Source organism: Apteryx mantelli, chromosome 15, assembly GCF_036417845.1.
Source record: "Apteryx mantelli isolate bAptMan1 chromosome 15, bAptMan1.hap1, whole genome shotgun sequence".
Lineage (NCBI taxonomy): Eukaryota > Metazoa > Chordata > Aves > Apterygiformes > Apterygidae > Apteryx > Apteryx mantelli.
The window spans coordinates 14,140,020-14,284,198 of record NC_089992.1 but is presented as its reverse complement, the minus strand read 5'-3'; the positions used below and the strand labels follow the sequence as shown (position 1 = coordinate 14,284,198).

The 144,179-nt window shown below is 37.3% G+C and overlaps 2 protein-coding genes and 1 long non-coding RNA gene across 6 annotated transcripts; 2 read left to right on the top strand and 1 right to left on the bottom strand.

Moving 5' to 3' along the window:
• Nucleotides 1-26,910: 26,910 nt before the first annotated feature.
• Nucleotides 26,911-46,050, top strand: GLDN (gliomedin). Its single transcript, XM_013957072.2, has 8 exons — nt 26,911-26,957; nt 30,328-30,435; nt 32,844-32,990; nt 33,685-33,804; nt 40,044-40,124; nt 40,208-40,333; nt 41,273-41,423; nt 44,823-46,050. Exons 1-8 carry the CDS (start codon nt 26,915-26,917, stop codon nt 45,280-45,282), a joined length of 1,236 nt encoding a protein of 411 aa, XP_013812526.2. The 5' UTR covers nt 26,911-26,914; the 3' UTR covers nt 45,283-46,050.
• A 733-nt stretch (nt 46,051-46,783) lies between these two features.
• On the bottom strand, nt 46,784-107,444 carry DMXL2 (Dmx like 2). 4 transcript variants are annotated; one of them, XM_067305744.1, is made up of 44 exons: nt 107,358-107,444; nt 97,167-97,292; nt 95,372-95,443; nt 94,589-94,667; nt 93,776-93,932; nt 92,727-92,793; nt 89,793-89,971; nt 88,884-89,067; nt 87,547-87,721; nt 86,348-86,584; nt 84,867-85,144; nt 83,988-84,684; nt 81,984-82,105; nt 80,903-80,992; nt 78,848-78,965; nt 77,967-78,086; nt 77,024-77,251; nt 74,333-76,012; nt 73,921-74,031; nt 72,952-73,121; nt 71,954-72,051; nt 71,627-71,792; nt 70,389-70,653; nt 68,538-69,634; nt 67,246-67,437; nt 65,513-65,589; nt 64,686-64,816; nt 63,739-63,987; nt 60,686-60,867; nt 60,203-60,333; nt 59,032-59,117; nt 58,714-58,915; nt 57,520-57,637; nt 56,636-56,698; nt 56,151-56,237; nt 55,940-56,061; nt 55,034-55,172; nt 54,370-54,430; nt 54,156-54,283; nt 52,177-52,254; nt 51,447-51,538; nt 50,789-50,841; nt 49,374-49,591; nt 46,784-48,235 (listed from the first exon to the last, which is right to left on the bottom strand). In XM_067305744.1, exons 1-44 carry the CDS (start codon nt 107,442-107,444, stop codon nt 48,026-48,028), a joined length of 9,222 nt encoding a protein of 3,073 aa, XP_067161845.1. In that variant the 3' UTR covers nt 46,784-48,025. The 4 variants fall into 4 exon arrangements, with proteins under 4 accessions (XP_067161845.1, XP_067161846.1, XP_067161847.1 ...); XM_067305745.1 differs by lacking the exon at nt 56,636-56,698; XM_067305746.1 differs by lacking the exons at nt 49,374-49,591; nt 50,789-50,841; nt 51,447-51,538; nt 52,177-52,254.
• On the top strand, nt 49,603-54,257 carry LOC106496490 (uncharacterized). The gene is made up of 3 exons (XR_001294620.2): nt 49,603-50,753; nt 53,346-53,418; nt 54,206-54,257. It is a non-coding gene; the product is annotated as an uncharacterized lncRNA (long non-coding RNA).
• Nucleotides 107,445-144,179: the final 36,735 nt, after the last annotated feature.

Genomic DNA, 144,179 nt, shown 5'->3' with positions numbered 1-144,179 from the left:
TTAATTCGGGGGAGGGCTGGAAGGGGCCTAGAATTTTACTGAATGTGGTGGGGGGGGGAGAAATAAAAAAAGCAGACAGTCTGGGGAGAATAAGGACTGAATTCACAGGGAAACTCTTCCGGCATGACTGTGACCTCATTGAAGATGCACAGCTTACACAACCAGGATCCAACGTAATTGTCAAACTGAGAATTGAACACTTGTTCTTTTTCCCATGTGCACACGCCCTTCCATCTCTAGTTGTTATGCAGGGACTTGTTTACAGGATCATTTCACTGTCTAATTTTCCTGGAATCAAAAGTACAAGCAGAAATGGGTTGATCTCTAATGAACAATTCTATTGAGTCCCATATTTGGTGCTGATTACAATAATGGTTAAAGCCTGTTGCATATCATCTTATGTTATGAAAGTGTTATAATTATTTTGTTCTATTTGAAAAAGAGAGGATGGCTCTTTTTAATTTTTAAAGCTACTAAAATATTATTGGGAATAGTCGTGTGTTAATACTTCTTGTTTTAACAAGTTGACTGTGTGTTTTTACTGCTTGTAAGCTAGGGATATTTACACTCTGGAAGAGTTAGATTTTGAGGCTGGTTTTGATTCTTTTCGTGGTGCATTTCCTACACATTCTTAATGCGGACAAACTAATATGAATGGTCACTTCTGAAGAGAACAGATATTTATTCCATGGATACCAAATTGAGAGTTTATGTAGCAGTATAAATTACCATAGAAAGTTTCCAGCTCTTTCCCATGATTTGAAACTGGTTTACTGTGTTCAGTGTTGTGTTGGTTTAACTAGCTGAAAAGAAAAACAGCTTGTGTTGAACTTCACTTGCTAGTTTTCATATTGTATTTTTCTTTGAGCTCCCCACATACTCTTAGCATAAGTCAAACTCAGTATTTGTTGCCAGTGTGGACATACTATTGATTTGTTTTCTGTTTAGGTTATAAAGGGAAGTTATGACAGCTCAAACCCTTGTGAGGTTGCAGCTGTCACTAACTTTGGAGATGGCATATTGTTTTATAGGTGTTAAATCATTCTGTAGCATTAGAGAGTAACATTACTGTTAGAAAATGTGCTCTGGGTACTTTCACTATTGCTAAATCACAATGATAATGAAGATTAGCTTAATTTAGAAGCACATATATCCTTAGATATCCTTTATTATATGTGCAAATGGTAATAATAAACTATTTAATCATTCATATCATTTTAAACAGCCTCAGAATGAAGAGATTAGTAAAAAGTGTATTTAAGGAATGCTAAACTAGTACCAATTCTTTCTCTGTTAGCACATGTTGCTTGAAGTTTAGGGGAGTCCAAGAGTGACCTAACCAGTTTCCCCGAACATGTACCTTTGGACTCATTAGGTGACCGTTTGTTCAACAAAAGGATTGCTTTCTAAAAATGAGCAATCTGGTAACGTTTTTGTTGGGGCTCCTTTTTCTTTTACAGCGATGTATCTGCTTACTGATACAAAGAATTTGTGTATGAACCATAAGTAAGGAGCAAGAAGGCATTTAAATTGGTCATAGATTGAGCACAAAAGGGGTTAAAGAATGTGAAAATACTTGTTTATAGTTAAGCTAGGTTTTGTTGAGACTGACTTCTGTGGGATATATCTTTAAATCAAATATTGTTTCCATAAGCCAGAGAAAATTTAAGTTCTTTCATGCCAAAGAATTCCCAGAACTTTGTATAATAAAACCAGAATGATTGAAGTTGTTGTTCATTACAAAGATCTCTAGTTGAATACTACAAATTCTTCAGAGCCTGAGTAGGCATTCACTGAATTAACAAAGTTCTTTTTTATACCATTAAAAATAAGGCTTTTTTAAAAAAAATATTTTACAATAGAGTTTTGTGAAAAGAGGATGCAAAATGCTCTTCATAGTTGAGCAGGAGAGTACGTATCCGTGTGGCAACCCTGTGGTTCATATGATAAAATTGATTAGAGTTTTGTTTTAATAACAAGGGCTTAATTCTGATCTGGCAACTGTGTAGAAAGAAAATAACTCCAATAAAATCAGTGGAAAAGAAATTACTGATAATAGAATCACTATTGTGAAATTAGTAGAATGGGATCAGCCTCAGGTCTTAGTTCTTTCTTTGGTCTGATGGCTTCAATGCAGTCACAAGGGTATGCAATAAAAAATCTCCTTACTCCTAGGATGGATAGCCTCTGGTGAATCTGTCTCTCATCTACTCCATTTTATTTTTAAGATAGAAGAGAACAGCCGCCTGTATGAACACAGATTGTTGGCACAGGATCACACTAAAGATCCATCTAGCTCAGTACTCCAGCTCAGAAAGTGGCCAAAACCAGATGCCAAGTGGGGAGCATAAGAACTGGGCAAATATATATAATACTTTACTCTTCCTGCCTTCCCCCACAACTTAAGGACAAAGGAATTTAAAGTGACACTCTTACCCATCCCTATGTTTGCAATAATGGCAATCTCTCTTTTCTAGGCAGTTCAGGAAAAAAATGGTAATTCCTTTAACAGACATTTCACTCCTGCTTTTTCTCTTAACTTCACAAATGTTTATTTTCTTGTTATCCTAAAGAAGTCAGATCTCAAATACCATTAGAGAGCAGAGACTACTGCAAGTACCTGTGAACTCAAATACTTGTTTTGTTACTTTATGATTTAAATGGGTATATCAGCCATGGGAATTGCCAATATTTAACTTTCAAGTTCTCTCTCTGGACAGCAAAATTGTTCAATAAAACATGCATTACATATCTGAAAGTTCAAAACATCCTTAAAATGGTACTGCATGAACTGCTTGAATGTTTTGTTTGTTTTAATTATTTTTCATGTCACTAGTAAAGTGACACTGAGTACTAGTAAAGTTCAAAGTACAGCAGAATGTTTGCAGATAATCTGCTTTTAGCCATTGCTTTCTACTTCTAATCAAGGCTTGCAGTACTGTCGTGGTAGGACTTCAGGTGCGTGAGTGCTTCTTCTAAACAGTTCCTTCATTTATCATCTGTTGCACTCCCAAACCTGTTTACATCTCTTCCATCAATATTTCTGAGAGTTACTCTTACCTTTTTACAAATAACTTATCAATTCAGTGGCAGAAATTCACCCTTTCAAAGAATGGTGTGCACATGTTCAAACGTACTTTGAGTGAGTTAGTACAGACAGACAATATTGGAAATGAATCATTTCAGGTTTCGCCCATGTATTTTTCTTTTGCAGTGTCTTGGAAGAAGCTGGGCTATTTGGCTGTACTAAGCCAGTGCAGAAATGAGCTGCTTTTTGCCTCCCTAGTTGCATCCCCAATTTTGCCTCCTCTTTGCTCCCCAAGGAGCAAAGTTTTCTTAATACAAAATAGATTTTGGCTTCTCTAGCTTATGCCACTTTACAAAGGTCACCTAAGGACTATTATGTCATGGGATTGGCTTAAATGCATTCATGCTGCCCACAGGTTTCCTTTTATGCCTATTTTTAGAAGATCTGTATTGCTTTCAGTTGAAATACAAGGCTGATTTGGCCATTCTGTTTCCTCAAATCATCACAGCTCACTTTCTAAGGTATCTTCCAAAACCCTCAAACTTTACAGAGTAACTCTGAGGTTTTGAATTTTGTTTCTGTCCCCCATTTTGCTGTGATGTAACTCTGCTGACTCGAGTGAGTGAAGTAGATATTTTGGCCTTGGAGACGATATTCTATGTGGATGTTCAACATCCACTGGCTCTGGAGTGTCATGGTAAGAGCTGCCTGTCTTGTTTTCTCCAACAAGTGGATATAATTGAGTAAAGTGTATTTGCTGTGATTCTGGATGTTGGATTCTAGGAAGTGAAAAAGTTATATTATATTTTTTTAGTGCTGGATGAGTGGAATAGTTATGACAGAAAATACATGTGTATTTTAAAACAGAATATAGTTGTGTAGGGAATTCCATCTTTTCCAATAAACTCTGACATCCCTAGCTGGGGTTCTATTGTGGAGAATTAGCATCTCTGGATCTAAGACAGTTTGTGTGGTAGTTTACTATAGATCAAGAAATTATTTTGCTTCACTTCAACCCACAATATCAGTTCCTTAGAAGGAGAGCAGGTGGTCTGCTGGGAAATCAGCACAGTTCCTCTGCTTCTATCAAACATCATTAAAATCAAACCATCCGAGTGAACTGTTTTAATTCTCACTGAGAAATTCTGATGGAAAACACTCTTGGTGGAATTTCTCTGCCTGGCTTACTAAATTAGCTGTGAGTGAGTCACCTGTAATCACCTCCCATCTGGCTGTCTGGGCAAATAACCTTTATGGCAGGAATGCAAAAAGTGAACTTCTCTGTGACAGGTGGGTAACTTTGATTTGTCATTTGGTTAGCTGCTTAAAGAATATGATTGGAGGAGTCAGTGTATATCCAGTTTGGCTATAGAAGTGTTTGATTATACACCTTGGATATGTTTACATTCCAGGTGGACTCTGGGCTGGGGCCTTAGGAAGTTATTTGCCAAACAACTTGTCAGTGTCATTGCTGGTTTAGGTAGCCACTGTCCTGCTTCCTATTTTGTCCACTGTAAGCATGAGCAACTGCACTGTAAACTGGATTGGGAGCTGATCGGCCTTGAAAAATCATCAAAAAAAAATATTTCATGCTTATTTTCAACTGGCTTGGTTCATTGATCTCTCTCACTCTGAGGCCTTACAAATGTTTGCGCTGGTACTATGAGGAGGCTGGCCTGGGGGATAGGTGTGATTAGCTGAGACACTGTGGGAGAGGGCAACAACTGATTAAACAGTGCTACCAGGTGTGTGTCTACCATCAAGGCTGAGACAAGTTACAGCTGATTTGACTTTCTGCCACTCCCTATCCCTGGCTGTCTCTAACAAAGTCTGATAACATAGTTGAGTACTGCAGGCTAGGAGAGGCTTTCTGTCTTGGAAGCAGCTACACTTGAGTGTGCAGACATGGACCCTTGGTACTCTCAGGCTCCAGAATCCAACACTAGTTGCTAGTCTTCTCTGCAGCCCATCATCTGATCTGCATCCCCTGTGCTGTGGAAAGACCACCATATGGGATGAGAAGGCAGTCCAGAGTCTGTGCCTTTTCACTGCCTGATCTGATGATGTTGCTGTGTACAACGGTGGGCTCTGAGATGTGAACTATTCTCCATGTAGTAGAGAGTGACCATCCTAGAGTGACCAGCTTTTTTTCAGATAATACCTGTTTTGAGCAGGAGGTTGCACTAGATGACCTCCTGAGGTCCCTTTCAACCTTAATTTTCCAATGATGCTATTAATCTGTCATCTTTCTGGTAACGTATATGGCTCTCTAGTCCAAATCCAACCTGTCCCAGTGCTATACCAGCGGCCTTGAAATGGAGGTTTTCAGATCCACTTATTCTTTCAGCCATTATCCAGGACTCTACTTAGTCAAGAATTTTGACTTCCATTTCCTATTCCTGCCTCTTTAACTGATGTAATGAGAAAATTTTTGCCTAAACTTGCCAACAAGTTGGCATTGCCTCTGCCGTGCTCATAGACTAAATGGATGTAGTGGCTGCTACTTTGCTAATGTATTACATGCAAAGGTCAAACGTCTGTGTGTCCATGTGCAGTGTTCATAAAGAGGCCTTCTGCAAGTTTCTACTTGCTACAAGGTACTTCCCCAGAGTTTCTGCTTGCTGAAAATTATTTAGAAATGTTCAAATGGTACCAAAAGAAAAAACACTTTGGGAGAAACTCATTATATCTTCAGTTACAAGGCAGTCAAAAAGTGCCTCAAAATCATTTCTGCATGTACTGCCTGGAGATAGGTACAGCTCTTCAGCCTTCAAAGGTGACAATCTCTGGGGTTTTTTTGGTTTTTTTTTTTTTTTGGATGAGAAGTGCTCTGCGTGGGCTCAAACACTCAAAAGATCTCTTCAGTAATTTTTTTTATCTGTCTGGAACAGAGGCAGAAAAACTCACTTGTAAGTGAAATAGGTGAATGCAGCTTCTTTAGGAACCATTTGTGTATGTGTGTTTTTGTTTTCTTTAAAAAAAGGTCTCTAGTGTATGTGTGCTTCATTACAAACATTCCTTCCCTGAAGAATACATATTATAGCTGCACAGGAGACAGTGGGCTAGTTCAACTATTCTTTTGCTGGTCGTCTTCCCCGCCAGACCTATATCACTAAGGAAATGCACACCTCTGATTCTGGTTTTGGTGAACAGACACTTTTAGTTACTGGTATAAAAGTAATTCACTGTGGCACTATATTAATATCTAAGTGCTAACTCTTATTTGAGAATTGTCTTCCTCGACCACTACTGCAAGAACTAATTACTATTTTGAACAGGTTTTGACTAGATTTTGAAAAATATTTAAGTATCTAACAATCAGCCTTTTGTAAAGGGAGTAGTGAAGGCATTCATTGGTAAGTCTTTTAGAAGTACTTTTTAAAGAAAAACTGTCTCTTTGTCTGGTAGCAACTGTCTGTAGGACAGGATGATGAACTTGTGTCCTCAGGCTTCCAAAAACATAAAAGCTTTCTGAAATTGCAGTTTAATGGTAAGGAGGTGGTGGGTTGGTTCCCCAGTATTTGATAGGGGCAAGATGCTGGTCCACATGAAAATACTAGATTCTGGACTATGAAGGTTATATTGGCATGCTATTTGATTATCAGATGGATGGATTCTGTTGTTGTCTTTTGTTTGATGAATAATGTTAATTTTGACATTTCTTCTAACTTAATGAGTGTTTGGCTTGTATTACTAACTTTCTTTCAATCAAATTTTGTTATATTCTTCACACTTATGGCAGTTAGAAGTGAAATATCTTATTATTAAAACTAAACGTGTTATAATTTAGAAAAGGTCAAAAATTTATGGAATGCCTTTGAGGAGAAATGCTATGGTAGGAAGGGAGGGACAGAAAAAAGCAAAGTTATGTATTTGTATGTAGTTATACTTACTCTGGTGCCCATCTACCAGCATTTTGCTGCAGCAGTCATGCAAAACAGATATGACTGAAGGATGCAGTAACAAATCTCTGTGCTAAGCCTACCACCAGGAATATGTATGTTACGCAGTTAATCCTGGGTAAGATGCTGTTGGGTCTGTATTTATAAGTTTCCCCATACTGATTATCAAAGACTATGCATTCAGAGAAGCAGTGAAAAGCCAGTAAAGCTCAATAGAGTTTCCACTCAAAATGTTCGGATTTTTGTCCTAACTTTGGTGGGAATAGGATAGGTTTCCATTAAAGTGTATAGAGAGACCATAAGGTACGGTTCCAGGAAATGGATTTCAAAGTTGGATTGTTAAGGCTTGACTTATTTCTGCCTACCTTTACCTCAAAATCTTCTCACAAAGAACAAGAATATGAGAGTTGCGTATATTAATGACTTACCCTTGCCACTAATTCAAGGTTATCTGGAAAATGATTTCACATGTCTGCCATGTTCTCCAAGTTTTTCCTTATTTTTTTGATGATCGACTGTGTCCCAAGGCTTAATGAATCTACTGGGCTTTCAGATCCTTGTATTGCAGGGTTTTGTTGCTGTTGCCTTTTGAAATAGGCATTAGGCAGTTGTTATTAAGCACTGTTCTTGCCTCCTAAGAGGAATTAACCCTTTTAATAAAATTAAGCTATATTTTCTTGGTGGCTCCACAAAAAAATCACTCCTTTCATTCTGTGCACATCAGATTGGTAAGATGACTTTAAAAAACAAATGAAAGTCAAAATGGAGAGAGTTAGCAATATGGATTTTTTTTTCTATCAATCTGCTTGCATAAGTTCAAATCTTCAGACTACAGCACACTTGTTAATTCAGGAAGTGCTACTTATTTTGAACATGGGGACAGTGTGTTCTTATCACAGGCAGAATCATCTGTAATGAAGCATTATAGGGACAGGTCATGGATGTGCCATCCAAAATGAGCTCTATATTAAGTATCTGAGCATCTGCAGTTTCTTTTTCTTGTTAGCTGCTCAGCTTGTTTACATTGTTTTCTTCTCCTGAATTGATATTGCAGCAGGGGAGAAAAAGGGAGAGATCTGAGAAGACTTCTTTGTCCTTTCTGGATGCACAGGAACTAGGGAAGACCATCTCATTTTTTTCTCTTTGCCCACAGATATAAAGCCATAGGCTGGAATTGCAATTTGAGAGCAGTCCTTGGGGAAAGGGAGAGGGAAAGAGAGAGGGGAAGGGGAAAGTGCCTTGACAAAGCATCTTTTCCCTTGTAACTGAAAAGTGTGCAGGCTGTTCAGAGTAGGTTAGGATGAGCCTTCAGACTTCAACAGACTTCTTTGATAACTAAATTCATGGTCTCAAAAATGATTATAACTATGTAAGACCTTTTGCTCTGCTCTGTGGAACATCAGTCTTACACTGCATTCTCTTATGTGGTGACTGCAATAAAAATGATAGAGAACTTAAACTTGAAAGTGCACTCACAGAGGCAGAGTACATTTTGTTGAACTTAAACCATTTTTCCTCATTTTAATTTCCTTGAATTAATATGCACGCTCCTCAAGTATTTCTTATTATTGTTTATAAGAAGCTGATTTACTCAGTATTTTGTCACACTGATTCAATGTTAATATTTTCTACTTTTCATTGTAACTACTGAATGCCTGAGCAGTTTGTGCCAGCAAATTCATTTAATCTTTTGTGTAACATGAGGTTTAAAATAATTCCTCATCAGAGTGTTTGAAACTCTGTGAATGGAAAATCATGGAGAACTTTCATTTCTTGCAGTCAGCTTTTTCATAGTATGGTATGTGTGTATGTGAATATATGTATTTTTTTTATGATTCAAAGTTCAGCTGCGTTAATATAATTAAGCACATATATGTGGGCCCATTGCAATGGCTCCAGCCTCCTTTCCTGTAATATGTAACTTGAGTATACTCTTCTCAACTCATTTATAAGATTCAGATTCTTCTGTCTTCCTTTGAGGGGAAGATTCCAAAGAGATAATGAACAGTGAGGCTAGGTCTTTTTTTCTTCCACTGATAAGATTTTCCTTACTTCTGGAGCTTGTCGGCTGCTGCTAACCTTTCTGAAAGTTTAAATTTCTAAGTGCTGGTGTTGTTACTCTAATTTTTCCTACTTGATGGACTTGTGAACAAACCTCCTCCCTTCCTGAACTCCTATCAGTTTTATCTCCTCCTACCCCCCACAAAGGAATCATGACTCCTGCTCCCCCTTACCCCCAATAACTATACTCTCAGCTTCATAAAAACAGTAATAGAACAATGGTCTATAACATTTGGGCTAACCTCACAAAACGAGGAGTAGTCAGCTCTTCCTTCTCTATCCTCTAATAAATAGGAAGAAAGCCCTTGCAAGAGGCATCTCTTCAGTACTCTCCTGCTGCCTTTCTTAACCCTTCTTTGCGGCGTTTTTCTTGCATTGCAATCTGATCCCATATCTTAGCTTAGGGTGTTGGTGGGGCTAATAATGAATTACTTTTAAATAAGAGTGCTTTCTCTGTTAGCAGAGAAGAACTAGGGAAGGTCAGGACTATCTGCCTGTCTGAGCTTTCTTTTACAGCATAATTCTAGTTACTTGGCCTATTAAAGGGGAAAGATAGGGCTGCAATCTTACAGGGTTCCTCATATGCAACGTTTTGCTGTTTGGCCAGATAATCACTGTGTACTGGCCAGGTGCTGGCAGCACTCTCTCACTCCTTGGGATCATTCCAGGTATGGCAGGAGACGATGGCCCATTAAGGCCACTGTGGACCTCCACGTTCTCTTTGTGGAGGTGACTCCAGCAGCTCAAATATACATGCTGTCTTTTGGAGCCACCTTCAGAAAAGTACTCCAGTACCCATTTAATTTTCCAGGACAAAGTTATTTTATGTGGTCATTATTGTGGGAACAAGATTCCACTGTATTTTTGCTGCATGTGTCATGTAGTATCTTTGCTAGTCATCTCTTGGATAAGTAGTAGAAAATTTTAGACATATTTTAACAAATATGGATGCTTTACCCCAAAAGTTCAAAAAAAATTAACTTATGCTGAAAGAAGAGTATAGCCAAAAGTCTAGTGCCTACGATCCCAACAGTGAAAGCAGCCATTTTGAGAGTGCTTACAGAAGAGAACATTTTCAGCGCTGAGGGTGCTCCAGGCATTTCCTCAGTAGAAATAAAATACACAAGACTCAAGTATAGCTTGGAAAGAAGGTATACAATAATCAAATGAAAATGCTACTAACCACTTCTAGTGGTTCTGAATCCTCTAAACTGCTTTTTCAAGTACTGCTGGTTATTTTGCTAAAGGTACTGATTTATCTGTCAAGACAGTAGCCTTGGCTGCATAAGCTCTGAAGTGGACAGGGTTCAGAGAGGCCTCTCTGCGCCTGCTTTCTAACCAGCATACTGCCTGAAGGTATAGCAGGTCTACAAAAGCATTTTCTGCACATAGGATTGCCTGCTCACAAAAGGCTTTTTCAGAAAGTGTGTTTTTACTGTCATACAAATTTGTCTGTACATCTGTCCAAGTTATAGAGCTTTTTGCTACTGATCAGTTTCCCTTAAAAGGAAACAACTGTTTTGTTTCCTGTTTGCATTGTTTCAGCAAATATAAGAAGCAAATTTTTTTTAAGTGCTTTATAGAGAAATAATACCATAAACCTTAATGAAGCCAAGTTAAAACTGTGTAGAGTTTCAAGCTGAAGATGCTGCTTCAAAATAATTGCCTCTGTGCTGAATTATTTTGTTTAAACTTCTGTATTAGCTCCAGCCTGTAAAGGCTGAAAGCCAGTTCTGTAGAAATACAGATGCTGTACAGATCTCTCTCATGTATGTGTTTGATGGACTGTTACTACCTCGTGCTATGCAACACAGTGCAATAATTGTAACTTTCTGCAGAAGAAGCTGCTGGCAAAAGCAAAATAGTTAAATGTGATCATAAACCAAAACAATCAAAATTGCCCTTTGGTTGTGAGCTCAGAATTCAGGAGCTCTGAGGGAAACCAGAATATGACCCAAGATATATTCCAAATGTTGCGATCAGTAAAAATTACTTTTGACTCTAAGGTTATATGAAGTAAGTACGCTCAGTCTGGGTCCTTTCTAATAAGCCATGAGGTCCAAACAAAGCAGAATTTACCACAGCCTGCACGTGTCAGACTTTGAAGTTGTTGGTTATTATGTTTATCAGCTGGCCCTACAATGAAATGTTAGCTTGTCTGTTACACAATTGTTCACATTTGCTGGTATGAATACACACGTAAAACACAATAAATAAATTTTTTAGATAGTAATTACAACAAGCTAAGCCCAAATTAGGGAAGCCTTACTGAAATTTATTTCTGTGCAGAGACACATTTGCTGAAAACTATGTCCAAGAAAGCAGGATAATGGAAACACTTTCTCTGTGCAAAATCCTCTCTGCAGAATCTGTGCTTGGTGGGTTCAAAACAGGTAGAAGTTTCTGTGCTGCATATGAGATGTATGGTTGCATGACTGAAACCCCTGGCTTTGCTGCCAGGGGTTCAGTCAAGATGAAAGACTGGCGTATGTAATCAAGAGGAAATCTCCTGGTACATATTTTTCCTGATGATTTAAATTATATTTTTACGCTCATGGGATGCTAGGTCCAGTAGGTATTCTCTTAATAAAAAAAAAAAAAAAAGTAAATAATTGAATAAGGGTTTAAGTGGTAATCAGGAGAATCAGGTTATGAGTGTTTTATATTATGAATGTTCTTTTTTAACGAACAAGCAAACCAGTCATTGTAGCTCTGCTTCATATAAAACTGGTATGCTCAATAATCCTCATCTCTACTTGCCAGCAGGCTCCCTGCATACCTGTAATAGACAGTGATCTAATTCTTTAAGACAGAAAAGACAAAATCACCCATGCATAAGAGCATTCATTTTAAAATTAATATTAATAACTAATTTGCCTAGGCAAACTAGGCAGCTCTTCATAGTCAGTTAGCTATTCAAAAATATTCATTGGCCTCCAAATTGTATCGATAAAAGAATATAAAAGAAATATACCCCAGGACCAGTGCAAGCCCAGGCTGCCTCTGACCTCTGCTGAGAGTAGTCCATTGAGGTGAATTATTCTAGAACTGTCTGGATACAAAATACAAGGCCCTGGTGTCAGTACTGTTGTTTCTGTGTTCTTGGTAATGCTGCTTGGATTTGCCCCAAACTCAGTATCGCATCCTATAGAGATATTGTGCTTAAAAAAAAAAGGGAGGGGGGAAGAGCATGATCATACTAAATAAGATTTTATCAAAATACATGAGTAACTCAGATTATGGAGGAACAATGCAAAATTTGCAAAGTGATAATAAAAAATGACCACCTAGTAATAAAACTGTGGGAACAGAGAAAACAAATAGAAGCAATGGATGCCCTGGGCACTTGTTTGTGTTGCAACTTGTTTTTATGCACCTTCTTTTATTTAAGAATTCAAGAAAAAGCCTCAATAAAAGACAAGCAACAAATAAGAGCTTGAGAAATTATGAAATGTGTTTCTGAGAGAAGAATAATTTCTCTTTGGGCTTATCTGTCATTATTGACACAAAGGCCCAAATCTTGATTAGAAGTAAGAACGACAGTGGAAAGAGTATGCAATTTTATACCATAATGACAGAAATTGTCTAAAATGAAAAGTTTTCAATATGTTCTTGAGAATCATAAAAATATTTTACCATGATCTCCACTGAAGTATTTCCTGAATATCTTACTAATTGGCTGTTGCATTAGAAAATATTATAGCAGTAGCAGAAAAGTAGAAGAAAAACAATTGTGTTGCTGTGTCAGTTACCTGTATTTATCCCGTGATGAAATCATTAGTTTATAATTTTTTGTTAAACGTTAAATGCATCCATTTTACATCTTGGTTTTTGGGACACTGAACTAAGACTGGCAACTATACTTAGCACTCCAGTTTGTTTTATGGAAACTAGCTTTGCATAGTATAGGTTACATAGCAAAAGATATTAGCTTAAGGCTAAAAGACCATACAGCAGAAAAGGCTATATAGTAGAAAAGTTTCAGCTCAGCTGCCCAAATATTCTGATAGTTGTCTGTAATATAGAATGTATGTGCCAATACAGCCTCTTACTGCTATCAAGAATATTGTTAGACCTGATTATTGCTCCCAGCCTCTTCCTTATAAGAGGAGCCAGGCACTTGAGAAAGTGTAGGTGCTCAGCGCCATTGAAGATGCAGTCCTGTAGCATCCAGTCTGTCATGCGCATTTTCTTGTGACTTTTTTCAGTGTTTGATAAAATGACTCTTTTCTTAAAAGTCTTTCTGACTCGATCTACTTGTTTAGAAAAGCACAATTTTAAAGTCATGATTCATGGCATATCTTATCCTTTTGTGGCGCTTTCAGATCTTTTCCTGTGGGGACAAGGAACATAAATTCAGACGGTGCACTTTGAGAGGATTCTTCCCGGACTTGCAATGTGCCAAATTGCTTGCTGTTGATGTGGGCTGTATCTACAATGCCTGTAAAAGAACCAAGTATTCTGCCAGAGTGCCCCCTCGATCCTGTATTCCCAGAACAATTTGAATGTTGTGTCATAGCCGTGTGCCATTTTGAGATCTGCACAGACTTGCACATTTTATGCTCTGAAAAAGAAGAGATATGCAGCTCTGAAACAAGTTTGGATTTTTGTGTGTGTGTTTGTCCACTCCCTCCCCTTTGGCAAAAGCTGAATGTTTTCAACACTTTCCCCCTAAATAAGGCAAAAATTTGAAAATACAGTTTTACAAGTGTCCATTCTGAGTGTACAACTGAGTCACATAAGCAGATATTCCTGAAACCTGTGCATCTGGATAATTTATATAAAAAACTCCTTGAATAGTCTAATAAGCAAATCTAATAATAAAAATCTAATAAATAAGCACTCCATCACTTGCTGCTTTGCTTGCTTCCTGCTCCTGTTGTATGCTGACTTTAGCTGAGATTATAAAATCTTTGAAGTAGAGACCATCTTTTATGAAGTGTGTCTGAATAAGATCTATCTTGATATCCCACCTTCCCTGAGTGGTAATGTTACTATGAGGAGGATTCATCTCCCTTAACTTCAGACATGTATGTCTGAACCCGTCTTCTGGACTTGCTTTATTCGCAGTAGAGGAAAAGCAGGCATTTACAGGATGCGATTCATCTTGTGCTCAGGTAGAGGTCTAACTGTGTGGTTGTTTAATTTCCATGCCTGTCTGTAATAGGCAGAGGGGTGCTAAGGATAAGTTATTTAAGGTTCCTGTTTAATTAATCCAGTGTACATGATTTTATCCTGATTATGAGTAAATAGGTAGTTGGTAATTATTTGATTATTAATGGAAATTCTGACTCTTCTGACTGAAGAAGATCCAGTTCTAGAATATTATCAGTCAACTTTGAGGATGAAAACAGGGCTAAATAATTTAAAATTTGCTTTAAGTTAGTCATTTTTTATGTCTTTCTAACATATAATTTTTACTGCTATGTTTAATATATTCTCTCAGTTACCTTTATATAGCCATCATAGTCTCTCAGTTACCTTTCAGTTATTCCTTTGTATCTTTCATATTATAGTGTGAACCTCAAAGGATATGTGCTGTACTTTGGACTTAGCTAATATATGGTGCATATAGCAACCTACCTAATAGACCTAGCAATTTTTTTCTTCTTGTGAATGTTCTAAGATCACATTGCCATCTTCTCTGTTTATGAATTATACCAGCACAGTTGATGCATTTCTTTTGCAGCTGTTTTTGTCTATTACTACATTCCACATTATATTGTGTCATTTCTATTTCTTGGCTTTTAAGATAGTCTTATGATGTATATTTATGAAGTGTATAGCGATATATCAAATTATTAAAAGTGCTTCAATAGACAAAATTAGTTTTAATTTTCTGTGAATCACAGTAGCGAATAAAATGAATGACAGGATGTTCAGAGAAAACAAGCTAGAACAGCATTTATAGCTTACTTTGTAATTGAAAATTACCAAAATACAGAGATAATTATAATCTTTGTTAGGTTATACTACTTGCAGTACTGCCTTTACGAGGGACAGATGCAAGCTACACCCAATACAATTGGGAGAGGAGGAGACATCTCTGAAGTAGAGAGGAAACCTCATGGCTGCTCTACTTTATATCCAGCTGTCTATTTTCCTTCTTCCAGTCTGGCATCTCTGGGCCACAGAGACATCCACACTTTTCCCATGGACAGATACTCAAAAAAGTGGATTATGTAAGAGAGTTCCCATAGTATACAACTCAGAATTTTTCCTGCATTTTTGGAACACCATTACCAAAAAATGTTCTTTGGTGATGTTTTTTGTGCCACTCTCAACATACAGGACAATTTAGGTTTGATATCAAATATTCAGTATTTACTTCCTGGCATGGTTTTGGAGGGTGGGGAGTGTTCTTTTACTCCTGTGATGCCTTTCTGATCTACACAATCTTTTGCAAAAAGCAAGGACAATTTTTTCAAGGATTGATATCTAGTGGATTTCTCCAGTTCTAGTCACTGTTTCCAGATTCCAGTGGTGTTACAAAGACGTGATAGATCTGTTGAGTCACTTGTCATGTTCTTTGTTCAGTTGCTTTTATTCCCATAGTTTAAATTATGAATGGGCAGTTGTAGTCATGGTGCTTGAGTTGTTCTTTTTGACTTTACTCTCTAAGTCATCTTTCCCCTCTGATTCAGCTTTGATTTTTCTAAAATGTATGTGTGTTAGAGGAATTCTGAGTACTTTTCTGGGAAAGTTGCCTTTAGCTGCCAGTGCTCTAATGATGCATCTCTAAGGCATCTTCCTCTAAGATTATTGAATGTTTGTCTAAAGACAATGAAATATTCTGTTAATACCATTACATCATGTTCTTTGTGCTGTACAACTTGAAGTATTTGAGTTTTACTTTGGGTTTTAACAAGTTTGGCTTGCTTAGTTAGAAACTGCTTTTTGTTGGTTCTTAAATTAAGTTTTATCATTAAATATTCCAAAATAACAGCTGGTATATCATTTGCTCTGCATAAATTTATTAATTCTTTCAAACCTGTATTAAGCAGTAATTGTCTAAAATTAGGGGAACTACTTAAGGTATCCCTTGCTGTTGCTTTAAAGAGCTTTAATTTCTTGTGCCACTGAAATCCACAATGGAAACTTAGAGTATAGCTTCAGTGTTTTCAGGCTAGTAATTCATTAAGTAAAAAATTACCTAGCAATTCCAACTCTTTCCATCCAGAAGTTTCATTTGTATGTAAATTAATGCTTGAAAGGATGTTACCCTATCTAATGAAATATTATTTGTTTTTCCTATGATTAATTTCACTTATTCCAGTACTGTGACATTCTTTTTCTTTTTTCTAATTGTCTGCTGTTTTGATAATAACATATGTTTGTTCAGGACCCATCCATTTGTTAGAACTGAATTTATGATTGAGTCCTCCTGCAAAAATATAGCAATGAAGAAAAATCCACATAATTTCTTTCCTATTGATACCTTTCATCCTAGGCTGATATGCAAAACTAATCACATTATCCCTTCTACTGTATTTTATATGCACATCCAAGTTGTCTTTCAACAAAAAAAGACCTATTCTGATATAAGATCAGGTTTATACTATTTCCTGCATACTTTATTTTCTTCTAATTCTTAAAAATACAGTTTTTTTTCCATGAAAAGCAGGCCTGTGTATCCAATACGCTATATTGTGTGTGGAATGTATGTGCAGAAATGCAGTGGGCTGCATTCTGGTGTCTGCTGCATTGATATAAGCCTGGCGTAATTCTGTGGGGTGAGGTTAATCATGTAGCTTAGTGCAGTCTGAATCACTGAGAGTCTGCTATTGTAGCTGACCTACAGTTATTGCAGACATTTCAAACCTACATACTCCATTTTTTTCAGACATGAATAGAACAAGACCTAATATGAATTTCAAAATTAAGCCTTTCTTTTTGCATGTGGTCAGGAGCCTTTTAACATTTTAGAGCTGAAGCCTTGCTATAGCAAAACAATGTTGGATTCAGTGCCAGTATTGGATTGCAACCATGATTTGGATGGAGGAACTGTGCAGCTGCTGTATCACATGGTTTAAGTAGTGATAACAGAGATGAAGAGAAAGGCTTTTATAGCTCATACTGTACCTAGCTTTCCTGAGTATATCCATGCTGAACAACTAGTTGCAACAGTTATCAGTATCAAATGTCTCAAAGCACAAGAAATTTACTGAAAAGCATAACTATTAATCAATTTAAGAGTCCAAATGATGGTCTTCCCCTTCTACTTATGCATATTTGGAACCCTAAAACAAATATATTTAACTTATATTTCTTGAGAAAAAAGGAGATTCAGTATAACTATTCTGTCAGTTATCATGGGAGGTTATGAAAGCTTTATAATAACTTTTTCCCTTTAACTAGTTCAGGGAAAGAGATTATCCTCTTCTTTCTAGTAATGCTCATAAGGTTTATAATCTGCTTTGGCATATTTCCTTTTAATGACATCATCAGAGGAAGTTTGGTTATTTATCTTACACAAGCATCATCTTCAGCAACTCAGTCCATCTTTCAGCATCAGTTACCCAAGTGAAAAAATGTGCCAATCTCCAGTATACTTTATCACTAGGAAAGTTACTTAAATAGTTGGGATTTAAGTAATAACCATTTTTGCAAAGTAAAATATAGGTGGGAGAATTAGTTAAATGTGATGCCATCTGAATACATTCTCTGCCTCAGAATAATCAAGTGATATTGTTCATTATATACACAGTATGTAATTTGGATACAAAAATACCTCTTGTGGTAACACTTTATTTTATCCCCTAACCATTTATTTGAACTATATGACTAAGCTGGAATTGTTAAAAGAATAAATATGATGTATTTGCAGTTTGCATATAATAGTTTTGTTCTAGTTCCCACAGAACATATGTCAGATTTATATGTTCTTTATATGCCATGCTTCCCTGCATGTCAGTTAAGACGCACATTTGTGTTAGGACATGCTTTAGAGGAACAAATCCTAAAATGCCAGAAAGCAATCTCATCCAGGCTAATGAAGTGCTGCTTATCGGCATTCTGTCTGGTCTACCTAAAAAAAGAGTAAATGGGTATACAGGATAACAGTTTTCTCACATTGGTTTGGATTGCTACTAAGCATATTTTTTCCTTTTGTTTTGATAAGGAAATTAGAGCAACATTTCCAGAACTTATTGGCAGCATTGCCAAGCCTCCATTCTGCTTTGCTGTTCGCCAGTCTGCTACTGGGACTTTTGATTTTTAATGCTGGAGTGGGAGCAGGACCACTGAGCATAAGATAGACTGCATGCAGTTGATGAGAGCTTGAGGTGTGTGATACAAGGACGGGAGATGTAGATGGGGACATAGAACTAAAGCCCTGAAGTGGGAGTAGTAGAGGATGGGAGTGCTGGTTATATGATATGGGGAAATATGCAGCAGAAAGCTGGGAAAGGTGCGTCCACAGCCCAGTAAGACAGCTGCTTCTGCTGCTAAAGCAGATAATAGGACTTTCCAAGCAGTCTAAGCTTGGGAAGCCCCTTTGCACAAAACTGTGCTCTATGTAATGATTCCTGACTTCCAAAAATAGGGAGATCTTCAAACAGAGCTGAAACTCCTTGTGCTCTAGTAATTTAAGCACAATACCTGCACAGACTGCTATATAGTCTGAGCTATAGGTAGCCACTTTGGAGCAATTAAAGGTCTGAGGAAGAATCCTGCAACTCTGCCAGCTAAGCAGCTCCCTTGACCACAGCCTTGGAGAGGATGTTCATAGTGATCCAGAGAGTCCAGTTTTTTAATAAAGTGTTCTATTTCTTTTTGATCATAATACAGAGAAAATCCTGCAAGATTAGACAGATGGGGAGACAGACTGCTGTATTGCCTCTGTTATTCTCCAAATGGTAGCTCATGATTATTATGCTCTTTTTACTCAATCATTATACTCTGAAATGCACAATAAAGATGAAGGATCACTGCTTGTTATGCTGTATGGTCCCTGGAGTGCAGTTCTATTCCATTTATGTTCGCAGAAAGAAAGAAGCTTTAGTTTGCTATTATGATTAGATACTTACTGGTTTTATTATATCTATGAAATTATAAACTAAGTTTATTTAAAATATAATCTCTTTTAGGAATTTCTATGTGATGTGTTTCTTTTTTTTTCCTTCACAAGGCTTATAGTATAAGCAAAACTCATATATGCACTTTTATAATAGGCTAGGCTATCCATTGCAGAGCAAACAATTATTCTTGTAATCTTCTTTGCCATGGAAAAAACTATTCCCATGTAAAGTACAGTTTTGTGATCTTTAGAAAAGTTTGCCAAGGGCAAAGGCCTCACAAAGGTGGTATTGAGGGATGGTTGCACGTTTATTTTTGTCATTATTCCTCAGAATGTCACTATATTTTACTGGTGGAACACATTGTAAGACTGTTCATCTGGCATAAAGATATATACATTATCTGTATGATGTTAATTGGCTTGCATGCAATGGATTACCTGCAACAGTACTGTAAGAGCTTGAGTAATAATTTAAACCTCAGCAAGATTCTTTTTTTGTTTAACACTTCCTTGGAAGCTAATAGTGGGAATCTAAAGAGAATTGGATAATGAAGTGCAGTTCCTTCAATATGATTTTTTTAAAAATAGCTGAATTAAGTTTAAAATAATGTATTGATTTCTAAAAATACCAGCTAATTGAGGCATTGGTTTCCTGATTTTGTTTTGTATGGCAAAGGCTGAAAAACCTCCTGTGATCTATCTGACAGAAGTTGAGCACAACAGATCTGAGATAGTGTGAAATGGTTCCTAAGCCATAACGTAGGACATATTTGTACAATACAGTGAAATGTATTTTTTCCAAATGTGCTTGCAATACAGGCTTAAATCATCATTTTATGTGTTTTTGCAATGTGTGTGAGCTATGAAAGAGATCCCCACGATCCTGTATTACAGCAAATGCAAGAGCAGACTTTCATGTTTGTGCATGATTGCCTAGGATACCTGTCCTCAGAGTTTGCTTATGAAAGAGATTAGCATGCTGGTGAGCCTTACTCCTGTGGATGTATGGTGATATTCTTCTGTCTTAACTGTCATTACAGGATGAGATGGAATGATGGTTTTGTCTCTCTGCTTTCATACCACTCTGCCTAAACCCATCCTGATAGTTTCATAAAGAAAGTGGAAACTAGCTCTGTCTGCTATGTGATACCTGAGAATACCAATGCTTTTTGTAGCAATTTTTTTTCCCCAGAGAGATGAGAACTTCAATGTGATAAGAGTTGTTTTCTTGTTCTGGCTTCTCCACCTTGTTTAACTGGTTGGAGCAGAACTGCCTATATTAGGTTTAAACACCTGCATTTGACCCTTCAGTGCACTGTGGGATTAGCATGAATTGCAGGTCAAAAGCATAGTTAGAATAAAGGTAAAATGTTGTGCCTAATCAGTTACAGAAATCTCTGGAGAACCATCATCCTGACAAGGTTAAGATCAAGTACAAAGAACGCCCCTTTTGTAGGAAACCTGGCACTCGAAAGGTGTAGATTTCTTGAGATCGATTTGAGATAGTACCAGTGACAGAAAGTACTGCTTTGGCCTTCAACTTAAAACTTAACTTTTCTAAAAATGTTCTTCTCAGTTTAGAGACTTAGCTTTTTATGAAGTCTTCATAGGTGGTCAAATTCTGTGCTGGTTTACAATGGTGAAATTCTGGATAATTAATTTTCATACATTTACTATGAAGTAAATGGGAGCAAAATTTGTTATATCAAGTAAAGCTACTCCATATCACAGAAGGGTTGCAGGAATAATTTGGAAAAAGTCCAAACTTGTACATCTACGATAGTATGTGAAGTGTTATTAGTGAATTGCAGATGATATTCCTAAAATAGCAAAGTGATCTTATGAACTGCAGAATGAGCATATATGTATAAAGGAGTGATTTTTACGATGCAGTATCGCTTGCTGCCCGCATCGTAGCTTTGGGGGAGGCAGTTAAGGAGGGTCTTGATGGAAAAAGTCGTGTATAATTTGAGTCCTTTAAAAGTATGCCGTGACTATAGGAAAAGGGCGGTAAATGCTGTTTTCCCCTGGAAGTGACCGTGCCGCAGCTTTCCTGGGAGGGGGCGTCGTGTCGTGTCCCCCCACGTGCGGCAGAAGCGGGAGGCGGATCAGCTGCCCGGGCCCGGGTCTCCGCGCTCGGCGCCGCCCCGCCGCCTCCTCGGCTCAGCGCCGTCGCCCTGCCCCGAGCCCCCGGGCCGGTCCCGTCCCGCCCGGTCCCGTCTCGTGCCGTGCCGTGCCGTGCCGTGCCGTGCCGGCGGCCCCCGCGCCACTCGCTCCGCCCGGGCTGCGGCCCACGGCGCCGGGGGACATAAATCCCTCCCCGCAGGCAGCGGCTCGCCGGTGCGCAGCCCCCCGCGGCGATGGAGGCGGCGGGCGGCCGGGCGCTGCGCTGCCTGCTGGCCGCCCTGGGGCTGCTCTCGGCGCTCAGCGCCGCCGGGACGCTCTTCCTGCTGGCGCAGTGGCGGGAGCTGGGCGCGGCGCTGCGGGAGCTGGAGCTGGAGGCGGCGCGGCCCCCCGCGGCCCCCGGCGCCCCGGGGCACCGGCCGGGCGGCGCCGGCCCCGCGGCAGCGCCCCCCGCGGCCGCGCGCAGCAGGCGGAGCCGCCGCGGCGAGGGCGCCCGCGGCCACGTGCGCGCCGAGAACGAGGAGATGCTCATGATGCTGACCTACTCCATGGTGCCGGTAGGGCTGCGGCCGGCGGCCGGCGGGGCGAGCGGAGCGGCGGGGCGCCTGCGAGGGCGGGGCGAGGCTGCGGAGCGGCGGGGCGCCTGCGAGGGCGGGGCGAGGCTGCGGAGCGGCGGGGCGAGGCTGCGGAGCGGTGGGGCGCCTGCGAGGGTGGCGAGGCTGCGGAGCGGCGGGGCGCCTGGCCGGCGGGGCGAGGCTGCGGAGCGGCGGGGCGCCTGCGAGGGCGGCGAGGCAGCGGCCGGTGCCTGCCGGGCGCCTCCGGCTCCTGGGGGATGTTCCAGGCGCGCCTTGTCCCGGCTTTGTCCGAGCAGGCCCCAAAGGCGGGACGCAGGCCTCTTCGCTGGCCTTGCCCGGGCTGCTCCGCTGCCGCTGCTGCTGCTGCTGCTGCTGCTGGCTCGAGGGCGTGGGAAGATAGGTGTTTCTTGATGCTTTATGCGCTCTGGCGTCGAAGAAACAGTAGCTGCTCAATGTAGTTTGTAAATGCTGAGGCCGCATGCAGTTGGCAGGTCCTGTATTTCACAGGTTACGGTTAAACTTTTTAAATGATTGTCAGGTCGATAAATTAGTGAAATCATTCACTAATAACGTGGATTTAATGAAACTTCTACAGGAACTTAGTTATAGATAAAAGTCAGAATATCTTCAGGTTTCTGAGGCTTCAGATTTTTACATCTCTGCATCACTAATGGAATCCCCCACGTTTGTTCTACTAATTTTAAAAATTACTAACAGGAAATAGTTTTTCAGTAATGTTCCACTGAGATTATTGTCAATAAGCTATGGTAGGGATAATTTTACAGTGATAACACCTGTATGAAATTGTTCGAGTTATTAAGACTGCAGGGCATAGGTTTTTATAGCAGGGAAGTTTGATAATGCAATTATGCAATTATTTGGGGTTTTAGGATGTAGAGTTTTTTTTTTTTTTTTTTTGCAATGGACATTTATATCTTGTGCTTTGAATTTAGAGTTTGCAGTACAAGACCTCTGCAATTAGAAGAACGTGGTTTTTATTTTCTGGTAGTATAGCACATTGAAAGGTATCGGATATTCTGTTCTAGTTTCTGACGTAGCAACCTTTTTCATTGGACTGTATGTATCTTAGTAGAGAATTTTGTTTCCTGGAGTCTTAAAATCATATGGCTTTGTACTCAAAAGGTACTTAAAGTAATGTGAATAACATATCTTTCATTTCTTTGGCAATTCAGAAAAAAATGTAAAACATTATTTTGGGTCAAAGTGGAATGTAAATAAGTTTTTTGGTGAACCATATTTTTTCATGTTTCTATTACTGGGCAGAATTATTTCAAATTAGAAAACTCAGATGACTTGCTAGAAACATGTAGAAAAAAACTCTGAAAAAATAGAATGCTTTCCTTAGATTTTTTGGATCAGATAATGTTACAAAACTATGCTCCATCTGGCAAATGTTTGTGTGTGCTGTATCTGAATTCTTCACCAAAACATTTGGCCAAAACTTCTTCCTGTTTCTCTTAACAAATCCTCTTTGTGTTTGGCAGTTACAGCTCAGTTTGTTCCATCTGATATGGATTGCTGCTTTGAATCCAAAGGATCCGCAAACAAAATTATCACAGAAAAGATTCAGATCCTGGCAGGGACTGAGCGCGGTTGCTTCTGTTTGCTGTTAGGCGCTCAGGCCTGGATCGTTAACGGGATGCCTAGGTAGTTTTGGCACTGGCAGTTAAGCACGCCAGTCTGTTGTTAAGTAGCAGATACGGCTTAAATGAATTTTATTGCCCTCTCCAAGTAGCACTGAGTGACATGATGCATATTTTAACAGCATGTGACGTGACTGTTCACTTGTGCAGCTTCTCCTTGTAAATCAACACTGTGGCTGCTGCTGTGTAAGACGTGCTTCATTTAAATGGGTGTACCCTGCAGGGAGTCGCCTGGGTTTTTTTGTGACTTTTTGTTCTTACAAAATTTCCGTTAAATATTTTCATTCTGGCTGCTTCTCAGAAAAGTGCATAACTGTGTGCAGTCTCACTTGCTCAAGGGAAAAAAATCCTTAGAAAAATTCTCAAACAACACCATCTCTGTTTTTATATTTGCTCTAATATGAAGACCTGAGGACTCTATGGCATGAGCTAGAGGTCTTCGTGGGCAGTGGGATGATTCCCATTGTGTCAGTGGCCTTTAGAGTGATGTGCCGGGGCTCTGCTGAATGTGGGCCTCGAATGGAGGTTTTGCTTGAGTGGAATCTCTCTTCTAGTAGAGGTGGTTTCTGCACCTACTGATATTTAACAGGTAGCAGTGTCTTAGAGCTGGTTGGGGAAAATCTGTTTTGTGGACAACATTCAAGAATCTTTGAAATAACTTTAGGCATCAAAAATCATATTTCAGCTTCAATAGCATGGGTATGGTTTTGGTTCTGTGCTTTTTGATAATGGTATTTATTTTTAAAAGAATAAAAATAGGAAATTGGCAAATCTGCTGTTGCAGAAGGACTGATGGGAGGGTAGCAGTCTGGTAAGTCTGTGAGCAGTGACTTTTAAAGCGGAATTTAAAATGATGGAAGAGGTGGTGACCTGTGGGTATCTCTTTAATTATCTGAATAGTTGCTTCATTGTTTAGGTTGTTTCTCATTTTTTCTGTCTTTCTTCAGGAAAGAGAACTAAGCTTATAGTATTTAAACAAGATACTCATATCTCTACCTTTCTTGGCAAATATGGTGCTGGTTGATAGGAAGGCTGATGTAATAACCTTTTCATGGTTAAGCTGGAGGTTCTGATGTAGGCTCTTTGTTACAGCACATTCTGTTCTTGAGTGCCATGTTGTTTACATCACCTGGATTGCACCAATCGCCAAAATTAATGCTGTTGGGATAACTGGAAGGCTCCAAAGTGGGCTGTAATCACTTCAGCCATCTCAACAAAACCATTTAGATTAAAATGCAGTTTGGAAAAAAAAAAAAACCCAAAAACAACAACAACAACAAAAAACACTTGGACAACATGTATTCTATAAATTATAGTGTAGAAGCCAAGTTCTTCTGAGGGGTGAGAGGGAAGAGAACAAATTCTGATATGCAAAATCAGTTAGCTCTTCTCTGCTAAGTGAAAACTGAGTCTAAAACTTATAAATATAAAAGCTGTTTCAGTACAGTCTGGAATCCAGTGTATCTGACAGAATTGAAATCTGTAATCAAATATAGTTTGATTTTTTTGCAGCAAAAGATGTGCCATCAAAATAATTTTCATTCATTTGAATCTATTGCATTACTCATTAGAAGCTAATGATGCATGAACTATAAAAATAAGGATTGACAGTGGCAAATAACCTTAGATGCTAGGATTAAACATCATTCTTTTCCTTTCATATTAACTTGCACTTCTACTGTATTTTGAGACTAGCGTATTCCATTATTTGTAAATAAAGCAATTGTACAAAGCTGAATAAAAGTGCAACTCTCTATGTAAAAATGTTCATAAATTACCATATATTGCAAAGGCCTGAAATAATAGCCTGCCCTCTTTGACTATAAAAGTTAGACTTTCCCATAGAGAGCTGAGGCAGTTCTAGTACTCATTTTTGTAATATTCTTCTTATTTCTGTTGGATGTTTTGATGATTTGCAAAACATTTTATAGTGTTGTTTCTCAGCATGCAGGACATACAACATAAATATTTGCCCAGCCAAAATGAACAGTTCACTTTTGGGTTTTTAATTCAGGCTTTCTGCAAATGGGATGAGATCTCAGTACATCAGATGCCCATACAAAGCATTCACACAGTCTTCAGGAACGTTTTTCTAGGCCTCATCTATCCCAGAGTGTCTTTTAGGCTGGAAAGACAATGTGTCGTAACAGTGAAGCATGCCCAGTGGAAATACAGCTATGCCAACAGACTAGCAATTTGACTGATACAGTCTTGTTGCAAATATTTGCTGTTATAGATAGATATAGCTGTAAAGCTGTATCAGCAACCCCCGTGCAGATACAGAGAATAGTGTAAACCTCCCTGCATGCTGAATTATTGGGTATATGAGGTTAACTCACTCTTTTTGCCCCTTGAGTTCCAATTTGATCTATTGTGATAAACTGAATCATAAGTTAACTTTGGTGATGTACGTGTAGTTCAATCAAACACAACTCTGAGGAATTGATAAGTTTATATTGGCAATGTAAGAATATACAATCATAGCATAACTTAAGTTGGAAGGGTCTTCAGGAAGTCATCTGGTCCAGCTCCTCACTTGAAACAAGGCTGACTTCAATGTAAGATCAGGCTGCTCAGGGGACAAAATGCATAAAACATTAACATGAAGATAAAAAATAAAGATAAAAGCCTGCTTATGATAGAAAGGAAAAGAACTACTTTATGATGGTCAAGAAGTGCATCTGTGGAATCATAGCCTAAGCATTTGCATAATAACTCTTTGATTTTGTAAGATGGTGAATACTATCAGCTATCATTAAAGCCTGTAGGAAGTCAGAGAGTTCATTACTTTGCAGGACTGAGTGTTGCATTAAGAACCTGCATGTCTTTTTAAAAATATAAATTAGGAAGAAATGTAGAAGCAAATACCAAAAACTTAATGTATTTTGTAAAGATGACCTTTTAGTTGATAAATTTTGGTCTACTCTAGATAAAAAGCATCTGTTTGAATTCACATCCTCTAGCTTGGTTTTATAAAGTCTGTCATTTTTGGATTTTAATATTTTGAATGGATGAAGGTCCATTCCAACTTCACAAATCTGGGTTATTCTAAGGTAAGAAATGGCTTACTTGGAACATAGCTCATCTTTCACATTGGATGTGCTTTGTTGGAAAAGTATCCATTATTTGATATAAATATAAAATATATTTGAACTTAACACTTACTGGCTGGTACCAGCTTTTAATACCTTCCATTGATAGAGCCATGCATGAGCGACAACACGTTTTAATTGCAATGAGGTGTAAATCTTAATGCCTAATACATAGAGTTGTCTGGCCAATGTTTTCTTACCATCTTCAGTAAGGTTTAAAATGAGGTACATTGAACAAATGTCTGCAAGAGAATTACTGCCTAAAGAGATAGACAGTGTCACAATGTTGAAATAGAGTCCTAAATATTTTGTTTTTGTAAGCAAAAAGACAATTACATCTTTGTTTTCTGTATGATTTTTGTAGCCAAGGTAAACTGGATTATTTTCTTTGAATTGTTATGGCATGCATTGTTTTGAACTTTATTTTCTTTGCAATGTTAGGTCCGAGTGATGGTGGATTTATGTAACAGCACAAAAGGGATATGCTTAACAGGTATGTCTACTGACATAAGCATTACACTTATTTTCCCTTCAGGAATACAAAAATACAACATTTACAGAGAACTTGAAATAGAGTTTAGAATGTCAAAGAAATATGCTATTTACTCTATCAGAATCTACATATTGATTGGATTATTTATTTTAAAAAGATAAATTTATTTTAGAAAGATAGTTAAGTTCACAACTTACTTATACCTGCTTATTATAAATGCTGGAATTTAAGGAATTCAGTTTATGTTACCTGGAGCTATTTCTTTCCCATGTAATTTTCAAAAACAAAGCTTATTAGAGTTGGGTGTTTAAAATACTAGTTGATATTTAGTCTTGGTATTTTTGTATGTGTCCCCACAATTAAAGGCATAGCATGGGATGAACACATAAGTTATGGAAACTTACTTCCTTTGTAGTAGTTGCTGTGGAGTGGTGGGACTCAGATAAACAATGTCTTTACCTTCCCAGCTTTAGGAGTGTGATAACAGGTTGTCTGGTTTCACGTATCGGTGGGGAGTTGGAATAGGTGATGGCTTGGGCACCAGAAGGTGTGAGAAGTTTCTATGTGATTTGGTGAAGAAAATGTCAAGTAGTAGCTAATTTAAGAGCTTTGAAGATGACACGGACCGAGCCGTGTATTCTCTTTGAAAATGAGAAGACTGGAAATAAGCCACTATTTATGAGTTTAAGAAAAATACTTCAGTTGCTGTCTGGTTTATCTTTTCAATTGGCTATAAGGGCCATTTGACTCTACTTATTTCAACACAAGTGATAATTACCATAGTATAGACAGAAGTTAAACACTACTTCTGAAATTGCAGGTAAATTCTGCTTGCAGCAGAGGCTGAACCACAGACAACTTAAATGTGTGTTTATTTGGGCTCTAGAATTCTGAATTCATGCTGTTTTGGTGCCTTTAGCACCTCTTTGCTCTCTTGACGCAACTAAATTGTGCCTCTCCACACAGTTAAATTGTGTCTCTCTTTAATACTGGCTTTCTCTGCTATAGCTCTCTGACATTTACTACTTTTCAAGCACATTTCTTATTTATCTTATGCTGATATGAGGATAATCAGGATCCTCAGAATTCGAGATGACAAAGTAATTGAAGGCAGTAATGGACATTACATGCACAGCATGGAAAATATGCTCATTTAGTGGAAAATTGACGGACAGTTATTAACTGACGTTACTGTCTGTACTGATTAAAAACATCATCTCTGTAATGGTATTATAAAATGCTTTTCACTTTACTCTCAATGCTTTCTAATTAATGCTGAAATTTGTCATCTTTAGGGGAAATTTGTAATTTCTACAGTTTTCTATTTTAGAGAGCTTTTCTTGAAACAAGACAGTACTTTGTCAGCTGGATAGAAATGTTTGCAGAATTAATTTGGTTCTTTAATTGCAGCAAGCACCTTTGTTTGTATCCTCCTAACTTTCCCTGCTTTTTAACAAATGTGTATTGGAGGTCACATGAGATAAATCTTGCTACAGAAACATTTTTGGTTAATACCTTACTCTTGCTTGCTATGCTTCCTTCTCATTAAGGCCCTGTTCTTGACCTAAGTCAGAGAGAACAAGATGAATTTTAATGTATTACATGTTGCTGAATAACTAAGGCAAGTCCAGTTTCTAAAATACAATACATTTCTGTGGGCAATCCGGTCCAGTCTAGAGAACGAACAATCAAATGTAAAAAGCTCAACTGTGATTTAGATGTAGTTAATAGGAATGGCAGATTTTTTGTTTTTTTCCTTATTTAAATAGTTTGAATCCTGAACTGTGGTGAAATATCTGAAAAACACAGGGAAGTATGTGTTTTTAATGTGTATTTTCTACAGGATTTTTAATCATGACATTCACCAGTACTGTAAAGCTATTCTACTACTATAAAATGATTTTAGAGACCCTTATATATTGGAAATATGATGATTGCTGGATGGCTTAGGTTCATGGCATTGGAAAAACACATAAACCCCTAGTAATGAGATTATGCTTTAGAGGTTGCTTGTCAAAACCTTTATCACTTGAAATTTGCAGAAGGTTTGTATATATAACTGCTTATAAGGATAATCTTTCAGTAATTCTAGCTGAGTTTGTGCTAATGCCTCATTATTAATTTTAATACAAAACAGCTAAATCCATAGATATGCATTTCGAAATTTGAAGGGCTTTTTCTTTCTTTTACTCTTCTAATCTAATGCTAATCAGTTCAATTTGGAATTGGTTTCTGTTTTCTTGCTAGGTTAATCTCACAATTTCTTCTCTTTCTTGTGTTCTTTTGCTTGTTCTTGATGGAGGTCCCCCAGGTCCCCCAGGTAAGACACTTTCACAATTGCAGTAACATTTTTGGATAATTGAAACAGTTGCTCGTATAGAATGCTGAAATGTAGAAAAGTAACTTTTACAGAATAATCTTCCTTTGCTAATTAGAATGAGGGAGGATTGAATGACTGCTTTTTAAATTTCTGTACTTAGGTCAACTTGTGTCCCTTTGGGGAGGGGGGAGGCTTTAGGTATTATAGTTCTAGTCCCTCTACTGGAGGGAGTGGAATAGTTTCACATTTGCTAAAATGTATTTGATCAAAACCAGATGGAACTGACAGTAAGCTGCACTTAGCTGAAGAGATGAGTAGATAAAAAAGAATAAACTGGTATTTTAGTTAAACATTAAAAACATCTCTTTAAAAATTTTGGTTAGTGGTTTTTCTTTTCCATAAAACTTTTCCTTTTTTCTTATTTAATTCTCTCTTTCTGCTCTCACTCATAAGTGGTTGCTAGGCTATACGAATGGCTATTTGCTTTCTTTCCCTGCTTTTTTAGCTGCGGGTCTGCTTAGAATCATCTTCTATATCAGAAAGGTATCGGGTATTTTTTGTTTGTGGGGTTCAGATAATGACAATGGAAGGAGAAACGTCTCCTGTATCAAGCTGACCACAGTTTGGCACTACAGTATTCTGGACAAGTAGGTAAATGCTTGTGTTACGTTAGTCTGGCTAATGTCAGAAGCAGTGTTAAAGCTTATGTGGCTTATGAAGGATGTTACAGTCACGGTCAGAATCAGGAACAGGACAGGTTCCACTGGGTTTGTCTTTGAAGCAGAATCCAAAAGGTCGATATGTTGTGGCTGTAATGTAGAATGTGTACAGCATTCATTTCAGAGACAGTTTTCTTATGCAGAGCAAATACTCACCTTAAGTTTGGTTTTATAGTTAATTGTTTAAAAAACAAACAAAAAAAAGGATGATACTGTATTGTCATAGCAAATATAATGGGCAATTGTCTAATAGCGTCTAATAAGTACAGTGGTTTTAAGGATTAATTGCATTTAACAGTGAAAATTCAGTGATGCTGTTTGTTCTGTCCAGGGCCTCCTGGACTGGATGGGTTGCCCGGCTACAATGGATCGGATGGAGTTCCAGGTATACCAGGACAAAAGGGTGAACCAGGATTAAATGGAAAAAGAGGAAGAATAGGTATTTTTAGTTTTTGATTTTCTTTGTTAAAAATCCTTCCTTACTGTTCTGTTCCAATGCAGTTACTTTTAGACCTTTGTACAGGGTTTCAGTGTATAGGAAGAATTTACATGTTACAGAATTCTGCCCTTGCTGAAAGAATTAACATCTGTCGTCTTACACTGACTTTTTGTAGGTTACTTCTGACTTATTCCACAGAGAGGAAGATTAGGTATAAATATACTATAGAATATTAAGAATTAAAGCTATTAAATGAAATTAATTGAATCTCAGTATTATGAAGTTGCTAGTAAATACTGTCACTGTAAGAATATTTCTGTTCCCTTAACCTGTTGACATAAGGGGGTACTTGGGCTTCAGATGGCTTAACCTGCCTCCCCCCCCCCCCCAAACCCAACAGAATTAGGGGTTGGGCGTTGCTATGTGTTACCATATTTTTACAGTAACCCTATGCTTTGGGTTCTAGATACATAATAATTATGGTTGAAGATGCTTTGGGTTCCAGATACAGGATAATTATGGTTGGAGAAAGGAGTAGTATATTTCCATATTGTTCTTCTTTTCTATATTGTCCATTTAGGCTTTAAACTCTTGGAGCAGCTTTTGTTAGTTTCAGCTAAATTTCTTAATGCAGGAGTGTCTAAATCCTGCAGGGTCTCCAGGTAGTATTGTAATGTAATTAACTCCAACAGATTTATCAGCTCTGCTCAATAGCCCATAGGCTGCGTGCAGTCCACAAGCAATTTTACATGCTGGTCAAGGAAATTGTTTGGCCTGCCTTACTGTATTCAGTGAGACATGTTTCTACGAAGAACAGAGAGCACCAGCAGCAGAAGTGCTGTTGTCTGTTAACTGTCCAGCCCATCAGCATGTGAGGAAATTGGACAGAGCAAAGGCTGAATATTGAGAAGGGTAGTAGACCTAGCATGTTAGATCCATCAAATCGCTGTGCAGTAGCTGAAATGGCAGGCAGGTAGTTACTGTGCTCAGCAGCTGTCAACTGCAAAGCAGTCATTGGTTTATCTGCTGATTTATCTGATGCGCAACAGCTACTTGCAGGTAAGTACTGAACATCACTGTCTTCGAGGCAGAGTGAGAAGGAAGTGGGTTGTGCATGCTAGGAGAGTGAGGAGACAAAAGGGCATCAGAATGGTAGTGTTGTGTGGGGAGTGGAGAAGAGGAAGGGCATGCCGATGAGTGGACAGGCCGGTGCTAGCAGGTAGATGTTCATAGCAGCCCATCTGTTATTCTGACTTTGCACCTTGCCATGTGGGCTTGCTGGCAGGTAGAAGTGGGATGATTTTCTACTGTGGTTTGAGACAGTACATGTTCCAGGACTTTAGTATTTCTCAACAAATCTTAAAATTGGAAAATGGAAGTGAGAACCTGTCTTCAGAGAATCTAGTGGCAATCGTGCCAAAGACACATATCAGATTTCACCCCAAAACTGACATTCTGTTTCTGGTTTCACAAAATCAATTTAAATAATTGAATCATAAGTAAAAGAACAAGCATTTTCTTCTCAAGTATTAACAAACTCGATTTATTTCTAACCTATGTCTGCAAGAACACACTCCTAGCAGGACAATTGTTGCATTTCTCTCTTCTGAAATGTGAAAATATTAACTGCCATGGAAGTAGATTGTGCAAAATGTTGATATGTACCAACACAGCATTGTTTTCCTTATTGCAAAAGGTTCCAACTGAGATCATATAGGACAAACTGTTGAATATCTTTTTCAATATGTTATGTTACCAAATGATCAAATGCATAAAGTACATGGACTGATCATTCATTTTGATAACAGTGTAGAGGCAGGGTACAGCAGCCATGTGAAGATGTTACTAGATAACTAAATCTATGGTCTGTTGGGACAGTGGAAAATGTTAAAAGTGCAAGGAAGGTACATCCTGAGGAAATGAAGGAGTTCTTTTTTGTGTTGACAAAACAGACGTTGAAATGGTAGTGTGTAATTACTTCAAGAAAAAGTCTAGAAGAGCCATGAAAATGCCCTTCTTTAACGCCTTACAAATCATGGCTCTTACCAATATGTTACTGACATCTAAATGTATTACTTCATACTTTTCCTTAGTATTCCTACTTATCCAAGAATGCTCCAGTCACTGTTAGCAAGGGCCAGGTCTCTCTATATCTCATATTCAAAACTCGGAGAACACTGGGTAAAGAATGTAGTATTTGCACCTAATGGATTGTATGCTGTTTCCCTACATATTCAGTTAAGAAGCAAAACAAATTATACCTACACAGTTAAATTTAGGGATAAAAAAACCCTAATAAGGTAAGGTGAATACATTTGGTATTTAAAAAAAAAAAGTATTGACTTTAGGAAACATGATTGTTAGTGGAACAGTGTCCTTGTTAGTACTGCAATGCTTTTTATTTCTAGGTGTCCCAGGACCAAAAGGTGATCAGGGAGCAAAAGGAGAACCTGGAGAAATGGGTTTACCTGGCAAGGATGGTATGCCAGGAGTAAAAGGTGCAAGAGGAGCAAAGGGTGAAAAAGGGGATGCAAACAACGATGTGATATTAGAAGGTAGGAAGAAGTGCTCTTGGAACAGCGTACAGGAAAAAAAAATACTCTGCTTTTGCAGCATGAATGTGGTCTACAAGAGTAGGACCAACAAATATAACCACATTATGTACAGGGGAGCTTTTGGGTGTTGCTACAGTTCAGATATTAGAATCCCTTAGTAATAGTCTCAAGGGTGTATGTAGCTCCAGAAAGTTAAAAGAACTGCCCAGGGGATTATGTTCCCTTTATAATGCAGTTACACAAAAGCTTTTCTACTCAAACTTTGGCTGGAGGTTGTGTGAATTCCATCCTTTCCAGTATGCTTTTAGACAGTTCATTTCCTCCTACTCTTTTTTGCAGTGCATTTTTTTTTTCCTATTAGAAATTAAGGGGCAGATTTCTATTCAGGAATGCATGAGTGAAGCATCATGGCAGTCACAAAAACAAGCTGCCTAAAACCATAGCACTGTAGATGCCTGTAATCCAGATAGATGAATTGTGTTAGAACTTCTGAAATTCTAGATGGTTCATTGCCTACCAAACAGCATCCAGTGAGTTTATTGAGCTATTTTCCTGTACACAGCAACCTCTTAAGAAAAGTGAGGCTGCTTTAGAGATCTCTCCAAATCTATCATAGCAGTGGACCCGTGCAGTTTTCTGCAGGTTGCCCATTTGCCTGCAGGGCCTGCAACATCATATTCTGTTTTGTGCATAGGTGCAAAAGGTGAACCTGGACCACCAGGGCCCCCTGGACCACCTGGGCCCCCAGGACCCCCAGGAAAACGTAAAGGTAAAGCACACCTTCAGGAGAACGTATACAGCAGCAAATGCACAGGTTAGTTTTTTCCTTTGTTCTCTCTGGTATTATTGACAGGTTCAAGATTATTCTCATTGCTCTGAGTCTCACAAAGCAGTAAGCATATTTTAATTTTGTTGACTTTAATAAAACTGCACAAACTTAAAGCTGAACATATACTTAAATGTTTTGCTGAAATATAATCTAGCTAAGGCAGCAAGCTGTCTCCAGTATAATCTCTCTCTTTTTTACTTCTATTCCTAATGCTCGGGCAAGGTATCTACATGTGGGGTTTTCTGCTAAGTGGGGTAGGTTTGGAAAGGAAGAGAAACGCTGTTGAAACTTTTAGCTTTTAAATGTTGAATTTTAAAATTATATGTAAATATACCACCTGTTAACTAGGCTGCATAATGAAATGAATTTCAAGTAAAGAAATGCCTGGTCATTGGCAGAACTGAGGTAAGTTGAACTGGCCAAAACTTTTAAAAGCTGGAGGAAGGTAAAAGGCTTTTCTGAGACTTTGTGTCCAAAAGAATACGTAAGTTTTGGAATAAGGAGATTTCTAGTTCTTTTATATTTTTGCTATTTATCATTATTGCAGATGTTTTGTCATCCCAAGTGACAGGTGGATTATGACTCTTTTATTTGCTCTACCGTAGCTGTGCCTATGAACTACAGCTAATTCTAATATTCGGAAAGGAAAAATTAAACATCAAACTGCTGCAGTGATTGGCTGTGAATTGTACAGCAAATAATGTCAGAACCAAAATCTGAGTTTCCAGACTGCCAGTTCGTAGACTATAAGCTAAATTATAACTGCCGCATTGGCAAGTTGCTAAAGCTGTCTTGTTCTTTTGGGGGGTTTTTGTTTTTGTTTTTGTTTTTTTAGTCACTGATTTGTATGTTGACATATTAACAGTTTGCCATGAGATATCTTTGATATGATTTTCAGATATGCCAGACACCAGTAGATCCCCAAGGACTGAACTTCATATTGTGTGTGTTAAAAATCATGTCAGTGTTTCATGTCACAACTTCTATCAGTGTTTTAGAAGCTCTTTTTGTCATATAGATTAAAATTATGCCTCAGATGAAGTGCGTGTGTGTATGTGCATTTGTGTATTTTTAATCAGTGAAGTACTTCCTCTGCGGTGTGAAGCATATATAGAGAAAAGTTAATTGGCATAGATCTCCTCCACTAGCAGGTGACTGGTTGGAAGCCACTTGCTGTCTACATATTATTTTGTAAACATATTGACAGATATAGTGTACTGAGCATATTTTTTCATGCCTGAAGTTTGTATGGATTTAAATATATTAATATTAGCTAAGTGCTTTGGGAAGGAAAGTATTGCTGTCAACATGATACAAAAGACTGTATTTTCTAAAAACCTTCTAAAATAGATACATTCTATACTATATTTTTTACAGGTTTTTATATTTATCATAGAACAATTTCATTTTAGACTGAATTTTTCCGGCAGGTTTGAATTGCTTTTTGCATGCTTATGATTGGGAATAGCCTCTGAAAAGTTAACGAGGGTATTGAGGCTCTCTGTGATGGTATTTGCAACTTCTCTAAAGAGCTTTACTTTCAACAGCACTGAAAATGTAATCTCTGTGATGTGCTGTTCTAATGCTCCAAAAAATTCTGTTTTGAGGCCCAAAGTTTTAAACAAGGGTTTGATCTTTTTTCTAATGTTTTCAGGTGCCAGTTGGATGTTCCTACTCATTTTTGGGGGGACTATTAGGAGCTTTGTCTTCAAGTATTTCAAGATAGATGTCCCAAGTTGCTAGATGCTTCTGAAGATTTTGGCCAGAAATGCTATCTGACATTCCTGAAAACTGTCTCAAAAAAAAAAAAAAAAATTGCCTTTGAAGTGTGGTTCTAATAAGTTCTATATACTGGAAGAGGAAGAACTTTCTGACAGTGAAGAATTAGCACTAGGAGATGAAACAGAGCTGGTGGCCGGGATACTTAGGAACGTGGGTGCTACAAACAATGTGGTATTGTGGTAACTGGAAAATTTTTGTTCAAGCTGTCAGCTGATTATGGAAAGTAAAGAGAAGGTGGTGCAGAACAGCACTGTATTTCTAGCTCACTCCAGCTTGAGAGTGGAAGCAAACTTTTGTTTTTCGATCTACATACTGGATCTGGCCTCTGCTGTCCTTGTCCTTAAACACTGGATAACAGTGCTTTTGATAGCAAAGGTGATTGCTGCTTGCAGTTGCTCTTGCTACTGCTAAAGTTCTGGGACAAATTTTCCTTCCAGATGAGAAGCCTTGTTTTTGGTGAGGTCAGAGTGATCCTATAAAAGAAGAGCAAAGAATGTCTTGGTTACTAATCTTCCTTCTTTCACATTTCTAGAAGAGAAAGGAGTTATCTCTGAAAGTGTTTGGTAAAGTGGGTTTTCTTTTGTAATTGAGAATGTAGTTTCTTGAGAAGCATTCCAAAGGTGAATAGCATAAAACTTCATGCAGTTAAGTCTGAAGTATGCAGTCTGATCAGTATGTCTCACCGTTAATAGGGTGATGTGATTTTATGCTCCAGTGATAAAGATGTGGGGAGGGGGGCAGGATTCTTCTCCAGTGTTAAGAGAAAAGCTTTTGGTGGTAGTCGATTTGAAATATTCTTCTCCTGTCTTTTTCTTCTGCCAGTTTGACACCACTAGCCTTTTACCTTGTAGGCAAAGTACACAGTAATAAGGCTTTCTAGCACCTAAATTGTCTGCTGCAAGGAGATAATTGGTGATTAGCCATTAGCAATGTCAATTTTAGCTTGTAGTTTTGAGTGAACCAGGGTTAGTACGTGCATTAACATTTTCCCCTCTCTAATCATCATTCTGAACAGTTTGCTAAGATGAAAATCTTTTTTATTGTAGCTGCTATTAACCAGTTACACTGAATATGTAATACTGGATGGAACATATATCAATTATTTTTCCCCTCTTATTTTTTCAATAAAGCATGTAATTGTAGTAGCTTGTAAAAACCTCAATCAGGAGGTGCTGGGTATTGAAGCGTTAGAAAGGAGCCCAAAGAGGCTCCTTACAATGCAAAGTAGATAGTTGAGCAGAAATCTGATCCTAACTGAGATACAGAAATGCAGGAACTGCTGTATAAGATATAATGGGGCCATTTATGCTGGTAGCCTGTTTTAAAGTGTGGTACGGACTGAGGTGCTTTGGAGGATAAGCTATTTGGTGTATTTCTAAAGAAGTCCCACAGACAGAAGAGATTTTCCTCAACTAGCATTTACTTTTTATGAGCAGTAGGCTGAGATCTCATTATCAAAATGAAAAGAATAAAACAGCTTTTGTAATCTGGAAATTGAATATTCACATCCTTTTAACAAAAAGAGAACACATATGCTGCTTTACAACTGTAACTAACTTCTTACATAAGAATATAAGAATGTTTTCTTCAGATAAAATTTTGAAACGGTAAATCTCGATTTCCTTAGCAGAAGGAAGCAATGAGTTGGAAGTTCAGGTGTATTTTCTCTCAGTGGTACTGTTAGCTAATTCTAAAAGAAACAAAACATTCCTGCTCCTCTCTCCCTCGCTCTTTCCTTCCCTCCCTCCCTCTTTCCTTCCCATCTTCTCTCCCCCGCTCCCCCAGATAGTCCAAATCAATAGTTTTATTGTCTTGTAAACTACTTACTTTCAGCCAGAATATTTTATGCTCAGAATCAGTAGGATATTTCTCTTTTTTGATGGAAAGAAAGCAATGAAAATTTCACATAGCAGTCTCTGATTGCAAGCTGGTTTTTAGTTGTAGTTGCTTTGTTTCATGCGGCTGAAAGTTCTCAGAGAATATTGCAAATGTTCTCAAATCCAAATAGTGCACTTGGCTTCACCAGAAACACTGATCTGGTCCTTGATTATTTCAGATTCTTAGATAAGCTGTCTAGGGGAATTGCTCATACAGCTAACTGTATCAATTACAATTAGCCCAAGAAAATAAGCTTGTGCATTGCAATTTCTTAATTTTTCCTGATCAAGTTCCTTTTTCTGAAATATTTTGAGAATATTTTGAGATCAGGAGCTGAAAAGGGATCCAGAGAGATTGCTAGATTCTGGCTATAGGCATTCATCTCCTTGTGGTCGGATTGTCTGGTTGTGCCTTTTTTTTTTTTTTTTCCTTTTTTTTTTTTTGGAAATATGTCGTGATCACTTACAGACTTTCAAGGTCGTATCACTAAACATCCTTGATAAATGGATGGAAGAAATATGTTTTGTTCTTGCTCTGTTTTGAAATAGTTTCTTTCTGCATGAACAAAGAGAGGATATAACCTACAGAGGAAAACAACAGTGCAATGTAATCTGCCCTTTTTTTCCCCTGAATGTCACACTACCCTTTCAGCATTACTTTACTGTTATATCTTTTATTTTACTACTATGCTGCCCATTTAAACTTCATCATAGTCCTGTATAGCCCAGAGATCTATTGAAAAGCAGCAAGGAAAATGCATGGCCCAAAGAGTTTGCAGCCTGCCTGTTGGGCAGCGTGAGTTGTGTAAGGAGATGGGGTGCAAGAATGGGATTAGCAAACAAGGCTGCAGTGAAATGAAGTTACCTTCAGCACAGAGCCGAGAACTGTTCTTTCTTCGTTCCAAGCAAAATAAAATGTCCTGTGTTGTTTTAAAGGCAAAAGAGGTTTCTGGGTTTATAGAAAAAAGAGCATAAGTAATTTCATTCAGGCATTGTTTTAACAGTGAATACTAAGGAAAAATCCAACCAGCGACCTTTGGAGTAGTTAAGGGATGGGGGAAAATATGGGGGATATGGTATATAATTTTATTCAGTCTTTTACATTGCTTCTTTACTATTATAAAGAAAAAATGGCATTGATGACTGACCTGCATTCTTATGACTAGGTTTTCAGTGTGTGTGTTAGTATATTACTGTTGTTTTGGGCATTAACCGCCGGTGTGAAACTTCCATAGTTGCCTGCAGAGCACGCTTCCTCTGCTGGTGTAGGTAGGTCTGGACGTGAAGCTTTGAGTTTAGCCATCACTAATTCCCAAAGAAACATTTTTGGTATTATTGACAAATCAGCCAGCTGCCAACTATCTCAGTTGTCTAGCATTATTTAAGGAAAGGTGCAAAACTGTCTTTCTAAGCAGCTGCTCAGAAATTCACAGCTAGGGAATTAAATCTGTTGAGCAAAATTACTTATTCCTCAAAGTTGACTGTCAGCTGGACAACTTTAGAAAACAAATCAGCCCAAACACTTAATTTCCTTTGGAGAAGGGAGAGAAGGTCTCTCCTTTTTATTTATTTATTTATTTATTTATTTTTTGGCCAGAAGAACCTAAGGTTTTTCCAGTTATAAATACCATTTGTCTCCAAGGGACTAATACTTTTCAATTCCTGGCTCAAAACCATATCTGCTTGGAGATTACTTTTGTTTCTGGTGTTATATGTGTTAATAATGTGGAGACTCGGGAGAGAAACTAATTGAGTTGGTCTTGGTAGTTCTGTAAACCAGGGATAGAGACAAACTTGGAACTTGTGAACCTTTGGCTTCACTTTTAAGCTCAGCCCATTAGATCATGTTGTTTAGCATAAACATGACATAAGTGCCAGGGACCAATTTGGGAAATGTTAGTCCCTTCATGGAGAAGAATGTTTCTGTCTGCAAAAGGCAAAACCTGGATGTACAAGATGCTTGCTCAGGTACAAGAATTCTAGAGGAAAAATACTATGGTGATAGCTTTGCTGCCAAAAGCAGAGCAATACTAGATGAGAGCAAGTCAAAAGCTGCAGCAGGATTGCTTTTCATAATGAAACAATGGCAAGGAAAACCTTGCCCCTCTTTAGTCCTTTTGTGTCTTTAGGAACCCTGTATATTTTTAATGATATCCTGTACTATATTTTTAATTGTGAACATATATTGGACAAAAGTTAAGTCTTTCCATCTAGTTAACCTTCATTTTAATGGAAAGAAAACAGTATTTTGTATTTTATAAGATGATAAATTTGTGTGAGTCAGGATTTGGTGTTTTGCTCCTGAAGCTCTTCTCATTATCAACTTCATGAAGTGCCAAAAATACAGAATTCTAGATTTAAATAAGGGCATACCCATATCCACTAGTATTGGATGAAGATATTAAATTGAGTGATTCTGTTAATAAATCATTCCGAATACAAAAAATACACTTTTTGAAAAATAAGAAATTTAGTAGAGTCACTAAATACCTTTTTGTTAATGCCAAATATAGAAAAATGCTATTTTTATTTTTTATTTTTTTACCCCTTCTCTCTCAATTCTAGGTGAGACCTGTGCTGTACCAAATGATGACACTTTGGCTGGAAAAGCAGAAGACAGAACCAGTGATCATTCAAAAAAGCCTGGTAATCTACTACATAAAGTAAGACTAACAGCTGCTTACTGCTTTAAAGTCAGAGATAATGGGCATGTGCTTTTTCTCTACTAGAATGTGTCATAACATCTGTAGGAAGTCCTGTTCACCTTGTCAGTGTACAGCAAACATTTGGAACTTGGATGCGGGAACCTGCAAATATAAGTGATGAAAGGATTTGGCTTACCATGCATTTTTCAGGTACACTAGAAACTGTTACTGATCAAAAGTCTAGTGGTATATTAATATTGCTTTCTTAATTCACAGAATCACAGAACAGTTGAAGTTGGAAGTGACCTTTGGAGATCATCTGGTCCAAACACCCTGCTCAAGCAGGGTCAACTAGAGCAGGTTGTCCAGGACCGTGTCCAGCTGGGTTTTGAATATCTCCAAGGATTGGAGACTCCACAATTTCTCTGGGCAATCTGTTCCAGTGTTCAAAACTTAAAAAATGTTTTCTTATGAAATTATTTCAAGCTAAACTAATATTTCTAGTTAAGTCTGATGATTTATTTTACCCATATCTATCTTCAGAAAATTTTCCATATTACCTGTGTGATACATGATTATATACATGATTGCAGACTTTTTTCCGTAAGATTTTCATATATTTGTAGTATTTTCAGACGTTTTCAGAATCCAATATTGACTCTGAAAATAGTTTTAGGATTTTTTTTTAACCAATTCCAGTTTAAATGCATGTTTTTCATGCCTTTGTATTCTTTTCTTTTAACAGTTTCCTATGGTTTTACTTCCCTAAATTGTATGTAAGCATTTTGCCTTTCAGCTTGGTAAAGCATGAAAATGAATCGGATTCTGCATGAGGTATGCTTAGTGCAGGACAATTTCCAGGACATAAGTGGAAAAAGGAAATACTATATGTGTACTTGCCAACTGCTTTTAGAATTTGAGCCCATCAGATCAGTGGAATGCAGGCACTTGAACAGCTATATAGATTTTTAGTGTTTGATTATTTTATTGTGTTCCAGTGTTTTTGAATCAGTGCTGAAAACACAAATATGCTTGTCTGTCAGAAACTTGATTCTTGTTGAATTTTAGTAGAGATTGAAATTTAGGGTAGAAATTTCAGAAATTAGATAAACCAGATGACAGTATTCTCATGTTGTTCCCTCCATTTAGGAAACTCTATAAAAGAGTATGAGAATTCCAATGCATTGCTGAATGACAGCTACAGGATCATTAACATCACAGGGTTCTTTTATGGATGTGGTCATGCAGTACAAAACAATCATCTCTACTATCAAAAGGGAGGAACCAATGTCATTCTGAAGTAAGTCAAACAGTTGGCTTGAGGCAAGTGATGTTTTGGAAGGAGAAGCAATTGCTCAGAGTGATGGAGAGGAACCTCAGCTGGAAAAGGAGATGACTTTTTTGTACCATTTTGTTTCTTTTGGGGCCTGTCTAGAATAGGAAGAATGGAGAGAATGATCACTAACTTAAAGAATGACTAATTCTTTCCCATCTGTAACTGAAATATGGGCCACCAACCTTCCATACAGTCTGTATGCTCAGATGCTGAGGGAGGGAAGGGAACTGGGAGGGTAGTCCAGGTCCATTGCTCTGCTCTGCCAGTCCTAGACATTGTTAGAGCTGCGTCCAAGCTGTTAACTTTTGCAGTTGCTACATGATACATGTGGGGCAACTGGACCTCAAGATTAACATGTGCAGAGATGACAACTGATTTTTCTGTTGCATATCCTGGGGTCCAACAGGCTTGTATTATACACTATATTTCTTTGAGTGTCCTTGCACTTCTTGGCTGTAACTGCCTGAAAGAAATGGGAACTGACTAAGGAATTTGGGGCTCAGGAAAAAAGAATTTGATTAAAGAAAGAAAGCAGTGCTAGTACCTGCATCAGGGTAGGAATTGGTTCAGTCCCAGTTTAGGGGAGAAGAATGAGAGGTTATATGGTAGAAACCCGCTTGTGGAACATTTTGGCTTTCCAGAGCTTCCTGCTGGGTTGGCATGAATGCCTTGTGCTTAGATAGCACCGTTCTTAGCCAGTAGAAGTTGAGTTGTTGGCTAATGCTGCTAGTGTGGAGGAATGCGCTAAGGCACCAGCTGAGGACATGGTGACCCAGTGAACTGCACATTCCATTGCTGAGGAGTGGCTCCACTGGTTGATTTCTCGTAATCAGAAATTTCTATAACTGTCCCAAAATGTCTCCCTGAATTTGAACTGGGAATTACATCTATATTTCTTCGCTTTCTATTGAAGACAGAGACAGATAGTAAAAATCAAAAACAAAATGCCATCTTGTGGGAAGAGGCAAATACAGACAGTCCAAGGGCAAGTAAAAGATTGCATCTGCTTTCAAGTTCCCTTACATGACTCTGATGTTTGAGCCAAGAACATTACTATACTTTGATGTCTCTTCCCAAGCAGGTGTGAGCGTCTTCTTCCTATTATCATTTGGAAGCCAAGGAATGTGAACAAGCTGCTGGGATTGTATAATATTTATTCTGCCAGAGACATGCCCACCTTTTGGCAACCTCCTTTAAATACTGTCAGGGATTTTTGTTTTTTAAATGACCAACTCTGTCTAAGCAATAGAGTGATAGGACAGAGGTTCCTAACCCTTGCTCGGGGACCACTATTTGGGAACTGCCTTCACGTACAGATCGAGGCAGGTTATCTGTAAAAGTTTGAGAATCTCTCTGAGAAGTTGTTGAGAGATGGCCTTTCTGCACAGTTATCATCTCTAAGATTATTTACCTCCAGCACAGATAGGAGTAGGCACTATGAACTCTGTGATAGTGAAGTCCTTGATTTTGGGCTGGGAAAAGATATGTTTCAGGGATTTTTTGTACTTAATGTAAAGCGGGGCGAGGACTTGGCAGGCTGATATTGCAAATGTTGAAAAAATATGTAAAAGGAAAATTTCATGTCTTATTTAAAAGCTGTCAAAAACTAGGTTTGTCTGATCTTCTCTGGCAGGTTTTCTCTCAATGGTCAGATCCCTTATGTTATGAATGCTTCACCCTTTCCTTTGTTTCATAACATGCTTTCAAACATCTGTTCTTTATTGTTGACTTCATTCATCATAGTGATCAGAAACATATTTGTAGCTTGAGCTCCACTGTGGTTCATGAAACACTGCGCTATATTTTGTCATTTACTCCAAGCTGGCAGGTGGTTAAGGAATTTTTGACCCATTTGGAGTGCTAGGCTAGACTGTCCTTGATGGGAGGGGGGAAGAACCTCAAGGATGAAACCTGCCTTCTCTGCTGCCTTCAGAATTTTCACATAAAAGGGGAATGGGAAAAGACAGGATGCTGTCCTCTGTATTGCAGATCTTACACATCTGTAATAAATCTTATCAGCTCTGTCTAGAAAAACTCCTGAAGAGCTGCATTTCTGTGGGACTGTTCTTGCTAAGGGTCTTTGTCTTTCCAGACCTTTCCCATGTATGAGATTTGTTACTCGCTTCATATTTGTAAATAGAATAACTGGGTGGCACATATGTCTCCCAAGAATTTCTCCAGCCATGAGGCATTTTTTATGATACACTCATGATGCTGGAATATGGAATTGCTGCAGACATTAGTTTTACAAAAGTTGAGGAAAACATCTAGCTGCTTGAATGCTTGAATTTTCTTAGCATGATTTTCCAGTACATGCTATTAACATCTCTTCCATGGAAAAATGATCCTTCCAGTATTTTTTCCTTCTATTGCAAGTTACTGGATCTGAGATGTCCCTGTCATTGAGTCTGTCTTTTCTGAAAACTTTTGGAACTGTAGCAGATTCCTGTACTGAGTAATATTGTTTTTTTCTGTATTTGAGAAAGTGAGCTATATAGTTAAAGTCAGACTATTAACTGTGCTTCATTACAGAATGCATTTCTTAAAAGGATAATAAGGCTTACTCTGTCTGCCTTTGCTCAAGTGCTGTGTTATTGAGTAATTAAATGCTAACTGCAAATGTGTCTTGATAGTAGCTGAATTCCCATCTTGAACTAGTAGAGGAACCCAATTTAAACAGCTAAGGGCTGCTGTTTTCAGATTGCCATCCTATTAAGGAATTTAAGGAATATAAACAGTTTTGATACATCAGAGGTAAGCCATTCAGTCCCTCCTGATGGAGGCCAGTGGGAGGTCAGAATGTTGGCTTGGCAAAAGTAGAACTAACTTTTATTCCTTTGATGTTTATTAGAGCAAATCACTGTATTATCTGAACTGTTTTTAAAAGAGGAGCTCTAAGACTAGGTGAACCTGCCCAGAATTCATGCTGCTTTGTCCATCACATTTTTTCCCTTTAGTTCCCACTTAGTAGAAAGCAAATTTTTGTACAGACTTCCTTTACCAAGTGTGGTGCGTAACTGTCTAATTTGTTTTCACACCCTTCCTTCTTTTAGTTGGCTTCTTTCATCTTGATGATAACAAAAATGTTCATAGACTAAATAAAGTGAAACCTACCAAAGCGAGATCATGCTATTGTGCACCTGTTAGATTAGCTATTACTTTGGAATTTCTGCATATAGCTTTTTTCCTAGTATTTTGGAAGGTGCTCTGTGAGTGAGGTACTTCATCTTAAAAGATATCAGAATGGTCCTTGAGGTCAAACATTATCAACAATAATGTAGTCAGAATCAATTCAACCAACCAGTGTGTATAAAAACAAATTTTTAACACAATATACTGAATACTTATTTTATTTCATTTCAGACTTGGACTTGATAAAGCATCATTGGGCACACTGATAATTGAAAATGCCTTATATCATGGTCGTAACTACCTCTTTTCTAACTCGAAGACATATTTCAATGTAGCAGTGGATGAAAAGGGTCTTTGGATTATATATGCCTCAAGTACTGATGAAAATATAATAGTAGCACATGTTGATGAAGAAACATTTTCAGTCATTCGGCATATCAACACCACATATCCTAAGTCCAAGGCTGGTAACGCATTCATAGCATGTGGAGTTCTGTATGTTACCGATACTAAGGATATGACAGTAACTTTTGCTTTTGATTTACTGAAAGAGAAGCAGATTGATGCAAGCTTTGAGTTACGCTCTTCACAGTCTGTTCTTGCTATGCTTTCATACAGTTTAAGAGATAAGAACTTGTATACATGGGAGAATGGGAGTTTAATGGTATACCCTGTACGTTTTGGCCGATGAATATATTATAAAACGGCATATCATGGGAGTCATGTTTGGCTAAATAGATTATTTAAAGCTATATCATATACACAGCGGGTGGATCTCTTCACTTCTCAGTATACATCTTCTGTTGGCTGATGGTGGTTTGTATGCATGCATAAAAGGGAGATCAGACCCCTTTGTATAAATACACTTAAAATTATACAGGCCATTCTTGGCTTTTTAGAAGAAGAAAGAGCTGTCCAATATTGCAGCTGGCACCTAGCACAGACTTGCTTTTGTTTTTCCTCTGTTATTCAGCCTATAATTACATTTAATGTACACTGATTATTCCACAGTCCTGTGTTCAGCAGTGACTATTTTTAACTCGCAGTTGCAATTACCTTATCTGCAATCATTTTCTAGTCAGTGATTATAGTTTAGTATAAATGTCTAAATAACGAACTCTTGTGTACAAATACATTTCTCTGTCATTTTCACTTAATACTTTCCACTGGCTCTCTGTGAACATTTTTTGACAATGATATACAGCTGTTAAAAATAATGGGGATGGAAACAGTTGTTTAAATAGGAAAAAAGCAGAAACTTGGAATTGATAAGTTTGGGCAACTGTTACATAATCAAAAGCAAAATCCAGCCCAAGTACAAGGAAAATGGGAATGATAGCATTATTAAGTATCATTGAAGTATGTGAAATTGTGTTGAGTGAAGGGGGAAGGAAAGTAATTGGATATAAATTGATGAAAGATGTAAAAATGTAAGATTAAAACTCCATTTTTAACAGTGTTTGAGTTGCTTGTGTTGCTGCAGACTCTTCCTTCCTCCTCACTGGTATGTAAACTATACCATTTCATGGAAGTATAACAACTTGCTTGTGCAGTTATATTTCTAATAAATCTTCTCCACATTCATCAACTATTTGGGAGCTACAGGTAAAAAATAAGAACTTTTTGATTTTTAAATTTTGTTTCAGTATTTCAGGTTTCTAAATTTCACATTGCTACTTTGTCTGTCTACATTCAACATTACACCCTCAGAAAACTACCTAAATTTCTAAGCTTCCTCTGGCTATTTGTAAACTCCATGGAGTTCATCCAAATATTGTTAGGCATAAGGTATCACTTGAGCCTTGACTGCACTGAGCTGTTTAATACCTATTTGACATCTACACTCCATGAAAAGGATTAGTGAACACGGGAACATCTATGCCTGCAGAACCTTCTCTAGCAAACGTGCTGGAAAAATACCTCTACTGCAGGTAAGCTTCAGTGCCTGACAGTGATGGTTGGGCTTGGGCTGCACCCTCTCTTCTCGGCATGCTTGCTGGTCTGACTAGGGCCAGGATTCAGGCCCTGCATGCTAAGGAAGTAGATGCAGAGGGAGATGCAAAAAGCCAATCCTTGTTATCTCAGTACAGTCTGAAGTCAAGCGAAAGCTAGGTCAGGCAGTATCCAGTCAATCTACTGGAAGTTCAATTAATTTATTTAAACGCAAGAGAAACAGATCTGGAATGGACTGGTCCATGAAATAAAAGTAATTTATTTAACTTACAAAGGTAAAATTAACCAATGACATTTGCTTTTCTTTCTTTTCATACTTCATAGCTTGCAATTAAAGTTGCCTTTAGAGAAAGGTGCTTTTTTATCCTATTATATTTTACAATACAGCACAGACATCAAAATTTTCATTGAAGAAGTAAGACAATTTGTTAACATTTAAATACGCAGACATCTGTTCCAGTGCCTTAACGTGGTTTTTGTTTACAACAGAGAAAAATACATCTGACAACAGTAGCTAGTATATTACAAGCAAACAATATTGAACTCTGCATAGTTTATACAATATGCTGTAGTAATAATTTAGATTACCAGTTTTATCAACTATTTACTAGCTGGCCACGTAAAGCCTGACATTCATCTGAAATGTGGCATTGTACGTTCTATTGGTATTCTCTTAATAGCTTCATTTAATGAAGTAATCTGGACAAATGAATTTCAAAACTAAAAGCTGATTTAGAAATGTGGAAGTTTTCACTACAAACATTTAATGCTCACAGTACATTCCTAAAGTAAAGGCAGGTCTCTGATATAAAACATAGCTGTCAGAAAGGAAAATAGTGTGCAAATTAAAAAACATTGCATTTAAAATGTGTTCATGTGCAAGTTACAGTATCAACTGTATATTAATACTAACTGGGAAAATGTCTCAGCATAAAATGATACACATCTCACAGTACGTTCTTGATTGCACATTGTTCCACGGCATTTGCATCCATTACACTTTCTTGCAAAAAATCATATACACTGAGTACCCTTAATTAAAACTTAACTATTTTACAATGTGAAGTTGTAGACATGCTTCAATTAGTGGGAAAAACTGGAAGAAAAATAATCTAATTGCATCAAAAATGCTTACTGTCTTGTAGAGCCACAGTGCTTGTTAATCACTGACAGTTGTCAGAATCTACTAAATGAGAGCTTGTGGATTATGAGCGATAACCCCACCTATGACTGACTGCACTGGGTTTTATTCTTTGCTTCTACCATACAGTACCTGCATTTCAACCCCACAGATTCTTAGAGGCGTACTCAAAATGATCTGTTTTAAGTCTTTTTTTTTTTTCCTGTGTTTCCCATAATATTTAATGCTGATGTAATTGCTTTGAAAGCAAACAGAATAGGTCCTTTTCACAGTGTGTATCACTGCATTTTTAGCTACTTAAATGGGTATTATATAAAAACAAGATTAGCTCACATAAATCTTACAGTATGTCAAAAATGCCTGAAGGTATGTTGAAAGCATTGGGAAGAACTCTCATTTTCAGTGTGCCATCTGCTCCACAGGAGAAGATACGATTGCCTTGCACAGTTTCAATCTGGGTGACACCAGCACCAATATTTCTGAATATGGACTGCTTAGCATGTTCATTTTTGAATGAATGAATTAAATTATAGCCTGTCAGTCTCCACACCTGTATCAAAAGAACAGCAAATTAGGCAAAAAGAGATTAAAATTAGGATTTGTATTTTTTCCCTAATGCTTGAGCTTCCTTCCTGCTCCAAGCTCCCTGCTCCATTCAGCAAACATAAAGGATATCTTTTGTTGTCAGCACTAAGTTCAAGAGTCTTGAGAGGCTCTCACTGAAGCATGAGGAAGACCATCATAGGGTTACTTTAATGGAGGACAGCTGGTTAGCAAGTAGGGCAAAGCTGCCCTCTGTTGTCCTGTCAGCAGTGCCCCCAGCTTCCTCATGAAAGGTGTAGAAATGGAGGGGATCCGTTTTATCTAAGATGGCAGTGTCAGCTTCACAGCAGATGGAAATACTTTTTTGCTAAGGAGCGCTGCAGAGTCTGCTGTATAAATAACAAGCATGCAGAGCACGCAGCCCAGCTGTCTGAGTTGGCTGCTACATCCCAACTTGCAGGAGCCCTCATCAAGACCAGGCCACGAAGTGTGTGGAGGCACAGAAGGCACCTATCAGCAGTGCACAGTCCCCCTAAAAGCAGAGAAACCATGTTCTCTCTCTCTCCCCTTATTATGTTCTTATGTTTCCTCCTGTTAGTATTCTGGAAATAAGCCTTTTAGGATAGGGACTGTATTCGTTATTTTTATTTTATTTTTTTAGTGTCCTACTATTATGACATCTTAGTACCTGTTTGGGGCTACAACAGCATCAAGAAAAAACAGAATTTGCTGTCCCACAAATTTACCACAATGTTAATGTTACTGAGCACCCCCTGTATTACAGAGAGAAATATCCAAAGGCAAAAATAGAACATTTTTAAGAGGGGAAAATAACAACTAAAAGATTTCAGAATTGTGCACTGTACTTTATCCATTTAAAATTCAGTCACACACTGAAAAAGTTCAAAGATGTTTTAATTTCCTTTAACTGAGAACAAAAGCTACTTGCATTTTAAAAGGCTATTAGTATGTTTAAGTTTTACATCATAAACTTATTTATGGCAAGCATCCTAAGTATTAAATGTAGGTTATCTATCTATCTGTTTTATACTGCATTCACCTAGCTATTTACAGCATGCTGATCAAAATATTACTACTTCAGCTAAATACTCTCCTATTACGACTCAGCTACTCTGATACCTTACCTTCATGTTACCTTCTGCTGAGCCTGTAACAAAATAATCCTCAGAAGGGTCCAGTGCAAGGGCCTTAACAGCCGATTCATGTGCTTGGAAGGTGTGAAGGATTTGTCTCTGTCTGATGTCAAAGATGCAGATGTACCCCTTCCTACCTCCAGAAATCAGCAGTTGATGTTTAGGTGCATACTGAAGTACTGTGGCACCGTGATCATGACAAATGAAGGCTGAAGGAGAAGTAGTATGTCAGAATTTAACAGATTTGAAACTGGTAAGTAGCTGTCAATCTTAAAATGCATTTCTGTTATAAATTGTTATCTGAATGTTTCCTGACGTGATAGATATGCTCCTTGTATGTGAGTAACATATCAGCTGACAGTTCTTTGCTCTCGTAAGATCTATATAGATCTAATAAGCACAAGAAAGCATGATACGCAGTCTAATTTCATTTTAATTTAAAATATGAGCACAAATGTGAATTAATTTTAAAAACTGAGAAAATAGAAAATTCACCATGTATATTAAGTTACATTAAATTCTGTAGTTCAAGCTACAGCTGAAGTCAAACATTAAGGTAAATATTAATTACCTTATAGATGTGTATTACTATACTCTAATTTCCTAACCTCTTTTTTTATAGGAGCCCTGACTCAATTTCTTTAAAGTGAGGCTGGAGGCTGAACTTCTGCACAGTCTGGTAACTAGTTTCAAAATGTGAATCCAAGAATGCACCTACTCTTTACACAGGTAATTGCTATGCTTATTCAAGTATTGCAATTGTTTGCAGCTGTATATGACGGTTGAATTTGCTCTTCTAAAAAGCTAGGATAGTATTTTTTTATTTTTACTTATTTTTATTTCATAGCGCAAGATGAAAAAACTTTGCTTTAGTTTTTTACGTAAAGATGAAATTATTGAACTTGGTCAAATAGATACAAACATTTTTGGGAATCTGGTCAAAGTGCCGAAAGACAGGGACAGTAGTTTTCTACTACTACAGGGACAGTTTTCTTAGTTGATTCTACTACTACCTACAGTTGTCCTTTCCCCTCTGCTTCAACAGAGTAGTGGATGTATTAACCAAGTGCCAGCTTGAGTGAAAACATACATGCATACAGACTTTACTAATGCAGCCTTAATTAGTCAGCCATTTTTTTTTCAAGAATGTATTCAAATTTTTAAGACTTTATCAAAAGTGTCACAAAAACATCTTTGTGTATGACCTCCTTTCTTTATACTTCTTTTATATGGAGCAGATTATCATCATGCTGGAGACCATACCAGTCCTGGTGCATGTACTGGCTTGCAACACGAATGTTTAGACCGATTCTCCAACACAGACTTCTCCCCTTGCCACAAACATGAACGTATCCTGTGTTTCTTTAGTCAGTAAGTAGAGGTTTTATTTTCACTGCAGGACTTACCATGTATAAGACTGTTGCCAGATGAAACCAAAGTGTCCCAGAGGCACACATTTCTGAGGGAAAAACAAAGTCTGTCATTGTGGCCTATTGCTAAGTGATTCATAGGGTGACATGACTCAGAAGCTCCTTAAGTTTTATGTCAAAGCCTAGAAGGTAGAACTGAACAAGAAGCCCTTGACTTTCTACAGTCATTGGGGAGGAGATGCAAGGAGTTAGGAACTTAACTCTTCCCAAGTTCTTTTGTGCTTTCCAGGGCAGACTATACCTTTCTGCCTTTAAGATGTGAACTAGTCCTAGGGCGTACCAAGAAAGACAGATTAAATATACAAGTTGATCTCAGAGAACAAGAATTATCTTGTCTTTGCTGAACATATTTCTCCCCATAGCAACAACAGCATGTCAGAATTTGGTTGCATTGGGGATACATCTTGCAAATAGTGGTTAACCGTTGACCACCCCTCACAAAAGATAGGAATTGGGAAGAAAGTGACTGAAGGAGTGATGCTTGAAGAAGTAATCTGGCAAGTCCAAGCTGTAACAAAGTGTACAATTCTCAGCTTTAAAATGCCAGCCATACCCTAATGCAGGAGATGGAGCAGTTTAACAGAAATGAACAGGTAGCTTTGGTGAAATTCCTCATGGTTCTTTTTAAACACACCTGTTATCATTGGACTGTCCTGATGTAGCAACTACACTCGAAGAGGTTATAAATGAGAAGTCACTTGTGGTTTTACTGTGGCACTGCCAACTCTATTCAAAACAAAACAAAACAAAACCCAGATGTAATCTTATCAGTTGTACTCTGCCATCAAAAGTTACTAGCAATCTGATGTCATTAATAGCATACTGCAAGTCTTTGAAACAAAGTTGTTGCTAAAAACTGACATGCAATGCAATTTGAAAGCTCAGAGAATGAAAAAAATTACCAAATTTATATAAAAAAAGTCAATATAAAATGAAAAGATATTAAAATAATGGAACTAGACAAATCCAAAATATAGTAGGTCACATCAACCTGAGTTTCAAATTAAGCATGGTCTTTGTTGTACTGTTAATTAGTAGTGAAAAGAACTGAAGAGTGTATTTTTCACTGAATCTTAGGGTTATAAAGTCATTACTGTCAGCTGTGTGGTTTTTTTTTTTTTTAATTTAATCAAGGGCAAGGCTGCAGTAGTATTTGCAAATTACATTGCAGCTTATGGTTACTCTACAACTAGTTCTCCAAAGCTGTATCGTTGAAACTCTACACTTGTTTTGATAAAGTACTCAAATTAAAGAGCAGGAAAATCAAAAACCCCCTCAGTGAAACTCTTAAGCTCTTGGTCTGTCTGAAATCTTGAAAACTTAGGTTTCCTTTATAAAAAGGAAAAAAAATTCTATTTACGTACCAGATAGGGCTTAGGATTTGAGGTGGTTTGGTTTACTTGCCAAATACTTAGAAATCCTTCACCATCAGCAACACCGCACTGCAAGGAATGAACTGCACTTATTAACATAACATACTGGTTACTGGATGCTTGCTTCATGATAGTAAACATCTGAATCCAGAAAATAAAACTTTGACAGCACGTTAAACATCAACAATGGTTTTCTGACACAACAAAGTAATTTAAGAGCGAAAGTGATTTCAGTGCTGATTATTTAATGATTATTTGAAGGCTGATGCTCTTCTACATGCCTAACTCTCTTCTGGAAGTGGAGGCTTTTAAAAGCATGCAAGAATGGAAGCTCATCTTTCAAATCCCATTTTTAAATGCTAAAGCTTACAGAAGGGTCAATACTCCATACTGACCGTACTTGAAAATGTTTAGTAAAGTAAGACAAGTGGAATGCCAGCATGCCATAAAAGCATGATATGAAAAATTATGGAAAAACTGCATTGTGTCAATACAAAAGACTGAGTAATATTAGTTAACTCAAATGAATAACAATGATACTGGATATTCTATACAGACAAGATACTTAGAAATGTTTTATAAATGTTTTTAGAAATAGTTATAATTATTTTTGTATTTTCTCCATGTAGTCAGGTTTTATGACTCCTGCTTGCGTGACCTCCCTGTGAAGTAGGTGGGACAACTAGTACCTCTTTGTTTCTTACTTAAAATATATTTCCATATGATGTAAGATTGCCATATTTCAAAACATAATCAAAACACTGATTTTAGAGATGGTTAAATGAAAATACCTGAGAAGAGATATGCTGGGAGATATTCTGTATTTCCAGCTATTTATAAATGTTCAGCTTTTGCTGTTTTATAGCTATTGTACAGTCATGCTAAAACTCTTTGAATTCACTTTTTATGTCCCTTAATTGTAATGGAGTTAAGTAGTTTGTCAGTAAAAGGAAAGGACAAGACCTGCTGAAATCAGAATGTGCAACATGGAGAACTGAGGAGGTGAATGTTGCTCCCAATTTCCTTCTCTTTGTCCACTCTGTTCTCTGCAGCTCATCTACCTCACAGACTCATTTCTGGCCGAAGTGTATTGCTCTTTTGTACTTTCTGCTCTGCACTGTTGCTCTCTTCAGCTAATGGTCTGTTAATATGTTTTCTAGGTATTATAGTAGCCAGAAAGCAAAGTATGAAGCACTTCTTGAGCTTGGAAAAAAGTCTGCCTCTGTAAAACAGGTAAGTTCAATAATGTTTTTAACCTTTGATTTAAAAAGCCTACCACCCAGGAACACATAGATTTCAGAATGGGGAGACACTGAGAAGTCTGAAAATAGGGCAAATTGGACACAGGAATAAATACTGAGGGATGCTCAAAATTTATTTTTTAGTGATAAAGGCTGGTAGACTGATGACCTGGGGGGGCCCAATGAGTTGTTTTTTGAATTAGTCACATAGACTTCCCTTATTACGCTCACAGGAAGAGGCTCTGGATACTCCTATGCTGTACACAAGATCAGTTAAATTTTAGAGGGGTTAAATGTATGTGTCTGTTGGTTTAAAAATAAGTTGTTTTGAGATTGCTTAGACTAAGAATGGAATAAATAATTCCAGTAAGAATGGACTGGTAAGAGAAGACAGTCATGATGATCAATCAATGTATCCTTCATGCAAAAGATCTTTCTGTTGACATGTAGAGTCAGTGCAGAATACTGATAATCTTGCTTTATAACAATATAATCCTGCAGATACCAGTGTCATGAAGCTGACATGCATGAATGGAAGGGAGAAGAGTCAGTGTCTATTACAAAGCTTCCATACACAGCCAAAAAGAATGCTATGATACTGGTTATGCCATCATTCTAGGATCTTTTAACAGTTTTGTGCATCGCTCATTAAAACTGGTTTAGAGGTCAAAGCACAACCAAATGTTTCCTTAAAAACACAAAAGGAAAAATCCTTAACATTGCACTTACCTTATTGCCTTGTGAATTGAAATACATTCTTGTAACCCTTGCATTCCCAGCCTGCTGGAAGCATACTAGTTGCTGCGGCCTTGTCCACTCAAACATTCGAACGCTACCATCTTGTGCTCCTGTAAGATCTGAGATGAAAAGACAGATGTTCATTAACACCGCAGAACTTTAGAGAAAAACAGCTAGTCCATATTGGTAAGCATGATTCACTTACAATACTGATGGACTGGATGTGAAGCCATTCTCTTGACATTATTCAGATTTCTTTTAATAAGCTTCATATAGAAGAAATACAACAAAAATTAATAAAATTTTGAAAAAAAAAACAAAACAGACACAAACATACTCGCAATTTTGTTTATACTACTATCTGCCAAGTATTCCCCATAGTTAAGTAGCCTGTTAAAATATCATTATTTATATCTACTACACTGCAACTAAAAATAATTAATTAAAGCCTCAGTTTCGGACAGCTTTTCTAGACATGAAAGCGCTATAATAATATACTACAGTACAGTAGTACTAATAATATATATTATAATGAAAAGGACTTAAGTGCATGCTGATGTACACTTTTGATTTTAGTCTCAATGAAAGAATTTAAGGAACTAATTTTTTAAAGAAACTACAGGTCCTATCTCAAAGTTCCCATAAGAAAGAAAAAAACGCTTATTGTCTCATTATTTTCTATGTCACAATAATTAAGATAAAAGAAAATAGTTAGTTTGGCCTTGTTTTGGTCAGGTCTTTGTCATTGTAGGCCTTTTATGTCAACACTGAATTAAAAGTATGATGATTCATACCCTCTAGGTGTCTCTACTAAATAATACACAAGAAAAGGTAATGGTCCCCAGAGCTGCACATAACAAAACACTTACCACACCAGCTCCAGTACTAGTTTGACCACTGCCTAACCATGGCATAGATGAAGATGGTTGTATTTGATTCACTCCAAAAGATGGTGCAGTTGACTGAGTTAGTGTTGTGGTAGAACCACGAAAGTCAATATCATCAGAACTGTAAAAGAACAGTGGTGTTCTGCTTTAAACAAATGTTTCTTTGCTACCAATACCGTTTGCTTATCTCATTGTTGTCAACAGTCTATTGAGAGTGGGCAGAGAAAGTAATTATAATGGGACTATAAATGGATAATTCCCGCACTTATGTTGTACAAACAGTTTCCATATCCTCCAAGTTATCAGTATTTAACCTCGAAAGATGATACTAATCTTGGTAGATGTTGAGAATATGAGCTCTTTTGAGAAGAATCCTGTTGTTGAACATATGGAGAGAGAAACAATACAGCATCCAGCATTCCTGATCTGTGTGTCTGTATGTGTCTATTCCACGCAACAGAGTGATGCCCGGATGAGTGCTTGCTGGAGCTGCTACTTTCACAGGTCTTAGCGCAATAATGTAGATGATGATAATTCAGGCCATTGCACTGTACAATTCACATCTGCTATCATGATGTGCAGCAATGCAGGTGTAGCATTTCCTTTATTAGCTGAGGCACCATGGGATTGTACTTCACTGTGCAGTGTAGACATGCCCAAGTTACTCTAACCTCTCAAAATCTGTTTCCCCATGTGAAATACAAAGATAGTTCCTCCACATTCCCTCACCACTACTCCTTTGTAAAGTGACCTGAAACCTACTGAAGAAGAGTATGTTATTAACATTGCTTTTTTTTTAATATATGATCCACTTGCACTACAGGTGTTATATATGCAACTTCAAGGTAAAGCAATACTCTTAATACAATCACAAAGAAACAAACTTACCTTTTAGACTCTCTGTCATATTCTTCTCCAATCCATATAAATGACTGAGCAGCCAGTAGAGCTGAAATATCAAGTTCTTGAACATCATGTGTAGATGCCAAAACGATTTCATTGTTGTTTGCCTATGCAGCACAAATAGGCAATTTATACTAACTTTAATTAAGATCTTAGTGCACTTTTTATTATACTTACTAATAATGCTGTGACTTACCTTATTAACCGCAAACGCCATGATCATATCTGATTCTTTGTGAATGATTTTTGCTTTTCCTCCTGGGTAGCCAAGATCTGCTTCAACCTACAAAACATTTACCAGTAAATTTTAATTAGCGTGAAAGTGCTTTCTGTAGTGGTACATACAGACTGCAAAATCTATAAAAAAATTCATGCAAGAAAAGTTCAGTGGCCTCAGCATTGCTTAGGAAGCTAAACTTTAGACTTCTCATACTCTTTGGTGTTCTAGAAGCCAAAAGTTATGTTTGAGCATAAGAAACACGAAGTTGTGTGTGCAATACTATTTACAAGGTGTTCATTCATCCCAGTTATAGGACAACCAAAGTTAATCCACTGATTAAAAGCCTGCCACACAAAGACTACACAGAACATATAGCTTCTGTTAGTCATGTTAGAGAGAAAAAAAGCCAGTTCCACAGAACTTTTAAGAGTGTGCTAGAGGTTTGGGAGAAGGGATACTACCTTGTTTTTGTGATCTTCTGCTACGCAGTTTTGTTTGACCTGCTCCACACGATCTTCTACAGACTACATAACATCACACAGTCACAAACACAAAACACATGCACAAACAAATATAAAAAAAGAATGAAACATTCCAAACTAGATTTTAAAGGCCACTCTGTCAGTAAATGATGACAAATGTATTTTTAACCTTTTATAAAAGGCACGGAAACTAAGACAGGAATCTAAACAAACTCACTTAAAATGTAATGCTTCCTAGATGAACACAAAATGTATGATATAGTAAATAAACGGAGGAGTAATACACACACAAACTCCATACTTACAGGAAATCTTAGAGATACTAAATAGTATATTTATTTTCCATTGTACTTACTGTGTTGGTTTTAATTTTCAATTACAACTCAATACAGTTGTAATTATGGTACTATTTATAAAACCCCATATTATACATTACTATATAATATTACTTGTATATGTATATATTACTTGTGCATATATACATATGCATATATACTCATGCATATATATACACAGAGTAATAGCTCATTTAAATTTCTTTGTCAATATGACACCAAAAAAAAAAAATCTATGAATACTCAAATTATTTACTTATGACCATTATCCCAAATATTCAGTTTCTTTGTTAAGACAGCATTCAAATACATAAAAGTAAGGCAAGATATGTCATGTCTAAAAGTATTTGGTTTAGTTGATATTTCAGTGAACAGCAGGATATTCATGTGGATTTTAAAAACACTGTTAAATGAAAGAAAAAAAATGAAATGCCAACAAAGAAGGGAAGAAAAACTGAGAAAGAGACACTGTTGAGACTGAAGAACAGTTATAATTTTCTATAAAAAGTAGTTATTTCCTTTGTTTACCTCACTTTGCTTTCTTTTCTTTGTGAATATATATCTTATGAAAGTCTCCTGCAAAAGTTCTTGCTTCACAAGAAAATGCCATAGCCTTTTTGCTGGAAGAGCTGAATAATCCTTTGATCTGGATGAAATAAAAGAAAGAAAAAAGAAAATGGCTTCAATGCAGTTAAAGGTGGACAAAAAAAAATCTTGAAGAGAGAATTCAAATTACTTTAGTTGAAATTCCAGCTTCAACCCCCCCCCCAAATTTTCAGTTTTAATCTGTTCAAGACAACTATCAAGGGATACATTTATCTTGCATTTTAAATTCCACATTAAAGTTAAAAACTTCCAAAAACTATCCACCACCACAACTCAACTGACTGACCTGCATTTATGTCTGTATTTGTACTCTGCTAAAGCTGCTTTTATATTGGAACTATGGTGCCCCAAAGAATTTCTTTACATATTTCTTTCAGTATTCAAAAGACTTCTCAAAAATGTAGTTACCTCATACATGAACCAAATAAAATCCATTGCCCTGAATTTAAAAACAAATATTTCTAAAGGAGCAGTGTATATTTGTGAGAATATATAAATAAAATCCTACAGAGTATCAACCATACAAATTTTAAGTCATATATAGCAAGCAAAACTAAAATTGTGTTTTAGTATATGGAGAAAAGCAAACTATTTTTGAGTTTGAAAACATTGGTCAAGATCTGTATTGAAAGATGCCTTTAAGCACGACATAGGTCAAAACACAGAAGGAGGATTGTTCACCCTGGAAAAGATGAGGATTGGCTATATAAGGACTACAGCCCTTTTCTCTCCCTCTCCCCTGCCCTCTTTTTTGTTGCTGAGATAAGGTTAAGAGAAGATAGGAGATAGCTGCTACTGGAGGAATAGAAAACAGCTGAAAAGGGTCTTCACAGCAGCAGCTGTTGCCCTTGAGTTGCAGTCCTCCAAGCTTTGCTCTTTCCCTCTTATTTTCCTTTCTTGCTGCAGTTCAAAATGTGCAACAGAATGACTAACGGCTACTGCAGGAGACAGCTGCATAAGAAGGAAGAGAGGGATGTGGGAAAATGGTTTCTGTAAAGCACTGGCTAGAACTATGATCTAGCCAATCTTCATGTAGCTGTTTAACTTTAGGTATTGTTTCACATTAGTATTTCTATGATTAAGGAATTTTTTTTTTCCCTAGGAAAAAATACTTACTTGAATGGTGTGTTTTCAGGTTCAATCATTGCTTTATTGCAGATAATGGCTGGTCCTGCACCTACTCCAAGGTCACTGGGATAGGTATTGATGTAGTTTGGTGGTGGGCCTTCAAACTGGTCCATCCTCTCTTGAAGGATCTGTTCCCAATTTTCCAAATTTTTTATTACAGCAATGCCCAAAGGCGATGTTACAGGCAGATCTAAACAGAAATATTAATATAGTACAGCACAGAGACAAAATTATGGAACTTAAAAGTAAGATCTGTCAGAAAGCTACTTTAAAGAAAACTAAAATGTAAAGCAGAATTTAACTTACCAGTGAATTCCAGACCAGCAATGGGAAAGAAGTTCTTAATGTTGTGCAGAACTAATTTTACCATTGTCAAATGCAGAAGAGCCCAGCTGCATAAAAAAATAGTTTTAGTTGTGTTAACACAACATTAATGCAGTTACCTGCAGGACAATGTTTTTCTCCTCCCATCAAATACACATATGAGAAAAACAGCACGGATGGTTCACTGAATTTTTAAGTTTAACAGACATGCAGCAAAAGATACTTATATATCAACTATGAAATGAAAGTGCACCTCTGAAGCTCCTCACTGGAACAGATAGTATCCCCTTTTCTCTTTTAGAAATCCTAGATTACTGTACTCTTCCTCCTAAAAGCGCATATCAGATACAAGTGTACTCATCCCCCAAAACAGCGTATCAGGTAGGGGTGGGTGGGTTTGTGTCAGACAGAGAAGGCAGCCTGTGCAAAACTGGGAATTAAGCACAAGCCACCTGATAAGCCTGCTAAAATTCTCCACAAAATCGCTATGAAGACAGACAAGCCATTTTACTCTGGCATTCATGCAGGAAGCTTTCCCACTGAATGTGTCACATATGTTAAAAATACAAATCCAGGACAATATAACTGTAATGACTAAAGAGAGATTTGAAATGAAGTATGCATAAAAGCTGTCATCTTTCTCCATTTTTATAATGCTAAGGTCATCTACTTCATTTTACCTTGCAAGATTTTCTGTCTGTATGTTCTGTTTAATCTGCCCCTCATTCAAAAACTAAAGATCATACTTGAATCTTCTCAAACATTAATCTAGAGATGGCATTGTGGAACCTCATGTTCTGTGTCTTAATGATGAAGTTTTTCTTTCTTTTTTTCTTTTTCTCTTTTTTTTTTTTAAACAAAACAACCTCCATCCCTCCTCCCCCAAAACCCACCCCTTCCCCCCCCAAAAAAAAAACTAAAAAACCAAACCATCTGCTAATCGCATTCTTTCAGATGAATAAATGGGAGAACTGTTATTGAGAACAGAATTTTTCACCCCTGTAATCCCATTGCCATAGATAAATCTATCCACAGTACTGAAAATATTTGTTTTAAACTGTGGAGGGTGCAGAGGCCCCATGTTTTCTTTAATTTGGAAGAAAAGGTAAACATGTGACATGATTACTCTAAAACAATGGCATTTTCTGCTAACCTGTAAGAATTGGCATCCTTATGTTCGTGGATCTGTGTATCAGAGAGGAAAGCATCATCCTCTTCCTCATCACTATGAATGCTTTCATCGGAATCATATATAACACCACTGTCTGATAAAGGAAGAAATGGCTGCAATACAAAATAGAAGTTTGCTATAAAAGTAGTTTTCAGAGCTCTTAAATATTCAGTTCTTTTACTTTAGTTGTCATTTAAAATCTGCAACAGTGATAACAACGTATAAATAAGTTTCCCTAAAACACACAAAAAGCAGGGGGAAAAGTGTTTATTATTTGCTAGAGACATATTTTGAAAGTTAAATAATGGACTGGTAGGCCTTTAATCTTTTACTAAGAGGATAATATTCCACAGCTTACTATGAAGAACATCATTCAAAATTCTCACGTTATGTCTGTCCTTTAAAACTGAACATAAAAGAAATATGCTGTTATGTATAAAAACTTGCATTTTCCATTTTAAATACCTTTGCCATAAAATAGTCCCACATGCTGAGTTCTGGAGGAATAAATTTTTCTTTGTAAGAGGGTCTTTCTGCAGGCACAGGTGGTGGTACAGTGCTGTCTTTTACTGGTCTTCCTGGCACTAGCATTCTCATATTAAACCGACGACGATGTTTATCCATTTCTTCTGAAGGAAGAGGAGGTGCTAAATTGAAATCATTTAAAAAGCTGATATGAACATTCTTCTTTAGAAATGGCTGTATTTTATAATAGAAGTAACTTAAAACATTAATATTATTGCTAATTTCTACTGACTTGAAAAACCAAAGCCAGCCTAAATGAAGTATGTGTAATCATACAAAAAGTCTAGTGATGATAAATTTAATAATAACTGTGGCATGTATATGTTGGATATATCACAAGAAATGCATTTTATTATCTAGATTAAGTTCTCAGGAGATGTAGCTTTTAAATAAAAAGTTTTTAGCTGAAAGATTTCTCAACATAGGCCTGAAATTCTGTTGAGAAATAACAGCAATATATACGATTTCACTGAATTGTGAACTGTACAAGTAATAATATTTACTCAAAGTATAAGCCAAGGAACTCTTAAGATAATGAAGAAAATTTGAATAAAGAGATATGGCTTTTTAACAACAACTTTAGTCTATTGTAAACTTATGATTTGAAATGTCTTAATATTTATCAAAATATGAACATGGACTTTGGTTTTCAAAGTTGTACTGGGCAGACAACATTGAAGATTACACTTACTTTATTACAAAGGAGCTAAATATTTTAAAACATTAAAAAAAAAGCCACTAACATTCATCTACACTGCAAGTTTTTTACAAACCTTCATTACCATCCTCTGAAACATCAGAAGCTGTAGCAGCTTGTAGGTTAAAGAAAAACAGAATACATCTCAAATGAAGACATGACTGTATATCTAAGTTATTCATATTAACACCTTGTCAAAATAATACTCATTCTCAGAATCATTCCTAAAATGATTATTCTGAAATGAGTTTTCAAGATATTCCTTGAATGACAAATACCTGTTACACATACTTATAATGGTGCACTTCAGAGTGTTAACTGAGTAGCGTTAAGTGTCACAGTGTCAGCAGTGACAGCAATCAGTATGATTAGAAACAGTATTTACATTATAATGTCTTATTACCATTTTGTTTTATAAGTTAGACATGAAGCATGACATTTTTGTGTAAAAGGTTTCAAGCATATAGTTGTTTAGAAAGCCTGTGTGACAGGATTTTCAGTATGGTTGCGGCGTGAAGAGGACCACCTGAGTCTCTTTCAGTATAGCTGTTGTGTAATGCCTGGCACAAAGTGATCCTCTCATTACTGAGGCCCTTGGTCTATCCAAAATGTGAATAACAATGATATCCGTAACTTAAGAGCCTTATATAAAGGCATCAGCCTATATGTCTCTGACTCAACTCAATCCTGAAAAGATCCCTGGCAAATCCCATTCCAAAGAAAAAAAAAAATTTCCTAATAAAAAAATCAGAAACATGAGAAAGATGAAAGCAGCAGTAGCTCTTCAACAAAACCAGTGAACAGGAGCTCCCCACTTACTTTGTACCCGACCATATTCTGAGGATCAGCCCCTTCCTCAACAGCGACTACTGTTTGCTAACTATGCATTTCAAAAACCACAGAGGTATAATCAACAGTTTAGTTACTCTGTTTTTCAAAAAGCATATGAGAAATGGTTGTGCTTTCCTTTGCCTCCAGAGCCTGGATTCAATCGCCACTTCTGCATTTTGTCATGCAGTATATTAAGTCATGCTTATTTTTCTTTGAAAAATTCCTGTTTTGCGTTGGAGCTTAGATATGCATGAACTATTTTCTGTCAGCCAAAGCTGGTATTTATTTTATACTGTCTTGTGGAAGGTGAAATCATATCTTCCAATAGAAATATTGTCTTTAAGTTACTGCAGTAGTTGTAGAATAACACTCATCTCATATATAGAAAAATACAGGGATTAATTTACTACTGTTATTTATACTATCTATTTTTCACTAAAAATAGTGACTTGAAAGCCCTGAAAAGCTTTATAAACAAGCATCCAATAGTAGTTAAATGAGGAAATACTGATGCTTAGAATACTTGTTTGACTCAGAACATCTGAATTTAAATTACTCATTAATGATTTAATTCTCCAGTGGTTTAATGTCAAATGCAGGGTTGAGTTACAAGAGGTAACACCAGTTAAAGTAAAATCAGTTCTTATATTAAGGAAATTAATGGTGTATACAAGTAATTCTGAAACATTTATACTGGGAAATACACCCGACAATCCACATCATTTCCTGTGTCACAGTCAGCAGCAATTTCATTGCTACTTGACAGTTGCTTGGTGTGATGACTGATTGTTTGTTACCAATGTTTTGTTTTCTATATTGCTGTTTGAGCACTTTGTTTTGCCTTAGATTGAGAGATTATTCACTGTTGTTTTAAAAAAAGGAAGGAAAAATGCATGTATCTGGGATGATATGCACACACGTACCCCCAGTAATCTATGCTGTGAGTGAAAACAATCAAATGCAGAGGTCCAATGAAATTCTATCTCCAATCCAAGTGGAGATCTAAACAATTAAAAAAAACCCTCTACCCCATCAACATTCCTTGGTTTTTATAACAACAGTCTGTCATAGAGAAGATGAAGTCTGGATATTGTTTTTTAACCTAACAGTTACTCAGACACCAGTCTTGAGGTGCTGAAAGAAATATTAGGAGAATAAAAAAAAATACAGCTGTAAAAAGACGTAGTTATATTATAATGTCAAATTATAAGGTACTTTTCCGAGTCAATAACTGTACTGTTTGTATAGCAAATGAAAAATGTGCTGGGTGCCACTTAAGACAACAACTACAAGAACAGACTTTTTTTTCCAGTTTCTAATATATATAGCATTAGTTTTCTTGCCAGTAGATACTTAAATGCTACTTATTTAGTCTTTGGCTTTAAAAGGAAGGAAATCTTTCCTCCTAGGATGCAAAATGGTATAAAATGCAAATTATTAGTACAACCTTTAGAGAACAAAGTACCTGGAATATTTTCTGATTGCCTTCGAGGTTTTACAACAAGTTTCACTCCTCCACCAAAAACAGCAGCCCACATTCGACTGTTCAAAGGATGGGCTGCTAGTCGAAACAATTCATTACATGAATTGGTCGCCAGGGCATGTATAAGGAGACTCAAGTAGACAGCCACAACAGCTTCACAAAGTAGGATGTTTAACTTCGGTTGATCTTCATCTTGAGCTGAACTTAAGAGATTTATAAGTGAACTCACACCTGCATGGATAGAAAAAAAACATACGTTAAATGAGTATGAATACTAATGGAGAAGAAAAGGCAATGTATTATCTGTTCATTTTATGTTAAACATATACTAATAGGCACTCGATACTTTTATTCAAACCAAATGTTCTTTTTAGAATTAAAAAAAAAAAAGCCGCCTTCAGTCTGGCACTTCTGCAAATACTACAGGTGATTCAGTTTGCCTATGAAACTCCTGTACTGTTTCCAGAGTTGACCTCAAAATACTAAATTTATGCTAGAACATCAAGCATAATCCTTTTGATGGCTATGCATAGTAAAACGTATACATAAGACAGTAAGAGTAGCTAACAGAAATAACTTTGCTAGGGGGTGAGAGTGACTGGAGGAAAAGGTTATTTTAGGATGAGAAATAATCAGCCTGCAGAGTTGAAACTGAAAATCCTGACCTCTTCAGCAAATAAGATGTTTGTCATATAGTAAGTTTATTTTTTTGTTTTGATATGCGAAGACATTAAAGGCTGTTATTCATTTGAGAACTAAACCCAAAACACTTCTCCATCATTGATCATTCATCATTTCATCCATCTTTGGATGAAAAACTAACAGCATGTTGTACTGTAAGTTATTAATCATATTACAGAATAGTGAGATAACTTTGAAATATGGGGCTTGACCAGCGGTGTTAAAAACAACCTTTATTTTTGCCTCACCAGGCCACTGAGCAGGAGATGAGTTTGGAGTTGCATGCTCTTCAATACTTTCTGTCCTCAGCCTGCGTCGATCACTCAAAAGCAGTCCCTGATAAACCATTCCTGTGAACTGATTTGCTTCTGTTTGACTGCTAAATACAAACCATTTTTTTCTGATGAGAAAGGATTTTAGAATATTCTTGTAAAGTATATATTCAATAAATTTTTTCCATTTTGATCAGAAAATCTCCAACATTTAAAATTCTATAAAGCATGTAGTAAGGTTTTAGAAGACTAAGTGTTTTGTAACTTTACAATATAACCCCCCCAAATTTTTAGTTAAAACTTGAAGCATCTCCATGCAACATTACCATTCATAAGATATGTTATGTGCATGTCTCTAGATATGCAAAAAAACTTTTTCAAAAATTTTAATAAAATACTTATTCTGAGGAATATTTTTCTGTTTTCACAGCATTCCCTTCCAGTTATAGTTTGGAATATAAACTTTCTGAAACCTGACTTGAGTTAGGCACATATGTTTCCCTTGCATCCCTATACAGCAATGGGTGTGTTGTGGAAAACAGCTTTCAAATGTTCTTTCAGAAGCATCTTAAGAGTGACAACAGATTGTCCTATTTATTTATTGAAAGAATCTGAAAAATTCAGTGTTATTTTACCTGTGTAAAATTGATCTGGCATATCAGAGCTAGCAATGTGTAAATTGTATAGGTATCTACACCCATATAGAGAGATTAAATCCCTTTTTTAGAAACATACATGAAGTTTCCATTTTGGAAACAAAGTATACTCCAAATGTAGAACTGTAAGAAAACTTCCATTTTTACCTGTAGCTGTGGCTGTCACACAGAGCTTGATAAATGGATGCAGAAAGTGAAGCTGCTAAAGAATGAAGTGTGTACACCTAAAGTAAAAACAGCCAATATTAAGTTTTACATAAAAGTTGTGTAAATCATGATTTTCTCTAAACAGCATTGGAAATCAGTTATGCAAGAATGTCCTGTTAGGTGGTTTTAAGCCAAGTCCAGGAAATAATAACTGAAAGTTAATTAGTGGTTACAATACAATATTTCAAAATCACAGCTGCTTGACCTAGATTATTTCAGATTGCAATCAGAACCTTCTATCTAAACATACATATTCTAATATTATGTCAAGATAATTACATTTATTCTAATAACTGTCACAATGTATCACTCAAGAAGTGAATAAGTATTTCCTGTTATGAAAATGATTTCCATAGTCAGAATGGTTCTCGGAAGCTATATTATATAACATAGTAGCTCAGTGTAGTAGTAGTTGCTCAGTTTACATAAAATACAAAAGTTTGCATAACCGTTATATGATTGTAGTATCTATAATCTCTTTTTCACTTCACTTATATGCTCGTAATTATCCAGGAGTCTGCCAGCAACAAAAATAATACATCAGCCTCTAATGGCCTTGCAATGAAACACAAACACTCCAATTCTTACACAGCAGCAGAAATGCAAGGATTTCTTGGATTCCAATGGAACAAAATGGTATTGCGAAACTGTTAAAAATTCAGGCTTTTTTAACCCACCCTTTGTTCATTTTCATCTTTCCCTACCATCCTTCCATTTAATCGGTGGGATGCTAGATCTCATATTAAAGCAGTGAATTATCTAAATAGTTCATTTGTGATTAGAAGAGTGTCAGGTCTTCTTTCTCAATTCATTTTTAAAAGAAAATACATGTGCAGGATGAATTCTTAGAGTAGCATGAGTTCTTTCTGTAGCATAATGCAGGATGAAAAAGAAGTCAATTGATGTAAGAGAGAAAATGAGAAGTAAATGAGCTTGAACTACAGTTTTAGAAATTATTCTTTTTAACTGCCTTGCAGTGTGACAACCCATTTAGTTTCCTAATTTTTCCCTAGTTTGATTTATTCAATAAAAAAAATCATATTAACCTAATGAATAAGAATACTGATCTAAAATCTACAAGATAATGATTTGGCTTCTTACTAATTAACTGTGGCATGGTCTCAGGCTCTTTTGCTTTCCCCTTGCCTCTACTTGCTGAATCTGAACAGAATTTATTCACCTCAGGGTATGGAACCAGAAAAAGCAATTCACCGCAATCAATAGACTTGAAGAAATTTGCACCAGCAGAGAAGCCGAGGTAAGGTTTATAGTATCTATATTAACAGAAAGCTGTAATGCACCTTACAGCTTCCCACCTCTAGTTTCTTTCATTAATATCCCTACAGGATTTGGCCAGAGTGTTGATAATTAGTTATCTTATATGATCTTGTTGTTTCAAGAGCAAGAATTCAGTGCTTTAGTAAACATTTAAATTTGGAATAGTTTCCTGAGAATGACTGACCAGAATTTGGATGAAATGGAACTAACCAGATTCCAACAGAGGTTAGAAAGGAAGCTGGAACCAGCATTTTCATTTCTCCAGATTTTAAGGAGAAAGTCAGTGTTATGAAAGAATGAATGTCAAAAACTTAACCCAAACACCACATTTTTGCATGCTCTCTCTCCATTTTATAAATAATCATTTAGTATTTCCTGAGAACTGTTTTCATTACCTTTACATCTTCAATATTAGGATGTGGTGGTGACTTCATCTGCACAATAGTGTAAAGAATATCATGGATGTGGTTGTTTAAATACAGCACAGGATTAGCTATCACAGTTTTTGTTGATGCTATGCTCGCAGAAAGCAACGGTAGTGTTGTGGGCAATGGAAGTGGAGACTGAAGCTGTTTTACAGTAGTTTCCTGTTTAAAAGAAGAGATTACATTTAAGATGATTGGTTTGAGGAAAAAAAAAAAGAATAAAAATGCTCATTTTACATTTTATTTATTTTCCAGGTTTATCTTCCTTCACTGCTATCTACTCAGTACACTACAGTGACTGATGTCAAAAGTAAGTTCTTATTTACTATAATGATATAGATCAGACTTGATAACCAAATATTCTGGAGTACTTTTGATTTAGTGCAGGAAAAGTATTTTTATGCATTTCATTAGTAAGTGTTGGGATTGGCTATTAAGAAATAGTATCTAAAAATACACTTTTTTGACATAATGCTCACTGGTCCGAGTTTAATAACAACAGTCACATCTGCATTAATCTGAGTTTCTCAACTGGAGAAGAACAGCAGTTTTTCCCTTCTTAAATTAATGGACTAAGTCTAACACCACAATAATAGTCAACTACTGCTCCTATTTTAAATGTGAAAAACCTGGAACTAGAGCAAGCTGAATGACTTGCACAATATCAAACAGAATATCTGCTTTAGCTCAGATAACAGTCCCTAACATTTGCTGAAAAATATCCCCTTCTGTATGAAATAGAAGTAGAAAATGTCATAATACAGTAACAGAGAGCACTACACTCTGACTTGGTATTATTTGTTGAACCTTGTAACTGAGGTGCCATTCTTTGTACCTCTCTTGCATGATTTGCTGAGATGTAGAGAATGAGATTTGGTCACACTATGGATTAGATACTAAATAGTAGATTTTTTTCAAAACTATAATTTCATTTAACACATGTATATAATGCTGCAACTAATATATAAACACAATATTTATATTCCACAATATAGTCTAATAGGCTATACAGGTCATTCAGGATTAGGCTACCTAATCTTGAATGTGGTACAACGGATTCTTAAAAATCAAATCAGGATCTGGAAAAGCAGCACACTAAAACAGCAAGCTGTTGCTTGCTATTAAACATTAAAATGATCTTGACAGTTAGGCTTGCAGAATGTAATAAACATCTGTCTAGGCCCAAACTTAAACATTTGACAAAATCCACAGCCCAGAACTGTCAGATTCAACTGAAGGGAAATTATTTGAACTTGTTTTACCTGCTGTGACTCTTGCAGCAAAAATTTCAGCTCCATTCTTACAGATGCTAAACCACCACCTTGTGCCCCATGAAGACTACAATAACTTAGAAAAACTCTTAGAAGAGCTTGATTCTTCTGCAGCCACCACTTTCGCCTTTCAGCATGTTCTCGCTTTGCTTGTAACCTACGTCTTTCTATCTGGTGCCGTTCGTATGAACCAATGTCTGGCTTATCCACAATATCTTCATGATCAAGTAGGTCTCCATTTACTTTGGTATATGTTTTACAATAGTCTTTGCCACCAGCTTCATGGTTGCATATTTCATGCATAGCAGCAATCTCTTTTTCCAGCCAGTTGTACAGCTGAAATCTGAGCTTTCCTCCATCTACTTCATAACCTGTAGCCAAAGTTCTCAGCTCAGTCATCAGGATCTTCAAACAGGCTCTGAACTTCAGTTGTTCAGCAATAACATCAACCTCAGTATCTCCTTCATCAGAAATCTCCCCCTGTGGTGCCTGTGGGACATCAGTGTCTGAGCTTTTTCTTCCATCTTGTTCTCCAGTCTTAGAATCAGATTTTGATTTTTTCATCATTATACCAGCATCCTCTTCCTCTGACCCATTTTTGTCTTCACCCCAATCGAGAGTAAGAGGCTCATCATCAAATTTTACTGCAGGTTGACTCCAGTCAAATTGTGCTGAAGATTCAGTAGTTTTCTCCGAAGCAAAGGAAGTTGAAATTGGCTTTGACCAGTCTATATCACCACTTCTAGCATCATCCCTTAGGACTTTGGAATCCAAAACACCAGCCTGTGCTGGAGGACTAAATGGCTCTTTCTCTGTAGCTACAGTAGACTTTTTTCTTACTTTTGGAATTTTGGAAAGAACTTCAAGAGCTAGGACAGGACAGCCCACTTTAAAATGAGCATTTGCCGTAGTGAAGAATAATTTTCTTTCTATAAGATTAATTTTATCAACAAAGCTTTTCTCAGTTTTTAGACCTAAGGTGGCTAAAGTCCCTTCTGGTGAGCTGAAGTATCTTCGGATGAGCAAAGGGTGGGTCCGAAGGTAATTGTAAAAACTGAATACCACAGGATTGCATGACTTGACAATAACTAAGGAATTAAACAGATATGACATCTATTGAAATGGCTCTAAAATTGCTATTATTTTGTTTTGCAGTATTTTCTGCATTACAAAAATTTGTCAAAACACACAAAAAAAGACAGTTTTGGATCTGGCTGCCAAAACAAAAGAATCATTCATTCCCCACAAAAAAAGATTAAGGATATAAGCTGGATGAGTAGAAAGATATGAAATTCTCGCATTTGCCTCACTGCTATATTCTACTCAGCTAAGTCTAGAAACAAGCTGAGATGTTCAGCCAGGTGGGGATTTCCCCAGCAGAGGGAAACTGCTACAGCAATGTACTCGGTCACCTCTCTGTCACTTAACACTCATCCCAAAAGAGGCTGGAGCCTTGCTGGAACACTGCTAATCCCAGGAGCAGACTCCATGGGCTTATTGCACAATGGAGTCCACTGGAATAAAGACTAACCAGTGTCAGTAGTAGAGAGGTATCATTGGGAAATAACGAATAAGAAAGGCCATCCAGAGATGATTTGACAGCAGGACTAAGTTCAATACTTAGTGGGTGGGGGATAGGGGTGGTGAGGGGAAAGCCCTTGGAGAAAAGGTGGAAAAAATTCTTTTTGGAAGACGACATCAAGTGGGCTAGTACCTAAGCCAATTAATGATTTCAACCAAATGGCATCTCAAAGGAAGGGACTGTATGCAGATGCAGAAACCATTCCTCCTTCTCTACTTTGCTTTACTGAGTTTGTTCCATCAGACCAGTATTTTCCTTACCTGGGTTGTCATCATCATCTTTAGGTGTTTGTTCCAGTAAAGTGTCCAGAGCTCTAGTGTAATCTTTCATTATCCAATATGCAATGCTTCTCAGAAAGGGATCAGAATGCAATTTAGTACAGCTGAAGCCAGTTCCATCCTTATGGCAACCTAAAATCTTTTCATAAAGAATGGAGGTGTATGTGACCGAGGTTTCAAACTCTGATTCATATAAACGAGCAATAACCATAGCCAACTGGATGTCTTCCATTTTTTCAAGGCATACCTAGGATAATAAGTGGGGAAAAGGTTGCTTAATTCAGGTAAGGTAGTTCTTTAAAACTACTGAAAGAATGAAGTGAATAACAATATATCTTTACAGTACAGATAATTTTTTTCATCTCTGATCCTTAAAATATATATTGATCTTTGGGTCACAAATATGGATCTAATTTTCTTTCAGATCTATGGATCTGTATTTCTTCTTTGTGTTTGGAAAGAGGTGTACTACCTTCTATTTCAGGAATTATGGTAACCACAGCAGTACAACAGCATGACAACAATTAATGTGCCAGCAATAAATATGTTATACCTAATGGAATAACCATATGCTTCCAACTTTAACATTATTATGATTACTGATAAGATTTTCTTCATACTGTCTTATGTTCAGAACTACACCTCTGAGAAAAAAAGTATGTTCTCAAGTAAAGACTAACATACTGCATACAATAGGCAAGATAGGTAAAGGCTCTCTGAATTCCAGTTCTCTCCTGAGATGTACTGCCTATATTATGATCCTGTCTACAACTCTCACCTCCCTGGTGGCAGGCAACATCACAGCTCCACTTAAGGGATCCTAGGGCTGCTTCAGAGGAGGACTCTGACTTCTTTTTTTGCTTGATGTTGTAACATAAGGGCATACAGAATAGCTGGAGGCTGAACAGAGCGCTACAACTTAGCTGTGCTGACCAAATGGAAAGTTTCGCCAGCAGGGTCATGACTGCTAGTCCCAAGAGTGTTTCTCCTGAGGACTGATGTATATGAGTGAGCACTTACTCTGGCCTTCAGATCAGCTTCCAGGCTGCATTACACGGTAGTGTAGAGGCAACCGGTATGTCTATGTGGCACAAAGTGATTCTGTGTAGAAATATCCTTCTGTTGCCACAGTTTGTGAGAAGATCAGCAGAACAGCTCATAAGGATGCCACTATATAGTTCAAATTAGAAACTAAAACTTAATTTCTTACAAGCTAGTACCTCTATTGCATCTTTCAGTGAACCTGCCAGTAAGAAAAATGCAGCTGATTGTTCAAAGCGTTGTTTTCCCAACAAAGCAAAAGCATTTTTTAAAGCAGCTTTGCGCCATCTATCTTCACTGAAGTTGTGGCTGAAAAAGGCAGTCATCTTTTCATCATGTTGGGACCTGCATAAAGAAATGCAATGTACATAACTACTATTATATAACCTCAAGATACAATCACTTGAACAACATCACTTTAAGTTAAACTCTAATCTTAGATGAGTTCTGCCTTGCATTCCTGGTTCAATTAAGATTTAATCAAATTTACAGTTAGCAGAACTCACCTAAACAGACCCCACACCACTGCTTTTTTCTTCATAGCAAGGTAAAAAAGAGCAGCATCTAAGGCATCATTGTTCCTCTGGAATGAAGCTTTTGCAACCTGTAGTAAGCAAAACCTATTATTATTACTGAAAATATAAAGGCTGCCTTCAGCTAAAGAGTACATGTTCTGTTAGGTAGCTGGTCTAGGTGACTGTCGTTTCTACAAAGCAACAGTAATTTCTTTCATAATATTTTGCAGAAACTAATTGTTGTTATGTGACAGCTCATCATATTGTTAAGGCTCTTAAGATTTGGAAAAACAACACTACTGCAGATATTAGTCCCTCCCCACCACAAAGCAAGATGTTACAAACATGCAAATAAAAATTTGTTCCTCAGAAGTGATAGTCAGTCACACTATTAGGTGAAATTCATCTTTCAATCCTTTATTTACACATATTTAAGCTAATACAAGTGTTCTTTAGTGACTACTGTTTTTTTTCTTGTCTCAAGAGATATAATTGCATGGGTTTAGAGGACCTGAATAATTAAGTTTTGTTATTGAATTCATTGAGTATCCTGTAATGTTTTAAATTTTATTTTTATAGCAGATGATTTGGAAATTCAGTAAACTAATAAGTATTCCTGTTCAACAAACACATCTCAAAGAGTGCATTGTAATTCAGAGGAAAAGCTAATAAGTAAATCTATTAAACTTCAAGTTACAAGAAAGCTGAAATTTTTATTAAAGTAAGAATTTAAATCTCATTGATACATATAGGAAACAGTTTTAAATAGTATCTCAAAAATATATTGCAATTTATCCAGTATTAGAGCTTTCATATGACAACTCTGCATGCAAATGAGATGTTTTGGCTCTGGCTACAGAAACAACTAGTTGCACTGTCTCCTGACTGTCATGGAGTGCCCAGGAATTTACTATATACAAATCACTGTACAGATTTCTTAAGGCATACCTAACAGGATACAACTTTAATTTGTAAGCAATAAATAGTACCTTCTCAATGCACCTTCGCAGTGTGTTGATATTCCTGACCCACCAACCTATACCCACAGCTCTTAATTCAGACCACTGTGGGTCTCCCTTCTGGATAGCAGGAATCATATTGATCAACTCCTCCTCAGCCTCGGAATGAAAAGCCCATGCAAAATGGCAAGTAGATAGGCCTAAATAATAACATATGATAATCAATTTCATAAGATTAAGACTTGTTAATAAGCAAATGAAAGATGTCAGAGATGCAAAGTGAGTGCAACACAAGAGTGTAGGTAAATCTGAGAGGGACTGTTTTTCTCAACAGGAAGTAGAGCTGTTACAGGCAGTCAAAATATCTTTTTGCTCCATAGGATCTGTCCTCTCCTCAGTGCTTCTACCGTTCTTTTCCAGTACCCCATTCATATATGTACTAAAGTTGCATGAAAGACAGAAGGAAAAAATATCCTTGTTATCTCAGGCACAGACCCATTCTAGGCCAGAAAGCTTTCTGTCTGCTGCTTAGGTGTTAACTGCTTTCCTTTTTGCTGTGTTTCACAACAGCATTTACTCAGATCTGCTTTTGAGGAAGAAGTAACTGCTATGATGAAAATAATAAAAAAAATCTTTAAGGAAAGACATGCTTATCTAAAGCAATACCTTTATTCCTCCAGCAAAAACTATAAATATATGCATGCAATCTGCATGTTATCTGGTTGGGGAAATTATTCATGTCTCAGACTGATAATGCGGAATCTCTCAAATCTTTTCTATAGCTATACCTTCCTTCTATTGACAGTGTCTGCAGGAAAACATATACTAAGCTTTTGCAAGATCAGGACCTTAATGGAATAGATACAATCTAAAATGAGTATGGTGATAATAAAGCTATCAAAATACTATAAATCAAACATAACCAGATCTTCAACAAATGCTAAAACACAGTCAGCTCAACTGAATCAAATGAAAGTAATACCACATTCCAAGAATTACCTTGATGAAGCAGCTGAACTCGATACAGAGGTGGGAGTGATGTCAGAAGGCAGGTGTGCAAGCGCATAGCCAACAAATATCGTAAGCCACATTCATCTAAGGTATCTCTCCCTGTAAAATATATGAAATATTGACATTTGAACATGCAGGTAACCACAAGGGGCATGTATATGACTTATGCACAACTTGTAAGGAATGTATATCCCTAAATTTGCTGTTTGTGATGCTGAACTACAAGTTATTCTGTATGAAATATAAGCAGAGGTTTATTTTTAGGTGTTCTTCTCTCTACTGTATCTAATCTGAATAGCTGATGCTAGCTTTCAGCTTTGTTATCCCCAAATACTCTTCAAGGAATAAGTTTGTATTAGCTGGGAAGAACAAGAACGTAGATATTATGCCAGTTACTAACCTGAGTAATTCTTATCTCTGTTTTCATCTAGTTCAGTGCTTGTTGTGGCTACAGTGTCTGCCAAAGCTACAAGGAACATCTGCTCTAGTCGAGTGAGGCCTGGCAGACTTGAGTGCATCAGGTGGCTTGAAAGGACACTAGCATGTTCTCGGCCAAAGTAAGTCGGACCATACTGTGAGAGATTAATAACTTTGGATTTACTCTCCCTCTTTTCAGGCTCAAAATCAATGAAGTCATCAGTTGTAACAGGCTGAATTTGGAATAGATCAGAGTACTGATCCTCTGTTTTTCTTTTAGCGTGATCTTCAAAGCCCTGAGGTATTTTAGAAGTTTCTTCAGAAACGTAAGTGGTATCTTGATCTGCAGCAAGCAGCGCATACAGTGGCAGTGGAGGAATTGAGTCTATCTCTGTGTAGTCTCGAGTACCCTCTTTTCCAGCTGTGATGGTATCCTTGGCAGTACTACCACTGACACTAATGGTGCGAGAAAGATGGCGTTTAGGACCAGTTCCTTCTCCAGCTTCTGCATCTTTAACTATTGCAACTTCTCCTGCAATACATTTAACTAAATGTGATAGAATGGCTTTGGCTCGGCGAACTTTACCCAAGTCCATGAGTTCTAATAGCTGGGTTGGATGATACTGGGGGAGAGTAGGTGAAAGAACATGAGCAGCTTCAAAAAGGCCACCATCCTGGATTACAGTCGGAGTGCCAAAAACATCATCCACAATACCTGCCCCATCAATTACACTGGTCTTCTTTGCAATCAAACTTGCTTTGAGTGAATCTTGAGTTGTTGAATCTTCAGTAGTAAAAACATCACTTTCCCCATCACCAAACTTGACAGCATGTTTCCACTGTGCATAAACATGCATTTCACAGTCCATTCCCACTACAAGTATGCCATCCCTGACCCAAGAGAGAGAAACAGGCAGTGAAGGAGTGCCATCTACAGATGATACCAAGTCAATTGATCTAAGCAACACCCACTTCGACTTTATACCTTGTTTTATGCTACCACCTAGTGGTAAAGTAATAACAGCTACTCCTTCTTTGCTGCTTGTTTGATCTGTTACAATTCCTGAAAGTCTTCCATACATGAAGATGTTAGCACCAACTCCAACTGTCAATATATGTGAACCATCTTCTTTTGATACCCAATCCAAATGCACCAAATGCTTGATGTTGGGCACCAGATATTTGTCTTTATTCAAAAAAGCATCCGATTTACTGTAAACAAATAAATTACTATCTACACTGACTCTTGAATCAAGTACATTTCCAACCTTAACTAAATCATCCAGATGAATTGTCTGTTCCAAAACCCATTCTGATCCTCCTGTAGACTCGCATTCAAGTATACAAACATGCATGGAAAATTCTTTGGAAACAAAACCATTATGCTGTATAGGTTGTTTGTATGCTACTGCAAGACGTCCTGTGTAAGAACAGCTAACAGCAACTGGCCTTCCAACTATGCACACTGTACTGCTGTTGTCTTCTCCTTCATCATTCATTAAAGGCCATTTTCTCCAATGATATGTTTCCCATTCTTCATTTTTGCTGTTTAGCTCTGTCTCTACAGTACATCTCCAGAACCGCACTCTGTTGTCTGAGCATGATGTTACTATCAAGTATGGTGCAAGGCAGACTGGATATATTGATGAAGAACTCAGGTGACCTGAAGTTAGAAGAAACATATTTAGTATTAGTAATATAAAATAGAATGTAGTGGGAATGGACTGTGAATACAACAGACAACACTGTCTATCTGCTAATAGACAACATTTCAATTTAGTATTTGTTCTAGAATTTGGAGTTGGGTATGGGGCAAATGTATTTAGACTTGTAACAGTCTTAGGGCTTGGGGATTGCTATTAACCTTTTCTGTCACTCCACATATGAATGTTGGTATTACCATTCCAATTTTTCTGAAGGTCTTAGGAACGCAGGCAGTTTTGAAGAAGGAAAAGTTAATTGTATAACACAGCAAAAAATATCTGTTAGTTAAACAGATTTCTTTTCAGACAGCATTTCAAACCATCATCAGTTAAGTGATCACACAAAACTTCCATGGTATTTTTTAAAACAACTCTGTAGTTTTTAATGTATACCTGGCTTATGATACCTAGACTGAAATTTAACCTGAAGGCTAGCTTGACGTTCTCAAACTGAAAGCACTGCAGAAACTGGAAGAATACAAAGGTAATCTAGGAATGCTTCAGAAAAGGTAGTGCCAGTAGAAGAAGGGAAGTAGTAGTACACTGAACAATGTCCTGCTAAAATCTCGCTTGGAGTATTTGTGTACAGTTTTGGTCACAATTCAAGAAAGATAAAATGGAACTGAACAAATTAAGAAAAGGGCTGTTAGAATAATGAGAGGAATACAAAGCCTGTTTAATGATATGAGATTAGGTAAATTTATCTAAGATTAGGCCCGTGTAGCCTACCAAAATGAAACCTAAGAGGGGCATGACAGTACTTCACGTACTGTGGAAAAAAACTGATAGTGGGAGAGAGAATAGGAGATGGGGTAAGCACTCCAGGTTAAAAAAAGCTCTGTACACCCAAAAGATTAATGTTGGCAGATGAATGAGTGAGTATAAATTGTCCATTTATACTGACTCAGGATATACTGTCCTATAAACTAGTAATCTACTGGACCAATAAGACAGAAAAATGTTAAATTTACCTGCTGAAGGAGTTGCTCTAATTACTTCTACACCAACAGGAAGATCCAGTGGTTGGCTATACACAAGCCTGGAGCTCAGAATGAGTTTACTAGCAGTCTGAAGATTAGCAATTGATGAAGATCGTGGAATGGGACTTATGCCAGGTGATATATCTGGAGAAGAATCCACAGTCTTTTGCTCAGGTACACTCAGCTTATTTTCTGATGAAATAGCTTCAGTTGGTTTTGCTATTTAAAAAAAAAAAAGTCATTGCAAAGAGTGTTAAAAAAAAAAACCCTGTTAATGTATTAAGACAGAGCATGAATGTCCTATAATCAGATTTGATTTTCTTAGCAATACTTCAGTTATACAGAAAACAACTCTATCATGTATGCAGGCTGCTTTAATTTTATTGCAAATTATTTTACACTGTAACTACTTATATGATATCTATAACCTTCTGAAATACTAATTTTTTAAAATAAAGAATACAGTGCTTAAATATGCTAATCACCCTTTCAAGAAGTGTTTTATATTTTGATTGGTATAGAATGTAACCAGTGTTCATATGAAATCTTACTGCTTCTATTGCATTGATAAATTATTCCAAAAATTCTTGCCCTTTTTAAAAATTAGAATCCAGCCATTTGAACATTATAGTTCAGCCTCATTTTGTGTCTCTAGCTATGGTCTTTATCATTTTACTAATAAAAATTATTTAAAACCCCATGAAATTAACATGTTACAAACACTTATGGAATGAATTCCACTAAAACTACTTACACACCCCCCAAATGAAAATCTATAAGGTTTTGCATAATTGAACTGGCATCTTTTTTTCTGACTTCGAGTGTTCTTCTTGACAAAGGTGACAATTTGTTTTACAATAAATTGCAAGGCTTTAATTTTTCTTCCATGTTATCTAAAATAAATGTTCGTCTCTAAGAAAATACAGTCACTCACCTAAACAGGCTTGCACGGATTTGAGATGAAGATGCCACATTTGAAGAACAGAGCAGCCATTACTGTCTTTTTCAATTACTACTAGGTAGAACTTTTCTGAGAAAGGAGGTGGACGATACCCTGTAATTTCAATGCAACACCACCACTATTATGAAGTTTATGTTCAACATATATAATTTTCAGAACAGAAAATTTTCTAAAAATTATTAAAATAATCTTTTTTCCTCTTTGAAAGAAATTGCTTGATTTTGGAATGAAATATTCAAACAGCAGTACCATTAATAACATTTTTTCTCAATGTTTTATTCATTTCAGCTATAGAAGAATTTTTTTATTTTACTAAATAAAAAGATAGACAGGCTTACAGACAACCTGAAAATTAATGGCAAATTTAATTATTAGGTGTATTTGCCTTCCCAGTCTTACTTTGAACTACTCTAGTAGATTGTAAAGACTCTTTTCCACTTCCCTCTTTTTCCTTAAAACTTAAAAGTCTGTTACCAAATTGCCCAGTTACTTTACATGGGATTAACCGAGAAGTTGGATTTAGCGCTTGGAACTACATATTGATTCAAAAAAATATGCCTCTATTCTATTTTGTACAAATTCCTTTATATAACGTACAGCATTTGGAAAAATGGACCTTGTAATACAGGTCAAAATGTTTCACTCTGAGCAAATTAGAATACTTTTATTTAATATGGTTACCATGTAAACAACAATTCATACATTTCAACGTGAAACACATGAATTTTACTGAACTCCACAAATTCTCTTTAAATATGAAAGATTTCATTATTCTGCCTGCTAGATTTCAGTATTTTTTAAGAAGATTTTTAGTACCTACTTTTACATTAATATTAGTTATTTTTATGCTATACCTTGTGATGGCTGGAAAAATACCTCAGTTTCCTTCCCTTCCACATCTTCCTTGTGCGGTTTGTATCCCAAAATAAAGTCTTCTTGAAAGACATGAAGCAATTGTGTATTTGAGCCACACTGAAAGCGTTATTAAACAATAGTTATACCTTTTGAACAGTACAGCAGTATTGCACACTAATATAAATATTTCTTTCGTAAAATCTAGCTACTGACCTTCTTTTATACTGCTCAAAGTTATTTTAACACATCTGTAAAACTGAACACTTTCATCTCTTATGTTAAGAACATCATGTTGTAGATCCTACTGTTTACATATTCAAATTTCACTAACATCTACCATGCTAGATCAATTCTGTAATAAATAGCATTTTTGCTGCAGTTATTAAGAGCTGAATTAGTATTTGATGGATTTTGATTTCTTTAGATGTTGAATAACTGGCAGTGGCATAAACTTTTAGACTTTTATCCCTCTTCAGTGGGAAGACATGTCTGCAATGAATTGTTTGGGAAACCTGCTAAAAAAGGGAAGAAATCAGAGTTTTTCTTCCTTCAGTTATCTCAACAGTTGTCCTTGCTGGCAGCAACAGATTGCTTTGCAGTACCTCCACCCTTCTATGATGGAGGAGCTGGCAGTGAAATCCTTTCCCGCAGGCAAGGACGATATGTCCCCCAAAGACAGTGATGGCAAAGTCTTCATGTTCCTAAACACCCCCTTTTTCCAGAGAAACATGGAGTAGCATCCTCCTCCATACAGATATTTTTAAAATCTTGTCAAGATGAAATCAGCAAAAACTAAGTGACTCAAAACAGAATAAAAAGCATTTCTTTTACAGCTTCAACAGGTGCTATTAAAAAAATGCTTGGGGACAAAGGAGGTAGTGAGAGGATTTGTTTTAGTTTGCTTGATTCCTGTAGGACTGACATTTATATTATGGGAAAGTCTACAGCCACTGTCATGATCAGGACCCAGTATTAGGAAACTGGATTCAGTGTTTCCTTGCAGGAGAAGAGAGAGTGTTTCTTCCTGTTTCCAGAGCTTGCAGCCCTTTTGAATCTTTACAGTCTGCTTTTTCATAACAAAATCTCTTCCTACTCCATGCCTCACATTTCTCCTGGGTCGATATATTGATTTCTACATTCATTAAAAAAATCTGAATGCTGAAAAATAACAACATGACTAACCTATTTACCATTTCTGTAGACATTGGTTAAGGCCCATGATTACTAATTAAGCTTTATACCAGTCGTGTCAAAAAGGAGACTAGAAGCTAAAAAGTATGGCTTATGAGCTAAAACAAATGGAAAATGGAAAAGCCTCTGAACCATCCAGCATGTCTTGGTTTGTTGCCTCTTCCACCATATTGGTCCTTTGTGAAAGGCTCTGTTTCTTATATCCTACTTATAATTTACAGATATTCCCTGTACTCCTCATGCAAGCTCATAAAATAATCTGTAAAATTTCTATAAAGATATTTTGTAAACCTTAGCTTAATACTGAAGGGCCTATGTGATTAATGCTTACAAGACATGGGAACTTACTGAAGAATGGAGAAGTACTTCTTTATACATGCCAAAAAGGTCTATATGTCTAACTAAGAAATGGTAAAACACACTGTTTTCACAGCCTGCTTCCTGAGAGAAAACAGCACAGGAGCTGGTATAATCAAAATAAGTATGCAAAAGAACAAGGCATGGCAATATTATCTCCTGTATAAATGTACAGCTGGATTACTTAACAGGTAAAAAAATTTTCTTATAAAAATTGCAAATCAATTAAAGTCATACATGGTTATGATTCCTACATTTTGGAATAGTTAGATTTATTTTTTAGGTTCATGTTAACATGTTAAGAGTAAAAGGGAGGAAATTCCATGGAGATAATTTCATCATGTAGGAACAGAAACAAATCAGTCTTAAAGGCACTCATTATCACTGTAGAGAAGTGTCCTCTTATCTCTAGCTAAGTATTTCTTTTCAACAGATGAAGTTAACTAGTAGACAAAGCCATTAAGCACCTTTATGTGATACCCTTAAATAGTCACCCATTTACTTACTTTGTTAGTTATTGCATCAAGCTCAATAATGCATCCTGGTCGAGCAGTAGATTGTTGGCTCACAATGTTAAACACTTCCCCAATAAGCTTCTGAAATACAGCAAAATGAGTCAAGAATTATACATTTTTCTATCAGACAGAAGGAAATTGCAGTCATATACAATAAACTGATGCTTTCATTTTCCTGTTGGCATAATTAGTAATAGTTTTCTTCCTGCTCTCATTTTGGCATTTATGAATAATGCAGCATTCATCAAGACGTTTGCACTGCTTTAAGTCTGCAGCCACTCATGGGGATAGCACACTAATTTTTATGGAAACTAGATGTTCCTTATTTAAAGCACTTTTGTTTAAAGCTTCAGGTTTTGTCACAACACAGAAAAAAAATCTATACAGCTAATATATAAACTGAATGCTCTACTGATTTTTGCTGGAACATTCACAATTGTTGTTCCCATAATGGATTGCTCACACTGATCTGAATGCTGCCAGACTATCTATAGCTTATAAAACCACAGAAGAACGGAAAAGGAAAAGTGTGTTTGCTTATACAATATAGTTGCAAAGCCAGGTTTTTCTTTTCTTAGAATCACAAAATTGAAAGATATAGAGGATGGAAAAATAGGTTATAACAGAAAAAAACAAGAGCTAATATTACCATTAACAATAACCTGTCTTGACTTCCCTCTTATCCAGCATCTCTGCCCTTCCTCATATACAGGTGTAACTAAGTGGATATATCTAAGTCTTGCTCTTCTGCCTTCAGCTTCCCACTTCCCCTTGACTCTCCTCTTTTAAGAATACAAGGAAAGAAATCCTGTTTTTTCTTCCCCTACTTGTTATGTGTTGGGAAACTTGTCAAGGAAATTTTGTTTCAGTCCATCCACTTTGTCAGCTAATGTTTACAAGATACCTGCAAAACACATGTAATTATACAAGCTATTATGCATAAAATCCTACACATGGAATGGCACAAAACTTAAAATACAGAGCTAATTGAAGAGAAACCACTGGAGGGAAAAAAGATTACCTTAAATATTTTTATTTTAAAACTCTCAAGCAATTGCTACATAAAACTTACAGATGATTCAGGGTCAGATAGTTCATCTAGAAGTTTTCGTGCATCTACAACAGCTTGATAGAGTCTCAGGTTTTTGCCATCAGATGCAACAAAGCAAGCACTAGCAGAATTACAGTATGTACCTATCAGAAAACACAAAATACAAATTGTAGAGTTAAAACAAAAATTGGCAGTACTTCCTCTGTAAGTCACTGGTTCAAATGGCATCAGAATGTATTTCTAACAGAATAATTTTCATAAAATACTGAAGCAAAGTGACTAAGAAAATATGTGAATCAAAACACCATTATTTAGAAATTGAAATAACTTCTTTCTCTCATTTACACAGCTAAAACTCCTCATAAAAATTAATAATCTAAGCAGAATTCATATGTTTACAAACATTCATTGCTCACACACGCGAAAAACAGTAGGTATTACATATAATGGAATGCTGCCATTCCTTACAGTGGTTATGTTCTCATCACTGTAATCTCCAAGGAGATATTCAGAATGGCTAACACTAGCTTCAGGACTCTAATTTCCCTGTGTTCTAACAGGCAATTTAGAGCAGGAGTCTAACATAAGCTCCTCAGAATAGCACTCTCTTTTTCCTTGTTTACTTTCTCTAGAGACTAGACTCTTCGGATAAAATTAACCTGGACGAAAACTCCCATCCTCCTCCAGTTAAAAGTGCAGATATCAAAGGGAGAGGAGAAATTTACCAGTATTAGTGAATAGTATGATCTGAAAAAAATACAAGAAATGAGTGTCCTCTTTGTTTCTCTACTGTGTATTGAACAGGCTTGATGTAACAGTTTCTATTTTGATGTGTGTTTTCCTCTTACATTAGAAGAGGCAAGACGCTACTCAGTTGTGACTGGAAAACTTTGTGGGATTGTGACAGCATAGAATATTCCTATGGGATCAGAGAAGAGGGAATTCTTTTTTAGTCAAACTATTAAGCATACCTACTCTTTTTTTTTTTTTTTTTTAGGTTGCACAAAATCTCTGACACCCATTTAATCATTGCAAAGGTCAGACTGACCTTAGCATAATAAAAACCCTGGTATTATTAGTATAAAATTTAATAATGCTACATTCACTATGCAAATGACATTTTTAGTACTGTACACAAAGATGATGATGGCAAGAGCATCTTTATGATAATTCAAAAATAAATATCTGAGTGGCTGAATAGATTAACATTTGTAGAGACAATTTTCTTAAATTTCTTAATAGAAAGCACTAAAATTAAATACAAAAACTGAAGTATTGTCCTAGGGCATTATATTAGGTGTTGTACTGCCTGACCTCTAAAAAATCTTGTTTGTAGTTCTGTAAAATTAATATAGTCTATTTCTTTAAAAATATTCAGTGTTCCAGCTGGGCTTTTGTAAATTGCTAATGGCCAGAAGGATTTCAGTTTCATTTCAGGATCTGCATAGCAGAGTTTTTAACAAGTATACAAGAGAGTTTGATACTGTAAATCTTGGCTTAAAAATCATTCCCAATAAGTCAGAGGTCCAAGTGGTCCATATAACAATTCTGTTCAACCCACTGCCTCCACTGCAACTGTATATGGCCAACAACCCAGATGACTATGCCACACCATCACACCCACATTGTTACCAGCACGTCAATGCAGAAAGTTCTCCACAGAGCTGCCATGAAGCTAAAACTAAGCATCTGGCCTAAAGCACTGAAAGATGGGACCATCTTGTTCTGTTTATTGTGAGCGCGATGACTGAGAAAAACTGGAGTGTGATTGCTAACCCACACAGGCAAGTTGCTGAATATCAGCTGATCCATGATAACTACAAACACACTCTTTGCCCACAGCAAATATGCTAATTTAAAGTAGCTTAGCCTCAAATGAAATAAGAAAGCTTAATTTGCATAATACAAGGAAATTACTGGAAAGTTAATATAAATATACTACACATACTTCAGTAATTTATTTTAACAAATTAATTCTGTGACTCCTAGTGTCAACTCTATATGGAAATATGCTAAAATACTCACCAAGACAATAGCTGGGAATAAGTGTTGGAAGCCAGGCTACATTAGAGAAAGCGGAGGTATGAAGAGAGTTAATTCGAGCCAATTCAGATACTCCTCCAGTGTATGACAAAGGTCCTATAGGGTCTACACGCCACAGAATCAGCTCACTATAGATTGCATTTGGATCATGGAATGTACGGGTTGCTGCATTTCTAAGTTGCTGCCTAGAAGAACCTTTTGCATGTTTAATAGGATCCATTATTCTGTTTATTCTCTCAGAGTCCCAAGAACTGTCTGATTCAGGAGTTAACAGAGCATTATGATGAGAAGATGTTAACAGCAATGGTAAAACAGAATGGCAAGCTAGATCATTAAGATGAAAACGGTGACCGCAGTACCTAAATTTATGTGATACAGTTAGCACAGTGGTGAAAGCTGATTTATCAGCAAAAGTAACTGCCCACTGGTTTAGAGATCCATCTATATGCTTGGAAATCATCATTACTATGGGAGAAATTATATTCACATTTGCACTATCCTGGGCAAAGCTTGGTCCATTATTTACTAGTGTCTTATCTGGAAAATCCATTGTCTTCTGATGTACGGCATTACTGATGTCTTTTGCAGAGGCAGGGCAAGCATACATCATGATGTTTTTGCTAAGGGAACTGGCATCTCCTGATGGAAATGCAACAGGAATCCTAGAAGAAAACGAAACCTAAAAAAGAGTAAAATAACAAAAATGTTAAAATATTACAACCCAGTATAAGTATCTGAATAAATGTTAGCTGTTTTACAGGAAGTACTCAAATTCATACTGATCCTCAGATTTAAACAGAAAGGATACAATGTCTTTTCATTAACATCATAAATGATAAAATAATTTCCAATATACAGCACCTGAACTTGTCGAAAGATGCCTGGAGTGTATTCATCTAAGTATTTCACATGCCACACCAAAAAGGTACCATCAATAGGATGGATAGTAAAAAGCATATCTGGATTTCTGTTCCATTCAGTTAGAAGCAACTCAATTTTCCGATCTAACAAAACTGTTGGAAGTGGCATGTGTAGGCCTGCTGGCAGAAATGTTTTCGGGCTTCCCTCTTTTTCTCCTTCTTCATGTTCTGAAGAGCCTGTACCAGTCCCTGTCTCAGATTCTCTGTCTATAGACAACTCTGCAACAGGAAAAAAAAAAAAACAAAAAACCCAGTGTTATCCATCTCAAAGATTTCCCTATGATAGTTTCTATTCAAAACAATATAATGCTTTTTAATCTGCTTATCATGCTACCCGATTAGAACATTCATTGCAAATTGAGAGTACAGATGTCTTTTTCTTGTCTATCCATACAACAATATGAGCCTCTGGTCTTTGATTAGTGCTTCTACCTATGCAACACAAGTAATAATAAATATAACCTAAAAAATCCAGACACTTAAAGCAATAACATGTCTAAGATTATTCTGGTCAACTATATAAAAACATGTATTTTATCCAAATGCTAGTTGAAAAGTCATGCTTTTTCTTTTTTAATTTATTTAGAAGGTAATAATGAAATATGCAGTATGTGATGGTTGATAAAGAAGTACAGTATGTTTGTGTGTACAGTAAGAATTACAACACACTTAACTATTGCGTAACTTAGATGACCTAGATAACCTAGGTTTTAAGAACTCTGGCATTATAAATGACACAATGCATCATCAGTTTACTATCCCTAATCAGTGTTACTGGTTTCTGTAAAACGATTACATGTTCTTAGATGATTCTTCATTCTTAACTTTGAGGAGAAGAGAATACACAAGTTTCTGAAATTTGAAATGAATAGGATTTGGCCCCCTTAATAAAATTGAAGGAATATGTATTACTCGACAAGTGACACTCCTGCAGCAAGGTAAAATGTTTCTAGAGGACAAGTTTCCCATCATTAATTTCAAAATATGTCTGTATGTTCTTTTGTAAATAGCTACAGTTGAGATTGTGAGGTGCTCTTTAAGGTGTTAAGATGTAAACCTTCTCTCTACTGGAAACAGTGCAGCTGCATTAAAACGGAACTATGTCCAACCCTTCCAAAGCCTGACATAAATTCAGGCTTCACTACTGACAGTCAGATGGTAAGGTAAATCAAGAGTATGGCTTAGTCATAACTTCATAGCTATATGCCGTATTTCCAAAATGGAAATGAAAGACAAAAGCTACTGTTCTTTTTTACTGTGTATATCACCATTGCCTTCCAACAGAGAGTACATCACAGAGTTTTCATGCCTACAAATGATTATAGCAGACAAAACTGCAACTATAAATTGCAAGATAAGTGATACAATGTTATATATGGTTGGCAGAATAAATTTTGTGCTAAATATCTCAAGATTACTAACCATGATCTAGTTTCATACGTAAACCTCTCTCTTTTTCTTCCATTTCTTCTTCTTCTTCAACCTCAGCATCATCAAAATCTTGTTCTAGTTGTTGTTCAGAAAGTTTTCTGAGATGTTGCATAAATACTTCAATAGAGGATGTAAAATTAAATTCTTTGTTATTCAGCCAGTGAACAACAAAGCCTCCATTTCCTTCATCTATATTAAAAGCTGTTCCAGCCAAGACTGATGGAATATCTGTGGATAATTTTAAACAAATAAAAAAGCTATATATTAAACCATCTTTCTAATACATATATACAGATTCCTTAACTAAAACATTTAACCTATTTTAGATAGAACATAATCTGTGTCTGTAAATTTAGAAAAAGGTAAGATTCTGATTAAGTCTCTACATGCAATTTGAGTAAAAAACAGGTACATTTATTTATTGATCTGACATGACACCTATATATTAATTTTAAATTGAGACTCAACTTGATCCATTAATAGAAAATATGAAATGCTATAATTTAAGAAAAAGAGCCTATTCTGCTTTGTCTAAAAATATAATGTATCTTTGATCATAGTTAATTGTTTTTGTAATATTAAATTATCTTTATCTGAAAATGGGTTCCTATGTTATGTGAATAGTGAATAATATTCAACAGCTAAATGCTATTCAACTAGCGTTGTTACTTCATGTACAGATTTTAGGTAAGGCACGGGGTTGCTTTTAAATTTTTTTTTCATTTAAAATGGTCTGACTTATTCAATAAAGAACAAGCGTTTTCCTGCTTAAAAATCTGGTACAGAATTTTCATTCACTGTATATTCTGTAGGATGCAAATATTCTGTTCATCATATACTGTTGTCAAATTATACAAGTGCTTCCCCAAACCTAGCAATCAAGCACTAAGCAGACTTGAAATTTAGGCTGTGAGGTTTCTTTTGCTTTCTGATGCACAAAGATGAATTTAATTTGGCTTTTAAAAATGTTGTAATTCTTAGAAATAAATTCAGCCTTATCTGTCTTACAAAACTCTATGCCAAATACAGGCTTGAGAAATAGCACTGTTTTTACCAATAGCACTCTTTTTACCAATCACCAGTATTTATTTAGGCAAAGCAAAGAACATGCATGTTGAAGCTCCCTTCCCTTATTTTTTCCATGTTGTGCAATTATATTGTTAACAGTTTAATAAATGGTTATACTTCACCTGTATTAGGGTTGATGCTTGCTGCTATATGAAAGTGCCCAAGTGCATTTGCATGATGCGAAATGTGACGCTGAACTTCATGAGTACCCTGTTGATCAGGCAATACATCTGTGTGCGTAACGAGAACTGAAGATCTCCTTTGTCCTTTTCTCATATTTTTCAAATGGTGAATTGTCTGGTATAGTTAGAGAAAAAAAAATTAAAAACATTTATATTTAAGTATATTAAATATTAAAATATTTAAAACAAAAAAATGTAAGATTAAAACGCACATTTATGTGAAGCCTAAAGCTTTATAATTTCCTTCTACCTAATTGTAAGATAAAAACTCACATTTATGTGAGTCTAAAGCTTTATAATTTCCTTCTGCCTAAGAAGCGAAGACTAATTTCAAAAAGATTATTTCAAAAAGACTTCAAAAGAGATCAACACTTATGCACTTCAGTTCTGACCAAAGGCAAAGTTCTTCTAATAGTGCCTTCTAATAGGCTCTTGAAAGATCCTTCTAATATCTGCTCCAAGAAAAAAAAATCCGAACTGTTTTGTATGACATTAATAACAAAGATTATAATCTAAAAGTAGTATACTTTGCAACAATTTAACAATATTTAATTTTTGTGTAACTGAATTTTTTTAAATTAAGTTATAAATGTCTTTGGCTTTCAGAGTAGTTGCTGAGAGCATATGGAGAGTGCAACTGATTCAATAGCCCAAAATATAATTTCTCCCACTCTCCCTATGTATTTGTTGACAGTCGTGATATATAAGAAGTAAAAATTCGGTCTGATTGTCATAGCTTATGATGAAAGTTTTTTTTTTTTTTTTTTTTTTTTTTTAAGTATTAGCAGTCTTTTTTTTCCACTGCAAACTTTAAAGACTTGATATGACTATGACTGAAACTCAGATACAGCCCTGTAATGCCACGTTTTGGAAATGCAATTATCAAATCAGATAACTAAAGGATTCAAAGTAAACAGTTTATTTACCGATTCCAATGTTTTTATAACTACAGACTCTCAGACCCTATCAGAATGAAACCATCACTTACTATTCTATATTAAACAGCTTCTCTTCCCAACACTGTTAGCTGGCTATAGAAAAAGTAGGTTTCTTCTGAGTTTTCAGAATGCAGAGCTTGTTGTGAAATTTGAAAATCTCTGACTTCTTCAGTTATTAGTAATAAACTTTAAAAACTAGTATGAAATAATTCAGATTATTCTACTATGCTTATAAGAACTAGATAATGCACAATTTCAGGGTTGTACGTCTTTTAAATATTTACATAAGTTTAGAATTCTGAAATAAAACATTAACAAAAAAGCAGTATTTACTTGTACCTCTAGCGCATGCTGTATTTTGTCTTTTTGCTTTCCAGATTGAGAGATGCTGCTGCTAATGCTGGAAGTGCTAGTTTCACAGATCTGCTCACCCAGAAGAGTATCCTCTGGTAGCAATGTCTCTGCCCACAGCCGACAGATGCCATCATGACATGATGTAAGTAACACATTACAGACTAAACCCCTGAAGACAGACAAATCAAGGTTACTTGATTTAATTAAATTAGGTACAGAGACACAGCAGGAATTAGGAGAATATACAAATATTTAGCACTTATAAGTGCTTCATACAAATTTCTGCCTCGCCCCTGACTAAGGGGTTTTATTTCAATAGAGACTTTTTGACATGCTGATGTATTAATTCAGATTATTGGCAAAAGTGCATGTGAACATGGAATGGCTATTATTTGATAAATGAGACATTATTACAAAACTGTAGTTATGAAACTGCCTAAATTATTTGATTTGCTGGATTATGTGGAGAATAAACGTTACTAAATCCTGAAAAATGAAATTGAAAAATTAATTTACAAGCCAGTATATACAATGAGACTCAGAAAATAGCTCAATTGCTAGCCATTTAAACACATATTTTATTTCCAATGCAACATATGTGATTTTTCAATAACATCTGATGAAGACAAAGCTTTATATTCTTGTTTCCTGGCATAACTTGAGAAGGCACTGAAGTTTAAATCAGGTTTAAAAAGTCACAACTGTTAGCATGACTGTCACTATTGTACAGGGTAATCCAGAAGCATATGGGTAGATGGTTATATGTCTTACTCCTTGAAAGTATAATCAAAGCAATTTAATCATGTTCTTGATAGTCAAACTTTAAGCAGCATGCTAAAAAGACTTCAATCAAAGGTTTGGGTTTAAAACAAAACAAAACAAAAACTTTCAAACCTGGGCATGTACTTGCTAATGTTACGCCACGAAAATCCTGTCACTGCTCGAGGATGTGCCAAATAGACAAATGAGAAGTGGACAGCTCCTGAGCATTTTTTCTTTTCCTCACTCTCTTGGGGCAGAAGAGATGACTTCCAACCAGTCATAGGATACCAAACCTTTAAGAGGCAGTCATTCTAGGTAAAGCAGCAAAAAACCCATGGGATTAGCCGACCATAACTAAAAACGTCACAAAAGAAAATCCCAAATAATAAGGAAACTGCTTTTCTGATATCTTTCACGGATACTCAGTCTAGCCCGGAACTATTTGTAGTTTCCCAGACAACCCACATCTGAGACCACTTATCTCACTGATGGTCATTCAAGAAATTTTCTACTGGCAACAATCCACTCCCAGAAAGTAGTATTTCCTGCAGGCCATTTGGACCACTACTTTCTGGCTGGGTTCTCTATGCATTTTCTGCATATCACATATGCATGCTTAAATCCCATGTCTGCTTCCCTGTAAAGATGGAAGCTAGAAACAGGCTTCCACTCACAGGGCAATTTTAAGCTCCTTACCCAGTCAGTTTCTCCTTTGGAACAATGTGTGCCATAAATACCTCTTGGTTCCCATGTGCAGAAAGCCTGACTTTCCTGGGAAGCACTGTACCTCCTGAGCATATGCAGGTGATAGAGGAGCAGCTGCACAATACAACCTTCTCCTCCACTAGCATAACCTCTGCGACCTTTCTGGTTTGAATGGTTGGGCACCACTGATGTAGTTAATTGAAACAAAACTGAAATGCTGATGTAGCCATACTATAAATCCTGATAAATATTTCACTAAAACATGTATTTTTAAGGTGTCTGAAGAATTAAATTATTTACAATAGGTCACTTAAGATGATGTTTACAATAACCAAATTTTATACAATAATTGACCAGATAAAAATAAAGCTGCCAATAAAGCAGCAAATAGTAAGTAAAAAAACTAGCCCCCCTTGTTTCCCCCTGCGTCCTCTCCACCAATGTTTTAGTTGTGACCAGCCGTTTGAATATATCCAGGAAAATCAGGTAGCAGGAAGAAAGGCATCCAGTCTGAATTAATTCTGGAACTGGATCCACACAATCCATAAGAGCATAGGGCTCTTTCCTAGTTAGAAATATTAGCTGTTTTCAACTGACAAGAAAGATGTGTTCTGTATTTCACCCAAGAGAACAAAGCAGCAAGAATTTCTGGAAGACACTATCTTTTTATAGAGATTTGAAGTGGAATAAAGGCAAATATTGGATCAAGAAAGAAAATATCCTAAATGCAGACAGAGCATGAATAGGTATGTGAACCTAATAATGAGAAAAACAGAAGGAACAGTAAAGAGGTATTTGGGAAGAAAGTAACATTTAGAAAGCAAGGGGAAAAAAAATTTCAATGCAAGCTAGGATGAACTTGGGTCAGGCTGCATGGTATCTTGGAAATGAGGATGTTGGATAAATTTAAGGGATAAAGAAAAGGGTTAAAAAGTATAAAAAATAGACAAATAAAAAGAAAAAATCATTTTAACAATAGCATTTTTGGAATTTTGAATAGAATGAATAACATTTGTTCTTTATGCATTTTTTTTAAATCTCCAAATCCTCTTAAGTTTTCTTAGAAATTGTTTTTTCTTATTTCCCCACAATGTTCGGACTTTGAATTTACAACCTGAAGCATAAATCAGCTAATATTTTCCTTTATCTGTCCAAATCATCATCACCAGATTTTCACCAGGTGAGACTGGAGTGTCACCATACTGACGTGAGATAAGGGGAATATTACTAGTAAAAACATAGTATATTGTACACATCTGGAAACCACATCCCTGGGTTAAGGACTGGCTTCTAGGGTGGTGATGTGGTTTAAAATATATAAATGAAGAAATACAAACCTCTAGGAGTGCAGATAAAAGGAAATACTTCCTAACAAGGATCAAAAAAATACAGCATCTAACCACAAATTCTGCAAGAGGAAAATCTGTCTGGCAGCCCTGTTAAGAATTATGATCAAGGCTGTAAATCTTATGAAGTGACTAAGATGGAGCTGTCCTAAAGACAGAAAATGACTTCTGGAACTATCTGTCTCACAGTCTCATTTTTAGCTATATAAAAGTAAATTCATGAGAATAGAAATACAGAGTAAAGCAAACCTTTTGATAACTTTCTAATCACAATGATTCCAAATGCAGTATTTATTAAGGTTGTGGGCAGGTTCATAGTCATATAACAATGAAGCTCATGATTCAGCTGTCTGCTTTAGCAAGTGTAAGTAAAACAGAGGTTACTAAAATTCATCTCATTGTTTGACCAACATGAAGTGCAGCACTAAATGTTTAACTTTCTAGACTAGAAAAATTAAAGAACATCACTCAAATGAGAGGATGACATTAATGAGAATAATTAATTGAAAACTTAATTTGAATAGCAATTTGAAAAAAAAAATTAAATGGAAGTTAAAAACTGATAATTGAACCCAGACTTCATTGTAAATTGAAAATTTGTTCTAATTTATCTATTGAGATGTGTTTATTATACCAATTTAAATGTGTATTTGTTTTCTGTCATAATGATCTAATATTTATCTTCATTATTTCAAATAGACATGGAAAAATTTATTTACGTATATCTGAAAGCTCATCTAAGCATATTTTGTCTAAAATATATCAAAGACTATCACTGATAGTGTATTTCCATTTTGATTTTGCAGTACTCAGTAAGAGTATAAAGTTAAATCCAATTTCTCATTGCTGAAATTACATGAATTATATGAAAATACAGCACCATACACCAGGAGATGATAATTTAACTTAGTGCGGACTACAATAGAGTATATGGCCCAGGACTATTCTACAGCATTTATTTATTTTTGTCAAACAAACACACACATCTCAAACACTTATTATTTTTTGTTCTTACCTTTCCAGCTGTTGCAAAGTATTCACCATCAGGCGACCATGCCATCAAATGTACTGATACTGCAGTCCTAAAGAACATGACAGTTTTAAATTGTGAGTAACGTATTATTTATTCTATAGTATTTTCCCATGCAGTTGATTCTGTATTAGTGTGTGCTATTTAAATGAAATACGTTGGTATTTTATAACTGTTACTTTAAGCATACTTTAGAAATAGCATAAGCATAAAAACTATTTGCTACAACAAAACAAAATATTCAGTATTTTCACACAGTTTTCCTCACAGAAAAACAGGTCAGAAAATAAATTGTTCTACACATTGCAAGCATAGGCTAGATCTGATGAGATCACAGAAGTGAAGTTTTTTCCGCCTGCTCCCCTATTCCCAGTAAAGCTAAAAGAAATGATAGGAAGAAATGAAGGTGAAGTTCTTTTAGATTATTTGAGATACTATTTGTCTGTGACTAAAGTTTATGAGTCAACTGTCTGAAAGAAGAGAGCAGTCTACACAGTGCTTTGTGGGCACAAAATCTAACATGGTTTCGAAAGAGTGAAGCAAAACTTAGGTTCATAGGCTGCTGCTTCCCAAGTCTTTATATCTATACAAATGGCTGATCATGAAGCACTTCTATAACATGGATCTCAACTGGAACAGGGGAGGCAGAGAGTTTCATGACTCTCTTCCTGAGATTCAGGAAGCTGTCCTCCTCTTTACTATAGTAGCATGTTCGCCTGCTAGTGCTCTTCTGTTCAGTCTCTCATCCAGTATCTCAGCATTACTTTCAAAGATGAGAAGACAAGGACAAGTTGGATGCATTGCCAGTGCTACAGTTTGGGTAAGCCTCTGACTAAGGTATTTGGTGATAGCAGGTCACTTGAAAAATGAGGGATTTTTATTTGGAATAACTTACATTGTTTGAAGCATATTATATATAATTGTATGGTATTTTAACTGTTTTAAAAGCACATTTTAAAATCTCCTCCTGAGAGGAGATACAGTTGATATATGAGATGATAGTGCAATCTGTCTTAAAATGAAAATTATCTCACTTGCACTGCCAGACACATTTCCAGTCATTTAGAACTGGGAGAACTTTATCATCTTTGATCTGATTTTCATGATCGTCTTCTTCATCTTCTTCTAGAATGTCACTACATGGTGGGGCCCACAGTTGCAAATAGTCAGTTGCTGTCAGCAGCCTGTTACCTGAAAACGAGTAATATCAAAGCTGTGAATCCAAGATAATGCAGGCATACTGAAAGATTAGGCTTGTTTTCATATTTTGTTGAGAATTATTAAAAACAAGTTAGAAACTTGACTTTATAAAGTCTACTTTAATTAAGATAGGGTATTCAATCATATCATAGAGTCGTTTTTATTAAAATATTTTGCATTTACAGTGCCTTTTAAGAAGGAGAGGTTTTTTATGGTGTTTTTCTTTTAAGGTGACTTCAAATGATAAATCACACTTAATAATGAAAATTATAGATATTAAGTAGCCACTCATATCTCAAACACCTACTCATTGTTAGACATCTTAGAAACATCTTTTTCTTAGTACATTGTTGACTTCAATTGTGATAAAATTGTATTTATCTAATTATTAGTGGCAATTTCAAGTCAGTTAGCAATTTAACACTGTGATTCCCAAACTAATATCTTGCATAAAACACTCAAACATTTGGCATAGCATCCTCACAAATGCTACCTTCAGCCATTTGCATGCCTTGCATTTTATGTGACACTGCTTGAGAACGGTTAATTTATTCATGTTCCCACTTTATTTCAATTAAACAAAAGATTGTGTTCAAGTTCTATAACTACAAATGTTGAACAAGTACTTCATGCAAGTTTCACATTACCTTGAGGATCCCATGCTAGGTTGTAAGTCATAGAACGGAGGAAAAATTGCCCCGTTTTAAGCCACTGACACTTTAGTTGCTGTGGTTTAAAAACAGTAAAGGATTAATTCTCACATCAACAGCAAAATCCAAAAGTATCAGTATTTCTTTCTTTCTCTATTGCTATTCATCCTGTTGCAAACAAATTCAGGACCCAGTAGCAGACTGCTGAATCTAGTTTTAATAATTTCTTCAATTGTTTTACAAAAATTTTATAAAATGCATCACAGAGGGTCCTGAGAACCAGAGCCGAACCTGTCACACATACAAGTATCTCTCTAGCTTATTGTAAACTAGTTAGGTCACACGTTTATAACAACATAAGGGATGGCAGTGTAGATGCTATAGAGACTGCAAAACCTGCTTGAGATCATTGTTAACACAGGAGCACTTGGCCATGGCTGTGCAGTTAAAACTAGCCTGAGTACATGTACACATGAGCAAGTCACATCTCTGCACTACTGATCTGACACACCTCTTCAAGTTAAGAAACACCAACTTGTCACCATGTCATTCTAGCACGCTATTCAGGAACAAAATGTTGTTGTGAACTGGGAAGGAGTGCTGTCCTCAGTTTGGTTCATACAGTGGAAGATATCACCCACTCAATTTTATTATGGACAGTGGAAAATATTCTCCATTAGTCTTTTGTGTGCTAATATAATGTGGCAATAAAAGTGGCAGAAATACTTTTGCCTCTTCTGAGAACCTAAACTGAACTACAACTGTGAAATAAATACTTACACAATTCCTTTTATGAGAATTTATACCGAGTGGTTCAAAAATGCAAACAGCATTTCCGTATGATGCTGCAATCTGGAAAAAAATTGAAGAATCAAAATGTAAGGTTAGGAGATAAGTATAACTGCTCCTTAGTACTGCAAGATACCTAAAGAATTTCCAGTACCATTTCTATGGGCAATTAATCAAGAAAAGTGAAATTAATATTAAAGTCATTCATTGTACTATATGTACGCTTCCAAGTTGAGAAACATATACTTCTGAACAAGCCCCTCTTTGAGATTTTAACTCTAAGTAGGGAAAGCATCTTGTTCAGTGGGATATGCACTGCCAATCAGTTCTAATATATGTTTCTAAAGTAGCTACTGTTAATGCATAAGGGGAAGCTGATGCCTTCACTACTGCTGCTCTTGTCCAGCCTACTTCACAGTTAACTAATAAATTATTAGTGTCTGGGTCTCAGTGTGATCCCAGATTACATTTCCTACCACTGAATAATAATTACTGGAAAACAGAAGCAGAAGTGATTCTATTTTGAATCGTTAAATACATTTTGAGGGGAGACAAATGGTAAATGGAAAAAATGGAGTACTTATACAACTGGACCCCTCAGTTTCTTTCACCCACTTATTTTACAGAAAGCTCCATATACAAAAAGGTCTTTATTAGGAATTTATCTGCCCATGTTCCCAATGCTCATGTGCTTATAAGTACTTTTGACTATCTTTTAAATTCTTTCTTCCTTAAAAGATTTTAAAAGAAAAATTCTTTAAGTTCTTCCCATTCAGGATCTGGTCTCCTCAATACAGAAATCACGTGAAAGTTGCACCACATTTCTTATGAAATCTTATTTCCTCTTCATAAGGGAAAAGAAGAATTTACAGTTGCAATAACACACCCAGAAGAACAGACCATGAGTTCACAGTCCTGAGTGCAGGACCTTCTAGGGGTTGTGCAGTGGTCTTGCAGGGGCCACCTTTGCATCTCTGGAGTCTCTCTTCCAGTAGTGCTGGGACTCCACTGGAGCGGCTGAACTGTGATCCCGCCAGCTAAAGCCGCCCAAATTCTAACTTGGGCTTTCTCACTACTACAACCAGTTTGTAACTGGCTAGCAGACTACTGATGAGCAAAATTTGGTCAATGCTCTACTACAACTCACAGAAAGTTGTTTCCTTTTTCTCAGCAATCTAGACTGGCTGTTAAGCATTCTTTTTTCTTTTTTTTGATCAACAACAAAGCCACGTAGCTAGTCACGGGGCTGTACAGTTATGAGGGCTCATTACTGTAGCACTTCTAAACATATCAGACATGCCTAAGCTTTTCTGAAAAATAAAGAATTTTAATTCATTACTTTGCAGGACACACATACATACACACACACACACACACACATATGTATGTATACACAAATGATCTAATTTCCCCGTGTCTTCTTTAGCTAGATGTAAGTATACAATAATAGAGACATTCAATAATAACAGGAATTTTAGTATGACTCCAGTTTTGATACTAAGTTCTGACTAATACATATTTCCACATTTTATGAGATCTCTTGTTGCAGGACGCGTTCCCTCCCCCTCCCAACCAAAACTAAAACTTTAAAAAATAAATTACTATTAAACTAAAACAATTCTCTGAAGAAGGGTTACTCACAAAGTTATAGATACGTCAGTAAAAAATGATCTTTGTCATGAAACTAACTCAGTAATAGCATTAACGTATTAAGTTACTGTTTAGTTATTTCATTTAGATGCATTTCATTTTTTTAAAGTTTATATACATTTATTAAAATCCTTACCCTGCCTTGTCGTTGGGAGCACTCCACACAACTGACTTGGATGTTTCCATGCTTAGCACCAGGAATAATTTGCACACATTCAAAGTCATTTGCCAGAATAACAATATCACAACCAGAACCATAAGCCTGAAATAATTTTTAAAGAAATACAATTAAAAATGTATTAAACCAGTTTAACTAAATCCTTATTAGAATTACTTTTTGCAAAATCCATGGAAGTGTTTTAGTCTCCATGTCCATTTAAACAAGTAATGAATTTTATGTTATTATACAGAGGGGTTATTCCTCACCAATTTGGTTGAAGCAGTGGAAGAAGCAACAAGTAAACAGCAACTTGTATGAGTTATTGTACAACTTCCTTCAGCCCAGTGCAGGGTGCAGAGAAGGGAAAAAGAATTCAAGCAGATGATGCTTACAGCTTAACAACTCACAGTCCATGGAATAATCTGTCCTGAGAACAGACAGGAACTCTTGAAGGTTTGATATGTTTATGAACCAACAGAATGTGCAATAAAGCAATGAATACTCTCTTCTTGTCTTGAAATTAATGCTTTTGCATTTGTTGGATAGTGGAGTGCAACACACTCCCATTGACAAGTAATGTCTACTGTCAGATGTTGATGGTATTATATTAAAAATGTTTTTTCTACTTTCAAGAAAAAATAATCTCATGAATGATTAGAAGCGAATTTTTTTTATTTTTTTAGTATTTTCCCTCCAAAATCATAGAAAATTAAGGAAAATTCTGGCTGTCTGCAATGTACACATTGCTAATTTACACACCCATATGAGACTTCACAGAATTCTTTTTAAAAATGAAAGTGGAGCCTAAAGATAGGTCTGGTATATAATGCTGCTGCTCCTGCATATCAGAGAAGACACTTTTAATATAAGAACAATTATAGTCCATTCTTTTTTGTTACACAGTTACAGGGGCAGGAATGAGCACAGAGCCCATTTCAGAAAAAAAGTAGCAAAGGAAATGTTAAGTCTTCCAGGGTTTAAATTGTAGCAGATAAAAACAATTAAAAATACTTACTCTAGAGCTTAAGCTCCGTGTGTGCCTTAACTAAAAAAGCAATCAAACAAAAAAGTTTAAAAAAACCCCCAACAATTAATATTGCTGCTTGGAGCAAGGCAACCAATGCTTTACTAGTCAGGTGGACTTATTATTGAATTTGCATATAAATTCTTAATTTTGTCCCCCCCCCCCTTTTTTTTTTTTAGAACAGTACGTGCTTACTTTCCTCAAGAATCCAGTTTCTGGGGTTTTTGTTGGTTTTACAAAGTGCACTTTATTATAACACTGTGAAACAACAAAGAAAGATTTACCTTGGATATATTTTATCTTGCATGATACAAACTACTGTTTAAATAATTTGCTTAAAAATATGTTACAGAACAATTACAGCTTACAACACTTCTCCTTGGCAGGATACATATGTACATGTCTGCCAATTTTTCACCTTTCCCAGTGTGCCAGAATATTCTAAAAACCTTAACCACTCCAGATGATCTGTTCCACTGAACTCTCACATTTGAGCTTAGAAATCCCTTCTTTGCATCAATCTACTACTGAAATGTTAAAAAGTAAACATAATTATAGCTAGGAGTCTCTTTCCGTAAAGTAAGTTTTCCACTGAGTCCAATACAGTAGACAAAAATCTTTGCAACAGTTGAAATAAATAAGGAATGTGCCAGCTCTCAACAGTTACTTTCAGATGGTATAAAATTGCTTTGTCAGGTTAACTTGTGCCCTGCTTCTTTCACAATAATCTCCATATTACTGAGTCCTAGCCCTCTTCTTAGAAGTCAGTCATATTAAAAAGGCTATCTGCATTATTTTTATAAGAAGTGTGTGAGAAGTTGTGTGCACTTCTGTTTATCTCAGTACTATGCTATATGGTTTCTCTAGGTTTACAGGATTAATGTCCCCTGATGGTCACCCAGTCCCCTAAAATAATGGTGTGAGATAACCACTGGTACTAGGCTGGACAACTGAGGTGCCATGACATTTTATATCTACATCTGATTCTTCTGGGAAGGAGCAACAAATGAGGAAAAGTGAAGAAAAAGGCTTAATTTAGTGAAAGTACAGTCACTCCTAAAACCAAAAAAGGAACAGTAACATCAGCAGCCAAGCAGATACTTCATACCTTAGAAATTAACACAGCTGAGGTAGATTACTAAATTTCATAACAGGTACACCTGAAGGCCTTTTCTTGTTCTAACATTTCCTAAAACATTATGTTGCTTGGGATAAATAGAAACTTTTGCTTTTAATAATTTGTTCAGAGTCACAGCTCTGAAAATAAATCTTATACAGCTGTCAAACAGTTGGGCCTGCTAAAGAATCATAGACTGTGTAGACGGCTGTAATTCAGGATCTTTGTTTTAAAAGAAAGAATTGTGAGATTTCAGCTGAGAATAGTACGTTTCCCAACTCAAGAACTGGAAAAAAATACTCAAAACCAGTGAGACCTCAGAAAGTAAAACTATGACGAGAAGCTTTGCAATTAGCTTTTATGAAGTGAAAAGTTCACTGGGTTTGCATAAATAGCCTTACTGCTAGCAAAATAATTAATCGCTGTCCTTGTAAAGAAACTTATAACAAAAATAGTTATTCCAGTTCCTCTTTTCTCTTTGTTATGCATTTAAATTTTGTTGCACCACTGGATGTCCACCAGCACAATCATTAACCAGGAATACAGCCCCATGTGCTTATGGATTTCACAATCCAAGGACATTTAGGGTCAATATCTATGAACATTTTGCATGCAATTATATTCTATTTTTGTGAATATTATTATCACAGCTCTACATGCATGTGGATTAATGTGGTCCCTTATACAGCTAAATGCTTATCTGAACACAAATAGGCTGGTTTTACATGTAGCTGCAGTATTCAAATACGCAAAGTAGCCATACAATTGCACTCACAAAAATACAAGCTCTGTACAAAATGTAGACTGTCTACAAGATTTCCAGAGCCACTTGGGGGAAAAAAAAAAAAAAAGTGACACAGTCTTGTCTTTCTGAGTCTTCAAGCCCATGACTGCTGCTCTGGGAAGCTATGACAAACTGATACTGGAGTTATTCACAATGCAAACAGGAAAGAAAAACCCCAACCACCAACATCCAACCACCAAAAGCTGGTTAGAGGGAGATTATCTATGTGACAGAATATCCTAACTGCTTAATGACTAGGCTATCTTAACTATTAGAGCCAGTTTGGAAGGGAATAAATTATTATTAAACTGGAATGGGAATTTTTCCAGAAAGTGGGAGAGAGAGTTGAGATTCTGAAGTAAGTTTTGACAGTGAACAGAAAAGCTGCTTTTGTTTTGTTGTTCTACTTTTTATATTGAATTCTTTTGCAGAAGAAACTCCATCAAAGGTGTGGAATTCCAGCCAGGCCAGCAGATGTTCACAAGCAGGAAGGAAGGAGATGGAGATCAGGATATGAATGCCCACAGGTAGACAGGAGAATAAAAGAAGGTCCTTCTGTTCCAGTAATTCATCCAGGATTCTAACATTCACAAGCAATTGATTTTCCTACTACTTAATGCAAAGGGTGAGCAATTAACACAGCAAAGAACTGAAAGACTCATTTACATTCAGTTTCATTTCAGCAGGCAGTCTGCCTCATAACTACTAAGACGAACCTATTAAAAATGCAATTTAAATTGTTGTTTGATACAGTAAAAAAAAAAAAAGGCACTGATCCACTTCAAACTAGGACTTAAAACTTTTGGATACCCTATTTAATGATTATTAGTATTTATAACTTCACATGCAAATTTAAAATTTAATTAAACATGATTCATCACTAGTTGCAATCCTATTAGGAAGGGATAGGAACATGTGACTCAGAAATAATACAGGGAAAGGGAAGGACGTCTCAACTGTAATTTCATTATGCTTACTGTTTTTTAAACTTGTGTACATATATAAATATATATATAGTTGATTATGCCTGAACCAGAACAGATTTTATACTTCTATATTATATGTTTGTTGACTTTCTGAAGCAAGAGAATTTAGTATCTTGTTTTTTAAATTTTGTTTGCTTCCCTCCTCTCCTTCTTCCATCCCCACTTCTTATAGCAACAAGGACTATTTTTCTAATTGTGCTATTTAGCATATTTTTAACAAAGTTAAGTAAAAAGGTGGTTTACAGTAGAAAATGTATACTTTTCTTAAAGACTCACGAGGATGTAGAGATCTCTTACCTAAGTAAAATCTTATTACTGTTGCTCCTGTTCTTACTCTTTCTTGCCCCTGTTTGGCACTGCACCAGCAATTGACTCAGCACACCTAAGTGTCTAGTGCCAACAGAAAGTCCATTAATTTAGTCCATTAATGCCTTAGCTCTAGATTCTTTGAGTAAGTGCTGTCTCTTGGTTCTGGGGTCATTTTCTTAGTGTGGGTGTTTATTTTGAGGGTGTTCCTTAGTTCTTAAAAATACATTAAATGTATATAATATTATATAAAGTACGTAACTTTAAAACTTAAATTTACTTTCAGGAGTACATTTATTATAATCTCACCATTAAAAAACCCCTGTTCTTCTCTCTCTTTAAAATACATGTCCACTTTTTCACTTCTATAGTGTCCAAAGTTTTTGAAACTGAAAAGGTCAACACACTTTTCTGCCTTGAAAGATACTCCCACATTTCACATTACATGTCTAAATACAAGTTTCCCACTTGATTATTTTATGAGGCTTTTCTAATAACTCCATATATTAACATGTTTATACTTGAACAAAACACAAACATTTCTATCAAATTCTCTTTTTATTTTGTTCTTTCATTCCTTGAGTGGTAATGCAGTAGACGCATCCTACATTGACAAATAATAAAGAAGCATCGTAATATTTAACAATGGTAGCTCCTTCTTAAGAATTCAACTGACAACACCTTCTGGAAAATCATTTATATCACCTCAGCTCTCTTTTGCTAAAAGAATAGCAGCCATAATATTTGTGGTAACAGACTAACAATCTGCATAGTCTGGCAAGAGGAATGGAAGAATCTGTAAACCATGCAAAAAGGAAAGATGGAAAATAAGATGCTGAAATACTATAATGGGTGAGAGCAGTGCAGAAGTCTTAGATAAACAGAATTATAAGTTGTCACTGTATGAAATGAGCACAGTAAGCACCACCCACATGGAGTATCTGCCAACCTCCATTTCTAATGTCACTGATAACTTCAAAGAGAAAATTAAATAGAGTTGCAAAACTGCCAGAAAGCAAGGATGACTTGCAAGATCCATAAGCAACTAATAAGCTGCAGCTTGCCAATGGCTGCTCTAACTGTCAAGATGTGGGACCACAGAAATGAACAATGACAAAGCTCTAACTGAATGTAAAAGCTTTCTCTGTGAAGAAGTAGGACATTGTGATCCACACTGTATCAGTTAGTTTATGCTATATTCTCAGTTCTTAGATAATACAAAAACAGCATGTGTATATCACTTTTACAGCCTCCCATGTTTTCCTGTTTGGTTCTCTAATTTTAATGTTGAAAGCTTGAACAGAAACAATTATTCCTTCACAGTCTCATCTTTTTTCTTTATTATAAAAATATTTTCCTCTCTATATAAATGCTTCTCCTCTTTCTATAACTTTTTTATAATACCTCTGCAAACCTTTACAAACTCGGCATGACTAAAATAGACTAGACGTTCTCAAGCTCCACTATGTATGTTACTATTAGGGGTAAAGAGGAACTTCAAGATGGTAAATGAGGAAGAAAGAGAATCTGCCAACAATGGCATTTTTTTTTATTAAAAAAAAGTTCATAAACCTCCAAACTTAAACAGATGAATTAAAACCTGTATTAAAACCTGAATTAAAGCTTGTATTGGCCTTCTGAGATCATCTAACAGTTCTAGCACTCCTCCTGTATAGCAACATTTATCTCTAAGTTTCTGGCTTCAATAAGCTGTGGATAGTAAACAGAAATTTCTATGCCTCCTGATAAATGAGGAAGACACTTGCATTCTGAAATATTTTCACTCCTCTCCTGCTGCTAAGTCCCAGTAATTAATGTATGTTTAATACAACCTGTCAAAATAACTGCAAAAAAGCCCACTTCTAGCATGTGCGGTGGAACAGGCTTTCATAAATTGGTATTTGGGACAAATTTGTGATTGAACACTTTACAGTATGTTCACACACAGAGCTTCAGAGAATTAGTAAGGACTGAGATATTAAGAGTCTGTAATCCAGTTCACATAAACATGACACATTGGGAAAGTATCCATATGTGAAAAGAAAAAGAATAACTGACAGGGATTTGCAAATAAGGGGTGTAAGAAGTAATTTTCAAGAAGGATGAAGGACAGGAGAAGTGGGCAACTCTCTACAGCAGAGAAGAAAACTTGTTCTGAATTGCTGTATCTTGTTGGCAAAGCTTTGGGTGAAGACTTTGCTTTTTACACTAAGAAAAAAAGTAAAAGTGTGAGTGAGTAACCTCCTCCACAACAGTGTCTAAAATTCATTACAGAGTTCCGGGTGTTGGAGCTGGCATGGAAGATGCAAAGAAGTTTGTCTCTTCTTTTCAAATATGACCAATCATATATTTAAAATATTTCACTTCCATCAGGAAAGTTATGTACTGATACAGATAAAATTTGATGTTCCTGTTTTTCCACTAATAACAATGTTTAAATTTCCATATTTCGTGCATTTAATGACACCTGTTACATGAAGTGAATCTTCCATGATCTTCTATTTGTTGGACAGGAAGCAGCTGTTGAAATTTTTATCCATACAGAATCCAATCTGTAAGTAACTGATATAGTGAGTTTAACTCCTCACTTGTGGTGAGTACAAATATATTGGTTTCAATTTTTTTTTTTTTAACCTACACAGACCTTAAAAACAGCTACACTCTGTTCAGTTTCAGAGAAAAACAACCAAAAACTTGATTTTGGACAAAGGACAGAAGTCACATGAACACAATCTGAACAGCCTGGCTTCTTTATATGAAACCACCTTATTCAACACCACCGAATGTTAGATTGATACCACACAGCACACTCAGAGTTAGGGTCAGTGACTGAAATTGGCTCAACTTAAAAAGGCTGCTTAATAATCAAAGCTAATTCAAATCAAACATGATTTGAAAAATACAGATAGTTTACTATCTTTAAAAATGTATTAGCTGTGAGTTAGACTCCAATGTTCAAATGATGTACCTGGAGTTACCCTTTATTACCAGACATGACAAAACTAGAATTTGTGTCATTTAGTACTTAAACCCTTTGCTTCTGCTGTGTCCTGTCCGGAGCTCAAACTGAGGGAGGCTAAAGGGACTGCTTGGTCAAGCATTATCAAGCTATTTTGCTTCTAATCACCTTTCAAACAATATTTTCTGTTTATTACCCACTCTGCTAGACTGGATACAGCACTGCTACAATATCCATGAGCCGGTTTGTTAACCAAACACCTCTTGTGTTTCATTTCTTATTTGGGAAATACAAGATGTATGTCAAGATTGTTGAGGGCAGGTGTGGGAGCATAGGGAGGAAAGAACACTGCGTGCATTTCGGATAGAGACACACAAAACCTTTGTAACCAGCCTTCATAAACTCTAGCAAGCATACTGCCAGAGACTGCCATTTGTGCACGTATTTATCCGAATCTGGCCAGAGTTTTAAAAACAACGGAGAAAGGCAACTAGCTCTATTTATTCATTTTATAGAGGCACTAATACTTATTTTTAGCATGTAAAAACATTAATGGCAAAATTATTTCTTTTCCCTTTCTCATTCTCAGAACACCTAAATGACTTTCAAAGCTTGAAAAAAGTCCAGCTGTGCAGAACATATCTTAGCTCTGACTACACTAACTTGGAATTTATAAGCCTAGCTGTATCCCCAGCAAGCAGACATTTAAACTAGCCAAGAGCAAGTCACCGAGGAAAGGAAACGATGAAGAGGAACCAGAGGACTGCAATGTCCCTGAGCAGGTCAGAAGCAAATTCATCCCTTCTCTCAGAATCCTAAGATCACTGGAGTTAGGCATCTAAGCGAGTTCATCTTAAGAAGACATTTTTCCTCAAGAAAATATGAAATATCTCTAAAACTATTAACCAGTGAATACACATATTCAAGTCACTATTCTGCTTCTAAGTGGAATAACTTTAAGATGAGTGATTGAGACACTACTGCAATATCCTTGTGATTAGAGCATTTTCTTCACACAAAGACAACTATAATATTTTCAAGTCCACATGATGAACTGGTTATAGTGATTTTTGAACTAGTTCTCACACATTTTAAATGAATGCCCTAACATCAGCAAAAACACGAGCAAGCACATTTACACAATGGTTCCTCTGCCCCAATCTAACTTCATATAGTACAGCATGTACTGCATAGGTGCCCCTTAACCACCTGCCTTTTACTGGTCTGCTTTCAGCTGTGTTCCAGCTGACAGATGTTAGGTCTTAAGAGTATGTCTGTAGAGTCAGGCCCTATCACAAATACAGATGCTCCCTTGCCTAAACTGCAACTCCTGCTTCAGGATCTGAGTTAAAGCTATGGCTCCAAACAGCTCAATGGTTTGGGAATATGGAGCAAGGTCAGTACAGTTTTATCAATGTTGACCAACAGTATTTAAGGTTAGGCACTAATGAAAGTGTCATCTGCAGTGAATGGGTAGATCATGGTGCCACCAAGAGTCACGCAAGTGACTAATTTCCTATGCATCAGGATACAAGAGCCTGAACTCTGTGCTAGCAGATGTTTTTACTGCACAGCTTATTGCAGGATCAAGGTCTGGAGCAGTAGGAAATAACACCACAAATACATAGAGGAGGAAATGAGAAGAGAAAAGTTACAACTGTGAAATATATTTCCTAAAGCATACTCATCTTTTAGTTCCTTCTTTAAGGTGCTATAATAAAACTGGATGCAGCAGCCAGAGAAGAGAATGAGGTGCATTACTATATGCAATTCCACAGTTAAAGCATGCTACCAAATGGTTTTGCGTTTTTGTAAAATGTAACTTTTATTCTTGGAAAACCTCTTGTATAAACTATAATACATCATACTCATTTTTGATGTTGTCAAAACTGCAGTGAGGTTTAACATAAAATTGTATTTTATAATACCAATTGGTTGGTATTTCCAAGTTATCACAGTAAAATGAAACACAATAGTATATGAATATTTGTATATGAATATCAAAAGTAACAGAGGTCCCTTTAACATCAGTATAGCTGCATAGCAGCAGAACAGGGAAAACACAGAAAGAGCTGGCATCCTTTTTATTTCTGATAACTTTTGAGCATTCATTACTAAAATTACACACCTGGATAATCCAAAGTAAGCTTTAAATGTTTGACTAGTCTACCGACCATTATACTAGACTAAGAATGATGCTCTGTATCATTCAGTCTGGAATTGGTTAGTGCCAATCTTGTACCTGTTAACACAAAATCTAATGAGACAATTTATTCCCAAATAATAAAATACTGATTAGATTATACTGTGCTAAGCACCGCAGAAGCTGATCACTCATTAAAATCATGCAAACATGTGATAAGCTAAAACAGAGGCCACTGACAGTAGAATGACAAGTAAAAATAATCAGGGGATGATAAATTTATAATATATGTTACTGGACTATTGAAATCTGCTTAGTATTTCTCTTTTCATCTATTTTCTCCTCTAATTAAAGAGGAGCTTTTGACACAGAAATTTGTGTTTTATTAACCACAGAAACAGAAGCCAAACGCTCATCAATAGTGGACAGGATTTTTAAAGAAGCCTGGTGCAACAGAATCTCCTCTCTTTGCAGGAGGACCACGCCATCCGTCATTCAGTAAAAATAAATAAACGAATAAAAAAGCACCCAGCCGAAGATCTGCGGACGTGCCGTTCCGGGGCCGCCCTCCCCCGCCACCCCATTTCGCGGGCCCGCAGCAGGGGCCGGCGGGGACGACCGCATCCGCCGCCCCCCGCAGGCTGCCCGCGGCCGCCCCCGCCCTCCCGCCCGCTCCGCGCTGCGGCGCCGCAGCGCCAGGCCGCCCCCGGGCGCCCCCGGCCCCGCCAGGCCCCCGCGGCGCCGCTCGCCTCACGGCGCTGCCGCGGCCCCGCCCGCGCCCACCTCCCCCACCGCCGCGCCGCCGCCCCCGCCCAGCTTAATCCCCCCGCCGCCGCCGCCGCCGTTACCGTGAAGGGGACGTCCTCGACGCTGCCCACCGAGTAGCAGTTGTCGCCGGGGTTGACGGCGCCGGTGAGCACCTGGTGGAGATGCATCGCGGCCCGCCGCGCCGCGCCCCTGCCGTCGCCTCCGCCGGCACCGAGCGAGACCCGGATGGCTCCGCGCTCCCGCTCGCCTCGCGGGGCCACGGCCCTCCGCGGCGCCGCCGCGAGCGCGCGCTGCGGCCGCGCGCCGCACCGCGCGGGCGGGGCGGGGGGAGGGGAGGGGAGGGGAGGGGAAAGGAAGGGAAGGGAAGGGGCTGCGCACGCGCCGGGCAGCGCCTGAGTCAGGTGAGGCGCGCGCAGGCACCGCCTCCGCATGCGCCGCGGCGGCGGCGGTTGGGGGCGCCGTTGCGCGCGCCAGGCCGTTAGGCGTGGGGGGAGGGGGGCGACCCGGCCCGGCTGTGTGAGGCCCGCCGTGAGGGGAGCGAGGCAGTAGCTCCCGCGCGGGGCGGCCCCAGGCGGACGGTGTAGTGGGGCAAGAGGAGAGCGCTAGGTTTAAAAGAGAAGGGAGGGACGGCTAGAGGCTGCGGGATGCGGTGCGCTTGGCTCGCGCCTCGAGGTGAGACAGTGGTAGGGCGCCTCACGGGGCGGCGGCGGGGGGCCCATGCGCTGCGCTGCGCTCCCGCCGCGCTCGGGGCGTGAGGAGGGCAGGGCAGCGCCTGTGGAGCGGGTCTCTCCTTCCAGGGGGAAAAAGCGCGAGCAGCGTATGGCAGCCGCCCCGTCTGGCACGGCGGGAGGCGGAGCGGCGCCCTCCGCTCGGCGGGAGCCGCCAGCGAGCCTTTCAGTAGCCGTATGCAGTGCCTGTGGGGGGCTGCTTTGCTCCTCGAGCACCTCACGTTTGGTAACGCCTCGAGGTACTTGGGAAGCTCGTGGGAGTCCATGACCTCGCCCCTCCAGGTGCCGCTCGCGCCTGGAGGGAGCGCGTGGGCGGCCGGCGGCGTGCTGGCTGCGCGGCGCGCCCCGAAGCCTTGAGGGTTGTGCCGGGCTGCGGCTTCAGGAGTGGGGCCAGCGTTGCAAGGAGGGAGAACTGCTTTTGTGTTAGTGAGGGGGGGAAATGTTTATGGGCTGTATGAAATCTCCATTTACAGGAGCTATCGTGAGAAAATTACTATTCATCTATAGTAAAGAACGATAAGATGAGGTGGGGGACACCTTGTTTGATAAAGATGTTTGGTTCCATTTTTTTGCACCTTATGTAGCCTCACAGGAAAACATGATGAGGTTTTTATCACGTTATTTGTAATAACTGCAGAGTACTTATTGTTGAGAGCAAAAGCCTTTAAATATGCCTGTCCTTTTCAGTCTTGGAAGTGTGAAGGAGACTGGGTCCTGAAAATTTGTTGGAAGGGATCATAAACTCTGAAGGGCAAAATACTTTGTATGCAGTGTGTCATGATAAAAGGAAAACTCTCCATTTTTTTTGCACTAGGTGAATGGTGCTCTTGCAGTTGTGCTATTGGTAAGAATGATTCTATGGGAGTTTTGCCTGACAGGACTGCAAGATTCACTTTGCATTGTATTGCTTCTTGAAAATGTGTCTTACTGAACAACTGAGCTTAATCAGAATGTAGAGGTAAATGAAGATGTATCAAAGTTATCTTTGAATGGAAAAACACTGTCATCATAATACTTGAGATTGGACCTACTGCTGTGCAAGCTAATAGAAATCTCTGTTTAAAGGGAACAGTATGTCTAGCTGGGGTGGGAGGGGAGAAAACCATTTTGATGTTCTGTTGGACTGGCTACATAAGCTATTACATAATGTTCTTATGCTTCTACTGATACTTATTATTCCATAAGCTTTCTGGTTCAATGCTCTTCCATGCAAAATGTTTGCTAACTTGGAACTGATTTTTATTTTGGGTAAGATTTTCAAATACACGCAGTAAGATTTGGAGGCGAAAATGGTGTTTTATGAAAATCAATGGAGCAAAGTCCAGCTAATGCTTGAAAAGACAGCTGGCCTTTGAATGGATAATTAGCACAGGCAGTTGTAATATTACAAGTAGGATCATATGAGAACAGTATGACCTAGAGCAAAGTGTTTTCACCTGTTTGATGTAGTAGAGCTATCTGGTTTTGACAGCAAAAAGGCTTAAGTTTAAGCAGAATACCTGCAGGATTGAAGTGATCTTCTGGGTAACCGACATGATTAGTGAGAATTTTGGTTTTGAGCTCAGTCCTCTATTACCTACTGAGAGTAAGGCTGCCAGTAACTCTTGGGCATGTACCAACTGTGAGAAACTTCCATCTTTTTGTTTGGGTTGGTGAGAAACTTTTCAGTGGTTGACTTCTGCGAGGTGCTATAATTACATTGAGGCTTTACTGTGGGACAGAGAATGCATGTTACTCTGAAGTAAGAAAGATTCCTTTTTAAAGTGAAAATAATGCTGAATTATGGTTTAGTAGTAAAATACTCTATCTTTGGCTGTAGAAACCTGTAGACATGATCAGCTGTGGGCATAGAGCTTTGAGCAACGGTTGTTTGGCAAGTATCTGCAGGTGTGGCCTTCACATTCTTCCTGGAGGCAAGTAGTTTCACCTGAATTTTGCTTGCAGATCAAGCTGTATTTACCTTAATTGATTCTTCCTTACTAGTGACTTAAATACCTCACATTATAATCTTTTTCAGTACATAAGTGTGATTTTTATGTCCAAGAGCACAAAATAATGTCTCTTTATCAAAAAAAAAAACAAAACCACCCCTGACAACAAAAACGCCAAAACTTGGGAGCCTTCATTCTCTTAATTTTTCTTTTTGTTCCTCATTAGCTGGTTGCCTTCTTCAATTAATCTTTTTCTTAGGATTACAAAGAAAGGAAAGTATCTATCCTACCTCTGCTGGAAGCTGTTTGCACAGGAGTTTCCTGCTTTAGCTTGAAATTAACTGGAGTTGTGGGAGGGGAAGTTCTGTTATTGCAAGACAGTGATTGCTGGAACCAAAAGGTCTATTTAATTTATGATAATCTGCTTTTGGAGCAGCCCCTTAGCCACCTTAGGTTTAAGTATGTGTTAGGAATGCTGAGGGTACTTGCTCCTGGCTTGGTCTAGCAGGATGGATTAGATGACCTCTCAAGACCTTGTGTGGATCATACATAAGTATGACTGCACTGGTTTGCCTTCTGCTTCTCCAAACTACACCAAAAGAAAAAAAACCTATAGATATTTAGAAGTTGAGGCTTCCTTCCCACTGCTTCCAAAAAGAGGGAGGCTAAGGAAAGAAATCCAAATTTAGAAAGCAGGCGCTGAACCCCACTGACACTATGGAGAAATAAGTTGGTTCTGTTTGCTGTGGAGAGAAATATTTTCACTTGGCAAAAGAAGATGGTATTATACAAAAAGCAGAAGGAAATATGTTTTGATGCAGAAACCATGATTATAAAATCTATAACAATTTTTTTCTGGGTTTCTCTAGTATACATAGAGAAGGGAAAAATTCTTCCTTTCTGCAAAAGGCAGGATGGGAAGTTAGTAAATGACTCAGAAGAATATAGTATTGTATTTGCAAAGGAAAGAAATCCTAAAGCACATACAAAAGAATTGTGCTGCACATGGCCTTGGGAAAGAAAGCAAGTCTCTGAAGAGACATCATGCAAGATAAATACCTATGCTGGATTGCCTTTTATTTCAAAAATGAAATGCTGCATTCCAGCCTTGGTATCTTGCAGTGTGAGAACACACCCTATTAGGATCACTCCTGTCAGTTTTCTGTGCTGCTAAAGGCTTCTACCTTTTAACATTATACCCCGAAGAGATGGTGATTGTCTCAAATCTTCACCATGTTCTTTAAAAAAAAATTGTCTGCCTCTTTCCTTAGAGGGAAGCTATTTGCCTTTTTGTTTTCATGAACTCAGATTCAGCTGTTACTTGGAGAAGATCATGTGCTTCAATCCGTAAGATGCACACCTCTTCTCTGCTGTTAACTTCTAAACTAGAATGCATTCCTCTTGCTATAGCATTATTACCATATAGATTCAGGACAAGATTGCCCCCATATCCATCTTCATTCTTAAACTGTTGTTCATGGATATTTCTGTAGAAGACCTTAAAGACATTGACCTATGAAGGATGGTCACTTCTTCTATACTCCTGAAAAGACCTTGCTACAGCACAATTTTTGCCTGGTTATTTTTAGATGGTGTTTAGGGAGACTGACAGTCTCACTTTCTCAAGAGTATCTAAATGCTGAACACTTTCAATAGGAGATAGGTATCTAACAATCTTCCCTCAATCTGGACCATTACTTTCCTGTAGAATAATTGCCCAGACTTCAATTTTGAAGAGTGGAGCTGAGGGAGATGAAAAAAAACAACTGATAGCATTAAAAAGTGCAACTAATGCAACTTTTCAGGAAATTTTTCTTAAAGCACAGTCGGTTACTTATGAAGGAAAAAACTAATGATTAAACAGTCTAATCCAATTGAATGGTGTGGTAGTGAAAAGGACATAACATTAAAATGGCAAAGAGGAGCTGAGGCCCTTGCTCGACTTGGCTGTCTCCTTCCATGGCTAGGGAAGGCTGTGTGTAGGAGTGCTGCCTCCTCATTCTCTTCAGGAGTGTCTAAGCTTTCATTTTCTTGCCAGTGTCTTTCCTACAGGGAATCTAATCGTGGTGCCAGCTCTAGACTAGTAGAGGATTTTTGGGGGTGGGATGGGATTTTTTCCAACAAATTATTGTGGTGTTTGTTCAGTTGTAAATACTTGGGATGCTAAGAAAGCAAAGATGAAGTAAACCTAAATCACTGCTAGTAGTGATATGTGGTAAGACACTGGACTTTAATGGCATAGGATTAAATATTAACCAGTCCTGTGGCCTGAATTTATGCTGTGTGCTCTCTGCTGAATGCTTATGTTATATAGAAATCTAATGAAATTAAAAGAATGTGTTTGATGGAATCGTTTTCTGAGAATCTAAATCTTAATATACAGTAGGAGGAACTATTGTTTTAATGGGAATATTTTTCTTTGTTTGGAGGGAAAAATAATACTTTGTATTTGTGCAAGTTCTGTTCATCTGTGGATCTTGGCTTTCAGTGCATCTATCAAGCATCTGGAAAATAGAAATAAACACACCTGGTCATTTGTGAATTCATTGGAGAGATTCTAAGTACATGTTCTTTAACTTCTGCTCTAAATGATGATTCAGTAGAATAACAAATGGTTATATTGCCAACTGCATACAAATGATTTTCCTGACAAGTGAACAAGCATTCCTTATCTGACTGAGTGTTCTGAAGGCACTAGGTGTACGTGATATTGTCGGAATTTTCCCAAGTCATCTCTTTAATTAAAAAAAAAACAAAAAAAACCCACTCTAAATGCTTAAACCCTGAAGTCTTTTAAGAAGGGTGAAATGAAACTGAGTTGCATCATGCTACTCCAAGAATTTAAATTCTGCATCTGTCAAAGGCGGGCCTTCCTGTCCTTAAGGACATAATGAAAACTGTTGCATGGGGTTATTTACAGTAACAGGCTCATATCCAGGACCTGGAGAAGACCAGAAGAAGCCTCCTGTTATGAACTGATGACAGTGGTTTTGGGCACAGACGAGGTCTTCAGCACCACCAGTTTTATAAGAAACACAGGAACAACTCCTCAGCAAGGCTGAGGAAGACTTGAAATAAAAGCCCTTCTGGGGGAAAAAACACTTTGGACAGACATTTGGAAAACTTGTCCTCAGCTGAAAAGTAAATTTAGGTTTGTTTTGCTTTCTCAAGAAATTCTTGTACTTTTTATTTCTTCACCTTCAAAGTTGTCTTGCTGCTAATGCATCCTAACTGAATGAGATAACTATTCTTTAATTGCAGTTTCTACCCCGGAAGAAGAACCTGTAAGGGAATCACTTTTTCATTGTCTTATTTCCTTTTTGCTTTTAACTCAGTACCATTCTTGAGTTCTACTGGCACTTATGCAGACTTTCTAAAGCCCTTTATACATCTACATTTTCCTTGCTTTGTTGTTCTGCCTAACTTATTTTCTACAGATACCTTAATGTATCCTAAATCACCAGATTCTTGAGACTCAATGGTTTTGGTAAGACTTCAGCTACACTGAACCTATTGTTATATTAGCTATGCTTCCAAAGATTGCTTTTTAAATTGTAAGTAAAAAGATTTGAGCACTTAACATTATAGCTGTCACTTCTGTCTCCTTTGAACTGCAGATGCAAATAAAGTATGAAATGGTATATGGATTTAGCTGTTAAATCACTAGAACCTTTTTTCTTCTGTTTGCAATATTAAAGAAAACAGTAACCGTTATCTTTTGATAAAAGGTGTTTTTGAATTGAGTTAGGAAGAGGAGTGGAAACAGTATTCATATCATGTAATGTTTTGTTCTTTATATGCTCTGGTGAGCGTAAACAGCACATAAGTGTGTATGAGCAACAGAGCTCATGCAGAGTAACCACAGTTTTTCAAGCTGCCCTCTGGAAGAGCTTACCTGTTTCTTGACTCTGCAGGGAATACAGTATAAAATGAGGTATGTAAAATCAGGCTAGGAACTTGCCCCTTATGTATAACAGTACAGTGTTATTGATGTACTGTATGCCAGTTGCTGAGTTGAAGGTTTGATTCAGTTTTGTAATTCTTTGAGTGTCTAATCATTAACTCTTCAGTACTCATGACAGTAGCGTAAACTGCCTGACCCTGCTGCACTCGGGAGCTGAACCATTGCTAATTAACCCAATGGTATTGTCTTGTGTTGAAAACAAGCCAATGTGCTGACACAGGGTGGGTGGCTTAGGCCGTGCAAAAATGTTTATTGTAGGACCACAAGTTTTTAACTCACTTTGTGTGTTTCCAGTGAGCCTGTCAGGACAGATATGAATCATTTGAAATGGAGTAAACCAGTTATCAATATTCTTTCTTACTAACATGACTTTGAAGCATCTTTCACCAATTCCAGTTAGTGATGAAATGAATTTATTTTTAAAACATGACAGAGGTTCTCTTGTCTAGTGACTCTTAATAACCTGGGGAATATAGAACTGAGCACACATTTAGTGCTAACTGGGGCTTTATGGGAGTCTGACATTCTTCCCTGCCATATTAATCAGAGTAAACAGTTGGAAATGCAAAATCTCCCATGAAATGGGAAGTTAAATTCTCTTTACCGAACTAATTTTTCAAATGCCTCTGACCTGGCTGCTCTGCAGCACTAAGGAGCAAAGAACTGCTTTGCCTCTGTAGTTCAAAACTCAATTCAGTAGAATCGGTACCACTGTATATTATTCAACTGGATTTTTTTATCCATTCTAAAATCGGCTTAGCGAGCAGCGGTGAGGCCAACAAGCAGTCTTTCAATGAGTTAGGATAAGATCTTTAGTATGTGTCCTGTGGAGCTTGTAGTTGAAGTTAGTGCCTTGATTTATATAGTTACTGTGATTTGGGTTTTCTAAGTGCCAAACAATCCTGCAGCTGAGACCTCTGCATACAATTTGTCCCTGAGCCCAGTTAATCAGAGGGTATTTTATCTAGAGCTGTTGCCATCGTAACTTCCCCTTCAGGTAGGTAGAGGTGCATCATTTTTGTATCATTGGGGGAATTAGCGAGCCATAACTGCAGTGGAGTTCAGTGAACTTCAGCAGAGGCTGCTTGGTTTAACACCTCATAATTTGAGTCAACAGAAGAGCCTTTCATGTTTTTTACAGTAATACATAGAGGAGAGCTTTAATGTTTAAAGTATATGCACCATTTACTTGTGAATTATACTCTAGAAGTGGCTTCTAGGAGTATATTTCAAGAGCAAAGTGCCATCCAGGTATTCACTTGCTAAAATAAATCATGCATCACATGAGGTTTCTCAGAAGTAAGTTCAAGGATGCTGCCTGTGATCTGTGAAGCTCTATAGACTTCATAGTTTTAAACTGATGACTGACTTATTCATTGGGGGATTTATATTACTCATATAATAAGCAAGTTACTGTTTGCAATAAACTAAATATGTTTCCCAGAAGATTATATGTAGAACAGCTTAGTTCTTTGTACCTTCTCTGCAGAGAATGTGAGAGGTCTGCACAGATTTCTAACTGGAGATTCTCAGTGCAGAGTGTCGAGGTTTGATTCTCAAGTCAACATATTGGTAAGAAACATGGATGTTACTATATTCTTCAAGCTGATCTGAAGAATGCTGCAATATACGTTAAAGTGAAACTTGCATCCTTATAGCATTGAGAAAATCTCTAGGATTATTTGGGATATGAACTGTTTGTTCTGATCTGGCAGACAACTCTGAGATTGTAATAAAGATGAATGCATATAAAAAACATCTTATTGATTCCTACAGCCACAAGCAGGATATGAGAAATGAGCTGAATACTAGCCATGATTAATTATATTACCCAAAGAATTCACTGAAAATGCACTATGAATATACAGTCATATTTCCTAAATTAAGTCCAAATTGAAGGTGAAATTTGAGTCCAATTAAACCAATAGTTTTTACTAATGACTTGGTGGGAAGAGTATTCTGGTTTTAATTTGTGTGTTTGGGATTTTGTGCTCTCCTAGCTTTTTTTTTTCCCCTCCCCCACCCCCATGGATTCTACTGTCCTGTCATTTTTTTTCCCCTCCATCTTCCCAAACTCTTGAACTCCTTAGCCCACTTTAAATGGATGCAGAAGTCTTTTGCACATTTTATGAAAATTCATGGCAGAGTAGAGAAGAGACACTTTAATTAGGCCCCTGCTGATGGAAAGGCTGCAGTGAGATCCTGACGTTTTTGTCTTGTTTGGCAGGGGAGGAACTGATACCTTCAGTTAGAGGAGTGAAGTGGTATTGTATTAAGGAGAGGTGGATGTCACAAGAGACGTGGCAGGGCAGTAAGAAGGGGACTGAGGGTGGTGGTTGGTTGGGGAAGGGGTGGCAGCCTATGGGCAGGCTGGATTTGTTCCACTGCTCATGGACCAACTCATCTCACAGAAAGAATCCTTGAGTGCTCACAGCCAAAAGCCTCTGGTGGCTGGTTTCTTGACCTGTTTCAGTTTCTTCTGGTAAACTGGAATAGGTAAACTGGTGTTATCTGCTTTTGCCTGAAAAAAAGGCAAATAATTTTGTAGCCATTGAAGGAGGATGAGGAATTTTAGCTGTTCCTTATCTAAAATATAAGAATTCGCTAATATTGAGCGCTCATTTCCATTGACTTAATAGGAGTTACATGTGCAAAACACCTCTGACAGGCCAACAATGCCTACATGTGTTCTGAGGGTACGTGCAGGATTTAAGTGTTCATGATATTTGCCAGCAGCATGAGATGGAAGTGCTGCCCACTGCATCAAACAGATCTGCCACCATCTGTTAACAAAGGTTTGCTGCATTGAGAGAATCAGAAAATTGTATAATTTTCCTTCCATTAAAACTTGTGGGGAAAAAAAAAAAATTTTCCCCTTGCTGTTTGTTTTCTCTGAATTCAGGTCAAGTCTTCGTTTTTAATATTTTGAAATTTCCTTGAATGTTATAAACTTAAGTAAAGGAAGCCTTATCTATGGAAGCAATATTTTCCCCTGTACTGATCAACACTGGGTTTTGTTTTGTTTTGCTATTTCAGCAAATATATAAACCCTGTAATTAAGGTAGCAGGCCAAGCAATCAGTTATTTGGATCATACAATATTTTTATCTTATTGATAATGTATGCAAAAGGGTTCACTTCACTATAACCTTGTAGTCAGAGTTATCAAGCAGTCTCTCTCTCTCTCTATGTATATATTTATATTTGCTTTTAAGACTTAAGCAGATCGAGTAGAATAATGAGCAGCTGCTGCCACATTTGTTACTGGTGGGTGTTTGCCATCATTCTTGAACAAATAATCTTTTTAAACAGTTTTTTAAAGCATTGGCTATATAGACCAACCAAGGCTGGCTGGTAGTCTTTAGGCTACAGCCATTAGCATCAGATACTGTAGAATTGAAAGGTAGGGTCAGCTGATCTTAAATAAGTCTTTGTTACTTTTTGTTAGTGTGAGTAGGGCAGTGAATTCAGCATCTTTTAATTATTCTCCCTATTGCGAATAGCTGTGTGCTGCATCACTGAACCATGAAAAGATCTGATGTACAGTATATGGAATCTATAGGTAGTGTATTCTGATGTTCAGATGGTCTCCAGTTCTGTCCGTCCCCCACACCTCTGTGACATATTAACCTGTTCTGGAGTCATCACCTTTCACTCAGCTAAAGAATCTATCAGTGTTTCACTGGTGAAGGGAGCAGCAGTCACTACCTCTTACCTTCTGCCTGGGATCCCCAGAGCAGGAGGCATCCAAATTGGATTCCTTCAGTGTTTCTGTCTGCTTTTTACTAGTAGTACTGTAGTACAGCTCAGCTGTTGCTGCCAGGAGCTGGTTAGGTGAGATGTGAATTTAGCTTGCTTTGTATCAAAGGGCCAAACTATCCCTGGCAGCCTCAAGAGCAGCCAAGTGCTCTCCCTTTTGTTCCTGAAATTGACTCAGAGCCAGCACAAAGATGAATTCTCCTCATTATGACTTGGCCCTAAAAAAAAAAAAAAAAAAGCCTAGGAGAGATGCTTCTGCTGTGACCAAGAAATGCAGTAGATACAAATCAGCTACTTTGCAATCTAGTCATATAGTCATTTATTATGGTTTATACAGCCTAATTTGATTCTTGGGTACTTAGACTCCTAGCACTAGTGTAGAGTCTCCATCTGTGCAGTTGTCCTAACAAAGTAAGGCACTCAGGTTAATTTACAGAGCTGGCTGTTGACTGGAATCCCTATTCCGCAGAAAACTCTGAAATGTTCCATTTAAAAAAAATCTAAACAAAAAAACCCCATGAAGCAGGAATTTCAAAACTCAAAAAAAAAAAGTCATAATTCTTTCAACTATTTGGGAAAGTCTCGGACACTGAGCTACCTGAAGTGTGATTTCCTGCTAGGTAACTTAGGAAGCCTGGGGGCTGACACTGCCAAAGCATCAGCAAATCCTTTCTAGTTCCAACTGTAGAGATTGAAGCTCACTCTACTAATTTTGGTGCAGGGGGGAAAGAGGTGAGAGGGTAATACTTCGCTCTAAAGAGCCCAAAGGCCTAAGGGAATTGTCCTGTTACTTGCACCGTAAACATACCACTCTTGTTCATTTGTTTTGCAGTCATGTACACCTGGCTATACAATTTGCAGTTCATGTTGGTAATGCAAATATATACATTAATAGCCAGTACAATAAAAGAAATCTAAATATGGATCCATTTCAATCCATTTCTAAATGTTGGCTTGTTGACTGCTCCAAATTCCAGGGAACAGAGTACTTCACTGTTGCTTGCTTTTTCTCTTGTTTCCAGCTGAGAGAAACTGAACAGATGGGAGTGGGAGATAAAATGACAAGCCAGTGCAGACAGTGTGATTAATTTGTTTTTTAATTTAAGAGGACAGCTCACTTACAGCAGAAAAGACAGTAAAAATACACAAGTACATTTCTAGTGTTATTTGTCCATGTGTCAAATATTGCTTCAGTTACTACCTGGATGTAGTGGGAGGGGAAATAGTCTGTGCTACTGTATATCAAAAGGTTTGCATCCATAAGGTAATATCACCAGCAGAGTTTGAGAGCTCTGCCAGATGGTGTTAGGTATGCAAAAGTTGTGATTCATTTGGTAAAATGTTTGTCATGGCAACCAAGGAGCTTTAGACTTCAGTGGTCTGGTCGATGGCAGAAACTACTATTGGCCTCACCAGATGCGAGGCTAGACTTAAAGCAAACTTCTGATGATACTACTGTTTTTCAGCCTGATTACTTTGCCCCATGAAATAGAATTGTAAACTTTTCTGTCTGCTCATCTCAGAGCTCAGCAGAACTTAAATGTACTGTTTCAAAAAAACCAAAAAGTCTGCTCAAACATATCAGAAGGATTCACTTGATTTCCCCCCTGCCCATCTTGATTTCACCCTGTGAGGTCAAGAGGGAGGAAAAAAAAGCTTTCAGTTTCATTGAGTTCTCTCCTCCCATCCCTTCCCTGTTTTGAAACAAGCAGTAACAGGATTGGCACAGGAATGTGGTATCTAGCAAAATAGCAAAGAAGAAGGAGTGAGGGGAGTCTAGAACAATTCTGGATTCTTTTCTGTAAATAACTCTTTGGGGACAAGATCTGTAAGGTGGTGCTCCAATAACCTATGCTAGCCCATCAAATATACCTTTTGTATAGTTTTGCTCTGTTGTTCTCAGCTATGCTGTTCTCATCACCACTTGCAGTTCAGTTTCCAGTTCATGTCCCAAATCAGTACCTCCTAGCTAGTAATTAGTAAGTAGAAATACTCTGAAATCTATCAGAATAATTACCTGAGAAATACTGTGATAGCTGCACTGGAAAAATGAGTAAGCATCCTCAAAGGCAATATTGGATAATCTTACATTCCGGGAAGGGCATGTATTGACAGGATGGATGTTTATAGAGACATAACAGAGGCTTTTTGGACTTCTTATAAGCTATTATAAATGGAAAAAATAATCTCCAGGGAGTGTGAATGGTTGCAACCCCCTCCCACCCTGTCTGGCAAACTGAGAGACTACAAAAAAAAAAAATTGTAATATCTGAGACTATTGCAATTTGCGTAGTCAGAAGTACCTGTTTAGGAATGGGGCTTCTTATGTAGATAAGTGGTTTTGGAAGAATTCTGTCTCCTGCCATTTCAAGAGACAGACTAGACTTTCTTATTTCTTTTCCAAAACAGGGATTTTAAAGCTTCTGAACTTTCTAGCTTTCACAATAAATAAGTGACTGGCCTAGGAAGTTCTATATTCCCCCCCCCAGCTCTGTTCATTTTCCAGAAATGTTTGTTGCTGTTGTGAGATTGACAGGCACTAGGGAACCTTCAGTTATTAAGTCATTTATTTGATCTGAAAATATCTTTCTTGATACTGTAATCAAGAAAAGTGTATTTAGAAAGGGCCCCTGCCAAAGAGATACAGGCATACCTCGGAGATATTGCGGGTTTGGTTCCAGACCACTGCAATAAAGCGAATATCACAATAAAGCAAGTCATGAATTTTTTGGTTTCCCAGTGCATATAAAAGTTATGTTTACACTATACTGTCGTCTATTAAGTGTGCAATAGCATTATGTCTAAAAAAACCCCAATGTACATACATTAATTAGAAAATACTTTATTGCTAAAAAAATGCCAACCATCTGAGCCTTCAGTGAGTCATCATCTTTTTGCTGATGGGGGGTCTTGCCTCGATGTTGATGGCTGCTGACTGATCAGGGTGGTGGTTGCTGAAGGTTGGGGTGGCTGTGGCAATTTCTTAGAATAAGACAGCAATGGAGTTTACTGCATTGATCGACTCTTCCTTTCACAAAGGATTTCTCTGTAGCACATGATGCTGTTTGATAGCATTTTACCCGCAATAGAACTTCTTTCAAAATTGGAGTCAATCCTCTCAAACCCTGCTGCTGCTTAATCAACTAAGTTTCTGTACTATTCTAAATCCTTTGTTGTCATTTCCACAGTGTTCACAGCATCTTCACCAGTAGTAGATTCCATCTAAAGCAACCACTTTCTTTGCTCATCCAGAAGAAGCAACTCCATCTGTTAAAGTATTATCACGAGATTGCAGCATTCAGTAACATCTCAGGCTCCACTTCTAAGTCTAGTTCTCTTGCTGTCAGTTCTAGTTCTCTTGCTGTCAGCCTGTCCTTTGAAGCCAGGCGTGGACTTCTCTCTAGCTATGAAAGTCCTAGATAGCATCTTCTTCCAATATAAGGCTGTTCTGTCTATGTTGAAAATCTGTTTAGTGTAGCCACCTTCATCAAGTATCTTAGCTAGATCTTCTGGATAGCTTGCTGCAGCTTCTACATCAGCACTTGCTGCTTCACCTTGCACTTCTATGTTATGGAGACGGCGTCTTTCCTTAAACCTCATGAACCAACCTCTGCTAGCTTCAACCTTTTCTTCTGTGGCTTCCTCACCTCTCTCAGCCTTCATAGAATTGAAGAGAGTTAGGGCCTTGCTTGGGATGAGGTTTTGGCTTAAGGGACTGTTGTGGCTGGTTTGATCTTCTATCCAGACCACTCAAACTTTCTCCATATCAGCTGCAATAAGGCTGTTTCGCTTTCTTATCGTTCGTGTGTTCACTGGAGTAGCACTTTGAATTGCCTTCAAGAGCTTTTCCTTTGCATTCACAGCTTGGCTACCTGCTTGGCGCAAGAGGCCTCGCTTTTGGCCTGTCTTGGCTTTCGCCATGCCTTCCTTGCTACGCTTCATCATTTCTAGCTTTTGATTTAAAGTGAGAGACGTGCGACTCTTCCTTTCACTTGAACACTTAGAGGTCATTGCAGGGTTATTAATTGGCCTAATTTCAATATTGTTGTGTCTCAGGGAATAGGGAGGCCCAAGGAGAGGGAGAGAGATGGGGGAACAGCCGCTTGGTGGATCAGTCAGAACACCCATGACATTTATCGATTAAGTTTGTCGTCTTATATGAGTGTGGGTCGTGGCATCCCAAAACAATTACAATAGTAACATCAAAGATCACAGATGACCATAACAGATATGATAATAATGAAAAAGTTTGAAATATTGCGAGAATTACCAAAATGTGACACAGACACAAAATGAGCACATGCTGTTGGAAAAATGGCACTGATAGACTTGCTTGGCACAAGGTTGCCACAAACCTTCAATTTGCAAAAAAAACAAAAAAACAAAAAAAAACCCCCACAGTATCTGCGAAGCGCAATAAAGCGAAGCGCAATAAAACAAGGTATGCCTGTACCTTGGACCTCAGTTAATGTAAATCAGCCTTGCTCTGTTGACTTCAACAGATCTATGTCTGCTTACATCATTTCAGGATCAGACTCACTGCCTCATTAAAATGTCATCCAAAGAATATGTGTGTGTGTATATACATATGCATAAAGGATACATATAAATATATATCTTTTTTAATTAAAAAACATAAAATACATATTAAAATATCTAATGAAAATGTTAAGTATGGGGAAAATTTGCAAGATAGTTTTGCTAGCTTTTCTGTGCTTCATTTTGACTGGACTGCTTTTGTTCATGTCACCTTGTCAGCTCTGAGTGACACATCCTGAATGTTAAAACAGTTGCATAGTACCAGGGAAGGAGATGTACTAATATACATATATAGGTGATCCTATAGACATGCATGCCAGATGATATCTGATGTTGAAATTAGGTCACAGATTAATACAGGAAAAAGAAGCAATGATATCTAAGTCATCTGTAGTCATCATAAAGGGAAGCCTTTAAGTTGGGCAATTTGGAATAGTGTGTCAAAGGATGTGGAACCACTGGTGATGGTTTAAAAAAAACCAAAACCCTATTATACTAAGGTGTACTGTAATTCACATAATGTTTTTATATTGCCGGGCTTTACACATAAAACGTTTTTTAGTAAGACTGAAAAAAAGTAGAAAATTTATTCTTTTTGAATAACCGGTTCTTGAAAATCTTGATTCAAGGGAATGGGTAATGCTCTCCTTTTTACCAACTAAAATGTGAAAGAGAAAAAATTTTAGTTAGAATTACTGATGAGAAAAGAAAGTGCTTAAACTGCAAGGATAAACTTGATCTCAGTTGTTCTAGATTTAAAGTAATGTTCTCACAGCTGTTCCTTCCAATACAACATCAAAAGAACTATTTAGGTGTTGCACCTAGAAAACCGCCTTTCTGCGTACATAAGTATTGTTCTACTGTGGCAGAAACTGTATCTCATTTTATAGAGGAATAGAGGCTGCCTGCAGCATCTTGTTTGAGTAAATGAGAATGCTGCAGTAAAGTATATTTTGGACAAGCTTAGTGGGAAGCTCAGAATGTCAGTATTTGTACTGACAATGTGGGGTGGGCATGGAGCATAGAGACTGTTACTAAATAAACTCAATCAAAAGTCCTTGTAGAGCACTAAGCGTTCGTAAATAGATCCAGCAGATTGCAGCTGTATTGATTGGACAAAAACAGTTTATTCTGGATTTCAGGCTAGGTGAAGTTGATTTGGATGTAAGTGGAAGGGTAGAGTTCACCTAGATGGAGCACTGTCATTCAGTCCAGAATTCCTCAAAGAATACAGACTATTCCACAAAGCTTGCATGTGCTGCAGGACCTTGGGAGTCTGATTATCTAGAATGAGGACTTGGTCAGAATATATCATGCTCTTTTTGGCCAGATTTTCCTTCCTCTAGGAAATAAAATAAAGTGGAGATGGGTCCAGGCAGTTGGCTGTGAGCAGGCACTCTCTAGCAGAGGTGGAGGGAAATGTCTATAAGGTGGTTGGAACTAGTGTGAGAAAATAAGAGCAGCTGCAGTTCTGCGGGTCCAGCTCTTGCGTTCTCACAGAGGACCATGTTCTGCTGTGGCTTTATGCAGTCAAGCAGTGTGGGACTAGGCTTGGCTGCTGTTGGTGAGAGACTGATTGAGCAGAAGTCAGATGGGAAGGTAGGCACCAAAAATACAGACTAAGCTCTTTTGGATGTCCCCTGTAGTAGCTTTTGGGTGATACAGCATAACTGAAAAGGTGGTTGAGTGTCCTGTGTGACTTCTAATGGTGAGATGAGCCAGGAAGACTAGAGGAATCTGATATGCTGTTGTGGTTGAAGATACCTTGAAACAAAATAGTCAAATGTAGAACTGAACAGGTGGTAGTAAATGGCTATGTCTAAGTTAAGGAATGTATCCTTTAGGCAACTTGTACCACCAACTAGCAGTGGAAAGGCAACTTCCTGAGCGGAGAGGGTCTCAAATTATTTATACAGGCTTTTTTTTATGTCTAGTTGCTGAGTGCTCTTGAACAAATTATTTCAGTGCTTTTTCTCAGTTTCTCCATTTGTAATGCAGGTAATTCTCCTTTATAAGATGCTTTCAGTTTGATGAAACGGGTTCTGTTAAAGCAAGGCATTATTTTATGACCTATGTCAGCACCTTTGTATGTTTCACTCACAAATATGTATCGCTTTCTTAGCTCCAAAGTAAAGGACGCCTCGATGAACGTGACTCCTGGCCTGTTTGATGAAACTGTGTGTGTTCACACTCAGAGCACAAATGTTCTTTCTGTTGTCTGAAGTTAAAAACTGAAATTTTTAGCTTTGTTCTGTGATTTTTAGATGGATACCAAGTTTGAGGTCATTTTTGGAGCACGAATGCCCCACTTTTTCAAGAATGTAAGCCTCTGAAAACCTTTATAGGATGGGTACCCTGAAATGGAGCTATCCTAAATTACTGCACACTTTAAAAATGTTTTTTGTCTTGAGTGATGTGTTGTTTGTACATCTTTTGTTAATAAATGATTAGAAGGCTGATGACTTGACACTTGACAAACCCCTTCCCTAAACCCAGTTAAAGAAAATCCTTTTCATTCATTTGATTTATTCAGACTGAAGTAGACCATTGCTTGTGGAAAGTTAATTTACTGGAGGCAAAAAAAGAACTAGTTTATAGACTCTCACCTCTAAACCTCACTTACAGATCAACCAGACAGTCATATAAAGCCCACTGAAAAGTTCCTGTCAGTGCTGGATTTTAGTATCAACTGATAAAAGTGATAACAAAGGATTCCTTGATTTTTACCACAGGAGCATGTTGGCTTTTTTGTTCTATTTGACACCAACTAATTAGGTTGGTCGGTTCTCAGAATAACTGCATAGAAACAGTTGCTTTCATGTATTGTTATTGTATGGCAGGATTTCTTTGCTTGCCAAATTGAATCCTATTCAGTTAGACCTGGGGCAGAAATAGTATTGATTCTTGGGAAAATACACAGAACTCCTGAGATTTGGTGCTCACGTTTATTCATCTGTTTAAATTTAAGGCTGGTCCTAAATATGTGGGTATTTTATATAGGCTTGGGGATTATCAAAGCATGCTGAAATATTTCCACTTGAAAATACATACAAAATATCATACCTTGCTTATATTGTATTTTTTTTTTTGTATAGAACATCAGTGACACCCAGTGGTTATATTTGGTTATGGTCTAATATACATTCTAAAATTTATTCTAAACCTTTTTTCCTTGTAAAAAATGGAGCTGAGAGAACCCATGGAAAAACTGTATGAGATCCATATGCCTTTGTCAGGCAAAGAGTCTGCTTATGCTTTAGGCTTACAAATTTGAATAAACTTAATTAAAGGGAATGAGGAAAAACATGTAAAATGACTGTTTTGGAATGGTTCTCGCCTCACTTCCTCACAGATTTAATGACAATGGGGAAAGTGCTTTTCTGTGCTGTAAGGAATGCTCTCCTTTCTGCTCTCCTTCTTTTCCCTACCTCCGCTCTATTTCACATTTTAAGAGAATGCTGTATGGTATATAATTTATTCTTCTCTTCTTCTATGGCTTAGGTAATTATGTACAATAAGCTGGGTTTACTGTTTTACGCTACTACCATTCCCTCCTTGTATCCTGTTTGTTTTGCTATGATCTTGACTCGTTTTGCAAATGTGTAATAACTGGTTAATGTTTGCGAGGTGTTTTGAAGCTACGGGTCATAAACTATTTATCTTTTTACTGTGCCAACTTTTGCCTTATTCACAAACAAAACCTTCCTCTGAAGTCAGTGAGAGTTTAGTCTTACTAAGCTCTTCAGGATTAATTTTTTGATCAAAATGTTTGATTTATTTTATTATTGGATGGAATTCACCCAAGTAGAGGGCTCACTGAAGGCTTCCCACCTTGAGAGCTGATGTTTTACTGTGCAAGGTTTGTGTGCAGTGCAAACAGAGCAAGGCTATATTCATTCTATTTCTGCTAGAAAGAATGGAAGGTCAAGAGATTTGTAGATGCAGCATGAGACACACCCAAGAAGGGGTGCAGCTGGCATTCTTTCTAAAACCTTTATTTCCTATCAGAAGCCCAACTATTTAGGCTCTACATAGGGGAAAAATGGAATGTCAGTCTTTGTTAGCACTTCTACTGAATTGAGTATTTTCTTAAATTCCTATTGGAGGCTTGCCGACAAAGCTTGTCGGTATGCTTTTGAGCCTTGAATTTGTTCCTGGAGCTGATGGTGCAGGGTGTTTTTGTTGTGTTTGTTGTTGTTGGTTTTTTTTTCTCCTGATTTTTCAAATGAAACATCTTTAAAACAAATTAAGTAATGTGAGTTCTCATTTAACACTGCTTCCTGACTGGAAATCCATAAGGGACATGTGAGCCTAGAAATTTATGACCCTTTAATGGCTGGCTGTCAGCTGAATCTGCCTGCACTGTTTGAATTTTCTCCAGCGCTTGTTTTTCCTGTGGCATGAGGTCTCAGCATTGTGTCTAAAAACTGACTTGGGAACAAATCTTCTAAATACAGATGTTCCCAAGGGTAGTGATTGCAGCAGAGAATGGGAAGGGGCCAGACAGTAGGAATTCATACCCTACCAACACAAAGGTGACATGCTTGGTAGTATCCTTCTGGGCTTTAGAGAGGTGGAGGAAGAAAGAGACGATGAGTTGAGAAGGCGGGGGAGGAAGAGAGAGGTAATCTAAGAGGTACAGAAAATTAGCTTGTGAACTTATCTTTGTTACAGCTAGGGGATGATGTAAACTTTAAGCTTCTAGAGGAAGATTTGAGTTCAGTTCCTTATTTTCACACAGACTTGGACAAATCATATAAATACATATATCTGTTCTTCATCTGTAAAATGGTGATGTCAATGTTTCCCTGTTCATGAGAATAAATATACTAAAGCCTAGTGACAGTATTTTTGATGAGAGCCTTGTCAGTGCAGTATGCAGTATCCAGTATTCCTAAGAAGGAAAATGCATCTTTCGTCAGTAGGAAGGAACAAAATGACTTGTGGAGGAGAAAGCCTGTTGGCATTGGTCTTACTCAGGAAAAAATCCTACTGCTGTGAGGAAAGACTGTAAGATTCCTTCACAGGCAAATATAGTTTACAAAGCACAGAAAACCCAGCAGTTTCTTTGATCTCCATTTTAGAATAAAGATTAGCTAGGATGATTTAGGATTTTATTTCAATGTCATTGACTTCATATGAATTTTTTTCAAAATTTTGTTCAGTTTGTTTCTTAAAATGAACTGTTTCTGTGTTTCTGGCCTGATAGCTGGTCTCATTTCAGCAAATGCTCAGGGTAATCTGACAGAGTATGGCTGCACTTTTTCGCTATCTATTTCACAGGAGATGGTGTTGTTGTGAAGGGGTTGAAGTCTTGGGATGAACAGCAAAATGAAATGACCATAAACCTGAAAATAGTCACTCAGCCCTCAACGTTTCTCTTCAGCAAATAATCTCTATAGCCCTTACTGTCCATTTCTGTGTAATACTAATCAATTTAGGACAGGTAATATTTCCATTCAGATTGGCTAGTACTCTCCTTTATGAATGCAGGAAGAGAGTCCATGAAATCAAAATGAGACCAGTGTGGGATAGATCTTCTTGTATCTGTCTTACTTTGTCAAGGCTTGAGCTGAAATATTCAGATACCATGTTTTTTCAGATGCCTGCCTTTAACTACAGAATATATTTATCATATCTCCCAGAGAAATGAATAATACCACAAGGAGGTATTTAATCATGAGCCTGGAGATTGCTTTGCAGATTGCTGTACTCTGACAGTGCCAGTCAAGATTGAATGGGAAAAATAATGCTGGGAAATGAGGTGTTAGATTCGTAGCTGCTTTCAAAGGAGTAAACATAGCTTGTACTTTCTAAATAGCACAAAGAGAAATGCATATAAAGGGAAGCAACAGCACCTGTTCTTATTAACTAAGCTTAGTAATGCAAAGTTAGAATGATAACCCTACAGATCTTTGTCTGATATGTCTCAACATAATGTTATCAATTCTGGGAGGCAGCCTTGTTGAGGAGACTGAAATTAAATAAGAGTATCCTGAGCTGTTTAACCTTTCACATTTAAAATACTGAGCATATATTCAGTTAGTCTTTGAAGCTTGATAAACAGTCACAGACAATCAGCACCAAACCCCCAAGCTCATTATCTTAAGCCTATACTGGGTTTGGGTAGTTCTCAGTGGTATAATTATACAATGTATTTTGTGCTGTCAGATAAAGTCAAGCTGATATAAGCTGAACTTGTGAAGCTGCAGCGTGTGTAGTGTGGGTGTGTGTTCCAGTGTGACAATGTTAACACAGTTGTAATAAGGCATGTTTCCTTTGCAAAGACCTGGCCTTAGGCTGACATCTTTTAGCTTATAAATGTGAGGACCCTTTTGCCCAAGAGGAATCTTAGTGGAAGAGAGAGTGCCATATGGGAACCTGGTTAAAGACAAGTGGGTGGAAGAAGTTTGGAGAGATCAAGTGTAGCAATGCGCCTGCACACCTCAGCCAGGTGAAGTAGCAATGCTTCACAGTGACAGCTCTCGGACCTCTACGGTGCAGTGTGGCATTTCTCAGTGTTACAAAGACAGTCTGAGTTCTGGTTGTCTACAAATGCTATTTGGTTTAGTGACAGGTCTTTCAAGGAAGGACTTTGTAGATGACATATCTGCCTGAAGTTGTTCACCTGACATCACCAAAAGAACATACCAATATGTGGAGGCAGACCAGGCTTGCGGACTTGTATGTTTTTGCCTTTACCAATGGTTGAGTACAGGCTTGTATCTGCAGAGTATAGCTACAAGGCAGAGTTTGGAGCACAGCTATTGGTTCAGGTACAATAGAGCTATCGCCACTGAGGAGATGACGTGGTTACTGTGGCTGACTGCATGTACACTTTTTAAGTTTAAGTCAGATTTTAGTCTATCTAAGTAAGAGACATTGGTGTATTTAAAAAAAAAAAAATCTCTTCTCAAATCATGACCAGTCAGAAAGATTTCAGTAAACTGACAAGGGACATTCTTCCACTTTTGCGTGAAAACCTGCAGCTGAGATGTATTTCAAATTCTTGGCAAGCTTCAGCTACTTGGAAAAACCCAGTGAAGATACTTATTTTAGGAGACTGAATCTGCACCCACAGAAGTACAGGTAAGAAGTACAGGGAAATCAGTGGTAAAGAGGTGCAATTAGCAGAGAAGGGGAGTAGGGATCATCTGCAGCACCTCTCCAACAATCACTTTCTCTTTAAAATCGAAACCTGCCTGAGAGACATGTTTATAATGACTGTTGTTGTGGGCTATTCCAAGAGCTTGTTAAACTCTACTAAAATTTTAAGTCTCTTAACTAATGAGCCCTCAGAACTTAATTTTTAATTAACAGCCTTTTCTTTTTTGTTCCAGAAGTTAGGCATAGGCCCCAGCTGTCAGAGATAATGAGGTTGGTAGCCAGTATCCAGTTTTCAAGCAGTTACATCTTTCTGTTGTAAAGTAGTTACAGTTTCTTTGTACTAGCAGAGGAGAAGAGGAATGGATGAGGCAGTGTCTTTTCATTCACTAAGCTGTTCACTTTTGCATAGAGAGAAAGCATGAAAAATTTCAATCCCAGGGCAGATGTTTTTAAAAGTTATGAATATGAGAAATGTGGCATGTAAACAGAATGGGTGGAGTTGTTCTGCTGGGTTGCAGCCCATACATCACAGCTTCTTTTTCAGGCTCACTTGAATTCTGAATAGCTGTTTGGTTTAGCCTTGAATAGGACATTTATGTTTGCTATTCCTACCTTTGGACGCAGGGTTTTCTAATCTTTCAAGGAACGGCCATTCAAACATTAGTGTAAGAAGAAAAAAACATGTGCATGGAATGTGGATTGGTTACCTTCTATTTGAAATTATTTTTCTTATTATCCTTCTGATTTCAGGAGAATAAATCATACTATCGGGGGCAAGTTAGATAACAATTACACCATTGTAAAAGGGAAAGAATGAAAAGTGCATAATTCGTGATCAACCCATTGGCTCATGAAAATATACATGGTGTTCACAGTTCATAGTTGCTCAAATTAATAACTTAAAACATGAACAATTCTGGAAGAGAGGAATGGGTAAATTTAGCAAAGTATTTATCACAAATAGCTCTAGTTTCAGATGAACTGTTTCCAAACATAGCAGTCACCTCCAGAGACTGCTAAAGTATTCTATACCTTAATATATATTTCTCAAAATGAATCAGCATGATAATATTGCAAAATTACAGGTTTATGTATTTTTTTGAGAAGTATTAGAATTAGGAAGTACAGCAGTAAATTCAGACTAAATATGCCTGTGATAAAATTAAAAATAAAGTTAACCTCAGGATTTAGAGGCTAAGTAGTGTTTAAAAACAAAACAAAAGAAGAATCCCAGACCTGTTCATGCATACACAATCTCCTACTGGAGTTAATTATTATGCATTGAGCCCTGCTGCTGGTTCTGAGTTTCTTCTGTACATGATTTGAAAAAGTATAAAAGATTTAGACAGGTGCATAGTTAGAGATTTACCCAGCATGGGAGTAGGAGCTGAGTGCACAAGTACTTCTACAGAGAAAAATATTTTCAGATTTGAAATGTAGCATAGGAAACAGAATGATGGCACTTGGAATTAAAGTAACATTTATAAATATTCTGCTATTAAATAATGGGGTAGGAATGTCAGTTCAATAAATAATTTGTCTCATTAGTATTCTTAGAATAATTTTAAAATATTTAATGAAACTGTTACAAAGCATTTATAAATAGAACATATTCAGTTATTTTGACATATGTTATGACATATTGTAACACATTTTATTTTGGTATTAGGAAAAAGCTCAACAACCTTTTTGCATTGGAGCTTGATCCAAAGCCTATTTAAATAGAAAAGATTGATTAGTCATTTGGTAGGATTGTGTCTTTTATACCTTAATTTCTGGCATTGCCACAGAAATTATTAAAAGCTCTAAAAATATTGTATTACAAAAACTGTATTGAAATACATTATTTGAATGGAAAGGCTACCAATAAAACCTGCCGTCAAAAAGAATCATACTTGTGCTAAATAGAGAGCTTATACATGCTTGCTAAATGGATTAAACTGCTAATGGCTGTTTTGTGTCCTTTGAAAAAGAATCTGCAGAAAAGAGCTCATGTCAAAGGAGATATCAGACTGTGCTCTTTTCATTTGGTGGTTCCTTAGCCTTGTTTTAAGGTTAAAACCCTTTAAGAAGAGGTAAACTACTGAAAATGTTCAGATTATTTGGGAGTGGGTCTGCACTACTCATGCAGTCTGAAGAAGTTTGGTTTTCAGGAAAGAGGCAGGATTTTTTTTTTTTTTTGATGACGGAACTGTGAAGCAGGGTAAGTGGGAACAAGTTATCAGGAAAAGGAACCCTAAAGTAAGAAAGCATTGGCATTTTGTTTGAAGGAGTGCTGTGCACGATTGGCAGACTCAGTAGGCATCCCAGGCAGGAAAAGGTCCAAACACCGTTGATGAGAGTTTTTCTGTGTTCAGTTCTTGCTGTAGTGAGACAGCCCAGCAGCCCAAAGGATCTTAATGTCTATGACAGTCTCAAGAGAGGCTAAGGATAGACCAAATATGAGAGCTCTTGAGTGGTATTTCCAATCCAGAATAAAACGTATTATCTGAACACTGCAGAATCTCAGTCATACTTGGCATTCCCTTTCCATTCCTTTCACATTTCCACCACTGCTTACACTCTGTCTTCTTACATTTAGATGATCAGATCCTTGCTAAGGAGAGGCAAAGAAATGAAAATTATTAGTGCTGTTGATCTGAAGAGTTTGCTGCTTTTTTCTTGTGAAAATTGTTAGGTTGATATTGCTGACAGATGTTATGTAGTGGCTTACTGTGAAATGTAGGTAATGATTAGACCAGTCCTGTTTCCCCGTTCCTGTAGTAAGTGTCCTTTGTTGCTTGGTTTATTTGCATTCTGGTTGAAGATGTATGGTAGTTTAACACACGACACCAAAGCACTTAAAATATTTAATGAGTTTTGATTCCCAGTCCAATATCTTACTTGAACAAAACTGCAGTAATTTCATTTGAAAAAGGAGACAGCCCTGAAAAGCAGTTATAATGTCTTTTGTGATCACATTTTAAAGTAGCAGAAAATACTGGATTCTCTTATATTCTTTAAATTAAATCTGTAAAATTCTAAACCCCAAAGTGCTGCAGAGAAATCAGACAGGGATTTGCCTTGATGTGACTTTGCAGAAGCATTCCCTGCTCAGTAGGTTTCTGGTATTATCACTGATTGCGTAGCTGTGTGTGAAACTTGCATGGTCATTTCTTTCCTGCTCCTTGTTGGTTTGGCTTGCTTTGCCCATTTTTGTTGGTGTTATCTCAATTTTCAGATCTTCTGCATTGTTCCTTATCTTTCCCTTGTTTTTTCTGAGTTAAATGAGTCTCTGAAATCATTTGTTGTTGTTTCTTGTTTTCAGTCATTAATCATATGTCCAAAATTCATCAGTTTGAAACTCATCCTTAAAAACTCCTGCCAAACTTCAGAAAGTATAATTTCTAAGATGCTAACACTCTTCTACATTTGCAGGGATTTCTTATAGACATCGTATGTACTGCTTGTGTGTTCTGTGTGGAGTTCATTTATCAGAAGGCAGTCTTCAGCACTGCTTACCAGTGTGTGTTCCTCCCCAACCCTTAAAAACAGAATTTCATTGGGATGATAACATTTCAGGTGGTGGACAGGCCTTGTGGGGACCAGCTGCTTCCAAGGAAAAACTGACATGTTTTAAAATGTAATTTTATTGCATTTAATGATCATTAATACACTAGAGGCTGTTTTCTTGAGGTTATCTTGTGCTGAGATGAGATTTGTTAGCTAGTTTCCATCAAGCAGGATTGCTATGCTAAATATTAATTGGCATCCATCTGAAGGGTTGTACTAGTCTGTGCTAGAAAACTGACAACGTGACAACATGGGCTGAAGCATCGGCAGGTCACAGCCCATACTGTCTGACGGGCAGCATGCACGCTGCCATTGCTCTGCACCGTGCCAGCTGGCACTCGCTCAGAGGATGCCTATGTTCAGGGGATAGCACAGGTAGGCACTGTTCCCAATAGGCGGCGTTAACAGAGCTACCCAGGTTTGGGGTTTAACAAAAGAGCTTGGCATTATCAACGCAGGCTGTGCCATGCTGAAGAATACAGGCCTCTTTATAGGCAAAAATGTTATAGAATGAATAATGGTAGGGCCATGTAAAAAGACAACTTGGGTTCCCAAAGTATGTCAGTTTGGTTTATAATATAAAATGATTGCCTTACAGAAATATTGCCTATCGATGAAACTTTATCCTAAATGGACAACTGTTTATGGTGCACAGTGCTAATAGCAATGTTGCTATTGCTTGCTTCTTGAGTTGAATCAAATTTAGACTTCAATGATGTTTTGCAGTCTAATTCTTCTAATAGATGGGTGAGCTGGCTTTGCTGTCAAGAGATTTGGGACAACTTTGCAACTGAAAATCCAAATGCGTTTGATTTGGGGAAGCTTTTCAGACTGTTGAGTCCAAAGACTTTGCGCTGTCAGAAGAGTTGTGTTGATCCAGCTGGAATTTCTATCCAGCTTTTTTTTTGTGAAAAGTAGACAATATTGAGACTAGAGAAAGATGAAAATTTTTGCGTTATGCGTGGAAGTGTTTGTCTCTTGGGGCCACAAGAACAAAAGTGTTACAGCAAGGTCCTTCTGCCCTTTAAACCTCCCAGCAACATGCCTGATAGGTGGCGACACATCTCAGCTGGCGACACAACAGTTGCACACAGGTGGCAAACCAAAGAAGTTAAATAAATTACTGTAGGGCCAAAAAGGTAATATGTAATTTTTTTTCAGAAAAGGAGCAGCACAGGAGGTATTTGAATTAGACCTTGATGATTGAAGGCAATTCTCAGGATTTCATGGGGTACTACTTTTCCATTTAATAAAATTTTTTTTTTGACTTGCAAGTAAATTACTGTTTTGCAAAACTCATTACAGTTTGTTCTCTTCAGAAAATGGGTTCAATCATGATGCAATTAAAATAACTAAATGAAAGAATGTCATCCCAAAGTGTATGATGTGGCTATTAAACAAAATAAATGCCACATTTAAGAAATTGCTTTTTGATGTGTCCATTCTTTTTCTGATTGTTCTTTGCATAAACTGAATGCAGTGATTGCTGCACAAGTAGGAATTGAACTGACAGCTTGACTGGGATTTTGCTAATTGATTCATGGAAACTTTGGGTTGCTTTGAGTCTTGTTAGGTGTACAGCTCGAATCCATCACTGCTATTTGCAGTTAAGCAGTAGATGCTTCCAGCAGTATAGAAGAGGGTGTCTTAAAAACTTTGCATCTCTCTCTTCTGTAGGGAGGTTTACTCACGCATGCTTACCCCAAACCTCCGTACTCCAATAACTGTTAGTGAAACTTCTTTGCAGTGTTAAGCAGTGGAATAAATTATGCTGGTTGTGAAGTATTTCTACAGAGCAACTAATTCTACAAGTTCTTCTTCTTACTGGACAGTTTTCTTCAGATTAGCTTAGTTATTTGCTACACTCTGTAACTGATTCTAACTTCCAGTTTGCATCTAAGCATTAATTTTGACATCGCTAGCAGCGTTAAGAGTTTCTTTTATGTATATATGCTCAGAAGTTCATATGAAGTAATTGCATACTGCTCTTTTTTTTCTCCAGTTTGAGAAACAATGAGCATCTAGAATTTTGTCCAAGTACAACATTCCATTCCTGCTCTCTTCTCTGAAGAAAAGCAGTTGTAAGGAGACAATGTGCATTAATCATGAAAATTCAAACTTGATCATTTTTAAAGTCAACATCAGCTGAAGAGTTTAACTAGTAACCATTATAATCCCTTGACTTCAGTTTGCAAGTTACTCACAAAAATGAAGCTCCTATCCAAAGAGAAATTTAATAAACTATTGAGACAGTGCAACATTCATTATAACAGCACTGAGCTGCGCTTAGGTTAAAAAGTCTTGACCTCTCCCAGTGGGAAGAGTTGGACAAGTATGTTATAATCGTACTTCATTTTTATGCATCTTTGAATTGTGTAATAGTATGGATTTTCCAGCAGAGGGAGAAGTATACTGAAATATCGAGAACTGAGCTATAATTTTGCAATGCCTAGTTCTGCAAAGCAGTATGCAAAGCTGGAGATTCCTTTGGACTCCTTGCTTAGAAGACATACTTACTTGTTCTGATTGTTCTTTTGAAATGTCAATACATCTTTCTGCCAAATTTGTTACTAGTAATTTTTATATAATCATTGTTTTGATATTTTTTTAAAACCATAATCAAATACCTGAGTGCTTGTTTTATAGGTTTTTTTTTCTCTCCACATGTATAATAAGTAGTCTGGTCTAATGAGCTTCTCTTTTCACTGATCGTACTGATAGCTATTCCTTAATTCTTAATTAAGCTATGTTGAAATATGCTTTAAGGGACATGTGTGTGATAACATTGCATGTCTAGTCATTATCACAGTAATCCATGTACAAGAGCTGTAAAAAAAAATGAACAGCAACAACAAAGCTACTCTTTGTTAGAACAATGTGTTATTTGAAGAAAAAAAATGCAAAATACAGTGTGCTCCACATAAAGAGAAATATCCCTTGATGTGCCAAACTTGGTATACATGCCTTGGCATCACTGTTCTTCCTTTATTGGCCTCAAATCAGTTCTTTTCCTTGCTTCTTGCTCAGCAAAGCACTTCAGCCATGTGCTGAGTGCTACTGATGGTTTTGCTGACAATGCATGGCTTGAAGTACGTATTTCAGTCCATGGAGCTACAATACAAAGTCTTCTAGGTGCTGTTTTATGAAAAAGAGTCATGTCACCCCCAAAGATTTTTAAGCAATAGAACTTTTTGTTGCAGAACTCAATAAAGTTTGATCACTGCTGTCTCAGCAGTTTCAAATTTAAGACTCTGCTAAAGAGAGAGAGAGAGGGAGAGGGCGGGAGAATCAGTTTAAGCTTTAGTGAGGCCACTTTTACTCTCTGCAACAAAATTAACCAATCACTAAATCCTCTGTCCTTCTTGTGAAAGTGGCCATGTTCAGCAGTGAAACTAACAACACTGGGAATATTATGGGATAACTTGCCCTGGGAGACCAATTCATGTAACACAGTCAAATTACACAATGTCAGTGCAAGGTATTGAAGAACACATTACAATGACAAATTAGAAGTGCAAGGTCCTTTGAATAATGTAGTTCCTGTGAAGGTGGAAACACATTTCAGAGGAGCTCTTGGACTGCGCAGGCTATCTGGGACTTATGATTATGTCAGGTATTTTGCTTTTAGGATCTGGGGAGGGGAGAGCTGTAGCTCCGCAGTTGGGCTCTTGTCCTCACTTACTTGTTCATATGAGACGGCAGTGCATCTCACTGCCTCACCTTTACAGAAAATTTACATATAACAATTGTTTAGTAATTCTTTAACTCACAGTGCAAGAACTGAAAATTTAATTTATAGAAACAAGGAATTACTGCACATCTGTTAGTACAATCGGTGACATATATAAAAAGGCAGAGTTATAATTCTAAGTCTTTGCAGGGATATAGCCTGCTTTAGTTGACAGTGAATATAATTGCATTGAGCAGATCTCTGTGAAAGGGCAGACTGAATTCTTTCATATCCAAATGACTGGCAACGAGGCAGAGTAAAATAAGATGAAGAGCTAGATCCATAAAAGGATTTAGGAGTCCAATCCAAAATTGCAGTACTTAACTCATCTGCTTCCCAGGCTTAGAGCAGCCTGCCAGAAGTCCAGAGGAATTTAATTTTTGTCAGTAATGTTTGATTGGCATCTAAATGTCTATTTTGGGTCGCGCTGAGAAGTTCAGCTTTCTTGATAAAGCAGAGTAGTCTGGTGCCTAACTTCTGCCTAATCTCCGAGCCTAGCATCTTTCCACCAATATGGCCTTTGAGGCTTACCTCAAGATGTATTCTCAGAATATGCGTAGCAGATCATGTTTTTCAGTGTTAGAAATATTTTCTTGGATAATAATTTTCCCAATGAGTTGGCGTGCGCTACACACAAAATAGGAAGAAATTGTAGTGTGAGATTCAAACTGTAATTCAAATCTTGGGAAGGCAAAAGTTTAGTCTGTCAGTGTCTACAATATCGTGAAGCTTTGGGCAGTACCAAGAGAAACTGAGCTTTCTGGGTATGCTTTGGCAGCTCTGTAATTTGAGGAAGTACTCTTTGTCTGTTCTTTTCTCTCAAAGAAGATGATGATGTATCATTAGATATTGTGAATCCAAGTCTTTGGTAGCAAGTTTCAGCAGTTTTTCTGAAAAGTCTGAATAGTGTTTGCAAATGTTTTTTTTTCTTCAGAAGTCTTGTAGAATTTGGAATGATCAGGCTTTCTAAGGGATTTAGATCTGTGTGAAGTGATGTGCTTGATTCTTAGATATCAAGTGTTGTTTTTAAAGCCTTAATCCCACAGCAATGAGCACAGATTTGCTTTAGCCACACTTGTTTTCGTTGATTTTACTTGCTCACACCTCTACCAGTATCAGCAGAATTCAGTGAAACTCAGTCAGATCTTCACCTGTGTTCCACTGAAACCATATGAAACTATCAGTTGCTCATGCCCACAATATAAAGCTGTAATTCTGCTGTGGTTCATTTGGTAACAGACCCAGAACATCAGAAGATTTTAGGCTACCATGATATGAATTCCAAGGTTATTGCTAAACCAAAAAATGGGCCAGCTTGTATGATTTTTTGCTTCATTATGAATATTTCATGATGAGCTGGCTTGGTTCAGTGGTTAGCAAATGGATTGACAAACAGTCGGTGTGTTTTTACATTGGAGAGTTCATCACTGTGACATCTGCAGTGATACTTGAAAATGTAAGATTATTTGCTGAAAGCTGTCTGAATTTTTAAGTGCTAGTGTTTTAGCAGTCTAAGGATATTGAGGGAAAGTGTTTCTCCACTTTCATGTCTTGGTAGTCTTATGAGCAAAAATGCAAAAGCATCTTCTAGCCAAGTGTGTCTGCTGAATTGTATAGTTCATAGTGATCCTAACTCAGCAGCAATGAGATTGAGTTTCCACTTTGGGATGTGTCCGTTGTGCTGATGTGGCAGCAGCAGGATGTCTTGGCTAAACCACATATCTCACAGGGGAAGAGTCCTCTGGCCTTCTCCTTTCTCCTGAATCACAAGGGAAAAAGAACACCAAACAACATGACCCTGCTAAGCTTTATTTATTAAGTAGACCGAGTAAGTGATAGACAGTGTCAGGGAAAAGCTTTAAACATACACACGTACATGCAGAGTTAACTGAGACCTGCCCCAATTATCACTCCAATGAGCAGGCACAGTTGAGCCTGGGGAAGACCTGACATGTGCTCTGACTGGTCTCAGTGTAAGTCTGTGGGTGGCGGCTCAGCACCAACACATAACTGCTCCACTTTGGGTTACTGATAGCGGATGTCTACATACCAATTCCAAGCCCCTTCTCTACTCTTGAGTTTTTTATAGCCAGATGTCAGCACAGGCTGCCTTCAAGTCAGTCCATGATGGTGTCAACAGTACCCCTCTCCAGCAGCTCCAGGTATTGTTCTCTGGTCACTTGTTAATCCATGATTCCTCCCAGGGCTCATTATGCTCTGTTTTTGCTTGTGTTGTCCTGTTGGCTGTGGCTCGTTATGCTCAGGTCTTGTTTGCGTTGTCCTACCAGACATGGCTCATTCTACTCAGTAACTCAACTCTTGATCAAGGCAAGGTCGTGATACTCCCATGGCATCCTGTGTCAAACAGGAGCAATGTAGGTCCGTGTGTATGTACAAGTAGGGGCATGTGGTGGTTTGGGCTGCATTTACTTTCCCTGAAGTCGCTAGATACTAGCTTGCAGATTCTGTGGGCCAGATCCAGGTCTTCAACCATTAACTGAAGTAACATATCTATATAGATGTTAAGAATCCATTATTTCCTACAATTACCTCAGTAACAATAAAAACTATATTTAGGTAGAAATGATATGCAAATAACAATAAATTAGTAAGATGATGAAGGGAAAAAGGTAAGAATGTGTTTTAGGCAAAACCAGTATAGCACCACACCAGCAACATCCAAAGGCACATGGGAGGACATGTGCCACAGCAAAATTCCTTTCTGTTCATATTCATGATTATATTTACCAACTTATTTTGAAAAGAACCATTTCATGTAATGAACCAGCTGACAGAATTCTAATGACAATGACATCATCCCCAATGTGTGGGGAATTCTTATTTATTAATGAATCAATTGTAATAGTAAAGCTTTTAAGATTGTTTTGTGCTTCAACAGTGGTTTGCAATGCTCAGTTGTGAAAAATGGAGTTTTTGTTAGTGGACAAATGTAAAAATGAAAGAAACAAAATTGTTTTAGTCAGCCACAATATTTTGTTTCATTTGTTTAACCTTTTTTGGCTCCTACCTAAAACTCTTTGTCAATTTAAATACTTGACTTAACTATTTTCAGGCCATGCAGGCTTTTTTTTTCTTCTTCAGCCAAAAGTATTTGCTGGATTAATAAATAGTTTTGATCAACTTTAAACTGGGTTTTCCAGTGAGTGTTTTATGCAAAAGCTGATTTCAGTCAGCCTGCTCAGCGCGAAGAAGGTAGACCCTCACACAGTCAAGCTTGGTCTAAATGCATCTCTTTCAGTAAGTTCCCTTTAGGACCAGTCCTCACTACTGTTGATTATAAGGGAAAATGGAAGAAAAGGAGAAAAGAGTGAAATACAATGAGAATAGGAAGAAGAAATAGGAGGAAAGGAAGCAAGAAAAGGAGAGATGCAATGTTTGTTCGGCACTTTCTAGCATGCTTAGTGCTGTCTTAAATATTTGGTAGGCATTGCCAGGAAGTGTAAGTGGCCCGAGTGCCTTAGCAATATTCAAAGAAGATAGACAGGCCTGTCTCTCTGAGCTCCTATCTTTTCTCCTCTGACCTCTAAGCTTTTCTTAAAACCCAGCTACCTCTGCCAGGGCTTGCTGAGCTGATCATTTGATCTCACATGCTCGCTCGCTCTCGCTCTCTCTCTCTCTCTCTCTCCTCCATTACAGCACAGCTTCACTAAGCTAGAATAAAATCCTGCTTCATCTAACTGTATTGAACATGGTGGCATTCATGATAGGAACTGGATATGTGCAAAAGTGTGATTACATTGTCACTTTCTTACCCTAGCGTGCGATGGAGTGAAAAATACTGAGGTCATGGGAAGATTTTGCTATTCTTTGACAAGCATCACCTGGTTTACTCTGAACTTCCAGTTCAGCCTCATGACTACCTACTGTTATGATTACAATATTATGATATAGTTCATTTCTTTAGTGTTACTAATAGATTACTGTATCCAGATTTACAGCTGTGGATCTGTAAATCCAGATTCCAGCCACAGCTGTAAATGTTGCAGTGTTTTCATTTTGCATGTCTGCTTTTATGCTTTTGATTTTGCTGCTTCTTTCATGCATGATATAGTATATCTTGCAGGTATTTCTGCCTAGAGTTGTACAGACTGTAGCCTGATTAAACTCTGACAATTTTATTCCATTTAGCTTTTATATGTGACTTTATATTTTGTATACTTTATCTGTTCAACTAAAGCAAATATTTTCTTTTTGCTCTTCTATTTTATCAAATATTTTAAGGCTTCCTGAAAGTCCAGCTTTAATGGTTAGAAATCATCTTAATAAAATAGATTGCATCAACCATTTTAATTTTAGGTAAAAACAATTCCCCTCTTCTTCTTTGCTTAATTTTATCACAGAAAAAAGTAAAAATGAGTGACAGGGAGGTATCTTTAGGTAAGAATCCAATGTAAAGAGGGTGCAGAATCTTAAAAGATTAGTGTGCTCAACCTGTACAGTAGAGCAGAAATCAAACATAATCTAAATTTGTTATAGTTTAACCCAAAGTATTGTTAGGTTATTTTGCTGTTTAATACATGGAGATGATTATATGCTTTTTCACGCTGGTATGCTGTGGGTTACAGTACCTGGCATTTGCATTTTGAAGTCTTGGCTAAAAAGGCATAATGAGCATTTAACCAAATGTACACCAGTCACATGAGTTAACCACGCAAGAGGTGTTGTATTCAGCCCTTGCTTTCTTTCTTATCAGGAGACACAAAGATCTTTGACACTGCCAGACTGTCTGACTGCCAGTTGGCAGTGCAGTCCTCTCACCTTAGTTCAAGGGAATTTCAATGTGCTTATTAATGCTTTGTGCCTTCCCTTCTATTTGAGTAACTATATAACTGATTTCACATATTGCAACAATGAAATGCATCCACAGGCACCTCCTTTTATAAAACCCCCTTATCTAGTAATTCTGTAAATATTCCCAGCAACAGTTTCCCCTTTACTAATCTCCCATTTCTGCTTTCTCATTGGGAAAGTGAAGGGAGGGCTGCAGGATGGGAAAGTGAACTGTTCCTATGGCCAGTGCAGTTGAACAGAAGGGATTGCCACACCAGCCCCCTCAGATGACAGTCTGGCACAAGAGGAGGCATTTGGTGGCCTGTGCAGTGTTGCTGGGTAGAACAGACACTCCCCAGCTCCTTCTGGGGAGGGTCATGTTGGGCTAGAGGACCCCTTGAAGTCTGTATTACTTCATTCCATATAATAGGAATTAAAATATCAGACCTCATCCTCTAATCTTTTGCACTGACTGAGTGATATTCTAGGCAGGTCTAAATATGGAATGGAAATGGCTTGTGCCGTGGACTAATCTTGGTCTGTTATAAACAGTTTCTGGGCTGCTCTTATGTATCTGGGGTGATATTCATTATCAAAATCATTTTGGGTTTGCATACGACTGTGGTGACTACAGCTTGCATTAACCTACCTGAACTGACTTGGATACAGGTATGTGGCAGCACTGAGCTTAAGGTGAGCTACATGCTATTTAACCAGCTTCTTGGACTAATTCTGCACTTGCTTTCAGGCTCTAGGCTGCTGCAGAAACTGAGCTTTATGTATCTATGAAGTTATTTGTGCTGGCTGTGCCTGAATAAGCTCTGCTCCAGCCAAGGAGTTCTTGTATGCTACAGGAATGCTGCGGGCTGAGAGTATTGTTTCAGCATATTTCTAGCTGCTTTTTGTCCCCTGTACGGGGTAATGCTCTTGGAAGAGAACAAAGTCTTGTGCTCGTGGGTTTTTGTTTTTGTTGCTGTTGTGAACAGAGCAACTTTCCTTAAGGTAAAAGAAATTCAAACCAAGCAAAAGGTTTTACACTAAAGGGAAATGTACATTTTTAAATAGAATTGCTTGATCCAGATTTTAATGGGACATTTCACTCATGCATATAGCTGAATAGATATTAAAAGCTGAGAGATATTAAGGTATGAACAAAGTCATTTTGACTATAAGAGCTATGTTAGGGACAGGCTATTACATTGTATTCCTCAAGAAAAAGTAAAGTTAATGAGCAGAGGAACTGGGCATGATCCTAGTGATAAAAATGTGTTTGCTAGGACAGTTTTCTGCACCAGTTACTCTTGCAAGTATCCCTCACCTGGTGTATACTGGATTACCTCTTCAAATAGTCTCTTTCTGCAGTTTCTTCATACTCCACTCAGAAGCTGTGAGTACAATATATATGTGAGAGAAGTTTAACATAAAAGGAACTGTTCTTTGGTGTTTCCTTCACTGACTTAACAGTTTCTGTTAGTGAGCAAATTAGATCTGATCACTGTTATCTGATACACTAATTACCATGTGAAATTGTCCACGCCTTGGAATACATGTGACAAAATAAAACAACATTAATCTAATGTATCTTTAAAGTAGCCAGCTATGAGAGTTAGACAGGATTGTCTCTGGAGTAATATCCTATGCCCTGGCAATTATTGCAAAATAAACTTCTGTAGTTTCCTATTTTTGAGGGTGCCTAGTTATGTACTTGTTCTGCTGAGGGAGAATACCTTTGAATTCAATTGGATTGCCCTTTCCCTCATACTTCACTTAGAGCTGAAAGAATAGAGGAGAAACAAGTGGTAAGTGGAGGGAAAAACATGCGAAAGAGATGAATAAAGAAGGTGGAAAAGGGGATGTTTGCTCCTGACAAATGCATGGGCTAGTCAATGCTTCAACTCCTTTCTCATTGTCACCGCAGAAGGAATGGATCTCTTGTAGTCTTGATTTTTCTCTTGTGCTTGTATGGAGTTTATAGCCTGGGCACTTAACTAGTGTGAATTAGTATAAAGCTGCTGGAAACCAGAGACAGGCTGAGAAACTGCTCCAGGAGGAATCATTCTGGAGCAAATGTGGTGTAAGCAAGATCAGAATAGTAATGCATGCCTTTATTTAGCTCAGGTCCTTGAGCAAAGGGATGGCCAACTCATGAATAATATTGGTGGTAGCATATTCAGCACTTCTTGGCCTGAAGGATAATCAAAGGAATCAAAAAGCAGAAATGTGCAAGTAAGAATCATACAATGAACGGGGCAGAATCACTAAGCACAGAACACTTTGTTGGAGGCAGTCAAGTAGCTCAAGGTAAATTACAGTCAATATAAAGGACCTGGACCTAAGGAAAGTGGGAGGTATCTGGCAGTTTACTACTATTTTTAGTCTGAAGTTATTGTCTCTCTCAAGCAGCGGGTCTTTTGCCTAAGCCAGAGTTCATACCAAGACCTACTACTGTTGAAAAATGTTCCCTGCACATTATCTACCACAAACCAATTTTCATATAACCAGATCTACATTTCAAGTGCATCTGAAGGGCTAGCTTAGTTGGCTGAATGTATTTAAATAAACCTTTATCTATAATTTATGTACATCACTCTTGTCAGGTATGTATTGATTACCATTCTATTGGATGTCAGTTCACTCTCTCCAGAGATGCATGGAGCAAAGCAAGAAGCTGATCCTTCTATTAGAGCTCTATTAAGCTGTGATGATTTGCAGCCTTGTGTACCACAGAAGCTGTGTAAGGTCATGGATCTGGGGACTAGAGCAGACTGACCTGTGCAGCGTGGAGTTAGGCCACTGTGGAAG

Coding starts and splice junctions, on each gene's coding strand:
- GLDN (XM_013957072.2), top strand. CDS start 26,915: ATGGTGGATTTATGTAACAGCACAAAAGGGATATGCTTAACAG. Junction 30,436..32,843: donor TGGAAAAAGAGGAAGAATAG/GTATTTTTAGTT, acceptor TTTTATTTCTAG/GTGTCCCAGGACCAAAAGGT. Junction 41,424..44,822: donor GGAACCAATGTCATTCTGAA/GTAAGTCAAACA, acceptor ATTTCATTTCAG/ACTTGGACTTGATAAAGCAT.
- DMXL2 (XM_067305744.1), bottom strand. CDS start 107,444: ATGCATCTCCACCAGGTGCTCACCGGCGCCGTCAACCCCGGCGACAAC. Junction 86,585..87,546: donor AAGCATCAACCCTAATACAG/GTGAAGTATAAC, acceptor AATTATCCACAG/ATATTCCATCAGTCTTGGCT. Junction 60,334..60,685: donor GGGACTATTTTATGGCAAAG/GTATTTAAAATG, acceptor TTTGTATTGCAG/CCATTTCTTCCTTTATCAGA.